General features: G+C 47.3%; 1 protein-coding gene across 2 annotated transcripts; it reads left to right on the forward strand.

Moving 5' to 3' along the window:
- The first annotated feature begins 47308 nt into the window (after nucleotides 1-47308).
- WNT6 (Wnt family member 6) lies at nucleotides 47309-119006 on the forward strand. 2 transcript variants are annotated; one of them, XM_069982515.1, is made up of 4 exons: nucleotides 47309-47699; nucleotides 101957-102177; nucleotides 110801-111105; nucleotides 117187-119006. In XM_069982515.1, the coding sequence occupies exons 1-4, from the start codon at nucleotides 47623-47625 to the stop codon at nucleotides 117646-117648; spliced, it is 1065 nt and encodes a 354-aa protein (XP_069838616.1). In that variant the 5' UTR covers nucleotides 47309-47622; the 3' UTR covers nucleotides 117649-119006. The 2 variants fall into 2 exon arrangements, with proteins under 2 accessions (XP_069838616.1, XP_069838617.1); XM_069982516.1 differs by having other exon boundaries at nucleotides 47635-47699; nucleotides 101962-102177.
- The last annotated feature ends 25173 nt before the right edge of the window (nucleotides 119007-144179 follow it).

The following is a 144179-nucleotide window of genomic DNA, read 5'->3' on the forward strand; positions in this document are numbered from 1 at the left end:
TGCTGATATCCTGTGCATGGTGTATACTGCCCTGCTGATATCCTGTGGATGGTGTATACTGCCCTGCTAATATCCTGCGGATGGTGTATACTGCCCTGCTGATATCCTGTGCATGGTGTATACTGCTCTGCTGATATCCTGCCAGTGGCGTAGCTACCATGGAGGCAGGGAAGGCAGTTGCTATGGGGCCCCTGCCCACTAGGGGCCCGGGCCTGCCACCATGGTAGCTACATCTCACTGCACCCACATTCTGTGTCGGACTGAGCCACGGAGGATCCTCTGGTGGGCCGACCTCCTAATGTAATTACCTCGGCTGAGAGAGAGGTCCCGCCCACCAGCCAGGGTTCCTTGCAGAGCAGAATCGCTGTAATTCTTCTACACTGCTTCCCCTTTCCTTCCGGCACATGTGACCTCAGGCAGACTCCTCCCCCTCCTCTCCTGCCTATGCGGCTCTTTGCTTGTCTCCAGCATGAGAGTCTGGTCATGTGATGTGTGCCCGACCCTGCCGAGCAGTGAAGGAAACAGATGGGAGGGGGAGGCCAGGCTTGTGGGCAAAGGAGAAGCAGGAAAGTGTCAGCCCTGTCCCCTGCTCACCCCTCCAGCTGTACTGGACATGTGTATAGCTGCTGCTCTCCTGGACTGCAGCTATGTCCACACTAGCACAGGATTTGTGTAGGTAAGTGTGTGTGTGTGCATGTGATGTGTATAATACAGTAGGTGTTTATTGTGTGTGTGTACAGTATGTATCTTTGGTGTATATATGTGTGCAGTATGTTAGTATATATGTGAGCCATATGCATGTCATGTGTATATGTGTGTAGTATCTAGTTATGTGTATATAAGTGTGTAGTAATCATGTTGTGTATGTGTGTGTGCAGTATCCAGGTATGCATACAGAAGTGTGTGCTATCCAGTTTTATGTATAAATGTGTGCAGTGGAAATGGCATGTGTATATGTGTGTACAGTATGTATGTCATGTGTATATGTGTGTACAGTATGTATGTCATGTGTATATGTGTGTAGTAGTCGTGTATATCTGTGTTCAGTATGCATGTTGTGTATATGTGTGTGTATGTGTACAGTATGCATGTCATGTGTATATATGTGTGTGAGGTATGTGTATATCTGTGTGCAGTATACATGTTGTGTATATGTGTGTGTATGTGTACAGTATGCATGTCATGTGTATATATGTGTGTGTGAGGTATGTGTATATCTGTGTGCAGTATACATGTGTCTATGTGTGTGAGGTATGAATGTGTCAGTACATTAGGGTACATGGTGTGGTGGATTATGTATATCCGCAGCCTGTGATGTTAGTGACTCCCATGTCCTTACACTTCTATCACTGACATGCATAGGAGCTATCAGGAGGCCGCAGGAAAACACTTTACCTCGTCCGCCCTCTTACTGTTTTACTGAGATATTTAAGGGAAACTCTAGTCTTCTAACCTGTTCTGTTCCCATAGAGCCGGGACGCTGAGGAGAAAGGTCATTTTCTTACCTTTGTTCTCAGTGTCCCAATTTTCGGGAAATCTTGACTGTGCAAATGAGGCGGCTTGGTACACGGTGGGGGAACTGACCAGCAGACCGATCTGCCCCGCTCACCCCTCTTTTATTAATGTTCATCTAACACTCTGTATAGCTGAGCACCAGAGTGACGTCATTGCAGAGCATTGCCTCACTGTATAGCTGAGCACCAGAGTGACGTCATTGCAGAGCATTGCCTTACTGTATAGCTGAGCACCAGAGTGACGTCATTGCAGAGCATTGCCTCACTGTATAGCTGAGCACCAGAGTGACGTCATTGCAGAGCATTGCCTTACTGTATAGCTGAGCACCAGAGTGACGTTATTGCAGAGCATTGCCTTACTGTATAGCTGAGCACCAGAGTGACGTCATTGCAGAGCATTGCCTCACTGTATAGCTGAGCACCAGAGTGACGTCATTGCAGAGCATTGCCTCACTGTATAGCTGAGCACCAGAGTGACGTCATTGCAGAGCATTGCCTCACTGTATAGCTGGGCACTGGAGTGACGTTATTGCAGAGCATTGCCTCACTGTATAGCTGAGCACTGGAGTGACGTCATTGCAGAGCATTGCCTCACTGTATAGCTGAGCACCAGAGTGACGTCATTGCAGAGCATTGCCTCACTGTATAGCTGAGCACTGGAGTGACGTCATTGCAGAGCATTGCCTCACTGTATAGCTGAGCACTGGAGTGACGTCATTGCAGAGCATTGCCTCACTGTATAGCTGGGCACTGGAGTGACGTTATTGCAGAGCATTGCCTCACTGTATAGCTGAGCACTGGAGTGACGTCATTGCAGAGCATTGCCTCACTGTATAGCTGAGCACCAGAGTGACGTCATTGCAGAGCATTGCCTCACTGTATAGCTGAGCACCAGAGTGACGTTATTGCAGAGCATTGCCTCACTGTATAGCTGGGCACTGGAATGACATCATTGCAGAGCATTGCCTCACTGTATAGCTGAGCACTGGAGTGACGTCATTGCAGAGCATTGCCTCACTGTATAGCTGAGCACTGGAGTGACGTTATTGCAGAGCATTGCCTCACTGTATAGCTGAGCACTGGAGTGACGTCATTGCAGAGCATTGCCTCACTGTATAGCTGAGCACTGGAGTGACGTTATTGCAGAGCATTGCCTCACTGTATAGCTGGGCACTGGAGTGACGTTATTGCAGAGCATTGCCTCACTGTATAGCTGGGCACTGGAGTGACGTTATTGCAGAGCATTGCCTCACTGTATAGCTGGGCACTGGAGTGACGTCATTGCAGACCATTGCCTCACTGTATAGCTGAGCACCAGAGTGACGTTATTGCAGAGCATTGCCTCACTGTATAGCTGAGCACTGGAGTGACGTCATTGCAGAGCATTGCTTCACTGTATAGCTGAGCACTGGAGTGACGTTATTGCAGAGCATTGCCTCACTGTATAGCTGAGCACTGGAGTGACGTTATTGCAGAGCATTGCCTCACTGTATAGCTGAGCACCAGAGTGACGTTATTGCAGAGCATTGCCTCACTGTATAGCTGAGCACTGGAGTGACGTCATTGCAGAGCATTGCCTCACTGTATAGCTGGGCACTGGAGTGACATCATTGCAGAGCATTGCCTCACTGTATAGCTGAGCACTGGAGTGACGTCATTGCAGAGCATTGCCTCACTGTATAGCTGGGCACTGAAGTGACGTCATTGCAGAGCATTGCCTCACTGTATAGCTGGGCACTGGAGTGACATCATTGCAGAGCATTGCCTCACTGTATAGCTGGGCACTGAAGTGACGTTATTGCAGAGCATTGCCTCACTGTATAGCTGAGCACTGGAGTGACGTCATTGCAGAGCATTGCCTCACTGTATAGCTGGGCACTGAAGTGACGTCATTGCAGAGCATTGCCTCACTGTATAGCTGGGCACTGGAGTGACATCATTGCAGAGCATTGCCTCACTGTATAGCTGAGCACCAGAGTGACGTCATTGCAGACCATTGCCTCACTGTATAGCTGAGCACTGGAGTGACGTCATTGCAGAGCATTGCCTCACTGTATAGCTGGGCACTGGAGTGACATCATTGCAGAGCATTGCCTCACTGTATAGCTGAGCACCAGAGTGACGTCATTGCAGAGCATTGCCTCACTGTATAGCTGAGCACTGGAGTGACGTCATTGCAGAGCATTGCCTCACTGTATAGCTGAGCACTGGAGTGACGTCATTGCAGAGCATTGCCTCACTGTATAGCTGAGCACCAGAGTGACGTCATTGCAGACCATTGCCTCACTATTCATTAGAATGGTCTGGCCAGTACACTGAGGTAAATAGCACGGGCCCCAGTGCACCAAACCACCTTGTGTCATTAGTTTGTACAGAAGGAAGTTGGTCCATCAGCAGTAATTCCTCTGGTGGGCCCCGTGTACTCCAGTACAACACTGACCATATCTGCCACCACTGACAGGGCTTCCTGCGCTGTCTGTCTCTTTTGTGGCTGGAGGCTGCATTGCACTTCCAGCCACAAGAGGCCTCACCCCCCATGCACACACCTGACCCACCACAGGCCATCAGCGTTATTTCTCCCAGCTCCCTGGTGGGCGAGTAACATTATTAATGCTCCAGAGATCTGGGTGAATAAAACACCACGGAAATGCGCTTGGTCAGGTGAGTATATGCATCCGAGGGGGCATGTACAATTTCTTGCTATGGGGCCCCATGAATCCTAGCTACGCCCCTGTATCCTGCGGATGGTGTATACTGCCCTGCTGATATCCTGCGCATGGTGTATACTGCCCTGCTGATATCCTGTGGGTGGTGTATACTGCCCTGCTGATATCCTGTGGGTGGTGTATACTGCCCTGCTGATATCCTGCAGATGGTGTATACTGCCCTGCTGATATCCTGTGCATGGTGTATACTGCCCTGCTGATATCCTGTGGATGGTGTATACTGTCCTGCTGATATCCTGTGCATGGTGTATACTGCCCTGCTGATATCCTGCGGATGGTGTATACTGCCCTGCTGATATCCTGTGGATGGTGTATACTGCCCTGCTGATATCCTGTGGATGGTGTATACTGTCCTGCTGATATCCTGTGCATGGTGTATACTGCCCTGCTGATATCCTGCGGATGGTGTATACTGCCCTGCTGATATCCTGTGCATGGTGTATACTGCCCTGCTGATATCCTGTGGATGGTGTATACTGCCCTGCTGATATCCGGTGGATGGTGTATACTGCTCTGCTGATATCCTGCGGATGGTGTATACTGCCCTGCTGATATCCTGCGGATGGTGTATACTGCCCTGCTGATATCCGGTGGATGGTGTATACTGCTCTGCTGATATCCTGCGGATGGTGTATACTGCCCTGCTGATATCCTGCGGATGGTGTATACTGCCCTGCTGATATCCTGCGGATGGTGTATACTGCCCTGCTGATATCCTGCGGATGGTGTATACTGCCCTGCTGATATCCTGCGGATGGTGTATACTGCCCTGCTGATATCCTGTGGATGGTGTATACTGCCCTGCTGATATCCTGTGGATGGTGTATACTGCCCTGCTGATATCCTGTGGATGGTGTATACTGCCCTGCTGATATCCTGTGGATGGTGTATACTGCCCTGCTGATATCCTGCAGATGGTGTATACTGCTCTGCTGATATCCTGCGGATGATGATATAAAAGAACATTTTTTCAGGTTAATTACAGTATTCGGCCACTAGATGGCGCTGTGGTCCTTATAATGAAAACAGAAATGTATGTAATCAGCACTTGGGGCACAGCTCCCTAACCTGTTACCTGATCCCCCCCCCCCCCCCCCCCCCTCACCTTCCCTGCCACACAGCATGGAAACACTGATTTTAGGGTGTTCATTTATCAATATGACGTCACACACCCTACAGAAGCATATATATATATATATATATATATATATATATATATATATATATATATATACCCAAATTCTTCAACATAGTCACAGCGGATTTCACTGGTGCAGCACTGGGGTCCTGGGTTCAAATCCATGGAGTGTACATGTTGTCCCTGTGTTCACGTGGGTGACTGTATGGTTCTCACCATTCTTAACCTCCCCATAGAGTGTGGAATCTAGATTGTCCCAGTATGTGAGTGCTGATCATTTCCATACACTGCTAAATACGGGACTGCTGTATAAAGAATAAGAAACTGAATGGAGAGCTCTGCTGCACCCAGTGGCCATAGGCGGTACTGCATATAACTTATATACAGTTATCACTAATAAGGAGGTTTTGTTTATACCTAAAAAGACATAGAAAATAGTAGAACTGTACAATGTGTATTGTCTCCAGCTCCCCGACTCCTCCCTCTTTTCTGAGACAACACATCGTCCTGTGATGTCACAGCCGGCTTACATACCCACAAAACAAATGAGTTCTGGTGATTCCATAACTGGGGCAGACAGGTAAGCAATGGTATATGCTTCTGCAGTATTTTATCTTCTGAAGGTAATCCAGCAATTTTTTTTCTTTTAAATCAATTGGTGCCAGAAAGTTATATGGATTTGTAATTTACCTCTATTTAAAAATCTTCAGGCTTCCAGTACTTATCAGCTGCTGTATGTCCTGCAGGAAGTGGTGTATTTGCTACTGCTCTGGACAGTTCCTGACATGGACAGAGGTGGCAGCAGAGAGCACTGTGTCAGACTGGAGAGAATTCACCACTTCCTGCAGGACATACAGCAGCTGATAAGTACTGGAAGACTGGAGATTTTTTAATAGAAGTATAGTACAAATCTCTGGCACTTGCTGGGACCAGTTGACTTGAAAGGAAGTTTTTTTAGTGTGTGTGTTAACTGCCCCTTTAACATTTATTCTTACAGTCTTCAAACATCGGGATGATGTCACCGAGGGATACATGAGTGATGGCCGCTATCAGGAAAGTCATTAAGAATGATGGTGTCTTTACTTTGGCCCTGGCTGCCTGGACAGATTTGCACTCGGTGTTTCAGGGTTTTATGGATAGGTGACAGATCCACTTCACCACATTAACTGTGCACAGCTGGCGGGTCGGGGTGGGCACACAGCTGGTGGCTCGGGGTGGGCACGCATCTGCGGAAAAACTGTGCAATGTGTATAAAAACGTCCGTCTATGTAGAGAAGCTATTAATGGTGACTGAGGGTTTATACACAGAGCACAGGATAAATGGAGCGTGCCATGGCGTTCACTTAGCCAGTCCCACTAGCTTTACATTCATATATACAGGCTGAATCACAGCTTTAGTGAAAGTTCTTAAAGGGTAACTCCACCCAAGTGTTAAAGCCCACCTAGTATCGTAGTTAACCCTTAAAGTACATTAATAGCTCATTTAAAGGGAATCTCTCACTTGGTTTATGCTGCCTTAAGGGCAGCATCAAGTAGGGATATAAATACTGAACAGATCGGTGTATTACTTACATCATTCTGTTCAGCCGTTCTCCTAATATGCAGGAGAATAAGATTTTTGCCACACACACACCCCCCTCCAGCTGCTGATTGACAGGTGACTGCCTATACACAGCATGGAGAGATAACTGCCAATCAGCAGCTGGTGGGCAGAGTTTGCTTCTGCTCATGAATATCCAGGACTACTGGGCTCATGCACATAATGGAGAGTAATACTTACTGCCCATGTTATTCAGGAGGAGATTTCTGAACCTGCACAGAACAGTGTAAGTGATATACATCATTCTGCTCATCTTCTCTACCAAGAACAGCACAAACCTACTGACAAAGTCTCTTTAAATTTTCATGAAGTGTTTTTGAGACTCAGTACAATGATAAGAAAAGTCACAGCTCCGCCCCTTTTACTAGCAGGTTTTGTTAGTAATATTATGTTGTTTACCTTGCAGCAGAAAGATGTCACCACAGGCTCCTTGTGAAGACTCCTGACCCTCCAGACCTGAAGCTGAAGCAGGTACTTGCCCCTCTGCGGTATTATATGATGTCCTCATGGTTCTCCTTATGGCCTATTACTCTGTCCTGAACTTTGGCCGTGTGCCCTCCATGCAGGATATTGGTCTTGGTGCCATCTTGTGGCTATATGACCAATATTCTCTGATATTTCTTCCCAGCTGCCTGTACACTGTGCCATCCTGACACTGATAGAAAAGGTTCATTTTTAATTTCAGCCTGAATAATACGGACATATAGTTTCAAGATAATATTGCCATATACAGCCCACATAATACTGCCATACACAGTCTATGTAATACTGCTATACACAGTCCATATAATACTGACATACACAGCCCATATAATACTGCTATACACAATCCATATAATACTGCTATATACAGTCTACATAATACCTCCATATTCTGCTCATATAATTCTGCCATATACAGCCCACATGATACTGCCATATACAGCCCATATAATACCTCCATATACAGCCCATATAATACTGCCATATACCTCTCACATTATATTACCATATACAGCGCATATAATACTGCCGTATGCAGCCTGCAAAATAACTCCATATACAGCCCATATAATACCTCCATATACAGCCCCTATAATGCTGTCATATACAGCTTGCAAAATACCGCCATATACTGCTCATATAATACTGACATATACAGCCTGCACAATAACTCCATATCAATTTTTTTATATTAACTCCATATATTTTTAAGATCATACTGCCATATGTAGTCCCTATAGTACTGACATATAGTTTCACAGTAGTACTGCCATATACAGTCCACTTAATACCACAATATAGTTTCAAGGTAATATACAGTGCACACAGATGCGTGTAAATATAAGCCAAATAATTTTCAGAACTTACATAATACCGCTATACAGCTTGTATCATAGCACAGTAGTTTGGGGTGTTCCCCTGCATTCTAGGGGGTGGAAAGTCAAAATTCCAGCTTTATCTTTTGAAATGTCACCAAGTTTGTTTGACGATCAATAATCTTATACGGATCCTAACCTGGCGGTAATACATATCACTCATAGTGCCGCCTCTTGTAGAATAAGATTATAATATCTGCACTTTATTCACACGTGTTCTGTCAGCAAGGGAGTGCAAAGAGTTAAACCGGACCGAAGCTCTGGAACTGGATAAATCTGGAAAGTGGCGTCTACTGCCCCCTGGGGGAGGAATCCATAATGCAGGTGAGATTATCATAAGTGATGAAGGAAACCTAAGCTCTCCAGCTGTTGCAAAACTACAACTCCCATCATGCCTGGACAGCCAAAGCGTTAGCATTGGCTGTCCAGGCATGATGGGAGTTGTAGTTTTGCAACAGCTGGAGGGTCAAGGCTCCTTACCCCTGCTTTATAGGGGTCCCAGGCAATTGTATCTGATGGCTGAGAGAGCTGGCCGCATCATCCGCACAAATCTCTGATAGTTGTGGTTACGATGTAGAAGCCTCCGGTCTGTACGGGTCTCTGGCTGTGATTGTTTCTATTCACTGACAGCAAGAAGAGATCTGGTCTCGTTGTGGGGCCCCCAATGATATCTAAGCCCATATGATCCATCAGCTGAGCGCCACCGTCCTCCACCCTGGATATCACTCCCGTTCGCCATCCGTCAGGCTGGAGGGGATTAGCGGGGGTCTGGTAATATCACCTAATAAAAGAGTTCCTCTTCAGTTCCGATGTAAGACGCCGTTAACCCCGACGATGCCAGCGAGGCCATGAGAAGACTGCCAGGTAAGGTGGTGCGGCCCCCTCCAGCATAAGAGGGGTTAATCCCCCGCATCCGAAAGTCACCAAGTACTCACAAGTCTTAAGTGATTAAAGTCGGATTAGCAGAATCCTGTAATCTCCCCACAAAGGTACAAATTGTATCCAGGCCCCGTTACACTGGCCGCATTATAGGAGGCGCTTCCTATAGTCACACACTCACATCCAGGGTCTCCCAGAGGGGTCGCTGTCAGGATGTCCGTCCGAGGGGGCCGGGAAGAGATGGCAGCGGCTGTAATGTGCAGGACTATACGGATACATTAGGAACAACTCTCTAGAGACCAGTATGGGGGGGTACTACTACCAGATAAGGGGCTGCATGTGCGGCCTCCATGAGCGCTGGGGCCCCTGCCAACCCAAAATGGAGCACAAACATCCAGTCGTGTAAGACGGAGCGCAAACCGCACCCCAACTACTCAGAAACGTAACTAGAAATGGCTGGGCCCCATAGCAAACTTATGATTGGGCCCCCCAAACTGTGCACAAACTCGTCAAGTGTAGTCATATCCTTTAAAGGGGTACTCGAAAATCTTTTTCTTTCAAATCAATTGGTTTCAAAAAGTTATATAGCTTTGTAATTTACTTCTATTTAAAAAATCTCCAGTCTTCTCATACTTATCAGCTGCTGTATGTCCTGGAGAAAGTGGTGTATTCTTTCCAGTCTGACACAGTGCTCTCTGCTGCCACCTCAGTCCATGTCAGGAACTGTCCAGAACAGCAGCAAATCCCCATAGAAAACGTCTCCTGCTCTGGACAGTTCCTGACATGGACAGAGGTGGCAGCAGAGAGCACTGTGTCAGACTGGAGAGAATACACCACTTCCTGCAGGACATACAGCAGTTGATAAGTACAGGAAAGCTGACGATTTTTAAATAGACGTAAATTACAAATCTGTATAACTTTCTGAAACCAGTTGGTTTGAAGGAAAAAGATTTTTGCCAGAGTGCCCCTTTAACATTTAACTGCCAGTGCTTGACAGGATTCTTGCAGTCAACGGGACATTTGCCTTGAAGGCCCCCTCAGCCACCTGGTGCCGCAAATGATGATTGCAGGAGCAGGCCACCGGGCCCCCTGTTGTGGCGGGCCCCATAGTAGTCACTATGCCTGCTATGGTGGTAGTTATGCCCATGCAACTGTTGCCGCCATTGGGAAGGTCCAACCCAAGTTTGTGAGTGAGAATTTACCCCTAAGCAGCCTGGCATGATTTTCTTTCTTTCTTTTTTTTTTCTTTGCAGAGGACTAAAGGGTTAATGTTGTAGCCCTCTGGTTTTATGTTCTGATCTCAGTGCGAGTCCATGGGAAGACGAAACCCTCCGGCCCCCAGCTCCTCTATACACGTCTTCCCACCAGAAGCTCCAAGGTCACCCAGATACGCCTCGGATTGTGGTGGCGAGGAAGGTCGATCCGGAGAGGGGAGATCAGCGCTCCGCCCGCCCGCCCGCGGGAGGCAGCTACATAAACAGGGTGCACCGGCCCCATCACTCCCATCAGGCCTTATATACTGTGACCAGGGAATATTTATCATCTGCAGAAGTAATGATGTTATTTAAGGCGTCATGGTGTAGATCTGTATGACAGAGGGGGTGACGGATGTCCTTGGGTCGCCTTACACTACATGGTGTCCTGAGGGGTAGTGCCTATTGGTGCCATCCACCTATATATAGTGTGCACAGAACTATGCTGCCATATTGCCATGGCCCGGAGCGCTTGTTGTAGGTGTTGTGTGTAGCCGGTGGGCTCTGGTGTTTTGGGGCGACTTGTCACGGTGGCCAGTAGTGGTCATACCCACCCCCCGGACACACAGGCACCGGACCTTTGATAGAACTAATGTGAGGTACAAGGCAGGGTCCCAACTTAAACAGTGCTTTAACTTTACTTGAATTCAGTGCAATACAAAGGGTAAACAATGGTTACAAGTGCTAGTGCAAAATACTTGACTATACTTGAGTAAGAGCTTGAAGGTAGAAAATTTGTAAGAAAAATCGTTATTGCGATCGTTTTTGAGATCACTTAAGCCCATCTTTCACATAGGGTGAATCGGTGACAGACTGTTTACACAAAGCGATCTGCGAATTTTTAGCGAACAACAAACAACGATTTGAGAACATGTTTAAAGATCAAAATGAACCATTTCTCGCTCGTCGCTTGATCGTTTGCTGTGTTTACACAAAACGATTATTGCTCAAATGCCATCATTATTGCGAAAATTCAAGCGATAATCGTTCCGTGTAAACGCAGCATTACTCTACCTGGGTGGTATAAAACTTAGGGAACCACCTGTGGTGGGACACTGCAATATGGTACCAAGTCATAGAGGAGGTGGCCAAATAACAGCATCATTTGTGTGAATAATAGTGCTATACAGTGCCGCCACCACCTAATATACTACATGATACCTAGGAAACATCTGCTGTACAGTGCGTGAATACCGCTATACTGTATAGTGATCACATACATAAAGAATGTAAAGTAAGTCATCTAATAAAGGGGCTCTACAATGTGTGAGGGATGCTGCTATACATGTACATGACATTAAGGGTGCCAGGTTATCTTCCCTACTATGCAGAATCTCATGTCCCTCCGTCACCTTCCTGGTTGTAGTCGGGGGCCGGGCCCTGTCCCCATACAGGACTTGTATCTGGTGCACCACTGGAGGTCCCAATACAAAGTTTGTACCAACCCCTCCCCAAATATACAGTCATCCTATGTGACAGTCGATCCCCCCCAGCACCTTACTTTTGGGTTTTGCACAGAAAAAGAATACGTGTAGGAAATGTACAGAACATAGTTACTATTGGATTGCGGTACAGTTAAACTCAATGGACTCAGGAGTCCGCCACGGTATATGTCAGCATACCTTTTTGGAAGCTTTCCGACATATAGATGACGCAGTGGGGCAAAATGCAATGTAAATGGGCCTTACTCACTATGGGGGTCTGTGGTTGATAGGGGTCCTATGGCAGGCAGGGTCTTGTGATCCTGTATACATGGTGGATATCCTATGACTGTACATGAGGAGCTGTGTCACCGTATATGAGAAGGCCTGGACAGTAAATCTCTGATGGAAGTTTCTGCTCCTCATGGAGGGATTAGAGGCGGAAGGCAGATAAGCGCTGGCACTGGCAGCGGGATGGGCCCGGACATTGTCCTGACAAGTGCTGATAAGGCTCCTCGCATCTTTATGGAGGATATTAGATTCGGATACAGAGAGTGTCCTGTCTGTTCCCACATTTACACCTCATACAGGAGATGGCGGTGACCCTGGCGCTATAGGTGTACGGTATATACTGCAGGCCCATGTCCCTCACTTCCTCCAATAATGGCGGCTGTGTGGGGCCTCAGTATTGCTCTGTATAATGAAGGAACAATATGGCAGATTATTATTGCCCTTGACTAGAAACACTAAAGGCCCTACTCCACGGAACGATTATCGGCCGATATCGGCAGTTACAGCCGCTAATCGTCCCGTGGAATAGAAGCAACGATCAGCCGACATTGTTCATGTCGGCTGATCATTGCAGTCGTTTGTCTTTCAACCATGTTGAAAAACAAACAACTGTGATAGCAGCGATCTGCTGCTGTCGCTCCGTGGAATAGGAGGTAGCAGACCACCACTATCCTCTATGGGCTGCCCGGACGATCTAGCGATCACCCGGGCAGCCCCCCCGCAGCTGCCTCCCACCCCTGACAGCGCTCGTTTGCACAGTCAGCCTGTGGAATAGGGCCTTAAGTTGCACAACTTCTATTAAAGTCAATGGGAGTTAAGCAATCCAAAACTCAACCAATCAGAACTCTGCTTTCATTTCCTAATGGCTCTTGTAAAATGAAAGCTGAGCTGTGACTGGTTGCTATAGGCAACACAACAAAGAGTTTTTCTTCGACATAGTTTTATTCGTCCCCTCATTGTTAGTTGCCCTTGGCAACCAATTACCCCACAGCTATTTAACTCTGGTAAAATGAAAGCTGAGCTGTGATTGGCTGCTATGGGCAAGAAAGACAGCTTTTACTTTACACTATAGGCTCCAATAGCAGCTGAAGCTTCCCTGCCATAGGCTGCTTCCTCCTGATGCCCAGGCCCCCCATGATATACGGCGTATACACAGCGCTGACTCCTCTATCCTCTACCTACCTGATGGATCATCTCCATCGCTCTGACTTCCTCTGTCTGATATATTAGCAGTGCAGACATAATCTCCTCTTCTCCGGATAATTTATGGCCCGGCACATCTGCTTCTAATACAGCGAGCGCCAACTTCCCCTGAGCTGGGAAAAAAACAAGTGCGATCCGAGCGCCAGCGCAGACGTGGTGGCGAGGGGCAAATAATGGGGGGAGTTGCCAGATTTAGCACATTGTCTTGTAGAAATGCTGGGCTCCAGTTTTACACCTCGCCCGGGGCCATAAATCCCCTTCTTTACAGCCATTTGCACCTGGGCCCATCAGCCGCCCTGTTACCTTATTATTTATAGATAAACTTCCATAAGGTTTGACGGTCTGCAGGCGCGCTCAGCTGCAGGGGGTATAAGTTATGATTCCGCTATATACGGTATGTGAAAACAATGCTCTGGAGGCCCCCGACGTGCGTGGGTAAATTGTGCTGCTGCCAGCCTATCTGCCAGGGGTTAACAGCCTCTCAGCCCCTGGCACTGTGCACTTAGGATGGCGAGGGCTGGGAGGTTATCACAGGAGCAGGGATCGCACTCTCTAAGATGGTGTCAGGCGAGTGTCAGGCTGTTAGCAGGAAGAGATGGTCACCCTGCACACGTCAGCACGCAGCCCCGGCTATCAGACACATGGCTGGCTAAGCACCCAGATGTCTGGACCATGAGAGTCATGTGCATACCTAACTGGTGTGGAGAAGACTGGGGTGCCTGGAGCCCACCCTAACATTACATGTTACCAGTGTGGAGCAAATCTTTCAAACTGTTCAGGTTCGGCAACATTCTCCAAACGCAAACACTCAGCATTTGATTCCCTGTGGCGGCAGAAGTCGGACCTTAGTGCTGGAGGTAGGTGCTTGAGAAAAGTTGGAGAAGAAGTTGTAGTAGTGCTTGTAGAAAGTGGAGAGAAGAGGAGTTTGCCAGAGGAGCCCCAACCCAATGTAGCCTTGTACTCTGTCGGAACCTTGGTAGATATCTTTAGTGAAGTGATAATCGTACTCAAGTTTAGACAATGTCTGAGCGCCCTCTGCCCTCTGGTATCATGGAACCCGTCCCAGTAGGGTAGTACGAGCCCCAGCCATGGTTATCTGGGTGTAGCTAGGTGTCCCAGTTACCTGCACTGCGTATTAGGATGCGTAGACCTTTGTATACTGGTAACTTTGAGGTCAGTTCCTCTTGCTTCAGGATACTGACCTGCACTTTTTAGACATGTTCCTGGCATGGGCTAGTGACTACTCTGCCTTGTTAGTGCTTAGCACTGCATAGTGAAATTGGTAGTTGCTTCATCTGCTCACTCTCGTGGCTAGACTCAACTAACTTAATGTCCCTGACAATGTTCCTGGCATAAGCCAGGCCCTGGCTTAGCTTCTGCAGGAACTTGGTTTTGTGTGTCCTCTCTCACTGAGAAATGTGACTAGACTGAACTTACACTTCCTCCACCAGTAGCTCCTCCTACAGGGGACTTTGTGTGTGTGTGTGTGTGTGTGTGTGTGTGTGTGTGTGTGCGCCTGCCTGTGAGTGGTGGGGATGAGTGTGTACAGAAGAAAGACAGAAGAGGATAGGATAGAAGGAAAGAGCACCTCCTAGTGGTCAGCACAAACCACATGGCACACAGATAAACATTAACCCTTTTGCTTCCTTCAGCTGTGCACAGAAACAAAAGCACATAAGCATATAAAAAAAATACTAACACCTAGTGGGGAAATTTAATACCTCATCCACCACTTTGTTTAACCTAAGAGAAAAGCTTTATGACAGGTGCACAGGAGAAAACACTAGCAGTGGGACACCACATGTGCTGAGGGTATCCATGGGCCCACTGGGGGATTCACCTGCCCATATACCCAGTTTCTGTATGTGGGGCATCTCCCCTCCAACAAGCCCCTGTTCCCCAGTTTTGCTGCCAGTATCCCCTGTAGACATAGACATAGTGTAACTGGCCAGGACTGGGAAAGTACCTGCAGTACCTGACCCTAGCTGGGGATCTCTACAGTTGAAGGTTGTACTTGTACTCAGGGGGGCTGCTGTCTGAGAGGGGCTGACTCCAGATTGTTGCACTGTGTCCTCAGATAGTTAATGTAGTTTCAAACAACTTCCCCCCCATTCAATGGTTCATGTGATTCTTGCCGGGTATGAAGCACCGGAGGTGGGCCCGCCAGTGTGACAATCAAGTGGTGGTTCAGAAAAAGGACCACTGCACCTGCATCCCCGTGATGGCGTCAGTCTGTTCATGTGAAATACAAGAAAAGCCAGTAGTACATTTAATTAGTTTAAAAAAAAAAAAATGGCAACTGGGGGGAGATTTATCAAAGAGTGTAAAATATAGACTGCTGCAAACTGGCCACAGCAACCAATCACAGCTCTGGTGAAAGGACAGAGGAGCTGTGATTGGTTGCCGTGGGCAGTTTGCACCAGTCTAAATTCTACACCTTTTGATAAATCTGGGTCTGGGTGTCTCACTTTTCTGCAATGTGCCTACTGGCTGCCTGTTGTTAGGGGAGTTCTGTCTAGTAACAACATGATCAGGACAACACATAGTAACTGGGTGCTCAGTTTAGGATGTGCTATGTGCAAAAGAGAAGCAGATAGCTGGGCCGTGTACCTTCAATATACAGAGCCAGTCTGCTACACTGTTCCTGAAAGGTAAATCAATGCTTCCCTCTCATCTCTCACCACCATAAAGCCTAGGGCAGCTGTGCCTTGTGTAAATAGCAATGTATCTACTGCTGTATGTCCACAGAGCTGAGGGGTAATCTCCCCCTCTGTTTAGCTTCTGGGCAGCAGTAGTTCAGTGCTAAGTGTAACCCCTTCCTTGCTGCTGTGCTGCTGCTGTTTATTTCCTTTCTCCTCACATAGGACTTTGCACAGTTGGTGCATAAGTAACCCCTTCTCCCCAACATGGCATCCATAGTAGTGTACTGTGTATCCTCCAGCACAGTGTAGCCTGTTTAACGCACTTTCAGCAACTCTGTGTGGTGGTATAGCAAAGAGGAGTATGTCCTGTGCTGTGACTGTCCAGAAAAGTCAGGGAAACAAAGTCTGTGTGTGTGGTGCTGGCAAACAGCCCATCCCTGGTCCTGTCCCCCAAAATGTAAATCTGTGATCTGTGCACTATGGAGGGGGCTCCCAGTGACAGCACTGACATCACCTGTCACAACTGAGAGGATTGTGGATAACTTTCTGACACCAGTTGATTTGAAAGAAAATACATGTTGCTGGAGTTCCCCTTTAAAACATGGTACCTGTAGATTGTAATTTACATTTACTGTAACATTGTCCCTTTAAGTTTAGCTTCTGACTGCACCGCTGATAATCCCTGGCGATGCTATATACAAAACATCATAGGTGACGCATATTAATGTTCTATGGCCCTGTTAGGTGATGCTGCAGTGTAAAGCATTGCTGTGCAAATTTAAAGGGGAGCTTCAATTTTTTTTCCAAATCATACTGATTTGTAAATTACTTTTTATTTAAAAAAAAACCCTCAAGTCTTCTAGTACTTATCAGCTGCTGTATGCCCTGCAGGAAGTGATGTATTCTCTTCAGTTTGACACAGTGCTCTCTGCTGCCACCTCTGTCCATGTCAGGAACTGTCCAGAGCAGGAGAGGTTTTCTTGTTCAATATTTTTATTGAAAAATTTTTAAAGAATTTTTAACAGTAATGAATACACAACATGTAATATATGATGAAGAACAGTGTACAAATCTATGGACAGAGGTGGCAGCAGAGAGCACTGTGTCAGACTGGAGAGAATACACCACTTCCTGCAGGACATACAGCAGCTGATAAGTACCAGAACACTGCAGATTTTTAAATAGAAGTGAATTGCAAATCTATATAACTTTCTGACACCAGTTGAACTTAAAACAATTTTTTTCCCTCTGGAGTTCCCCTTTAATTGGAAATTAATTTCCCCCTTTTTGCCCCTAGATGGCAGCACAATTTAGTCCATCTAGTAGTGTCAGTGTCAGTTGCCACTATGCTGCCAGCTCTGTGAGGATAAATATATATTAGTTTAGGATAAGGGCAGATGTAGCAGAGCTGACTATGTTATGTCATATAATAGTAGAGATGTGAGAGGTGACAGACTGGGCTCAGCCGCACTGACGCGTTGTGTTTGCAGGATGCACGGTGACACTGTGACCTGATATACACAATAATCACATAATATTTTATATTTTCTTCTCTGCACAAGACATAATATTTTCCGTCCTGGAGCCCGAGGGGCAGAAGTCCTGGACCTCACGTGACCTGTGGCCTCCGTGTGTGGCCGGCGATAGAGCCGCGGATAGCTTCTGTGCTGTAAGAAAGCCGAATTGGCGCAGAGAATTAGTGGCGAAAGGTGGAATCCGCCATTGACACTACTCATGGATTCTGCCTCAAGAGCTGACATCTCAATTCTTCCAGTGTACATCTCAGAGAACGTGACAGTACTACACCCCTCATCATGTAAAATTACTGAGAAATCATGTAATGTGCTGCTGAGTTAGTGTATCTAAGCCTAGAGTGTGATACTATCCACTTAACAGATTGAAGTCTGCCATGTGTGATACTGACTGCTCAGCTGGTGTATCTAATCCTAGCCTATTATATAATACTGTCTGCTGAATCTTAGACTGGCATGTGTGATACTGTCTGCTGAGCCCATGTATCTAAGGCTATTATTTTTGATACTTTTTTATATAGACTTGATGTATCTAAATCTATTATTTACGATTCAGCTTCCTGATCCTTGTCTATGTATTATTATACATGTCTAGCCAGTGTATCTAAGCTTATCATGTTGTATACAATCTGCTGTCTGGGAGTACCTGGTTTTTAACCTTATCATGTGTTATAATGTCTCCTGGGTCAGTGTATCTAAGCTTTCTATTTGTGATGCTGTCTGCTCAGTTGGTGTATCTAAGTCAGTGATGTATAATACTATCTGCCGGGCCTGTGTATCTAAGCCTTTCCTTTGTGATACTGTTTGCTGAGCCAGCATATTTGTCAATAATGTATAATACTGCCTGCTGAAGTAATGTATCCAAGCCCATCATATGTGATACTGTCTGATGAGTTGGTGTATCTAAGCCTATAATGTATGATAGTATCCTTTGAGCAAGCTTTTTATGGAGAGGTAGAGATGATGTATCTAAGCGTATCACATGATACTTTTTGCTAAGCCAATGCATCTAGGTCTACCATGTGGGATTGTGTCTGATCAGCCTGCGTATCTAAGCCTATCATTTGTAATACTGTTTGATAAAGTGTTAATGTGTGGTACAGTATCAGGCAGCTCTGCACCTGACATGGGATACACTGTGATACACACATCTGGCTGGATCTTGCGGCTTCCTCAGGGGGTCTTACATGGTAAATCCCGGCTCTGGCAGGGGAAATGGTCGGATGCCTGTAGTGTCTGGAGCTGCATACCGGGGCCATCACTATGTGATATAATAAGTGGCCCCCCGGGGCCGGTGGAGGTCACAGAAGCCCCCCTTATGTCCCGCTGATATTGAATCTTTTAGGATCTTGGGAATTCTGAGGATGAAGCTTGTCGTCTGCCTCACGGGGGCTTCACATCAGGAGACCTCTCACCTCAAGCCCCCAGGGGATCCTCCACCATTGTCTGCAATGGAAAGGAATCCTGCAGGTGGTGGAGGGTGTCACAGGAGGGGCGCCCCCTTCAGGCTGCCACAGGTGATCACACAGGGGGCATGGTGCCGCTATGGGGGGCTGCTGAATAAGTTATAGAATAGGGACGCCCTCTGGGTGTGAGGGGGTTATTGGGTACAAAGGTTAGTGTGGACCCCCGTATACATCATCCTTGGTCTGACAAGCATAGAAGATATATATACAGTATATATATAATTGTCTCTTGGCATCTGCCCAGCCCCGTCCTCTCCACTCCCAATACAGCAATGAGGGGAGTCAGGGGTCTGTACTGGTTTGGGGGTATTTGGTCTTTATATAGAGGGTCTTCAGACTATACTTGGGGGTTCATATTTATTTTAGGGGGTCTGGTCTCAGGTCTGTATTTATATGGGGTCTGGTCTCAGGTCTGTATTTATTATGGGGTCTGGTCTGAGGTCTGTATTTATTATGGGGTCTGGTCTCAGGTCTTTATTTATATGGGGTCTGGTCTCAGGTCTGTATTTATTATGGGGTCTGGTCTCAGGTCTGTATTTATTATGGGGTCAGGTCTCAGGTCTGTATTTGGAGGTCTGGTCTGAGGTCTGTATTTATATGGGGGTCTGGTCTGAGGTCTGTATTTATATGGGGGTCTGGTCTCAGGTCTGTATTTGGGGGTCTGGTCTCAGGTCTGTATTTATATGGGGGTCAGGTCTGTATTTATTATGGGGTCTGGTCTCAGGTCTGTATTTATTTGAGGGTCTGGTCTCAGGTCTGTATTTATATGGGGGTCTGGTCTCAGGTCTGTATTTATTATGGGGTCTGGTCTCAGGTCTCTATTTATATGGGGGTCTGGTCTGAGGTCTGTATTTATTTGGGGGTCTGGTCTCAGGTCTCTATTTATATGGGGGTCTGGTCTGAGGTCTGTATTTATTTGGGGGTCTGGTCTCAGGTCTCTATTTATTTGGGGGTCTGGTCTCAGGTCTCTATTTATTTGGGGGTCTGGTCTCAGGTCTCTATTTATTTGGGGGTCTGGTCTCAGGTCTCTATTTATTTGGGGGTCTGGTCTCAGGTCTCTATTTGGGGGGTTTGGTCCCTTTATTGGAGTTGGGATTCTTGTTTTTTTTTATTTTGGGGGTCTGATCAGGGGTCTGTAATGTTTGTAGTCAGGTTAATATTTAGGGGATCTGGTGACTGTATATTAGAGGTTTATTTCTAGAGAGAGCAGGGAGCTGGGATACAGCCCTAGCACAGGCCCAGCATGACTGGCTCAGCTGGGGCAGAAAGCAAGGGGTTAATAAGATAATGTATAGTGTGGGAAACAAGGGAGGGGTATTAAGGGTTAAAGACAGGTCAGGAAAGGTAGGGCCAGGTTGGTTAGGAAGGAAAGGGTCATAAGGTCACTTACCAGGGGTGGAGGTAACGTGCCTATAAGAAGAGGTGAAGACCATGTGGAGCCTAAAAGCCCTATTCCACGGAACGATTATCGTCAGACGATATCGGACGATAATCGTCCCGTGGAATTGAGTGCAACGATCAGCCGACATCGTTCATGTCGGCTGATCGTTGCAGTCGCTTGTTTTTCAACATGTTTTTCTGCTGCCGTCGCTCCGTTGAATAGCGCTCGTTTGCTCCTCTATGACAGCCCGTGGAATAGGGCCTTAAGTTTCCCGCCGGATCCGCTTCGACCCCCCCCACCACCCTATGTAACAGCATACTGAATGTGATGGTGTCCGGGGGAGGGCTTTTTGTTTTTATTTTCTGTCATGACGGCCTGCGGAAGAGGGTCTTGTAGGGCACTTCAGAGTGGAGTCAGTTAAAGGGGGACTCGGTACAGGCATGATACTCCCCCACTTCTGATGGCAGTGTACATTGCAGTGATATGGTGTTGTTCCCAGTGGGGTAGGGCCCGGGGTATGGTGGTGTGGACTGAGACTAATTGTCAGCGCAGTGCGGCTAGGTGGAAAGTATCAGCTCTGGCGCTGCTAGATGGCGCTCCGCCAGACCTCCCTTGTTTTGTGGATCTGGTTTATGCTGTTTATACTGTATTTATTTCCTTGTCCTGTTAAACACTTTAACAGAGAGGCTGTTATGGCCATTTACTACACCATTAACCGATGTGTCCGTGGTTTTGTGGGATATGTTTGGGAGAGGGGAATAGTTGGGGAAGGTGGCAGAATTTTATTTAGGTTGAGGGGGGGGGGGGGTTGTTAAACGTTGCTGGAGGTAATTCAGCAGTACCTGAATCAAGGCTCTGGTCGGGGGTCTGTGTTTATTTCAAGGGTCTGTATTTGTTTATATCAAAGGTCTGGTCTGGTGTCTGCATTTATAGGGTCGGGTCTGGGGTCTGTATTTGTTTATAGGGTCTGGTCTGGGTTCTGTATTTATTTATGGGGTCTGTTCTGGGGTCTGTATTTGTTTATAGGGTCTGGTCTGGGTTCTGTATTTATTTAAAGGGTCTGTTCTGGGGTCTGTATTTGTTTATAGGGTCTGGTCTGGGGTTTGTATATATGTATAGGCTCTGATCTGGGGTCTGTATTTGTTTTTTAGGGTCTGCTGTGGGGTCTGTATATATTTATAGGGTCTGATCTGGGGTCTGTATTTGTTTATAGGGTCTGGGGTCTTTATTAGTTTTGGGGTCTGGGGTGTTATTTCTGTGCTCTGAGGACAGTATTTAGGGTTTCTATACATAAGACGTCTGGTCCAAATATCAGTTTTATATAACTACTGTTTATGCAGCTATTTAGGGTTTCTAGGTTCTGCATTCCAGGGTCTTTCGGGGGTTTGGGGACTGTTGTTAAGAGGTCCATTAATTTAGGGGGTCTGCTCTGAGGTCTATAGATTTGGGTTTCTGGTTTGGGGTCTGTATTAGGGTTGGCCTTTTGTTGGGTTGGGGTTCTGTAGCTCTTTGGGGCTTCTGGGGTCTGTATTTATTTAGGGGGCTGTTTGGGGGTCTGATCTGGGTCTGTATTCAATTATATGATTGATATGGGGGGTGCGGTGAAGGGGGTCTTATACACAATAACTATGACACACATGTAGCAGTCTGCACAGTAGCGCACCATAAGGGTTAATCCGTGGAGGGTCGCCGGGGTCGGCCGGGCCTGGATGTTCCCAGGTATTGTAATCAGATGCAGAAGTGGCTTCTCCGGGGGAGTCAAGTGATTAGTAACAATTCCCTGGCAGCGGCCGGACCCCCGGAGCTGGGCCTGTACATTAGGAGGATGAGAGTTTTCTTATCACCATGTTTCAGCAGCTCTTCGGGGGGACGTGGCGGTGGGGCGACCCTCCTGCTCCTCAAACATAAATACATTAAAATTCTTCCACTGGGCTCAAGAATGCAGCGAGGAGGAAATAATGGCTTTATAATTTATAACAACAGAGTAACAAAAGGAAGAGGCGAACGCCAGGTTAGAGAAGCATAGAGGGGGCCGCAGGCGCTGAGGGGCACCGGCTGTCCGCACCGCCATTCATCACAGGGGCCGTCCCCTGTCAATCACTGGCACCTGTGCTTCTCCAGCTGGTGGGAAACTACAACTCCCAGCATGCCCTGCTGCTGTGCCTGTGATTATGTGACTCTGTACAGTCACTTAAAGGGGAAGTTTAACAAAAAATATTTCTTTCAAATCAACTGGTGCCAGAGACTTTTAATTTACTTCTATTAAAAAATCTCCAGTCTTCCGGTACTTATCAGCTGCTGTGTGTCCTGCAGGAAGTGGTGTATTCTCTCCAGTCTGACACAGTGCTCTCTGCTGCCACCTCTGTCCATGTCCGGAACTGTCCAGAGCAGCAGCAAATCTCCATAGAAAACCTCTCCTGCTCTGGACAGTTCCTGACATGGACAGAGGTGGCAGCAGTGTGTCAGACTGGAGAGAATACACCACTTCCTGCAGAACATACAGTATTTTTACAGCATGCATAAGTATTAACCCCCATCACTATAGCGACACATAAATCACTAATAGATGTCAGAGATCACATGACTAAGTATAACTACAGAATGGGATGGAGACAGGAACATGTTTAGCCATTGAGTGTACAGAGTTAGAAAAACACGGACACTTTCTTCTAGGATCTATCTTACACCTGTCACAAAAGCTTCTTACTCTAGGTTGTATTCTATGGTTTCACCACTAGATGTCAGTATTTTATATTTATGCTCTCTGTATTGCACAGCTGAAGTCAGCAAAGGGTTACTGTTTTATATGTACCATGTGCTTTTATTGTCCAGTGGGAGATGCTCTTTTCTTCTAACCGATCAATCTTTTTCTTTTCTTGCATGCATTCCTTTCCACCACTCACAGGGTCCCTTGCATAGTCCCTGTAGGAAGTTACTTGGTGGGAGGAGGTGTAGTGTCAGTCTTACTCAGATTCTCGTGGGAGAAGCACACACAGAGCAGACATCCCTGCTGTGGCCAAGCCAGGACCCTTGTCCGGGACTAGTTCAGCTCAGAAGGTCTACATAGTCTATCTCGCAGCACAGATAACCGGGAAGGCTTGGACACTTAGCTTCACTCAAATAACCAAGGCTGGGGCTTGTATCACCATATTAGGACGAGTCCCTCGACACTGTAGGGCAGAAGGTGGTCAGATTATAGTCTATACACAGGTACAAGTGTTTCTCACTCTCAAGTTTTCTTCTAAAGTTCTGGCAGAGCACAGTACTACATTGGGTTGGGACTCCCCTGACAAGCACCACTTCAGCTACCTCTATTATATTCTACTCCTTTAAGCATCTCCGTAACACAAACAAGTTGAAGCACTGAAGTCTGTACAAAGATTTATCTACCATCACTGGCCGAGTACTACACCAAATATCGCACCACACCTCCTCCTCCTCCTTCCCCTCCCTTCTCCATAGACTTCTATGGGCGGTGTATCTACCAGTCAGTTGCACACACCACGGTCCGTTTTTCTAGCAGTCTCTATTATATGTCCCATCTGATCTCCAGGACTGTCCCGCAGAGCTTGCACTTCTATTTTCCTCGGTGTTTTCTATCAGTGTCCGCAGGCCGGGTGGCAGGACGGGGATAATGTAAGCAGCACGGCAGGTGTCATCGGGAACTGGCAGCCATTGTGTTTTCCCTCCAGTGTTTAGCTTGGATCTGCGGTTTTGTTTTTCGGTTACTGACATTAACCCATAAATCTCCTCTGTGCTGAGGTCCTGGAGTGTAATATCCGCACCGTCCTATAATAGACTCAATGGGCTTTCAGACTTAAAGGGAAAGTTTAAACCAGTTTAATTCTTTCCTACTTTTTAACCATAAGATGACTGTACGTTCTGATGGTCGTGTGTTCAATAAAGCTGATTGTTAAAAGGGGAACTCCACCTAAAAGTGGTATACAGGATATGGATGCAGTAGGGACTGACTGACATATACTGTCATGTTAGCCAAGGTAATGTCCCCAACCTCCGGCTGTCAGTGCATGATGGGAGTTGTAGTTTTGCAACAGCTAAAAAGTCACATATTGGAGATCAATGATCTATGGCTATTGCTCTCCAGAAGACTGACAGGGTATGCTGGGAGTTGTAGTTTTTTTTTTAACAGTTGGAGGGTCATTTAAAGGGTTGTTCACAAAAAAACAATTCTTTTGAATCAACTGGTGCCAGAAAGTACTTCTATTAAAAACTCTCCAGTCTTTCAGTACTTATCAGCTGCTGTATGTTCTGCAGGAAGTGGTGTAATCTTTCCAGTCTGACACAGTGTTCTCTGCTGCCATCTCTGTCCATGTCAGGAACTGTCCAGATCAGGAGAGGTTTTCTATGGGGATTTGCTGCTGCTCTGGACAGTTCATATTATATCACCTGTGATAACACCTGATAAGTATAATGATATCACCTGATGAGTATAATGATATCACCTGTGATAATACCTGATGAGTATAATAATATCACCTGTGATAATACCTGATGAGTATAATGATATCACCTGTGATAATACCTGATGAGTATAATTATACCACCTGTGATAATACGTGATAAGTATAATGATATCACCTGTGATAATACGTGATAAGTATAATAATATCACCTGTGATAATACCTGATAAGTATAATGATATCACCTGTGATAATACCTGATGAGTATAATGATATCACCTGTGATAATACCTGCTGAGTATAATGATATCACCTGTGATAATACCTGATGAGTATAATATCACCTGTGATAATACCTGATGAGTATAATTATACCACCTGTGATAATAACTGATGAGTATAATGATATCCCCTGTGATAATACCTGATGAGTATAATGATATCCCCTGTGATAATACGTGATAAGTATAATGATATCACCTGTGATAATACCTGATGCACTGAGGATTATTGTATCACCTGTGATAATACCTGATTAGTATAATAATATCACCTGTGATAATACCTGATGAGTATAATGATATCACCTGTGATAATACCTGATGAGTATAATGATATCACCTGTGATAATACCTGATGAGTATAATATCACCTGTGATAATACCTGATGAGTATAATTATACCACCTGTGATAATAACTGATGAGAATAATGATATCACCTGTGATAGTACCTGATGCACTAAGTATAATGATATCACCTGTGATAATACCTGATGAGTATAATATCACCTGTGATCATACCTGATGCACTGAGGATTATTATATCACCTGTGATAATACCTGATGAGTATAATGATATCACCTGTGATATACTAAGCAGATCCGTAAGAAATGACCTGTCTGTGGCCAGGAGGACTGGAGCTGGGAACACTGGTCTATAAGCAGAAAATTTATTGGGATCTGATAGACAAGATGGGATGGAGCGTCCATGTGGATGGAGGTGAAGTGAAAACCTGCACCAGGGCTGTGGAGAAATATACAAGCTCTCTGTCTCCCTCTAGTGCTAACAAGGGAAAGTACAGCTATGTTAATCAGGTGTCTATCTATCTATCTATCTATCTATCTATCTATCTATCTATCTATCTCCTATCTATCTATCTATCTATCTATCTATCTATCTCCTATCTATCTATCTATCTATCTATCTATCTATCTATCTATCTATCTATCTCCTATCTATCTATCTATCTATCTATCTCCTATCTATCTATCTATCTATCTATCTATCTATCTATCTCCTATCTATCTATCTATCTATCTATCTATCTATCTATCTCCTATCTATCTATCTGTCTCCTATCTATCTATCTATCTCCTATCTATCTATCTCCTATCTATCTTTTTATCTATTTATCTATCTATCTCCTATCTATCTATCTATCTATCTATCTATCTATCTCCTATCTATCTATCTATCTATCTATCTATCTATCTCCTATCTATCTATCTATCTATCTCCTATCTATCTATCTATCTATCTATCTATCTCCTATCTATCTATCTATCTCCTATCTATCTATCTATCTATCTATCTCCTATCTATCTATCTATCTATCTATCTATCTATCTATCTATCTATCTATCTATCTATCTCCTATCTATCTATCTATCTCCTATCTATCTATCTATCTATCTATCTATCTATCTATCTATCTCCTATCTATCTATCTATCTATCTATCTATCTATCTATCTATCTATCTCTCTCCTATCTATCTATCTATCTATCTATCTATCTATCTATCTCCTATCTATCTATCTCCTATCTATCTATCCCCTATCTATCTATCTATCAAATCAAATCAAATCAAATCAAATCAAAAAAGCTTTATTGGCAGGTCCAAGTTACACATTAGCATTGCCAAAGCATGGGGAGAATAGGGAGTTGAGGAAATGGGATTCACCCGGGGTCGGTGTACAGGGGTTCATGATGTATCATGATGGTGGGGGGGGGGGGAATACATTCAGGGTCAGGGTATTGGAGTCCATGACCTATCGGGGTTGGGGTATTGGAGTCCATGACGTATCACGCTCCTCTCAGTCTATGGCAGGCAGTGACGTATTGTGCCACTATAGTCGCTGTGGTCTCTTCTTCTCCCAGCAGGATGGGTAGTTTCTCTTCCTCCTCCATGGTGGAGAAGCCTGGGAGGAGGTTGGAGAGTCTCCTATAGTGAGTGTCCCTCACTGCTGAGTATTTGGGGCAGTGTAGCAGGAAGTGGGCCTCATCCTCCATGGCCTCCTGGTCGCACTGCTGGCACAGTCGGCTCTCCCTGGGGATGTAGCTCTGTCGGTGCCGCCCAGTTTCAATGGCCAGGTTGTGGGCGCTCAGTCTGTAGCGGCTCAGGATCTTCCGGTCTCTGGGGTTGGGAAGCTCCTCCAGATATGGGGCCAGTCTATACTCCCTCTGCAGGCTCTGGTACACGGCCAGCTTCTGGGATGCCCTGACCTCCTCTCTCCATTCTTGGACGTAGTCTTCTTGTCTCCTGGTTATTGTGTTCCTGATCCCGGCTTTTGTGAGCTGGTATGGTGGGATTGTCAGGTTGGGCTGGGTTCCAGAGGGTATGTTTTGGGGCTCTGCTTTGCCTGGGGCCCCTTGGTGTAGCAAGGCTTTATGGTGATAGGACCCTTCACTACTACCATGTAGGTGACCCCAGAATGACAGCGCCCTCTTCTGGATAGTTAGGTGCAGGGGGAATCTGCCCAGCTCTGCTCTACAGGCACAGTTAGAGGTGCTCCGATGGACCTGGAGGAGATGCTTACAGAACTCCAGATGGAAGATTTCCGTTGGGCTGGAATCCCATTTTGACCAGTCGGGGTATGTGTGAGGACCCCAGACCTCGCTGCCATACAGGAGAATTGGTGCAATAATGGAGTCAAAGATTTTAAGCCAAACCCTGACAGGTGCTTAAGGTGGTAGAATTGTCTTCTGATGGTGTAGAAGGTTTTGCAGGCTTTGTCTCTCAGCATCTCGATGGCAGATTTGAAGCTCCCCGTCTGTTCTATTATCAGGCCCAGGTAGGTGTAGCTGCTGGTGGCTGTAAGGGGCTGGTTGTGTAGCGTGAAGGTAGGGGACCCGGCTGACTTTGTTTTCCTTCTCTGGAACACCACAGTGTTGGTCTTTTTGAGGTTGATGGGTAGAGCCCATGTGGTGCTGAACTTCTCCAGGATGGCTAGCTGGTCTTGGAGACCTTTCTCAGATGATGATAGGAGGAGAAGGTCATCCGCATACAGAAGGAATTTCACCTCGGTGTCATGGAGGGTGAGACCTGGTGTTGGGGAGGACTCCAGGGCTACTGCTAGCTCATTGATATAAATGTTGAAGAGTGTTGGGCTGAGGCAGCAGCCCTGCCTGACTCCTCGGCTCTGCTGGAAATAAGCCGTTCTCTTCCCATTTACCTTCACGCAGCATTGGTTCCCAGTGTAGGAACTTTTGATAACATCATAGGTCTTTCCCCCTATTCCACTCTCCAGCAATTTTAGAAGCAATCCTGGGTGCCACACCGAATCGAAAGCCTTTTTGAAGTCCACAAAACAGGCGTATATTTTTCCTTTCTTTGTAATGTGGACGTGGCTCTGGATGAGGCGGTGCAGGGTATAGACATGGTCCGTGGTGCGGTGGTTCGGCATGAACCCTGCTTGGCTTTTGCTGAGGATATTGTGCTGGGTGAGGAAGCTGAGGATTCTCTGGTTCAGGATGTTGTTGAAGAGTTTCCCCAGGTTGCTGCTGACACATACCCCCCGATAGTTGGCCGGGTCGTACCTGTCCCCGCTCTTGTGTATTGGGGTTATGACACCTTGGTTCCAGGCACGAGGGAAGTAGCCAGAGCTCAGCACAATGTTGTACAGTTTTGCTATGGCCGCCTGTATTGCTGGTGGGCTGTACTTGATCATTTCGGGGGGGATGCCGTCAGTACCGCTGGCTTTCTTACACCTTATAGTTGATAGTCTCTCAGAACTCTCCTGCGGTGTTATAGGTAAATCCAGAGGGTTTTGGAAGTCCTTCAGTATCTCCTCCATGGTCTTCAGTTTTGATATAATTTGTTCTTGGTCCGGGTTCCGTTCCTCTTTCGGGATGTCTCCATAGAGGTTTTTGAAATATTGGAGCCAGATGTTGCCGCTCTGAATGTGGAGGGTGTTTTTCTTCCCCTTTGTGCCCAGGTGGTTCCATAGTTCCCAGAAGGAGTTTTCTTGGAGGGCGTCTTGGAGCTGGGTGAGCTTGGTTAAGGTGTACTCCTGTTTTTTCCTTCTGAGAAGGGTTTTGTATTGCCTTTGTATTGTGTCATAGGCCTCCCGCAGTTTGGTGTTGTTGGGGTCCCTGTGCTTTTTATTTGAGGCCGATCTTAGGGTCTTCCGTACACCTTTGCACTCCTTATCAAACCAAGCGCTAGGATTTTTTTCTTTTGTCTTCTTGTGGCTACTCTTTTGCAGGTCAGCCATTTCTGCCATGGTGTAGAATATATTATTAAGATCCCTTACCGCTTGGTCCACTCCTTCTGGGTTACTCTGGTACACCTTGTTGTTAAAGTTGTTGAGCATCCCTTGGATTTTTGGTTCAGTGTGTATCTCTTTATACTTGAGAGACGACATCTTGGACCACTTGTAGGATGGATGTAATGGGAAAAGTCCGGCCTGATGGGGTTTTTGTCCCGGTGGTTTGTTTGTGGACTTAATATAAAGGACTATCTGGTTATGGTCCGACAGGTGTGATTGTGGATTGACTATGAAGGCCCCAATGTCTGAATGGTCCATATCTGTGATGGCGTAGTCCACTACACTGCTGCCCACATGGGAGTTTAAGGTAGTCCTTCCTAGGGAGTCTCCCTTGGTGCGACCATTGAGGATGTGGAGCCCCAAACTTCGGCAGAGATTCAACAATTTTTTGCCGCTCTTGTTCACTGTGCTGTCATAGCTGTTCCTCTCCATGTGTACTGAGCTATCACATTCAGTCTCTGCCCCATATATATAGATGTTTCCGTCTGCGGTCAGGTAGTCTCTTTCCCTACCTGTTCTGGCATTGAGATCTCCAGTTATGAGGACTTTTCCGCGGGTTTGATAGTGGGCGGCTTCCCTTTGCAGGATTTCGAAGGTTTCAGGGTTGTGGTAAGGGGACTCTGGCGGTGGTATGTAGGCAGCGCATAGGTAGATGTCAGATTGGGCGGTGAGGATGGAGCGGTCTATTCTAATCCAGATGTGGCTGTCTCCTCGCTTCACCGGTCTGATCTGCTGATGGAACTCCGCTTTGTACCACACTAGTATTCCTCCTGAACAGCGGCCTAGTTTGGTGGTTTTGTTTTTCAGGGCCGGGACAAAGATTTCCCTGTATCCAGTGGGCACCAGGGACTCACTCTCTGCTTTAGTCCAGGTTTCTAGGAGGATTTGGATGTCACTATTTTCCAGACTCTGGGTGAAGTCCGGATCGTTTACTTTACATCCAAAGGCTGAAGCGTTCAGACCTTGGATGTTCCAACTGCTGATAATAAAGGATGTCATAGGGGGTCTGTATACCTTGTAATGAGCTGGATGTGTAGGACGGTCTGGGGGTCTGACTGGTTCTGGCATGGTAGACAAGGCTTGTGTTGTCCAGTCACATGAGTATCCTACTAAGGGTTCTGAGCAGGGTCTTTATCTCGTCTAGGTCTCTGCTCTTTATTTCTCGGTGTGAGGCAGGTGGTTTTCTCCATGGTTTTTGCCTTTGGTGGTCTGATTTGGGGTATGGGGCCATGTTTCCAGTTTGTGGTGTGGCACATGATGCTTGAGGTGTTTGGGTTGTTGGTGGCGTTTCCCTGTTGTCTCTGGTTTGGCCTGTGTGGGGTCTAGGATGGGGGGTTCTGTTTAGTACAATGTCCTTTATTTCTTTAGCCAGGAGGCTGACCCCTTGCTTGTTGAGGTGTTTGCTGTCGTATAGGTGGCGGTGGTTGATGTTGGGGTGTTGTGCCAGGGTGATGTTTGGCACTGAGCTGATCTTAGCTGCTAGGTCGTTGTTAATGGTCTGGATGGTATCGCTGGCCACATCCTTTCTAGGCAGCAGGGTGGACACTATTATTTTACTGGTCGGGAACTTCTTTTGTGCAGTTTTTGCCAGCTGGGTCAGCTGTTCAGCAATTTGTTGCTGCTGGTCTTGGAGATTGTTTGTACCTGTATGTATGACTAGATTGGTTGGGTTGGTAAAGTGTGGTTCATTGATAACTGCTGTGACTTGTTCAATGGTTGCACAATTAATTTTCTTAACCCTAATTTTGGGGAAAAGTCGCCTCATGTTAAGGTATTTCCCATTAGAGTCTATGATTAGTACGGTATCAGTGTCCCCGCGTTGGGGCTTACGGGCTGCTTGCTGTATGGTTTCCTGGGTGCCACTTGGTTGTGTTGCTGGGTCTTTGTGCTGGTCTGTGCTAGCGGCTCTGATAGTTGTTGGCTCTGTCTCCATCTGGATCAGTCCGCCGTTGGTTGGTATGGTCACATTTATTTCTGGTGTTGTTGGTCTGTTCCGGATCTCTGATATAAAGTCCTGGATGCTGGCTGCCATTGTGTCTGTGCTCCCCCCTGGGCCCCCGTCCTGGTTCTGGATTTGTCTCTTTAGATCTGTTATCTCATGTTGTAGCTTGATGTTTTCTTGTTGGAGGGCTTGTACTTTACATTGCATTTCTCCTAGAGCTGCTGTGAATTCACATTTCAGTTTGTTTATTTCATTAAGTGCTTTGTCGTTTGCATTTTTGTCACTTTGGTTTCTTTGAAGTTCCTCCTTGAACTGTACAAAGTCTCTCTCCAATTGAGATAAGCAGTCTCTGAGAATGTTGGGTGTTGGGTGGGAAGCATCCTCACCTACAGACACAGGGGGGTCCTTGGGGACTGTCTCTGGTTTTTGCTCTTGCTTGTGTTTTTGAGCTTCGTTTTTAATATCAGGAAATGTTCTTTCAAACTGAGTGAGGTTATCCTCAGTGCCTTGTACCATGATGGTGCCAGTGTTATAGAGGTTTATGGTGAGTACTGTGTCCTCCTCATCCCCAGTTTCCTTTACCCTGATCTGCCGGCCCCGGTTGATGCCGCCCTTTGAGATGTTTTCATAATAGTTGCAGAAGGCTTTGTTCCAGGCATTGGGCTGCTCGGTGAAGAAGACCACATCCGTTTTCCTCCTAATTGGCTCTTTATAAGTAAAGTCGGCATAGAGGGTCTCTGGATTCTGTCTGGTGGTGGCATCTTTTATGGCTTTCCTTGCCTGAATGCTCCGCAGCCCTTCTGAGTATGTTATCTCCAGGATGTCTGACCCCCTGCTGGCTGAGGCTGCCTGGCTCCTCTGCTCATCTATGTTGCTGGACTTTACGTGGTCTAAATTGTGATTTTGCATGTTTTAAATATTATCCTTATTTCTATGGAGTTTGGTCTCTAGCAGTTTCTGGTGAGGGTGTAGGGGTTGGTGTTGGAGCAGGAGCTCTTACCTGTGGCTGCTGAGGATCTTTGGACTCTTGAGGTTGATGGTCCTTGTAGCCTTGTGGTCTGTCTTGATGATTGTTGGCTGTCCTCAAAGCAAGATTCTTGTTTTGTCCTTTAAATCCAAAAAAAGTTTTTCCTTTTTATGAAGAGCTTTAGTGCTGCTCGCTTCTGTATCCCATGGAGTTTGTATTTCCCAGGTTTCGTCTTAGAATTTGCTCATTACAAGGTATAAAGTGATGAAAACTCAGGAGCTCATGTTCAGTGCTGCTTACTCCTGGACTGCTGGGCGGGATCTATCTCCTATCTATCTATCTCCTATCTATCTATCTCCTATCTATCTATCTATTATCTATCTATCTATCTCCTATCTATCTATCTATCTATCTATCTATCTATCTATCTATCTATCTATCTATCTATCTATCTATCTATCTAATTCTCAATTATTCCATGCGGAAACCTCTAGAACTGTGCTGTTTCTGTGTTCTATGGTCCCAGCATAGTCAGTGGAGATGTATCCTGTGGTTTCTTCTCCTTTCATCTCTTCCTATGAGGCACAGACACAACCAGAGGATCCCAGACAACTGATACATAGTGATATCCCTGTATACTGAGGGGGCGGAGCATGACACCAGTAACACCTAGAGAACCTGTCATGCCCCGCCCCTTATTAACCCTGTCCATTCCTTAGTGTAGCGGTAGATAAATGCAGCAGATTTATCGCAGGGGTTCAGGCTGTTCCATACATTTCAGGGTCTTAGGTCACAGATGGCTGTTAGTGCATGCTGGGAGTTGTAGTTCTGCAACATCTGGAGAGTCACAGCTATAACAATGCAGGGGCCTCCATGTAGGTTTCTGAGTTGTCTGGAGTTCCCGCTGAGTATCAGTCGTCCATCGGGGCCGCCTGCACCTGCCATGATGAGCTTTGCTCCTGTATCCCCCATTATAAAATCCCAGTGCTGAAAATCAAAGGGATTATTTCATTTGTCCGATCTGATAAGCATTTACACCTGTCCGCCTGTGTCTGGCCATTCACCGTATGGGGGAGCCCCGCCGCCCTCCTCCTCCTCGGCAGCAGAAGATCCTGGTATTTCAGCACTGGCTGCGCTCGCACCATGTCAGGGTTATCTCTCAGCGAGGACAGACGGCTCTTCAGGTGCACAATGAGCCCACCCGGAGCCCTCAAATACTGGATTGTTCCAGGGCGGCAGCCATATTATTAATCCTCACAAGAGGTCCTATCAGCACCCCCTCCCCCGGCCAGGTCCCCCGCTATGCACAGCTGGATTTGGCTGCAGGTGTTTTGTCTACCACATAAAAAGCCATGGTGGCGGAGGATGACCCCTGTGATGGCGGACACCTGAATGGGTGGGGGGGGAGACCTTTGCCCTGCGAATCTTCTGCTTCTTCTGATGGTCATCAGGAAACAGGACCATGACGTCTAACCTTACACCGCCGCCATGTTGTCACAACACAAACAACAACAACAACTACAGAGACACAAAGAAGGGATTCCAACACGAGAGAGACGGCGACCAGAGGAGCCCAGCAAAGGGTTAACCACATTCCCAAATCACCCGGGGAAAAACCCAGACTTGGGGGGAAAAAATCAAGTTTAAATGAAGATCGGAAATTTGTTTATTAACTTATTGTACAGAAAAAGATACAATGTAATAATAAAAAATCTGCAGAATCCCAGAAGAAACAATACAATTATTTGTCAACAAAGTCAGATGTATCAATGTAATGTAAATAAACAGAGAAGACAATGAAGAGGCGGGAACAGGAGGAACGGCCAGAAACACAGAGAACAGGAGGAACGGCCAGAAACACAGAGAACAGGAGGAACGGCCGGAAACACAGAGAACAGGAGGAACGGCCGGAAACACAGAGAACAGGAGGAACGGCCGGAAAAACAGAGAACAGGAGGAACGTCCGGAAACACGGAGAACAGGAGGAACTGCCGGAAACACAGAGAACAGGAGGAACGTCCGGAAACACAGAGAACAGGAGGAATGGCCGGAAACACAGAGAACAGGAGGAATGGCCGGAAATACAGAGAACAGGAGGAACGGCCGGAAACACAGAGAACAGGAGGAACGGCCGGAAACACAGAGAACAGGAGGAACGGCCGGAAATACAGAGAACAGGAGGAACAGCTGGAAACACAGAGAACAGGAGGAACGGCCGGAAGCACAGAGAACAGGAGGAACGGCCGGAAGCACAGAGAACAGGAGGAACGGCCGGAAACACAGAGAACAGGAGGAACGGCCGGAAACACAGAGAACAGGAGGAACGGCCGGAAACACGGAGAACAGGAGGAACGGCCGGAAACACGGATAACAGGAGGAATGGCCAGAAACACAGAGAACAGGAGGAACGGCCGGAAATACAGAGAACAGGAGGAACGGCCGGAAATACAGAGAAAAGGAGGAACGGCCGGGGACACACAGAGAACAGGAGGAACTGCCGGAAACACGGAGAACAGGAGGAACGGCCGGAAAGACAGAGAACAGGAGGAACGGCCGGGGACACACAGAGAACAGGAGGAACGGCCAGAAACACAGAGAACAGGAGGAACGGCCGGAAATACAGAGAAAAGGAGGAACGGCCGGGGACACACAGAGAACAGGAAGAACTGCCGGAAACACGGAGAACAGGAGGAACGGCCGGAAACACAGAGAACAGGAGGAACGGCCGGAAACACAGAGAACAGGAGGAACGGCCGGAAACACAGAGAACAGGAGGAACGGCCGGAAACACAGAGAACAGGAGGAATGGCCGGAAATACAGAGAACAGGAGGAACGGCCAGAAACACAGAGAACAGGAGGAACGGCCGGAAACACAGAGAACAGGAGGAACGGCCGGAAATACAGAGAACAGGAGGAACAGCCGGAAACATGGATAACAGGAGGAACGGCCGGGAACACGGAAAACAGGAGGAACGTCCGGAAATGCGGATAACAGGAGGAATGGCCTGAAACGCAGAGAACAAGAGGAATGGCAGAGAACACGGAGAACAGGAGGAACGGCCGGGACACTGTAAAATGACTGGTTGCATCACCTCCTATGCTGCACAGGACGGTTGTTATCTTTTCCCCCTTCATAGCATACTACCTCCCAGCTCCATCATCAGCCCCCTACATAGCTCCATTATTGGCCCCCTATTAAGCTACATCGTCGTCCCCCTCCATAGCTTACTACCATCCTGCTCCATCATTGGCCCCCTCCTAAGCTTACTACCATCCTGCTCCATCATTGGCCCCCTCCTAAGCTTACTACCATCCTGCTCCATCATTGGCCCCCTCCTAAGCTACATCATTGGCCCCCTCCATAGCTTCCTACCATCCCAATCCATCATCAGTCCCCTCCATAGCTTACTACCATCCTGCTCCATTATCGGCCCCAGTAGCGGATTTTAATAGGTCCGTTTCGGGCGGTAGCCCGGGGGCCTTGAGCTCCTGGGGGCCCATGGCCATCCAAACAGACTGTTACTTTTAGTGGTGAAATGTCTCCTGGCAACAGTTCTGCCATGATTTTGAAAAAAATTGCTGTTCCTCCTACAGCCTCCATCATCGGCCTCCTCGATAGCTCCATTATTGGCCCCCTCCATAGCTCCATCATCGGCCCCCTCCATAGCTCCATCATCGACCCCCTCCATAGCTCCATCATCGGCCCCCTCCATAGCTCCATCATCTGCCTCCTCCATAGCTCCATCATCGGCCCCCTCCATAGCTCCATCATCGGCCCCCTCCATAGCTCCATCATCGCCCCCCTCCCCGCTCCATCATCGGCCCCCTCCATAGCTCCATCATCGGCCCCCTCCATAGCTCCATCATCGGCCCCCTCCATAGCTCCATCATCAGCCCCCTCCATAGCTCCATCATTGGCCTCCTCCATAGCTCCATCATCGGCCTCCTCCCCGCTCCATCATTGCCCCCCTCCATAGTCCATCATCGGCCCCCTCCATAGCTCCATCATCGGCCCCCTCCATAGCTCCATCATCGGCCCCCTCCATAGCTCCATCATCGGCCCCCTCCATAGCTCCATCATCGGCCCCCTCCATAGCTCCATCATCGGCCCCCTCCATAGCTCCATCATCGGCCTCCTCCATAGCTCCATCATCGGCCCCTCCATAGCTCCATCATCGGCCTCCTCCATAACTCCATTATCTGCCCCCTCCATAACTCCATCATCGGCCCCCCTCCCCGCTCCATCACCGGCCCCCTCCATAGCTCCATCATCGGCCGCCTCCATAGCTCCATCATCGGCCCCCTCCATAGCTCCATCATCGCCCCCCTCCCCGCTCCATCATCGGCCCCCTCCATAGCTCCATCATCGCCCCCCTCCATAGCTCCATCATCGGCCCCCTCCATAGCTCCATCATCGGCCCCCTCCATAGCTCCATCATCGTCTATTTCCATAGCTCCATCATCGGCCCCCTCCCCACTCCATCATCGGCCCCCTCCCCACTCCATCATCGGCCCCCTCCCCACTCCATCATCGGCCCCCTCCATAGCTCCATCATCGTCCATTTCCATAGCTCCATCATCGGCCCCCTCCCCACTCCATCATCGGCCCCCTGCATAGCTCCATCATCGTCCATTTCCATAGCTCCATCATCGGCCCCCTCCCCACTCCATCATCGGCCCCCTCCATACTTCCATTATCGCCCCAGTCCCTAGCTGACTACCATCCTGCTCATTGGTTAATTTTACTTTTGTCCATAGTTGTTTACTATATGTGGAATCCCCCTTTAAGTGGAACCGCCCTTTAATTACACATAGGAAGTGAATGTGGGATGATGAGTCGGAAACTTCTGCGGATGAATGGAGAAAGGAAATGAATCGGTCGGGATGTCCGCGAGGCGTCAGCATGTGATCTCGTCTTTATAGCTTCTTCACGTGACTGAGATCTCTTCATCCTCCTCCGTGACCGGCCCATCTGGCAGAGAATCCTTGTTTCCGACTATTTTTTTCCTCAGAGGTGGAGGAGGGTTCACCTGTGTCTGCAATCCCTAATGTCCTATCTGTCAGAGTGCATGGACATCACAGAGGGGATCCCTGTTCTCTCTGCCACTCCCCCCATACAGTGCCCACCTCAGTGCCAGCCACAGTGCCCACCTCAGTGCCAGCCACAGTGCCCACCTCAGTGCCAGCCACAGTGCCCACCTCAGTGACAACCACAGTGCCCACCTCAGTGCCAGCCACAGTGCCCACCTCAGTGACAACCACAGTGCCCACCTCAGTGACAGCCACAGTGCCCACCTCAGTGACAGCCACAGTGCCCACCTCAGTGACAGCCACAGTGCCCACCTCAGTGCCAACCACAGTGCCCACCTCAGTGACAGCCACAGTGCCCACCTCAGTGCCAACCACAGTGCCCACCTTAGTGCCAGCCACAGTGCCCACCTCAGTGCCAGCCACAGTGCCCACCTCAGTGCCCACCTCAGTGCCAGCCACAGTGCCCACCTCAGTGACAGCCATAGTGCCCACCTTAATGCCAGCCACAGTGCCCACCTCAGTGCCAGCCATAGTGCCCACCTTAATGCCAGCCACAGTGCCCACCTCAGTGACAACCACAGCATCATCTTCAGGTGTCACCTATGGTGGTCCCCATCCAGATCCACCAACATTTCCAGCCGTCTCACTGTTTCCTGATAGAGACCAGAGGTGTCTCCAGACTGATGATGGGAAAAGCTGAGATTAGTGACATCACCTAGGCTCTGTAACTGGGATCTATGACATCACCTAGGCACTGTAACTGGGATCAATGACATCACCTAGGCACTGTAACTGGGATCTATGACATCACCTAGGCTCTGTAACTGGGATCTATGACATGACCTAGGCTCTGTAACTGGGATCTATGACATCACCTAGGCACTGTAACTGGGATCTATGACATCACCTAGGCACTGTAACTGGGATCTATGACATCACCTAGGCTCTGTAACTGGGATCTATGACATCACCTAGGCTCTGTAACTGGGATCTATGACATCACCTAGGCACTGTAACTGGGATCTATGACATCACCTAGGCACTGTAACTGGGATCTATGGCATCACGTAGGCACTGTAGCTGGGATGGATGACATCATCTAGGCTCTGTAACTGGGATCTATGACATCACCTAGGCACTGTAGCTGGGATGGATGACATCACCTAGGCTCTGTAACTGGGATCTATGACATCACCTAGGCTCTGTAACTGGGATCTATGACATCATCTAGGCTCTGTAACTGGGATCTATGACATCACCTAGGCTCTGTAACTGGGATCTATGACATCACCTAGGCACTGTAACTGGGACCTATGACATCACCTAGGCACTGTAACTGGGATCTATGACATCACCTAGGCTCTGTAACTGGGATCTATGACATCACCTAGGCACTGTAACTGGGATCTATGACATCACCTAGGCACTGTAACTGGGATCTATGACATCACCTAGGCTCTGTAACTGGGATCTATGACATCATCTAGGCTCTGTAACTGGGATCTATGACATCACCTAGGCTCTGTAACTGGGAACTATGACATCACCTAGGCTCTGTAACTGGGATCTATGACATCACCTAGGCTCTGTAACTGGGATCTATGACATCACCTAGGCTCTGTAACTGGGATCTATGACATCACCTAGGCACTGTAACTGGGATCTATGACATCGACTAGGCTCTGTAGCTGGGATCTATGACATCATCTAGGCAGTACATGATGACATCATCACAGTATGTTACAGACAAGGGAAGCTCCTTACACCAGGTGTGGATACAATCCGATCTCTTATCTCTGTCCCCAGTATTTTCAGGATATCCTAATGCCCCTGTGTGCTGCTGCCCCCTGGTGTCTGCCCTCGGTCCTGCTCAGCACTGACACTACAGGAGATGTAGTAAAGTCTTGGTGGGCTCCATCTTGGCAGGTGCAGTGAGGGGCCAGACGGCTCCCACTACATTAGATTGCTAGCTCTTGGTCCGCGGCCGCTCGCCATTACACTGGAGAAACAATAGCACTCTCACAAGTCATAAAACATTCGCTGACTATGAAACGTGAATAGGAGAAATAAACATTTAGATTAATATTTCGTAATCGGCGTCCGAGCTCCACAAATCTCCCTGGTGGGTGAGAATTTACTCCACTCCGCCGTGCGAGGAGACTCACTGTTTGTGTAAAGGGAGACGCATTAAATTCTGGTTTCTAAACTGATTCGACCTGAAAGTGTAATCTCCGCAGGTCGGGAATCTCGGAGTTGTGAAATTCTTCATTGTATCCACAGGGTTTGTGGGGGACCTTAAAGGGGGTTTCTAGTTTTGGTTAAATAAAGCTTAAAGGGGTTGTTCACCAATTTTTCTTTCTTTCAAATCAACTGGTGCCAGAAAGTGCCAGAGATCTGTAATTTACTTCTGTTAAAAAATCTCGAGTCTTCTGGTACTTATCAGCTGCTGTATGTCCTGCAGGAAGTGGTGTATTCTTTCCAGTCTGACACAGTGCTCTCTGCTGCCACCTCTGTCCATGTCAGTAACTGTCCAGAGCAGGAGAGGTTTTCTATGGGGATTTGCTGCTGCTCTGGACAGTTCCTGACATGGACAGAGGTGGCAGCAGAGAGCACTGTGTCAGACTGGAGAGAATACACCACTTCCTGAAGGACATACAACAGCTGATAAGTACTGGAAGACTGGAGATTTTTAAATAGAAGTAAATTACAAATTGGTATAACTTTCTGAAACCAGTTGATTTGCAAGAAAAAAATATTTACATAAAAGATTTAAATTACCAGTTAATGTAAAAGAATATTTTTGGTGAACAATTCCTTTAAAAAGTTCTGCAACTTTCTAATCTACCCTTGTTTCGATTTTTCACCATTCCCAAGATCTCTGCTTGTTGTCAGTGAATAGGAGCATCCTTGTTTATATAGAGGCTGAAAACATGTCCAGACCTAACACTTCTCATAGCTCTCCATGTCTGACAATCCCCTAAATCAGGGATGGGGAGCATGCGGCCCTCCAGCTGTTGCAAAACTACAACTCCCATCATGCCTGGACAGCCAAAGGTTCCCTGCTCTAAGGGCATCAGCAGCACAGATCTCTCTTCTGTCTTGATGGTTTGTTACAATGTATCAGCGCAGGTAAAATGGTTCACAATGAAATCCACCTGTATCCAGTGTAGACAATCCCCTGTGAGCTAAGCGCACCAGCAGCACACATCGCTCTCCTGCTCTGTTTGTTACAATGTATCAGTGCAGGTAAACAATGTCAGTCTGGAGTGCAGAGCGTCCAGCTGTTTGTCTAGACCAGTGTTCCCCAACCTGGAACTCTCCAGCTGTCGCCAAGCTACAATTCCCATGAGGTAATGGCGGCTAATGGCGGCATGTCCTGGCATGATGGGAGTCGTAGTTTTGCAAAGGCTGGAGAGTGACAGGTTAGGGGTAACTGCCATATGCCCTATACCCATACCCTACTGTACTGTATTGTATACCTTTGTTATATACAGAGAGCAGGCAGAACTTGTCATACCTTTATAGCATATGTTGATTTACATAGGACTGCCTGCAAACCTGCTTTATTATGACTGTCCACAGAGGAAATGTTTCCCTGACAAATCCAGCTCTGCTACGTCTGTATGACCAGTCCAGCTCTGCTACATCTGTATGACCAGTCCAGCTCTCCTACATCTGTATGACCAGTCCAGCTCTGCTACATCTGTATGACCAGCCCAGCTCTGCTACATCTGTATTACCAGTCCAGCTCTGCTACATCTGTATTACCAGTCCAGCTCTGCTACATCTGTATGACCAGCCCAGCTCTGCTACATCTGTATTACCAGTCCAGCTCTGCTACATCTGTATGACCAGCCCAGCTCTGCTACATCTGTATTACCAGTCCAGCTCTGCTACATCTGTATGACCAGCCCAGCTCTGCTACATCTGTATGACAAGTCCAGCTCTGCTACATCTGTATGACCAGCACAGCTCTGCTACATCTGTCTGACCAGTCCAGCTCGGCTACATCTGTATGACCAGCCCAGCTCTGCTACATCTGTATGACCAGTCCAGCTCTACTACATCTGTATGACCAGTCCAGCTCTGCTACATCTGTATGACCAGCCTAGCTCTGCTACATCTGTATGACCAGTCCAGCTCTGCTACGTCTGTATGACCAGTCCAGCTCTCCTACATCTGTATGACCAGTCCAGCTCTGCTACATCTGTATGACCAGCCCAGCTCTGCTACATCTGTATGACCAGTCCAGCTCTGCTACATCTGTATGACAAGTCCAGCTCTGCTACATCTGTATGACCAGCCCAGCTCTGCTACATCTGTATGACCAGTCCAGCTCTGCTACATCTGTATGACCAGCCTAGCTCTGCTACATCTGTATGACCAGTCCAGCTCTGCTACGTCTGTATGACCAGTCCAGCTCTCCTACATCTGTATGACCAGTCCAGCTCTGCTACATCTGTATGACCAGCCCAGCTCTGCTACATCTGTATGACCAGTCCAGCTCTGCTACATCTGTATGACAAGTCCAGCTCTGCTACATCTGTATGACCAGCCCAGCTCTGCTACATCTGTATGACAGTCCAGCTCTGCTACATCTGTATGACCAGTCCAGCTCTGCTACATCTGTATGACCAGCCCAGCTCTGCTACATCTGTATGACCAGTCCAGCTCTGCTACATCTGTATGACCAGTCCAGCTCTGCTACATCTGTATGACCAGTCCAGCTCTGCTACATCTGTATGACCAGCCCAGCTCTGCTACATCTGTATTACCAGTCCAGCTCTGCTACATCTGTATGACCAGCCCAGCTCTGCTACATCTGTATGACAAGTCCAGCTCTGCTACATCTGTATGACCAGTCCAGCTCTGCTACATCTGTATGACCAGCCCAGCTCTGCTACATCTGCATGACCAGTCCAGCTCTGCTACATCTGTATGACCAGTCCAGCTCTGCTACATCTGTATGACCAGTCCAGCTCTGCTACATCTGTATGACAAGTCCAGCTCTGCTACATCTGTATGACCAGTCCAGCTCTGCTACATCTGTATGACCAGTCCAGCTCTGCTACATCTGTATGACCAGCACAACTCTGCTACATCTGTATGACCAGACCAGCTCTGCTACATCTGTATGACCAGTTACTTATCACAGTCCAGCTCTGCTACATCTGTATGACCAGCCCAGCTCTGCTACATCTGTATGACCAGTTACTTATCACAGTCCAGCTCTGCTACATCTGTATGACGAGTCCAGCTCTGCTACATCTGTATGACCAGTTACTTATCACAGTCCAGCTCTGCTACATCTGTATGACCAGTTACTTATCACAGTCCAGCTCTGCTACATCTGTATGACGAGTCCAGCTCTGCTACATCTGTATGACCAGTTACTTATCACAGTCCAGCTCTGCTACATCTGTGTATGGTTATAAAACCCCTAGAACGCACTTAGGATATCACATTCTGTAATGAACTGGTTTACACAGGACTGCAGGTAAAATGCAGGCAATTCAATCACCATTCCCAGTATACCCCAGTATACCCCCAGTATAACCCCCTGCCTATGGGCACTGTTTAGACTCCTCAGTATAGGTCGGTGCCCCATGGATTGGGTCTGTACATCCAGGGATTGGGGGAGGACTATGGGCCCTATTACACGGGACGATTATCGTGCAAAAAATCGTGATATAATTCAAATTTAAACGATAATCGCTCTGTGTAATTGCAGGCAATGCTCGAAAAATCGTGTGTGTTGTTGATCGTTGCATTAGATCTGAACCTAAAATTATTGTTAATCGTTCGCTAATCGTTGGCTGTAATTCCACGTTTGTTCGCTCCAGTTCCGCTTTTGTTCACTAATCGTTCAGTGTAATTGCACGTTGTTCATTGTTTTGCTGGGATCAGATGGAGTAAACGATCATCGCAATAACGATTGTAGTAACAATTGTAACTAACGATTATCGTTCTGTGTAATATGGTGAACGATTTCAGGTTTATGGTGCGTTTACACGAAACGATTATCGTACAAATTTGCGTGATAACGATCGAATTCGAACGATAATCGTACGTGTAAACACAGCGAACGATCATACGACGAACGATACATCGCGCATTTTGATCTTTCAACATGTTATCAAATCGTTGTTCGTCGTTCGCAAAAAAATTCGCAAATCGTTCCGTGTGAACAGTCGTTCGCCGATTTAACCAATGTGTGAGATAGGCTTAAGCGTTCGCAAAACGATCGCACAACGAATTTTCGTTACGTGTAAACGCAATTATCGTTACGTGTAAACGCAGCATTACGATAAACAATCTCGTTTGCGATCATTTATCGTTAGTCGTTAAAAATCGCTCGGTGTAATAGGACCCTAAGAGTTTGGGATCAGAATCCATTTTTCAGCTCCTGTTGCAGAGAAGCAAATTGCTGCACTTCGCCCCCCTCCTCCCTGTACAAGATTCCAGCCCTGGGCTACAGGTGAATTACTGACAGGCGGCATGCAGCAGGACTCATTTTTTATTAGACAGACAGAGGAAATGATTGACATTTTCATAGGGTGACCTCTGCTCTCTGCATTCACACAAGACTTTCTGCTACCTGGACAGGAGCATGATGGGAGTTTACAATGGTTGAGATCTGTGCCGTGCCATGGACGTGGGGGGGATGGGGCGCACTACAAGTGACAGCATTCCAACATGGTATTCTCACCCTTGTCTTGTAGTTGTGATGACTTAGAATTTCACCATGTCCGACGCATTTCATGAAAAAGATCAGAGATTGAACAAAATTGAGAACAAAAGGGGAGGAGGGCTCATAATCTGCCCCCCCCCCCATTGACACCTATGAGGTATCCTCACAATGTGTCCAAATGTCAGAAAGCATCAGGGCGCAGGACACAGTCTATATAAACTCTTCCCATTGAACATGGGGATTTTCATAGGGAATCTGTGCTGTATTCCATCCTTTTAGAGCCCAGAGCAGAATTCATAATTCTGCTGATTGTTATTGGAAACTGTTGGTAAGTATATCAACAAGAGACACTCCCTGCTGCCATGGAGGAGCACAAACACCAAAGATCCACATCTAAGATGAAGTCAGAATGGTGCGGATTATACACGCGGGTTTCTTAGGGATTTTTCCACGGATCTGGTGTGGTCTCAAAAGAAGTGTGGTGTGGTTACAAAAAGAAGAATCCACACAAAAAAAGAGGAATCCGCACAGAATCCACATGGAATCCACATCTAGATCTGACATGTCAGCTCCTGAAGCAGATTTGGGGAAAGGTGTGATAAATACCACCTGTGCACGTGGTTGCAGATTTACCATTGAAACCAATGTCAGAATCTGCCTGAACCCCAATACTCACTATACATACTGTACCAAAGTGCAGAATACAGTTTACCCTACACCAGGATATGTATATTCCCTACCTGATGAAAAGTTACACTGCCCAGGATGCACAAGGTGCAGACACTGAACAAGCAGGGGATTCTGGGTGACCTGATATAAGTAACATTCATATACAGTGTCTATAACATGTCCTTCCTTAGACAGAAGAATAGCATTTTATGCTGTATAGGGTTATTAGGATTTACCTGTCAATACACATAATAATAATAATAATAATACAAATAATATATCTTAGAGATGAGCAGGAGCCGTCAGCAGAGTGAGGTACGCGGTGTTGTCAGCTCCTCCTTATTACAGATTCAATCCCATTTCCATTCACTTTGCTCTTCCTTGACCCTGCTGCTCCTTTATAGTATAAAGACCCTTCCCCCCCCTGTCCCCACAAGAGGGTCTTCGGGTCCCCCCTGTGTGCCTGCCCTGCTGCCCTTACCTCTCCCTGTGTGCCTGCCCTGCCGCCTTTACATCTCCCCTGTGTGCCTGCCCTTATATCTCCCCTGTGTGCCTGCCCTGCTTCCCTTATCTCTCCCCTGTGTGCCTGCCCTGCTGCCCTTACCTCTCCCTGTGTGCCTGCCCTTACCTCTCCCCTGTGTGCCTGCCCTGCTGCCCTTACCTCTTCCCTGTGTACCTGCTCTGCTGCCCTTACCTCTCCCGTGTGCCTGCCCTTACCTTCCCCTGTGTGCCTGCCCTGCTGCCCTTATCTCCCACCTGTGTGCCTGCCCTGCTGCCCTTACCTCCTTTGTGCCTGCCCTTACCTCCCCCTGTGTGTCTGCCCTGCTGCCCTTACCTCTGCCCTGTGTGCCTGCTCTTACCTCTCCCCTGTGCCTGCCCTGTTGCCCCTACCTTCCCCTGTGTGCCTGCCCTTCCTCCCCCTGTGTGCCTGCCCTGCTGCCCTTACCTCTGCCCTGTGTGCCTGCTCTTACCTCTCCCCTGTGCCTGCCCTGTTGCCCCTACCTTCCCCTGTGTGCCTGCCCTTCCTCCCCCTGTGTGCCTGCCCTGCTGCCCTTACCTCCCCCTGTGCCTGCCCTGCTGCCCTTACCTCCCCCTGTGTGCCTGCCCTGCTGCCCTTACCTCTCCCCTGTGTGCCTGCCCTGCTGCCCTTACCTCTCCCCTGTGTGCCTGCCCTGCTGCCCTTACCTCCCCCCTGTGTGCCTGCCCTACTGCCCTTACCTCTCCCCTGTGTCTGTCCTTACCTCTCCCCTGTGTGCCTGCCCTGCTGCCCTTACCTCTCCCCTGTGTGCCTGCCCTGCTGCCCTTACCTCTCCCCTGTGCCTGTCCTTACCTCTCCCCTGTGTGCCTGCCCTGCTGCCCTTACCTCTCCCCTGTGCCTGTCCTTACCTCTCCCCTGTGTGCCTGCTCTGCTGCCCTTACCTCCCCCCTGTGTGCCTGCCCTGCTGCCCTTACCTCCCCCTGTGCCTGCCCTGCTGCCCTTACCTCCCCCTGTGTGCCTGCCCTGCTGCCCTTACCTCCCCCTGTGTGCCTGCCCTTACCTCTCCCCTGTGTGCCTGCCCTGCTGCCCTTACCTCTCCCTTGTGTGCCTGCCCTGCTGCCCTTACCTCCCCCCTGTGTGCCTGCTCTTACCTCTCCCCTGTGCCTGCCCTGTTGCCCCTACCTTCCCCTGTGTGCCTGCCCTTCCTCCCCCTGTGTGCCTGCCCTGCTGCCCTTACCTCTCCCCTGTGTGCCTGCCCTGCTGCCCTTACCTCTCCCCTGTGTGCCTGCCCTGCTGCCCTTACCTCCCCCTGTGTGCCTGCCCTTACCTCTCCCCTGTGTGCCTGCCCTGCTGCCCTTACCTCTCCCTGTGTGCCTGCCCTGCTGCCCTTACCTCCCCCTGTGTGCCTGCCCTGCTGCCCTTACCTCCCCCCTGTGTGCCTGCCCTTACCTCCCCCTGTGTGCCTGCCCTTACCTCTCCCCTGTGTGCCTGCCCTGCTGCCCTTACCTCCCCCTGTGTGCCTGCCCTGCTGCCCTTACCTCTCCCGTGTGCCTGCCCTGCTGCCCTTACCTCTCCCTGTGTGCCTGCCCTTACCTCTCCCCTGTGTGCCTGCCCTGCTGCCCTTACCTCTCCCCTGTGTGCCTGCCCTGCTGCCCTTACCTCCCCCCTGTGTGCCTGCCCTGCTGCCCTTACCTGGGGGGCCCCTCCGCTCTCTCCTCTCACTAATGGGGGTTTGTTACATTGTAGCATGTTTTCCCATCTTTCTTCATTTATCATCTCCTGCAGTTTTTTAGCAATGTCTTCTCTTTAATCCTCCCATTCTCCCTCCCTGCAGCAGGAGACACTGCCAAGTCTTCTCCACATTCTTCTGCAAACATCTGAATGACAGGGGAGATTTTTGGGGGCTGGAGAGGAGGGCATTCACCTGTGCCCCCTGCAGTGCTACCCCCTGCTGCTGCTGCCAGGTGCTGTGTGATCCTCCTCAGGTAACTGACACACCCTATGACTTACCTGGATGGTGACCCTGCAGACAGGCCCTGCTATCTCGCCCCCCTTCCCATGTAGGGCAATGCAGAATTAATATTTCTCCTTCGCCTCCCTCTATCTCCTTCCCTCCTCCTTGTCTTTCATCTCTCCACCCACGACCCTTGTGTGTTCCTCCCAAATCTTGCTCCCCTTTCTTTGCTTCCAGCTTGCAGGACAGTCTATGGCCAGTGAATTGGAGCTACCTGGATGTGGAAGCCCCCTGTCCCCAGAGCTGCATGCTGAGTGCTGCTACTGTCCTCCCACCTCTTCTCCATCCCCATAGGGAGAAAAGTGAACAATCCAGGCATTCCTGGGAGTTTTCTACTTGTTGATGTAGCTCCTTGTGAGTTCTTGGCTGCACTGAGGAAGAAGCAGAAGGAGCTAGGCACTCACCTCCTCTGGCTTGTCAGCTGGTCTCCCTCACCTTTGCCACTTGCCACCATGATGCCCCTGTCCAGGACTCAGCTGGGTCTCTTCTTCATCCTCCTGTGTCCTGCCAACATCATAGGACTGTGGTGGTGAGTAGAAGCTAGCAGCAGGCATTGACCCTAGAATGGTGGTGATGATGATGATGATGATGATAACCCTGGCTGACTTATCCCACAAGCTCCCACTTGTCCCTCTCCACATGCCCAGGATATTTGGTGAAGGTTCTCCCCAGCAAGCAGCGATCTGTTTGGGGTTGGTGCAGGGTGTTGTGTCAGGCAGGGGGTGTCTGGGAGCCTGAGCTCAGTGACATAATGCTGAGGACTCTGGAGCTGTTGACAGACTGGGGGAGCAATGCTCTGTGGTGCTCTGACAGCCCTGGGATTACATCTGATTGCTAAAAATAACAAATCCTCGAGGTGGTTGATGGAAATGTAGCAATGCTCTGCAGAGGTTAGCCTGGTGGGACAGTGCTGGAGGAAGCATCTGTAGGTGGGTGGAAGGAGATGGCTGCCAGGGAAGGGTTAACCAAGCCCCCCCAAATCAAGACTACAACTCCCAGCATGCCCTTACAGCTTTCTGGAGAGTCAGTGGATTGGAGGCTATTGCTGTTGATAAGTGCTCTCCAATCTCCAGCTGTTGCATAACTATAGCTCCTATCATGCAATGTGATGGCAATGGTGGGGGTTGTAGCTGTGCAGCTACTATACTGGATGCAGTGGGGGAGACACAGGTTGGACATGAAGATCTTCTCTGGGTTTTGTCTCTTCACTTTCCATCAGCCGAGCTCCAGGACTTCATGAGAGTTGTAGTTCTGCTGCTTGGATTATGCAGTCGGGTCGGGTCTTTATTTTTAGCGCATGTTACACAAATTATAAGAATAATGAGGGTTGTAGTCCTTCTTCCATCGTCACGCTGTATTATTACTGGGGGTTATATTGTATACTGCATGCCAGAGCTCACTAGGTGTGGAACTACAACCCTCAGCATTCTGGGAGTCAGGAACCCAGTTGTTGCCCCATGTAGAGCACCGAGAAGCTAGAGCACCAGGGTGGCTATACATGTATATGTATATGTATATGGCTACAACAGGTGGCACATAGAGACAGTGTAGACTGGGGGTTATACTTCTATAATGTGCTATATTATAATTACACTACAAGTCTATAGAACTGAGCGACTACGGGGTATGCTGGGAGTTGTAGTTCCATGATATGATGACTACTGATACTATCTGCTGTAGGACCACAAGCCTCAGCATTCCCGCCACCGGGGAGGGGGGAGGGGGGAGCACCGGCTGCAGGAATTCGGGTGGTTTTTATCTTGATCTCAGTAAATTAATTATTACCCGGGAAGTTTATAAAATATTTGATCTGGGAGACAAGTTCAGGCAGGAGCGGAGAATAAACGGGTTCAGCAACTTCAGCGAGTCAGGACCCGGCGGGGGAAGGGTTAACGGAGGGGAGAGAGAGTGACCCGGCGGGGGAAGGGTTAACGGAGGGGAGAGAGAGAGAGTGACCCGGCGGGGGAAGGGTTAACGGAGGGGAGAGTGACCCGGCGGGGGAAGGGTTAAGGAGGGGAGAGAGAGAGTGACCCGGCAGGGGAAGGGTTAACGGAGGGGAGAGAGAGAGTGACCCGGCGGGGGAAGGGTTAACAGAGGGGAGAGAGAGAGTGACCCGGCGGGGGAAGGGTAAATAAGAGGGGAGAGAGAGTGACCCGGCGGGGGAAGGGTTAACGGAGGGGAGATGGTGACCCGGCGGGGGAAGGGTTAACGGAGGGGAGAGAGAGAGTGACCCGGCGGGGGAAGGGTTAACGGAGGGGAGATGGTGACCCGGCGGGGGAAGGGTTAACGGAGGGGAGAGAGAGAGTGACCCGGCGGGGGAAGGGTTAACGGAGGGGAGAGAGAGTGACCCGGCGGGGGAAGGGTAAATAAGAGGGGAGAGAGAGTGACCCGGCGGGGGAAGGGTAAATAAGAGGGGAGAGAGAGAGTGACCCGGCGGGATGATGGGGGTGATGCTGCACCTTATTCCTTTAAATCTTTACACCGGTTTCCCCCAACTTGTGGCTGTTCAAAAAAAAAAAAAAACTACAACTCCCATCATGTCCTGATAACTGGAGAGCCATTGCTTTATATCAGTGTTCTCCGCACTACAACTCCCATCATGCCCCGACAATCACACATGATAGGAGTGCTGAGCTCTCAGCATCGGACCGGACGTTGTTCCTGCTGATCGGTCGGTGGAGAGGAGTCTGTCGTCCTGCACATCGGTCACACTGACTGTATATACCCGGAGCAGGGTTATATTATATATACTGTATATACCCGGAGCAGGGTTATATTATATATACTGTATATACCCGGAGCAGGGTTATATACTATATACTGTATATACCCGGAGCAGGGTTATATTATATATACTATATACTGTATATACCCGGAGCAGGGTTATATTATATATACTGTATATACCCGGAGCAGGGTTATATTATATATACTGTATATACCCGGAGCAGGGTTATATTATATATACTGTATATACCCGGAGCAGGGTTATATTATATATACTGTATATACCCGGAGCAGGGTTATATTATATATACTATATACTGTATATACCCGGAGCAGGGTTATATTATATATACTGTATATACCCGGAGCAGGGTTATATTATATATACTATATACTGTATATACCCGGAGCAGGGTTATATTATATATACTGTATATACCCGGAGCAGGGTTATATTATATATACTGTATATACCCGGAGCAGGGTTATATTATATATACTATATACTGTATATACCCGGAGCAGGGTTATATTATATATACTATATACTGTATATACTATAGACACTGAGCTCCAGCCTGTGGCCCCCAGCTGTTTCCACACTACAACTCCCAGCATGCCCTGACAGCCAACCTGCTGGAGATCAGTCACCAGGACAATGGAGGAAAAGGATCAGAACTGACACAACTAACAGATCCCACAGGAACCAATCAGATTCTTCCAGGAGCATCAATCTGACTGGTCATCGATCTGTGGGGAATTATTACTGATCAGGTCTGATTTTAACCCATTGTTCTCATACAGTTGTATATAGCAGTATATATATATATACCTCTGTGGGATGGAGGACACATTGGTGTAATACAGTGGTATATAGCAGTATATATATATACCTCTGTGGGATGGGGGACACATTGGTCTCATACAGTTGTATATAGCAGTATATATATATATATATACCTCTGTGGGATGGGGACACATTGGTCTCATACAGTTGTATATAGCAGTATATATATATACCTCTGTGGGATGGGGGACACATTGGTCTCATACAGTTGTATATAGCAGTATATATATATATATATATATATATATATATATATATATATATATATATATATATATATATATATATACCTCTGTGGGATGGGGGACACATTGGTCTCATACAGTTGTATATAGCAGTATATATATATACCTCTGTGGGATGGGGGACACATTGGTCTCATACAGTGGTATATAGCAGTATATATGTATACCTATGTGGGGTGGGGGACACATTGGTGTAATACACTGGTATATAGCAGTATATATGTATACCCCAGCAGTCTGGGGCACATATAAATCCGGCTCCTCTATGCTCCATACACACTGACCTGTAAGTGTCGCTGTTGTTACTATTGTCAGTGCAGGGATTTAGTCACTGACTAATAAATGACCTACAGGTGAGAGGACAGAGGAGGGATCAGCATGAAGATCGGTAAGATGCGACATCTGTATAATAAGCTGTGAGGGAATAGTCAGGCTGGATGGGGGGGGGGGGGGGGTATTGTGTGGGGAGAGAAGACTGGAGAGATTGTGTACAGTATAACAAGACATTACTATATATACTGCTCTATATAGCTGTATACAGGGGGGGGGGGGGGGCTGAGAAACCAGAGGCAAATCATTATACACAGGGTCATTTATTCCTATGTACAGACATACAGATAGATAGATAGATAGATAGATAGATAGATAGGAGATAGATAGGAGATAGATAGATAGATAGATAGGAGATAGATAGATAGATAGATAGATAGATAGATAGATAGATAGATAGATAGATAGATAGATAGATAGGAGATAGATAGGAGATAGATAGATAGATAGGAGATAGATAGAAGATAGATAGATAGATAGATAGATAGGAGATAGATAGAAGATAGATAGATAGATAGATAGATAGGAGATAGATAGAAGATAGATAGATAGATAGATAGATAGATGATAGATAGATAGATAGATAGATAGATAAATAGGAGATAGATAGATAGATAGGAGATAGATAGGAGATAGATAGATAGATAGATAGATAGATAGATAGATAGGAGATAGATAGATAGATAGGAGATAGATAGATAGATAGATAGATAGACAGATAGGAGATAGATAGGAGATAGATGGATAGATAGATAGATAGACAGATAGGAGATAGATAGATAGATAGGAGATAGATAGATAGGAGATAGATGATAGATAGATAGATAGATAGATAGATAGATAGATAGGAGATAGATAGATAGATAGATAGATAGATAGATAGATAGATAGATAGATAGGAGATGGATAGATAGATAGATAGATAGGAGATAGATAGATAGATAGATAGATAAATAGATAGATAGATAGATAGATAGATAGATAGAGAGAGAGAGAGATAGATAGATAGATAGATAGATAGATAGATAGATAGGAGATAGATAGATAGATAGATAGGAGATAGATAGGAGATAGATAGATAGATAGATAGATAGGAGATAGATAGATAGATAGATAGATAGATAGGAGATAGATAGATAGGAGATAGATAGATAGATAGATAGATAGATAGGAGATAGATAGATAGGAGATAGATAGATAGATAGATAGATAGGAGATAGATAGGAGAAAGATATATAGATAGATAGGAGATAGATAGATAGATAGGAGATAGATAGATAGATAGATAGATAGGAGATAGATAGATAGGAGATAGATAGATAGATAGATAGATAGGAGATAGATAGATAGATAGATAGATAGGAGATAGATAGGAGATAGATAGGAGATAGATAGATAGATAGATAGATAGATAGATAGATAGATAGATAGATAGATAGATAGATAGATAGGAGATAGATAGATAGATAGATAGATAGGAGATAGATAGATAGGAGATAGATAGATAGATAGATAGATAGATAGATAGATAGGAGATAGATAGGAGAAAGATAGATAGATAGATAGATAGGAGATAGATAGATAGATATATAGGAGATAGATAGATATATAGGAGATAGATAGATAGATAGATAGATAGATAGATAGATAGATAGATAGATAGATAGATAGGAGATAGAGAGTTTTGCTTTCTTTGTTGTCTCTTTCATCCCTCTGGCAGACAGCACAGTCACCTATATACCCATGTATATGTAGCAGTGTCTGAGATGCTACACAGCAGCCATGTGCTGACATAGTGCATATAACTGTGCGCCATGTATAGTGACACTCACCCCCCTGTACAGGAGAAGATTATATGGCCGCCATGTCTCATTATCATGGCCAGACTGATCCAGATGAGGATGATGGGAGTCACATGGTGGATGGGAACCTGTCCTGTTTATAATTGACAAACAGAGAATGCTGGGAAATGTCCCATCCAGAGACTTCTCCATCCGGCATATGCGGGATCAGATAGTAACACATGGGCCGGATTATAGGGGGTCATAGGGGACATGATGCAGCCTGAGTCACAGCCAGGATGGCTGAGGTTGTATCACACATCATAGGCTTAGATACACTGGCTTAGCAGACACTATCTCACATATTAGACTTAGATACCGGAAAAGCAGCGACCATTATGATAGCCCTGTAATGTCCCCCCGGACCCCATAGACCTGTAATGTCCCCCCGGACCCCATAGACCTGTAATGTCCCCCCGGACCCCATAGACCTGTAATGTCCCCCCGGACCCCATAGCCCTGTGATGTGTCCCCTGGACTCTATAGCCCTGTGATGTGTCCCCCCCGGACCCCATAGCCCTGTGATGTGTCCCCCCCGGACCCCATAGACCTGTAATGTCCCCCCGGACCCCATAGACCTGTAATGTCCCCCCGGACCCCATAGCCCTGTAATGTCCCCCCGGACCCCATAGACCTGTAATGTCCCCCCGGACCCCATAGACCTGTACTGTCCCCCCGGACCCCATAGACCTGTAAGGTCCCCCCGGACCCCATAGACCTGTAATGTCCCCCCGGACCCCATAGCCCTGTGATGTGTCCCCCCCGGACCCCATAGCCCTGTAATGTCCCCCCGGACCCCATAGCCCTGTGATGTGTCCCCCCGGACCCCATAGCCCTGTAATGTCCCCCCGGACCCCATAGCCCTGTAATGTGTCCCCCCCGGACCCCATAGCCCTGTGATGTGTCCCCCCCGGACCCCATAGACCTGTGATGTGTCCCTGGACCCCATAGCCCTGTGATGTGTCCCCTGGACTCTATAGCCCTGTGATGTGTCCCCCCCCGGACCCCATAGCCCTGTGATGTGTCCCCCCGGACCCCATAGCCCTGTGATGTGTCCCCTGGACTCTATAGCCCTGTGATGTGTCCCCTGGACTCTATAGCCCTGTGATGTGTCCCCTGGACCCCATAGCCCTGTGATGTTTCCCCCCGGACCCCATAGTCCTGTGATGTGTCTCTTTGGACCCCATAGTCCTGTGATGTGTCTCTTTGGACCCCATAGTCCTGTGATGTGTCCCCGGACCCCATAGCCCTGTAATGTGTCCCCGGACCCCATAGCCCTGTGATGTGTCCCCCCGGACCCCATAGCCCTGTGATGTTTCCCCCCGGACCCCATAGCCCTGTGATGTGTCCCCCCGGACCCCATAGCCCTGTGTTTTGTCCCCCCGGACCCCATAGCCCTGTAATGTCCCCCCGGACCCCATAGCCCTGTGATGTGTCCCCCCGGACCCCATAGCCCTGTAATGTCCCCCCGGACCCCATAGCCCTGTGATGTGTCCCCCCGGACCCCATAGCCCTGTAATGTCCCCCCGGACCCCATAGCCCTGTAATGTCCCCCCGGACCCCATAGCCCTGTGATGTGTCCCCCCCGGACCCCATAGCCCTGTGATGTGTCCCCCCCGGACCCCATAGACCTGTGATGTGTCCCTGGACCCCATAGTCCTGTGATGTGTCTCTTTGGACCCCATAGTCCTGTGATGTGTCCCCCGGACCCCATAGCCCTGTAATGTGTCCCCGGACCCCATAGCCCTGTGATGTGTCCCCCCGGACCCCATAGCCCTGTGATGTGTCCCCCCGGACCCCATAGACCTGTGATGTGTCCCTGGACCCCATAGCCCTGTGATGTGTCCCCTGGACTCTATAGCCCTGTGATGTGTCCCCCCCGGACCCCATAGCCCTGTGATGTGTCCCCCCCGGACCCCATAGACCTGTAATGTCCCCCCGGACCCCATAGCCCTGTAATGTCCCCCCGGACCCCATAGACCTGTAATGTCCCCCCGGACCCCATAGACCTGTAATGTCCCCCCGGACCCCATAGACCTGTAATGTCCCCCCGGACCCCATAGACCTGTAATGTCCCCCCGGACCCCATAGCCCTGTGATGTGTCCCCCCCGGACCCCATAGCCCTGTAATGTCCCCCCGGACCCCATAGCCCTGTGATGTGTCCCCCCGGACCCCATAGCCCTGTAATGTCCCCCCGGACCCCATAGCCCTGTAATGTGTCCCCCCCGGACCCCATAGCCCTGTGATGTGTCCCCCCCGGACCCCATAGACCTGTGATGTGTCCCTGGACCCCATAGCCCTGTGATGTGTCCCCTGGACTCTATAGCCCTGTGATGTGTCCCCCCCGGACCCCATAGCCCTGTGATGTGTCCCCCCGGACCCCATAGCCCTGTGATGTGTCCCCTGGACTCTATAGCCCTGTGATGTGTCCCCTGGACTCTATAGCCCTGTGATGTGTCCCCTGGACCCCATAGCCCTGTGATGTTTCCCCCCGGACCCCATAGTCCTGTGATGTGTCTCTTTGGACCCCATAGTCCTGTGATGTGTCCCCGGACCCCATAGCCCTGTAATGTGTCCCCGGACCCCATAGCCCTGTGATGTTTCCCCCCGGACCCCATAGCCCTGTGATGTTTCCCCCCGGACCCCATAGCCCTGTGATGTGTCCCCCCGGACCCCATAGCCCTGTGATGTGTCCCCCCGGACCCCATAGCCCTGTAATGTCCCCCCGGACCCCATAGCCCTGTGATGTGTCCCCCCGGACCCCATAGCCCTGTAATGTCCCCCCGGACCCCATAGCCCTGTGATGTGTCCCCCCGGACCCCATAGCCCTGTAATGTCCCCCCGGACCCCATAGCCCTGTAATGTCCCCCCGGACCCCATAGCCCTGTGATGTGTCCCCCCCGGACCCCATAGCCCTGTGATGTGTCCCCCCCGGACCCCATAGACCTGTGATGTGTCCCTGGACCCCATAGTCCTGTGATGTGTCTCTTTGGACCCCATAGTCCTGTGATGTGTCCCCCGGACCCCATAGCCCTGTAATGTGTCCCCGGACCCCATAGCCCTGTGATGTGTCCCCCCGGACCCCATAGCCCTGTGATGTGTCCCCCCGGACCCCATAGACCTGTTATGTGTCCCTGGACCCCATAGCCCTGTGATGTGTCCCCTGGACTCTATAGCCCTGTGATGTGTCCCCCCCGGACCCCATAGCCCTGTGATGTGTCCCCCCCGGACCCCATAGACCTGTGATGTGTCCCTGGACCCCATAGCCCTGTGATGTGTCCCCTGGACCCCATAGCCCTGTGATGTTTCCCCCCGGACCCCATAGCCCTGTGATGTGTCCCCCCGGACCCCATAGCCCTGTGATGTGTCCCCCCGGACCCCATAGCCCTGTGATGTTTCCCCCCGGACCCCATAGCCCTGTGATGTGTCCCCCCGGACCCCATAGCCCTGTGATGTTTCCCCCCGGACCCCATAGCCCTGTGATGTGTCCCCCCGGACCCCATAGCCCTGTGATGTGTCCCCCCGGACCCCATAGCCCTGTGATGTCCCCCCGGACCCCATAGCCCTGTGATGTGTCCCCCCGGACCCCATAGCCCTGTAATGTCCCCCCGGACCCCATAGCCCTGTGATGTGTCCCCCCGGACCCCATAGCCCTGTAATGTCCCCCCGAACCCCATAGCCCTGTAATGTCCCCCCGGACCCCATAGCCCTGTGATGTGTCCCCCCCGGACCCCATAGCCCTGTGATGTGTCCCCCCCGGACCCCATAGACCTGTGATGTGTCCCTGGACCCCATAGTCCTGTGATGTGTCTCTTTGGACCCCATAGTCCTGTGATGTGTCCCCCGGACCTCATAGCCCTGTAATGTGTCCCCGGACCCCATAGCCCTGTGATGTGTCCCCCCGGACCCCATAGCCCTGTGATGTGTCCCCCCGGACCCCATAGACCTGTGATGTGTCCCTGGACCCCATAGCCCTGTGATGTGTCCCCTGGACTCTATAGCCCTGTGATGTGTCCCCCCCGGACCCCATAGCCCTGTGATGTGTCCCCCCCGGACCCCATAGACCTGTGATGTGTCCCTGGACCCCATAGCCCTGTGATGTGTCCCCTGGACCCCATAGCCCTGTGATGTGTCCCCTGGACTCTATAGCCCTGTGATGTGTCCCCTGGACCCCATAGCCCTGTGATGTTTCCCCCCGGACCCCATAGTCCTGTGATGTGTCTCTTTGGACCCCATAGTCCTGTGATGTGTCCCCCGGACCCCATAGCCCTGTAATGTGTCCCCGGACCCCATAGCCCTGTGATGTTTCCCCCCGGACCCCATAGCCCTGTGATGTGTCCCCCCGGACCCCATAGCCCTGTGATGTTTCCCCCCGGACCCCATAGCCCTGTGATGTGTCCCCCCGGACCCCATAGCCCTGTGATGTGTCCCCCCGGACCCCATAGCCCTGTAATGTCCCCCCGGACCCCATAGCCCTGTGATGTGTCCCCCCGGACCCCATAGCCCTGTAATGTCCCCCCGGACCCCATAGCCCTGTGATGTGTCCCCCCGGACCCCATAGCCCTGTAATGTCCCCCCGGACCCCATAGCCCTGTAATGTCCCCCCGGACCCCATAGACCTGTGATGTGTCCCCCCCCCGGACCCCATAGCCCTGTGACGTGTCCCCCCCCCCCCATAGACCTGTGATGTGTCCCCCGGATACCATAGCACTGTCATGTGTCCCCCGGACCCCATAGACCTGTGATGTGTCCCCGGACCCCATAGCCCTGTGATGTTTCCCCCCGGACCCCATAGCCCTGTCATGTTTCCCCCGGACCCCATATCCCTGTGATGTGTCCCCCGGACCCCATAGTCCTGTGATGTTTCCCCCCGGACCCCATATCCCTGTGATGTGTCCCCTGGACTCTATAGCCCTGTGATGTGTCCCCGAGACCCCACAGCCCTGTGATGTGTCCCCCGGACCCCATATCCCTGTGATGTTTCCCCCGGACCCCATAGCCCTGTGATGTGTCCGTTATCATGTACTGGGGGACGGGGTGCGGGACCAGCTTAGGGCCAAAAAATAAAAAATACTGCACCTACATGTATATTTAATGGGTGGTGTTTGGTTTGCGGATGTATTTCTTAGTGTGGACTGTAACCAGGCCGGGGTTAGTAGTGATGTACAGGGCACAGGTTATCAGGGTTATTAATACCAGTGTTATTATTATTATTAGTGTTTAAAAAAAAAAAAAAAAAGCCCTACAGTTTGCAGATAAGTAGTGTTACTGCAGTGGGGAGGGAGGCTGGAGCAGCTGATACCTTAATGGACGCTGGGACCTGTATACATGTATATGTATGTATACCTACTGTATATATTGTACTGTTAGATGTTACTTATATTGTTGTACAGATAAGCTACAACCCCACAGGATAAGCGATCAGCGCATAGATACTGGGATCCACTGGGATCTCTACTGGTCAGCAGGACGGGGATCCAGGTCCCGGATGTAGCAGAGGTGAGGATGAGCCCTGCTGCTCTGGGGGATCTCCATCACTGCCATAGACTATGGGGGAGATTTATCAAACATGGTGTAAAGTCAAACTGGCTCAGTCGCCCCTAGCAACCAATCAGATTCCGAGACCAGGTCAGATGAGGAATGCGACCCATCCAGAGGTGGCCGATCCCTGAGTCATGGCGGACCCTGAAGATGGAGCGCAGCATCACTGGGATGACTCACAATGTACAGAACATATCATTCGCTATAGTCATACACTACAGGTCATCTGATCACAGATGTAGCAGAGCCGACCCCCATACCAGGACCACAGGTGATGCCCACCACCACCATGGCTGTAATATACCAGTTCCATCATTGTACAACTTCCTGCCCACTCCTGGATATGTAGTTACCTGTAGCTGCTGTTGACGGATCCTTAATAGTTAGTCAGTACTGTGACTACATAAGGATATTGTGGTATTACCTCACTGAAACCCCCAGCAGATCTGCCTATTAACCCATGAATGCCCAACACATGAGATGATAAATATTGGGATGGTCCTATGTTTGGATATAAACCCAAGCTAGCCAGGGGCAGGGCCATATGGGCATCTGTCAATGGCAGCTAGCCTGCTTACTGATGGTTTCCACGTAACAATCTGTTTAGGTAAAAACAAACTGGGTTTCATCTCTGACAATAGAATGAGAGTTGTTTTCTCTGTCTGAGATTGATTATAATGCGTATGGTTATAATCTATAGTGCCGACACTCATTCAGCTCTGCTACATCTGTAGATCTGCTATTCATTACAAACCATATTGGGATTGTGGGATTTTAATTATGAGAATATTTCCTGTGGATGATGTGATAACGGGGCGGCCGATAAACACTTCAGGATCGGGGTGGCGGCTGTACTATCCATTCTATGTCTCTTCCTGTATGGGGGATGGGAAGTGACAACCATGATGTGTGCAGGACGGGTGCTCGGGGCTGGGGTCAGACTGGTCTGTATTCCTGGGTGCTCAGGGCTGGGGTCAGACTGGTCTGTATTCCCGGGTGCTCGGGGCTGGGGTCAGACTGGTCTGTATTCCCGGGTGCTCGGGGTGGGGGGGTCAGACTGGTCTGTATTCCCGGGTGCTCGGGGCTGGGATCAGACTGGTCTGTATTCCCGGGTGCTCGGGGCTGGGGTCAGACTGGTCTGTATTCCCGGGTGCTCGGGGCTGGGGTCAGACTGGTCTGTATTCCCGGGTGCTCGGGGCTGGGGTCAGACTGGTTGGTATTCCCGGGTGCTCGGGGCTGGGGTAAGACTGTCTGTATTCCCGGGTGCTCGGGGCTGGGGTCAGACTGGTTTGTATTCCCGGGTGCTCAGGGCTGGGGTCAGACTGGTCTGTATTCCCGGGTGCTCGGGGTGGGGGGGCAAACTGGTCTGTATTCCCGGGTGCTTGGCTCTGGGGTCAGACTGGTCTGTATTCCCGGGTGCTCGGGGCTGGGGTCAGACTGGTCTGTATTCCCGGGTGCTCGGGGCTGGGGTCAGACTGGTCTGTATTCCCGGGTGCTCGGGGCTGGGGTCAGACTGGTCCGTTTTCCTGGGTGCTTGAGGCTGAAGTCAGACTGGTCTGTATTCCCGGGTGCTCGGGGCTGGGGTCAGACTGGTCTGTATTCCCGATTGTTCGGAGCTGGGGTCAGACTGGTCTGTATTCCCGGGTGCTCGGGGGTTGGAGTCAGACTGGTCTGTATTCCCGGGTGCTCGGGGCAGGGGGGTCAGACTGGTCTATATTCCCGGGTGTTCGGAGCTGGGGTCAGACTGGTCTGTATTCCCGGGTGTTCGGGGCTGGGGTCAGACTGGTCTGTATTCCCGGGTGCTCGGGGCAGGGGGGTCAGACTGGTCGGTATTCCCGGGTGCTCCGGGCTGAGATCAGACTGGTCTGTATTCCCGGGTGCTCAGTGCTGGGGTCAGACTGGTCTGTATTCCCGGGTGCTCGGGGCTGGGGTCAGACTGGTCTGTATTCCCGGGTGCTCGGGGTGGGGGGGTCAGACTGGTCTGTATTCCCTGGAGCTCGGGGCTGGGGTCAGACTGGTCTGTATTCCCGGGTGCTCGGGGCTGGGGTCATACTGGTCTGTATTCCTGGGTGCTCAGGGCTGGGGTCAGACTGGTCTGTATTCCTGGATGCTCGGGGCTGGGGTCAGACAGGTCTGTATTCCTGGGTGCTCGGGGCTGGGGTCAGACTGGTCTGTATTCCCAGGTGCTCGGGGCTGGGGTCAGACTGGTCTGTATTCCCGGGTGCTCAGGGCTGGGGTCAGACTGGTCTGTATTCCAGGGTGCTCGGGGCTGGGGTCAGACTGGTCTGTATTCCCGGGTGCTCGGGGCTGGGGTCAGACTGGTCTGTATTCCCGGGTGCTCGGGGCAGGGGGGTCAGACTGGTCTGTATTCCCGGGTGCTCGGGGCTGGGGTCAGACTGGTCTGTATTCCCGGGTGCTCGGGGCAGGGGGGTCAGACTGGTCTGTATTCCCGGGTGCTCGGGGTGGGGGGGGTCAGACTGGTCTGTATTCCTGGGTGCTCGGGGCTGGGGTCATACTGGTCTGTATTCCTGGGTGCTCGGGGCTGGGGTCAGACTGGTCTGTATTCCCGGGTGCTCAGGGCTGGGGTCAGACTGGTCTGTATTCCCGGGTGCTCGGGGCTGGGGTCAGACTGGTCTGTATTCCCGGGTGCTCGGGGCTGGGGTCAGACTGGTCTGTATTCCCGGGTGCTTGGCTCTGGGGTCAGACTGGTCTGTATTCCTGGGTGCTCGGGGCTGGGGTCAGACTGGTCTGTATTCCCGGGTGCTCGGGGCTGGGGTCAGACTGGTCTGTATACCCGGGTGCTCGGGGCTGGGGTCAGACTGGTCTGTATTCCCGGGTGCTCGGGGTGGGGGGGGGTCAGACTGGTCTGTATTCCCGGGTGCTCGGGGCTGGGGTCAGACTGGTCTGTATTCCCGGGTGCTCGGGGCTGGGGTCAGACTGGTCTGTATTCCCGGGTGCTCGGGGCTGGGATCAGACTGGTCTGTATTCCCGGGTGCTCGGGGCTGGGGTCAGACTGGTCTGTATTCCCGGGTGCTCGGGGCTGGGGTCAGACTGGTCTGTATTCCCGGGTGCTCGGGGTGGGGGTGGGGGGGTCAGACTGGTCTGTATTCCCGGGTGCTCGGGGCTGGGGTCAGACTGGTCTGTATTCCCGGGTGCTCGGGGTGGGGGGTGGGGTCAGACTGGTCTGTATTCCCGGGTGCTCGGGGCTGGGGTCAGACTGGTCTGTATTCCCGGGTGTTCGGGGCTGGGGTCAGACTGGTCTGTATTCCCGGGTGCTCGGGGCTGGGATCAGACTGGTCTGTATTCCCGGGTGCTCGGGGCTGGGATCAGACTGGTCTGTATTCCCGGGTGCTCGGGGCTGGGGTCAGACTGGTCTGTATTCCCGGGTGCTCGGGGCTGGGGTCAGACTGGTCTGTATTCCCGGGTGCTCGGGGTGGGGGGGGGGGGGTCAGACTGGTCTGTATTGCCGGGTGCTCGGGGGGGGGGTGGGGGTCAGACTGGTCTGTATTCCCGGGTGCTCGGGGCTGGGGTCAGACTGGTCTGTATTCCCGGGTGCTCGGGGCTGGGGTCAAACTGGTCTGTATTCCCGGGTGCTCGGGGTGGGGGGTGGGGTCAGACTGGTCTGTATTCCCGGGTGCTCGGGGCTGGGGTCAGACTGGTCTGTATTCCCGGGTGTTCGGGGCTGGGGTCAGACTGGTCTGTAGTCCCGGGTGCTCGGGGCTGGGATCAGACTGGTCTGTATTCCCGGGTGCTCGGGGCTGGGATCAGACTGGTCTGTATGCCCGGGTGCTCGGGGCTGGGGTCAGACTGGTCTGTATTCCCGGGTGCTCGGGGCTGGGGTCAGACTGGTCTGTATTCCCGGGTGCTCGGGGTGGGGGGGGGGGGGTCAGACTGGTCTGTATTGCCGGGTGCTCGGGGTGGGGGTGGGGGTCAGACTGGTCTGTATTCCCGGGTGCTCGGGGCTGGGGTCAGACTGGTCTGTATTCCCGGGTGCTCGGGGCTGGGGTCAAACTGGTCTGTATTCCCGGGTGCTCGGGGCTGGGGTCAGACTGGTCTGTATTCCCGGGTGCTCGGGGCTGGGGTCAAACTGGTCTGTATTCCTGGGTGCTCGGGGCTGGGGTCAGACTGGTCTGTATTCCTGGGTGCTCGGGGCTGGGGTCAGACTGGTCTGTATTCCTGGGTGCTCGGGGCTGGGGTCAGACTGGTCTGTATTCCCGGGTTGGAGCTATTTATAGATATTTACAGGGGGTGAAATAAGTTTCTGATACGCTGCCGACTTTGCAAGTTTTCCCACCTACAAAAAATAAAGAGGGGAACTCCACTGATATGTTGCTGCCCATGGTGAGACTAACAATTCCTTCCATACTTGTTATTGTCTATTCAGTCTCCTTCCCTTAGTTCTCAGCTGCTGCTTTTTGCTGAAAAGCTTTTCTCTCTGTCTCCCCCTCCCCACCTCTCTTCTCAGGTAGCTGATGTAAACAAGTCCCTGGCAGGCTGTATCTGCAACTTTGTAATGCTGGAAGGATTCATCTGAGGTCAAGTTGCTGATGAACTCACTGTAATTATCCCTCCCAGCATTACAGAGAAGCTACAATGTTGCAGATAAAGCCCATTAGGGAGTTGCTTACATCAGCCATCTCAGAAGGGAGGTGGGAGGAGGGGGGAGACAGAGAAAAAAGCTCACACACAGATTATTGTGTCTTGAGCAGAAAGCAGCAGCTGAGAACTGGGGGAAGGAGACTAAATAGATAATAACAAGTATGGAAGGAATTGTTAGTCTCACCATGGGCAGCAACATATCAGAAGTTATGTTTGAGTGGAATACCCCTCTAATATTTGGCCCACAAACCTTTGTTTCTGACCTTTTTCAGAATCATCTTTACCCCACAAGGTGAGATCTTGCATGGAGCCCCAGACCGAGGAATACTGTCAGTCACCTTGTGTTTCTTCCATTTTCTAATAATTGTACAGTTGTTTCTTTCTCATCAAGCTGCTTGTCTATTGTCCTGTGGCCCATCCCAGCCTTGTGCAGATCTACAGTTTTGTGTCTGGTGTCCTTAGACAGCTCTTTGGTCTTGGCCATGGTGCAGAGGTTGGAGTGTGATGAGTGTGTGGACAGATGATTATTATACAGGTAATGAGGTCACACAGGTGTAGGTAATCCAGGTAATGAGGGCAGAGGAGGAGGAGCTTCTTATAGAGACACTAACAGCTCTGTGAGAGGCAGAAGTCCTTATGAAATCCTTATTTCATGTAATAAAATGGGGAATAATTATCTATAAATCCTATAATGTGATTATCTGGGTATAATTAAAAAATTTTGAGCATAGATATCCACAAAGAAATCTATTTTATTATATAAAATGCAATTAATACATATATTAAAACAAGGAGAGAGAAAAATGTCCAAAATGCAACATAATAGGACAAAAACATAAGACAAGGGTGGAAATTGTAAACATCACTAGAGTCCTCTAGCCGATATCTGAGCAGATGCAGCTGACACTTAAAGGGAATCCGTCAGCTCCCGGGCACTACCTAAGGTGGTGACAGTGTGCTGTAGCTGGCAGTCCCCCAGTGAGCATGGTGCCTCTTTGGTAATTTCCCATGCAGCGGATTATGTACAATCTTATGTCTCCTACTGTCACAGAGCAGTTGTTCATGCCACACTTGTCATGCATCCTCCTCCCTCTTCATGAATAATCAATGCTGCCCGGCCTCCTGCTCGCTCAGCTGTTAGATTGCAGATCAGTCCTCTGTAGGCAGGTTATGTCTGAAAGAATCTCTCCTCTGTAATGTGTTGGAGCTGTGGTCTAGGGGTAACTCACCTGTCCAGAGACCTGCCAGCAGTTCATTCTCTGGTTTGAATTCCCTGATGGAAATTAAATACATGTCTTTTTTTCCCTCATTATTGTATCATTTTGAAGACTATGTTCACACACACAGTATTTTTGCTAGATAGATATGAGATAGACAGATAGGAGATAGATAGATAGATAGATAGATAGATAGATAGATAGATAGATAGATAGGAGATAGATAGATAGGAGATAGATAGATAGATAGATAGATAGATAGATAGATAGATAGATAGATAGGAGATAGATAGATAGATAGATAGATAGGAGATAGATAGGAGATAGATAGATAGGAGATAGATAGATAATAGCAAAAAATCTGCAGCACTCGTGAAAGATCAATGTAAGGTGGGTGCACACCGCGTACACCGATCCAGGTGTACTCCAATATAAGTTCAAAGATGTGGCAGCACTCCAGCAACTCCAGGTCAAAGTTAATAAATTCATTTTGACTTGGAGTTGCCGGAGTGCTGCCGCATCTTTGAACTTAGATAGATAGATAGGAGATAGGAGTTAGATAGATAGATAGATAGATAGAAGACAGATAGATAGATAGGAGATAGATAGATAGATAGATAGATAGATAGATAGATAGATAGATAGATAGGAGATAGATAGGAGATAGATAGATAGATAGATAGATAGATAGATAGATAGATAGGAGATAGATAGATAATAGATAGATAGATAGATAGATAGATAGATAGATAGATAGGAGATAGGAGATAGATAGATAGATAGATAGGAGATAGATAGATAGGAGATAGATAGATAGGAGATAGATAGATAGATAGATAGATAGATAGATAGATAGGAGATAGATAGATAGATAGATAGATAGGAAATAGATAGATAGATAGATAGATAGATAGATAGATAGATAGATAGGAGATAGATAGATAGATAGATAGGAGATAGATAGGAGATAGATAGATAGATAGATAGATAGATAGATAGATAGATAGATTGATAGATAGGAGATAGATAGATAGATAGATAGATAGATAGATAGGAGATAGATAGATAGATAGATAGATAGGAGATAGATAGATAGATAGATAGATAATAGATAGATAGATAGATAGATAGATAGATAGGAGATAGATAGATAGATAGATAGATAGATAGATAGATAGGAGATAGATAGATAATAGATAGGAGATAGATAGATAGATAGATAGATAGGAGATAGATAGATAGATAGATAGATAGGAGATAGATAGATAGATAGATAGATAGATAGGAGATAGATAGATAATAGATAGGAGATAGATAGATAGATAGATAGATAGATAGATAGATAGATAGATAGGAGATAGATAGATAGATAGATAGATAGATAGATAGATAGATAGGAGATAGATAGATAGATAGATAGATAGATAGATAGATAGGAGATAGATAGATAGATAGATAATAGATAGATAGATAGATAGATAGATAGATAGATAGGAGATAGATAGATAGATAGATAGATAGATAGATAGGAGATAGATAGATAATAGATAGGAGATAGATAGATAGATAGATAGATAGATAGATAGATAGATAGGAGATAGATAGATAGATAGGAGATAGATAGATAGATAGATAGATAATAGATAGATAGATAGATAGATAGATAGATAGATAGATAGGAGATAGATAGATAGATAGGAGATAGATAGATAGATAGATAGATAGGAGATAGATAGATAGATAGATAGGAGATAGATAGATAGATAGATAGATAGATAGATAGGAGATAGATAGATAGATAGATAGATAATAGATAGATAGATAGATAGATAGATAGATAGATAGATAGATAGATAGGAGATAGATAGATAGATAGATAGATAGATAGATAGATAGATAGGAGATAGATAGATAGGAGATAGATAGGAGATAGATAGATAGACGATAGATAGATAGATAGGAGATAGATAATAGATAGATAGATAGGAGATAGATAATAGATAGATAGGAGATAGATAGATAGATAGATAGATAGATAGATAGATAGATAGGAGATAGATAGATAGATAGATAGATAGATAGATAGATAGATAATAGATAGATGAAAGAGATGATGTAGAATACATAGAGCAGTTGCATTATGAGTAATTCTTAAGTAATAACGTCCATACATAATATAGGGACGGCCATGGGATCCAGGAAGGGCCCAATCAGGTTTCCCCGGGCTCCATTCTAGTTATGAGACCCCCGCAGACCCAGCACGGCCATGCATGAGGTGGCTGTGTACTGCTTCATCTGTCCTGTAGAGGCGCTGCAGGAAGGCTTCTCACCCGGTTATGCACTGATCACTGAACCCCTGTAATGTTACTTGTTAGAGATGTAACTAAAAGAAAGAAGCCATCTATTGTAACTATTCATGATGCCAGTGGGTATTTAGAGGAATTATCCCAGATGAGAAACATGGCGGCTGCTTCCTATAACTACACCCCACCTGCCTCTGGCTTCCTTCTGAAATTATAATTTCCATCACAGTACATGGGGCTGAGCTGCAATACCTCACACCACCAGTGTATAGATGTGGCGCTATTTTTAGAATTCCGGAAAGCCCCTTTAAGAAAGTGCTGGAGAGATCTGCTATAGTAGCACCGCGAGGGGCCGGGGCGGCGGGATATTAGGAGGGAGTTTCATTACACGGGTCATAAAAGGTAGATCCAGGCTGGGGGAGCGGGTATGTGTCGCAACATGAACTCTTTAAATCTATTAAGAATTTAATACATCCTTCCAAAGTAAGTGCTATTCTAGCCGCAACCTGCAATTGTACACAATTTATTATCTGAGGAGCATCCCGGCCGCACACCCCTCCCCCACCGCCCTCCGCTGCCAGATAAACCTCCGCCATGGCTTCTAGCCCAAAGTGATTTATTAAATGCCACATATACAGGTGTCCCTGCCAGAGGCGCTGTCATGGAAACCGGGAGAGGTGAGATAGCGAAGGCCGGGGCTGTCCTTAAAGGTGTCGTCCACAATGTCTTACATTCGGGGGATGCCTTATTTTAAGCTATCCTGTAAATCCTCCACTATGCCTTATTCCTGGAATATGTCTTATTTTCGGGGAAACTGAGTATTCTTGTATATAGGAGCAGTATTATAGTAGTTATATTCCTGTATATAGGGGCAGTATTATAGTAGTTATATTCTTGTATAAAGGAGCAGTATTATAGTAGTTATATTCCTGTATATAGGAGTAGTATTATAGTAGTTATATTCCTGTATATATGAGCAGTATTATAGTAGTTATATTCCTGTATATAGGGGGCAGTATTATAGTAGTTATATTCCTGTATATAGGAGCAGTATTATAGTAGTTATATTCTTGTATATAGGGGCAGTATTATAGTAGTTATATTCTTGTATATAGGAGCAGTATTATAGTAGTTATATTCTTGTATATAGGGAGCAGTATTATAGTAGTTATATTCCTGTATATAGGAGCAGTATTATAGTAGTTATATTCTTGTATATAGGGGCAGTATTATAGTAGTTATATTCTTGTATATAGGGGGCAGTATTATAGTAGTTATATCCCTGTATATAGGAGCAGTATTATAGTAGTTGTATTCTTGTATATAGGAGCAGTATTATAGTAGTTATATTCTTGTATATAGGGGCAGTATTATAGTAGTTATATTCCTGTATATAGGAGCAGTATTATAGTAGTATATTCCTGTATATAGGAGCAGTATTATAGTAGTTATATTCTTGTATATAGGAGCAGTATTATAGTAGTTATATCCCTGTATATAGGAGCAGTATTATAGTAGTTATATTCCTGTATATAGGGAGCAGTATTATAGTAGTTATATTCTTGTATATAGGAGCAGTATTATAGTAGTTATATTCTTGTATATAGGGGGCAGTATTATAGTAGTTATATCCCTGTATATAGGGGGCAGTATTATAGTAGTTATATTCCTGTATATAGGAGCAGTATTATAGTAGTTATATTCTTGTATATAGGGGCAGTATTATAGTAGTTATATTCTTGTATATAGGAGCAGTATTATAGTAGTTATATTCCTGTATATAGGAGCAGTATTATAGTAGTTATATCCCTGTATATAGGAGCAGTATTATAGTAGTTATATTCTTGTATATAGGGAGCAGTATTATAGTAGTTATATTCTTGTATATAGGAGCAGTATTATAGTAGTTATATTCTTGTATATAGGGGGCAGTATTATAGTAGTTATATCCCTGTATATAGGGGGCAGTATTATAGTAGTTATATTCCTGTATATAGGAGCAGTATTATAGTAGTTATATTCTTGTATATAGGGGCAGTATTATAGTAGTTATATTCTTGTATATAGGAGCAGTATTATAGTAGTTATATTCCTGTATATAGGAGCAGTATTATAGTAGTTATATTCCTGTATATAGGAGCAGTATTATAGTAGTTATATTCTTGTATATAGGAGCAGAATTATAGTAGTTATATTCTTGTATATAGGAGTTTTATAGTAGTTATATTCTTGTATATAGGATCAGTATTATAGTAGTTATATCCCTGTATATAGGAGCAGTATTATAGTAGTTATCGCGAAACAGGAGAGAGTGGATCGCACCGCCCTCGCAATCTCCGGCAACCGGATTCACAGGTGAGAGTCCAGCAAGGTATCCCCGATATGGCCACTGTGTATAGGGTGCTCCGTATAATAAGTCAGGTAATGTACAAACAAAAAGAATGAAAGATACGTGCACTCACCAATGTAGTGTGCCGCTGGGGTACTTTAATGGAGGTTACATCCACATGTGCAGGGAGGGGGGAGTGGAGGCAGGTGTCTGTTCAGACACCACTGGCAGTCTACCACTGAACAGACACCTGCCTCCACTCCCCCCTCCCTGCACATGTGGATGTAACCTCCATTAAAGTACCCCAGCGGCACACTACATTGGTGAGTGCACGTATCTTTCATTCTTTTTGTTTGTACATTATAGTAGTTATATTCTTGTATATAGGAGTTTTATAGTAGTTATATTCTTGTATATAGGATCAGTATTATAGTAGTTATATTCTTGTATATAGGATCAGTATTATAGTAGTTATATTCTTGTATATAGGATCAGTATTATAGTAGTTATATTCCTGTATATAGGAGCAGTATTATAGTAGTTATATCCCTGTATATAGGAGTATTATAGTAGTTATATTCCTGTATATAGGAGCAGTATTATAGTATATTCCTGTATATAGGGAGCAGTATTATATTAGTTATATTCTTGTATATAGGAGGCAGTATTATAGTAGTTATATTCTTGTATATAGGAGGCAGTATTATAGTAGTTATATTCTTGTGTATAGGGAGCAGTATTATAGTAGTTATATTCCTGTATATAGGGACAGTATTATAGTAGTTATATTCTTGTATATACAGTAGGAGCAGTATTATAGTAGTTATATTCCCTTATATAAGGGGCGGTATTATAGTAGATATATTCTTGTATATAGGGAGCAGTATTATAGTAGTTATATTCTTGTATATAGGAGCAGTATTATAGTAGTTATATTCTTGTATATAGGGGAGAACGTTTTCGCGTCACATGACGCTTCTTCCGGCTGACAGCCGGAAGAAGCGTCATGTGACGCGAAAACGTTCGCCGCCAGGACGCCGATCTGCACCTCTTTCCCTCCCCATGAGCACCATGTTTTTCATGCAATAAAGGATCAAGTTTTTTAGCTGATACGGTGAGTGCATTTCACTTTTTCTACTGCTGCAGATTATAGTAGTTATATTCCTGTATATAGGGGCAGTATTATAGTAGTTATATATTGTTGTACATACAGGGTATTGGTATTATAGATTAGTATAGTGGAATTTTTTTTATAGGAAGCTGTCCTTTACCTTATCACCAAGCTGTTGTCCTGTAGTCCATCCCAGCCTTGTGCTGGGATGGACTACAGGTCTACAATTTTCTCCTTGGTGTCCTTAGACAGCAATTTGGTCTTGGCCATGGTGCAGAGGTTGGAGTGTGATGAGTGTGTGGACAGGTGTGTATTATACAGGTAATGAGATGACACAGGTGCAGGTAATGAGGGCAGAGTAGTAGGAGGAGCTTCTTATACAGACACTAGCAGCTCTGTGAGAGACAGAAGTCCTTACCAAATCCTTATTTCTTGTAATAAAATGCAGAATAATTATCTATAAATCCTACAATGTGATTATCAGGAATGTTCTATAGATTCTGTCTCTCACAGGTGAAGTTACTGACCAGAAATAATTCCCCCCCCCCCCCACCAGTCTGTGTAGGCGGGAAAACCAGCAAAATCAGCAGCTTATCAGATACTTGTACTTAGATACAAAGGAAAGCAGCACCACAAAAGTCCTCAGATCCTCAGTGATTGATGTCAGCGGGCGAGATCCTTCAGCAGGGAGAAACCTTATAATATACCATTATTATTATTACACTTCTATGTACACACTCGGATTGTTGTGCTTTTGTGTATTGGACGTTCCCCTTTAAGGACATTTCCTTCAAGGTAGTAGAAGACTTAGTAATCCTATAGATTGTGAGACTGTGGATGTGAGTGTGATGAGCCCCATCCGTCAGTGATACTTCTATATACACACAGATTGGAGGTTTATACTGGTGATATCATATCTCTGTGGTAATGGTGGATGTACAGACGGTGTCTCTATCGGCCACTTACCCTGTGTCTGCCCGCGGTGCCGGATCCAGCACTGACACAACGTATAATACAAACACATGTGATTTATCCGATGGGGAGATTACGACTCACACAATGTTTGGGGCAAACTGGGAAAGACTGAAGCTTGTATTGTCTTCTTTTTCTCTTGGTGGATGTTCTGTGTGGATCTATGTGTGCGGCCATTGAAGCATGGCTTTGTTGTTTATTCCATCCATTACACTCCATGGTTTTTTGGTCCTGATATACGCTGTATATACGGGAGTCCAAAAGTCGGTGGACAGTACGTGTAATAGGGTTATGAAGGGGGAGATTTATCAAACATGGTGTAAAGTGTCACTGGCTCAGTTGCCCCTAGCAACCAATCAGATTCCACCTTTCATCCCTCACAGACTCTTTGGAAAATGAAAGGTGGAATCTGATTGGTTGCTAGGGGCAACTGAGCCGTTTTCACTTTACACCATGTTTGATAAATCTCCCCCTTCATAACCCTATTACACATATCGTCCACCGACTTTTAGACTCCCGTATATATAATAAGTGATGTCTGTGTCATCCTTGCCTTAAAGGGGTACTCCAGCGGAAAAAAAAAAAATCTTTCAAATCTGCTGGTGTCAGAAATTGCCAGAGATTTGCAATTTACTATCTCCTAAAATCTCCAGTCTTCCAGTACTTATCAGCTGCTGTATGTCCTGCAGGAAGTGGTGTATTCTTTCCAGTCTGACACAGTGCTCTCTGTTGCCACCTCTGTCCATGTCAGGAACTGTCCAGAGCAGCAGCAAATCCTCATAGAAAACCTCTCCTGCTCTGGACAGTTCCTGACATGGACAGAGGTGGCAGCAGAGAGAACTGTGTCAGACTGGAGAGAATACACAACTTCCTGCAGGACATACAGCAGCTGATAAGTACTGGACGACTCAAGATTTTTAATAGCAGTAAATTACAAATCTGTATATAGTCATTGGCTGTATCCATGTTTTCCAGACAACCTTAGAGCTTTATCCAACTTCAGTAGCCCCAGCTAATCAAATCGAAAGTTTGGGTTTGGATCGACTCGAACCCGAACCCGGTTCGCTACCAAATAAATAATACTTTATGGTTAGGTCATGATGGTTCTTAGTAGGGGAGCAGAAAAAAAGACAAATTAATTATAACATCTGAAAGTCATGGAGGACTTACCAGCATAGGAGAGCAGGGTGCCTACCCAACAACTCTATCTGCTGTCACCCAGCTTTCCTATATCACCGCCAGGTACAGTCACCCCCTATAGCGGCGGCCATACTGACTATTACCCAGTTGTCTGGTTGCACTCCCCCCACCCCCCATAACCGGTGACTTATCCTGAATACTGCCGCCCACCCACCCGCATATACTTCATGGTAGAAGATTGTGGGTGAAGGTGAGGCCATTAGTCACTGCCGGGACACCTGTCCCCCACAAGGGGTTAAATCCAGATTCCAGGAGCGGAGCGGCCCCGGCAGGGAGGAGGAGGCCAGGTAACAGGCTTGTCACGATAATTATAGATTTTGGATGATTCCTAAAATTGTGTCAGATAGAACAAGCTGCGACAGACCCGAGCTCCTGGTAGGAAGGCAGAAGCTGGCAGCTGCTGTGCCTCCCACCCCCTGTGCACACAGGATACGCTATATACTCACAGCTCCTGCATGCTGCGCTCTCCATCCTCCATGCTTTACACTGCAGCTCTGCTCTGTATGACCACAAGAGCTTCACTCCCTCTAAATCAATGTTCCCTAACATGGGGATGTTTCTAAACTACAACCCCCATCATGCACTGGCAGTGCTTACATAGTAATGTCATTTGGTGTCAAGACAATAACATTAAGCAATGGCTATGCAGTGTTTTTCATACATACCATGGCTATATACTACTAAACAGTAAACACATAGCAATGCCATACAAAGCCTACACAGTAATGCCATATGGTGCCTACATAGATATTGCCATATGATGCCTATATAACACTGCCATATAGTGCCTACATAATACTGCCATATAGTGCCTACATAATACTGCCATATAGTGTCTATATAATACTGCCATATAGTGCCTACATAATACTGCCATATAGTGTCTATATAATACTGCCATATAGTGCCTACATAATACTGCCATATAGTGTCTATATATTATTGCCATATAGTGCCTACATAATACTGCCATATAGTGCCTACATAATACTGCCATATAGTGTTTATATAATACTGCCATATAGTGCCTACATAATACTGCCATATAGTGCCTACATAATACTGCCATATAGTGTTTATATAATACTGCCATATAGTGCCTACATAATACTGCCATATAGTGCCTACATAATACTGCCATACAGTGCCCACATAATAGGGCCATACAGTGCTCAAATAATAGTATCATATAGTGCCCACATAATAGTGCCATACCGTGCTCAGATAATAGTATCATATAGTGTCCACATAATAGTACCATACAGTGCCCACATAATAGTGCCATACCATGCTCAAATAATAGTATCATATAGTGCCCACATAATAGTGCCATACCATGCTCAGATAATAGTATCATATAGTGTCCACATAATAGTACCATACAGTGCTCAGATAACAGTATTATATAGTGCCCACATAATAGGGCCATACAGTGCCCACATAATAGTACCATACAGTGCCCACATAAAAGTGCCATATAGTGCTCACATAATAGTACATATAGTGCCCACATAACAGTGGCATACAGTGCTCAGATAATAGTATTATATAGTGCCCACATAATAGTGCCATACAGTGCTCAGATAATAGTCTCATATAGTGTCCACATAACAGTGTCATACAGTGCTCAGATAATATTCTCATATAGTGTCCACATAAGTGTCATACAGTGCTCAGATAATAGTCTCATATAGTGTCCACATAACAGTGTCATACAGTGCTCAGATAATAGTCTCATATAGTGTCCACATAACAGTGTCATACAGTGCTCAGATAATAGTCTCATATAGTGTCCACATAACAGTGTCATACAGTGCTCAGATAATAGTCTCATATAGTGTCCACATAACAGTGTCATACAGTGCTCAGATAATAGTATTATATAGTGCCCACATAATAGTCTCATATAGTGTCCACATAACAGTGTCATATAGTGCCCACATAACAGTGTCATATAGTGCCCACATAATAGTGCCATGCAGGGCCCACATAATACTGCAATACAGAAAACTCAAAGAAGTGCCCTACAGAACTGCCAGACAGTGCCCATAGAATAGTGGCCACATATCAGTACCATTCAGTGTGATGAGATACATTAGATACAACAGGAGATATGTAGCTTTGTCTGACTTGTCCCTGGAAGGGTTAATGGCGGCCTGACATTCCCGCTGCTGCCGCTTCTGGTCTTACGGGAAAACAGATGTGTTTGTTATTCAGTAGTGGGCCCGATGCCCAGCAGCAAGCATGGGTAATTGAGTGCTAACATACGGCTGCATGGGCACACATGTAGCGGCATTACTCACTTACATTTCATACACCAGTGAATCATCACACAGAAGACAGATCCTCCTAATCCGGGGGATGGGAGTGGTGAGGGGTGAGATGGCGGGTGAAAAGGTTACCGGCCTGGGACAGGGAACACAGCGCTGCCACCCTGCCTGCCACAGAGTACTGGTCTGTGCCAACCGGGGGCAGCAGAGGTGGAGAAGACCCCGCAGGGGCTACACTGCAGGGAGGGTAGCATCACCACCATCACAGACTGCTCACACTGCAATAATGCTGCAGATTTGTCGCAGTCAGAATCCGCCCTGTGTGAACATGTCCCTAGAGCCAGGAGGTATACACAGTGCTAATAGGTGGATATGTATCTAAGCCATGTCAGGTATCACTATGCTGAGCTGTGTATCCAAGCTGAGTCATGTGTGATATCATATCAGTGAATCATACAGAGCTACACCCTGCGGGCACAGAGGCTGGTGGTCGGCTCTCTATCACTATGCTGGCAATAAGGGCAGGCTAGCTGTCACTATATGGGAGGTATTATTTATGTATACAGGTGTTGAGGTATGGAGGTATTATATATGTATTTAGCGTGACATCATTATGTACTGTATGGCGGTATTATATATGTATACAGCGTGACATCATTATGTACTGTATGGCGGTATTATATATGTATACAGTGTGACATCATTATGTACTGCATGGAGGTCTTATATATGTATTCAGTGTGACATTATTATGTACTGTATGGCGGTATTATATATGTATACAGTGTGACATCATTATGTACTGCATGGAGGTCTTATATATGTATACAGTGTGACATCATTATGTACTGTATGGAGGTATTATATATGTATACAGTGTGACATCATTATGTACTGTATGGCGGTATTATATATGTATACAGTGTGACATCATTATGTACTGCATGGAGGTCTTATATATGTATTCAGTGTGACATCATTATGTACTGTATGGCGGTATTATATATGTATACAGTGTGCCATCATTATGTACTGTATGGCGGTATTATATATGTATACAGTGTGCCATCATTATGTACTGTATGGCGGTATTATATATGTATACAGTGTGGCATCATTATGTACTGTATGGAGGTATTATATATGTACAGTATAGAGTATGACATCATTATGTACTGTATGGAGGTATTATATATGTACAGTATAGAGTATGACATCTTTATGTACTGTATGGTGGTATTAGGTATCAATACAGTATGACTGCTTACTTTATATACTGTACAGTGACATAACATATATGTACAGTATGACATCATTATTTATATACGGTATGGAGGTATTATACACTACCGTTCAAAAGTTTGGGGTCACCCAAACAATTTAGTGTTTTCCATGAAAAGTCACACTTCTTCACCCTGATACGTTGTGAAATGAATAGAAAATAGAGACAAGACATTGACAAGGTGAGAAATACTGATTTGTATGTGAAATAACATTGTTCTTACATCACACTTTGCTTCCGTCCCAGAATCCTCCTTTTGCAGCAATTCCAGCATTGCACACCTTTGGCATTCTAGCTATTAATCTGTTGGGGTAAGCTGGAGAAATTGCCCCCCACGCTTCTAGAAGCAGCTCCCACAAGTTGGATTGGTTGGATGGGCACTTCTGGCGGACCATACGGTCCAGCTGCTCCCACAATGGGGTGGTGATCTGGTGACTGCGCTGGCCACTCCATTACCTATGATAGAATACCAGCTGCCGCTTCTGCTGGAAATAGTTCTTGCACAATTTGGAGGTGTTTAGGGTCATTGTCCTGTTGTAGGATGAAATTGGCTCCAACCAAGCGCTGCCCACTGGGTATGGCATGGCGGTGCAGAGTGATAGCATTCCTTATTCACAATCCCTTTTACCCTGTACAAATCTCCCACCTTACCAGCACCAACCCCAGACCATCACATTACCTCCACCATGTATAACAGATGGCGTCAGGCATTCTTCCAGCATCTTCTCATTTCTTCTGCGTCTCACAAACCTTCTTCTTTGTGATCCAAACACCTCATTCTTGGATTCATCCGTCCACAACACTTTTTTCCAGTCTTCCTCTGTCCAATCTCTGTGTTCTTTTGCTCATCTTAATCTTTTTCTTTTATTGGCCAGTCTCAGATACGGCTTTTTCTTTGCCACTCTGCCCTGAAGCCCAAAATTCCACAGCTGCCTCTTCACTGTAGATGGTGACACTGGTGTTTTGCGGGTACTATGTAATGAAGATGCCAGTTGGGGACCTGTGAGGCGTCTGTTTCTCAAACTAGAGACTCTAATGTGCTTATCTTATTGCTTAGTTGTGCAACGCGGCCTCCCACTTCTTTTTCTACTCTGGTTAGAGCCTGTTTGTGCTGTCCTCTGAAGGGAGTAGTACACACCGTTGTAGGAAATCTTCAATTTCTTAGCAATTTCTCGCATGGAATAGCCTTCATTTCTAAGAACAAGAATAGACTGTCGAGTTTCGGATGAAAGTTCTCTTTTTCTGGCCATTTTGAGCGTTTAATTGACCCCACAAATGTGATGCTCCAGAAACACAATCTGCTCTTAGGGTCTGTTTACACAGAAAGATTATCTGACACATTATCTGCCAAAGATTTGAAGCCAAAACCAGGAATGGATTTGAAAAGAGGAGAAATCTCAGGCTTTCCTTTATGACATGATCTCTGTTTATAGTCTGTTTCTGGCTTTGGCTTCAAATCTTTGGCAGATAATCTGTCAGATAATCTTTCTGTGTAAATGGACCCAAAGGAAGGTCAGTTTTGTAGCTTCTGTAACAAGCTAGACTGTTTTCAGATGTGTGAACATGATTGCATGAGGGTTTTCTAATCATCAAATAGCCTTCTGAGCCAATGAGCAAACACATTGTACCATTAGAACACTGGAGTGATAGTTGCCTCTATACACCTATGTAGATATTGCACCAAAACCAGACATTTGCAGCTAGAATAGTCATTTACCACATTAGCAATGTATAGAGGGGATTTGTTTAAAGTTAGGACTAGTTTAAAGTTATCTTCATTGAAAAGTACAGTGCTTTTCCGTCAAAAATAAGGACATTTCAATGTGACCCCAAACTTTTGAACGGTAGTGTATATGTGCATGGGATGACAATTAACTATACTATACATTATAGAGATATTAGAAAAGTATATGGGATGACATCATTATGTATGGTATGGAGGTATTATTTATTTATACTGTATGACTTCATTATTATATGGTAGCACTATATGGAGGTATTATATATTTATACTGTATGACATCATTATTATTATTATATGGTAGTACTGTATGGAGGTATTATATATGTGCATGGGATAACAATTAAACAACTATACAGTAAAGTGGTATTAGATGAGTATACAGTATGACATCATCATGTATGTACTGTATGGTGGTATTAGATATGTATACTGTATGACATCATTACTGCGTATGAGTCCGGCCATAGTGCGAACCGCGCATATACGCACGTAGTTTTGAGGTTGATGCGTTCGCTTGAAAGTATATGATATACGGCCGCACAATGCACACTACGTATGAGCTTACAGCCGGATCGTATGCGGCGCCGTGAAAAATGAACAAGACCATTGTTTGAGGACGGAAATGTTGAAACTCACGGCCGTGGATTTTCATGCGGTCCCGTACGGAGAACTTATTTCAGCCAAATTGAACTTGATTTTTCGATCCAAAAGGTTCTGTGTGGTTTACGGGGCTGGGCGAAGATTTCCAAGTAATGTTTCAAATCGCTTCGAAACAAGCTAGGGAAGCATAACTCTACTACGGGCGTATGTTCACGGTTCGTACGCATCTGGCCGCATGTCGATTTTTCCCACGCCCGTAGTTTCAGCCGCACATGTACGCACATGCGGCGTACGAAATGCGGCCGGACTCATACGCAGTGTGAACATAGCCTTATATTGTATGGATATGCAGACAATTCCACACCACAAAAAAAATTATTCTGAATAACTAAAACAAACAAACATACATTTAGAAACAGCTGGATATGTGATATATAAGTTACTGTACAGTATAGCAGCATGTGGTATATAATGTATAGTAACTGTATAACCCTGATAACACAGCAGCTGGATATGTGATATATAAGTTACTGTACAGTATAGCAATCGGCATGTGGTGTATAATGTATAGTAACTGTATAACCATGATAACACAGCAGCTGGATATGTGATATATAAGTTACTGTACAGTATAGCAGCATGTGGTGTATAATGTATAGTAACTGTATAACCATGATAACACAGCAGCTGGATATGTGATATATAAGTTACTGTACAGTATAGCAGCATGTGGTGTATAATGTATAGTAACTGTATAACCCTGGTAACACAGCAGCTGGATATGTGATATATAAGTTACTGTACAGTATAGCAGCATGTGGTATATAATGTATAGTAACTGTATAACCCTGATAACACAACAGCTGGATATGTGATATATAAGTTACTGTACAGTATAGCAGCATGTGGTGTATAATGTATAGTAACTGTATAACCCTGATAACACAACAGCTGGATATGTGATATATAAGTTACTGTACAGTATAGCAGCATGTGGTATATAATGTATAGTAACTGTATAACTCTGATAACACAGCAGCTGGATATGTGATATATAAGTTACTGTACAGTATAGCAATCAGCATGTGGTGTATAATGTATAGTAACTGTATAACCCTGATAACACAGCAGCTGGATATGTGATATATAAGTTACTGTACAGTATAGCAATCAGCACGTGGTATATAATGTATAGTAACTGTATAACCCTGATAACACAGCAGCTGGATATGTGATATATAAGTTACTGTACAGTATAGCAGCATGTGGTGTATAATGTATAGTAACTGTATAACCCTGATAACACAGCAGCTGGATATGTGATATATAAGTTACTGTACAGTATAGCAATCAGCATGTGGTATATAATGTATAGTAACTGTATAACCCTGATAACACAGCAGCAGTTTGTAGATACAGGATAGAGCTGCAGATCCCCATAATGCAGTAGCGTAGTACAACAGGCTAGAATAGAGAAGCAGGGCTACTGCCAGAGGTTTGTGTGGTCACATGACAGCAATAGGGAAGGGTGTGTGTTCAGCATGGACCAATCAGGAAGTGAGAATCACAGAGCTGTGCAGGAGGACAGTGACAGAAACAGTAAAGCAGCAGTGTGTATAGCTGAGTGTGAGTGCAGGCACATTATAGCAGCAGTGTGTATAGCTGAGTGTAAGTGCAGGCACATTATAGAAGGAATGGAGAAGATGGGAAACAAAAGGGCTGACAGAGACAGCAGGGAGCATGAAGGAATGAGCAGGACAGATGTGGGCACATACATGCAGCACTCTCTGTCCGGGGAGAGAGGGGTTACAGCTATTAAGAGATTACCTCCACAGTCCTGTCCCCTGATGTAAGCCCAAGCCTGAAGTGGATCTGCTATGATTTGGAAGGTGAGGGAGACTTCCTGGGTCAGAGTACAGGGCTGTAGACCCCGCTATGCAGGTCATGCCCCTCCCCCACTCCCCCTCCCACCCAGTACAGGGAGCTCTTAAACCAAAGCAATGCTCTTACACCAAGTCACAATTTTGAAAAACTGTGAGCTCTTAAAGTGTCACTGTCGTGAAATTTTTTTTTGCAGAAATCAATAGTCCAGGCGATTTTAAGAAACTTTGTAATTGGGTTTATTATCCGAAAAATGCATTTTTATCATGAAAAAGCAGTTTGAAGCTCTCCCCCTGTCTTCATTGTTCTCCTATGGAGAGAGCTAAAGAAAAGACCAAAACAGGACAACAAAGAGTTAATCTACAAATCCCTAACGGGATATCTCTTGGGACCATCACCAGTGACCTGTCTGAGCTCGGATTACAGCTGTCACCCAGCTCCCTGCCTGTAATCCTCTGTTATCTGCTTTCTGCTGCCGGCTAACTCCCTCCTTCCTCCTCCCCCCTCCCCTCTCCCTAGAACAGACAGGGGACGTCTCCTGCAACAAGTCACAATTTTCAGATTTTTCAGAGTGGATGAAAAAGAGGAAGGAGGGGGGGACCTGGGAAAAGGCTTTTTACATGCAGATAATGGCAGATTTGGCTAATAAACCCAATTACAAAGTTTCTTAAAATCGCCTGGACTATTGATTTCTGCAAAAAAAAAAAATACGACAGTGACTCTTTAAAGCAAAACCCTTTTAATCCAAGTTACTCTTAAACCAAGATACCACTGTATTCTTTGTTTGGTGTATGGTATTTGTCATACATATAATAGTGCAGAATTACATATTACATAAGTATAGTGGCATTAGGTATGTGTACAGTATAGCAGAATTATTTATAATGTATGGTGGCATTAGGTATGTGTACAGTATAGCAGAATTATTTATAATGTATGGTGGCATTAGGTATGTGTACAGTATAGCAGAATTATTTATAATGTATGGTGGCATTAGGTATATATGGCAGAATTATTTATAATGTATGGTGGTATTAGATATATATGTTTATATGGAGGAATTATTTACACTCTGTATAATGAGGGGACTGGCTGTTTCTGTCCAGAGCATGTGCACCATATATATATAACATTACCCATGAATCTGCACTTTGACAAATTCCCATCTATACATGTGACTGGTATCAGCCGCCGCTCTTCTTCTGTCGCTTGCCGGCCCTCTCTGAGCTGCTGACGTGAGGTTTTGCGGCGTCCCCCATTACTAACAGCTGTGTGTCATATCCTGGATGTCCCGACTCCTGCAGGAGGGGATGACCGGGACGGGGAAGCGGCTTCTTCTAGAAATCTGAGGAATGGTGTTTTGTACTGAAGACATGGCTGCAGGCGCTTGCTGTACTGTAATGTGTCACACACAGGCGGTAAACACACACACCAGCCGCCTTTTGGGTTTAATCCAGGATTTATTTAAAGATGAAACATTCTCCATTATAAACCTATTACCCTGATAGATGATTACAGAGGTGGAGAGGCTCGCCGAGTGACGCTGAAAGGGATTGTGCAGAGTTTAGTGGAATGATACGTTTTGCAGCTTTCTCATAGACAGTGGTTGAGATTCATCCCCATTCTCAGGATCTCTGCTTGCTGTCAGTGAACAGAAGGCTGGAAACATATTGAGCAGTGAAGGGTTAATGGCGCAGCCGCTTATTCGCGGCATCCAGAACAATGGACGAGTTCAGAGAAAGGGGAAATCCACTCCGGAAAAGAAATTGTTTTTAATATAGAGGGATCTGAGCCGCTGCTTTAGGCTATGTTCACACTACGTAAAATAACGGCCGTTGTTTAATTTTGATTCCTAGTATGATTATAAACGGGATGAAACAGGTCGTTTACTTTAAATACTGCGCCCAGCCCGAGAAACTATTTAAAAATTTTTTACATCAAAATCAAGTTTAATTTGGCAGATATAAGTTTTACGTTCGCGGACGCATTGAAATCCACGGCCGTTGTTGTAGTATTACCGGCCGGAAATAATTGACATGTTAATTTTTCACGGGGCCGTATAAACAACGGACGTTATCTGATACATAGTGTGAATTCATTGGCCGTAGTTACATTGCATTGCAGTCATTATAGCGAACCTCAAAACAACGGCCGTAGTTTTGCGGCACGGACAACGGCCGTTATTTTACGTAGTGTGAACATAGCCTTATATTGTCATTGTGGTGGCGGTATTTTGCATTAACTCTTTACTGAACCCTCAACGAAATATTAAGAAAAACGTCTCTTTTGTTGGGACATCGATGACAGATCAGGGTGACAGAGGCGGATGGTGCAGAGGATAGTGACAGAGGCGGATGGTGCAGAGGATAGTGACAGAGGCGGATGGTGCAGAGGATAGTGACAGAGGCGGATGGTGCAGGGGATAGTGACAGAGGCGGATGGTGCAGAGGATAGTGACAGAGGTGGATGGTGCAGAGGATAGTGACAGAGGCGGATGGTGCAGAGGATAGTGACAGAGGCGGATGGTGCAGAGGATAGTGACAGAGGCGGATGGTGCAGGAGATAGTGACAGAGGCGGATGGTGCAGGGGATAGTGACAGAGGTGGATGGTGCAGGGGATAGTGACAGAGGCGGATGGTGCAGAGGATAGTGACAGAGGTGGCTGGTGCAGGGGATAGTGACAGAGGCGGATGGTGCAGAGTATAGTGACAGAGGTGGATGGTGCAGGGGATAGTGACAGAGGCAGATGGTGCAGAGGATAGTGACAGAGGCGGATGGTGCGGAGGATAGTGACAGAGGCGGATGGTGCAGAGGTTAGTGACAGAGGCAGATGGTGCAGAGAACAGATTAGAGTGACAGAGGCGGATGGTGCAGAGGATAGTGACAGAGGCGGATGGTGCAGAGGATAGTGACAGAGGCGGATGGTGCAGAGGATAGTGACAGAGGCGGATGGTGCAGAGGATAGTGACAGAGGCGGATGGTGCAGAGGATAGTGACAGAGGCGGATGGTGCAGAGGATAGTGACAGAGGCGGATGGTGCAGAGGATAGTGACAGAGGTGGATGGTGCAGAGGATAGTGACATAGGGGGATGGTGCAGGGGATAGTGACAGAGGCGGATGGTGCAGAGGATAGTGACAGAGGCGGATGGTGCAGAGGATAGTGACAGAGGTGGATGGTGCAGAGTACAGATCATAGTGACAGAAGCGGATGGTGCAGAGGATAGTGACAGAGGCAGATGGTGCAGAGAACAGATTACAGTGACAGAGGTGGATGGTGCAGAGGATAGTGACAGAGGCGGATGGTGCAGAGGATAGTGACAGAGGCGGATGGTGCAGAAGTTAGTGACAGAGGCGGATGGTGCAGAGGATAGTGACATAGGCGGATGGTGCAGAGGATAGTGACAGAGGCGGATGGTGCAGGAGATAGTGACAGAGGCGGATGGTGCAGGGGATAGTGACAGAGGCGGATGGTGCAGGAGATAGTGACAGAGGCGGATGGTGCAGAGTACAGATCATAGTGACAGAGGCGGATGGTGCAGGGGATAGTGACAGAGGCGGATGGTGCAGGGGATAGTGACAGAGGCGGATGGTGCAGAGGATAGTGACAGAGGCGGATGGTGCAGGAGATAGTGACAGAGGCGGATGGTGCAGGGGATAGTGACAGAGGCGGATGGTGCAGAGGATAGTGACATAGGCGGATGTTGCAGAGTACAGATCATAGTGACAGAGGCGGATGGTGCAGAGGATAGTGACAGAGGCGGATGGTGCAGAGGATAGTGACAGAGGCGGATGGTGCAGAGGATAGTGACAGAGGCGGATGGTGCAGGAGATAGTGACAGAGGCGGATGGTGCAGGAGATAGTGACAGAGGCGGATGGTGCAGGGGATAGTGACAGAGGCGGATGGTGCAGGAGATAGTGACAGAGGCGGATGGTGCAGAGGATAGTGACAGAGGCGGATGGTGCAGGAGATAGTGACAGAGGCGGATGGTGCAGGAGATAGTGACAGAGGCGGATGGTGCAGGGGATAGTGACAGAGGCGGATGGTGCAGAGGATAGTGACAGAGGCGGATGGTGCAGAGGATAGTGACAGAGGCGGATGGTGCAGAGAACAGATCATTGTACCCAGCACCAATAATCACATGTGCTGTACACTGATAAAGAGATACAGCACACCACCACCTGCTGGTCACAAAGAGGACTGCACCTCTACAGAACCTCAAAAATACTTTGGTGTCTTCTGTCTGGTAAATAATTATATATGTACAGCTGCTATGACCTGGGTATCTCCTGTATATAGTGATATGGACCTGGCTGGTATAACCTGGGTATCTCCTGTGTATAGTGATATGGACCTGGCTGGTATAACCTGGGTATCTCCTGTATATAATGATATAGACCTGGCTGGTATAACCTGGGTATATTTAGAATCTCATGAATATAAATGCTCTGAGGTTATTGGATTCCTGGGCAGATCTGGGGATGACAGTGATGGAGGCTGCAGGGTAATAGCTGTGACTACGTCTTCACCAGGAGCTGTCACCACCGCAGAGATGGAGGTGTTACTGGGAGTTAGTGCTGGATGGTAACATGAAGAGGCCGGGATCAGCTCCTACAGGAGACACAGAGGAGAATACGTCTCTGCTATACGGGACAGGGAAGAGCTCATCCTCCACCACACATGAGGGAGCAAATCACTGTATTAGTGGATGATATCTCTTCAACACCAATAGAGGAAAAAATCTGGAATCATCTTGTATTTTAGGACGAATCCTAGCACACAGCTAATCAGTTATCACATAGGGAAAGACGTGACCGAGCTGTGCACTGGGCTCCACCATAGAGGATGTGACCCCAACCACTATCAGCATGGCTCCCCCAGGATGGAAATACAACCCAGAGTGCAGCACAAGATGATGGTTGTTCCCAGTCAGCTGTGTGTAATATATACAGGGAAAGCGAGGAAGATGTCACAGCGCCATCTGCTGGAAGGTTCATGGTAGAAATGTAAAAAATAGCCACCACATCCTGTGAGAACATTGGAAGCGTTGTATATCATCACTGAGGTCCCAGGATCCACGGGACAGAAAACCAATCAGAAGAACAAAGAATAATGGGAAAGTTCTGGTAAATATTACAGAATTGTTTGCAGCTCTGGAGTATAATAAAGGATGTAACTCAGGATCAGTAATGTAATGTATGTACACAGTGACCCCACCAGCAGAATAGTGAGTGCAGCTCTGGGGTATAAAACAGGATGTAACTCAGGATCAGTAATGTATGTATGTACACAGTGACCCCACCAGCAGAATAGTGAGTGCAGCTCTGAGTATAATACAGGATATAACTCAGGATCAGTAATGTAATGTATGTACACAGTGACCCCACCAGCAGAATAGTGAGTGCAGCTCTGGAGTAGACTGGAGGATAGACGGGTGTGGTCACTCTCAGTGTGTCTAGGTTGTGTGTCTGTGCTCCTGAGCTCCAGAGAGAGAGGCTGATTTTCCACCTGCCTTTCCCAGGAGTGTGGCAGGCTCCTGGGAGAGGCTTTCAGCATGGATCCCCGGGAATCCCGGGCCTCCATCTCCCGAACCAGGCCGGCGGGGGGTGGAGAGGAGAAGCTACCGGCCAGCGCTCCAGCCTGTGGACTGAGGAGATCTGGAAGGGTCCGCAGCAATGTGGCCCCTGGCCCCCAGGCAATGGCTTCCAGTGATGGAGGAAAGAAAGCTGCAGCTAAGAAAACTCCAGCAGTGTCCAGGAGTCAGCCAGTGGAGATGTGGGGTGAGCGAGGCCCCAAGGAGTCTGCCAGCACATACTGCTCCCGCATCACTGCTAAGTTTGCGGAATACGAACAGCTTGGGAAGGAGCTGAAGGCAGCAAGAGAAGATCTGCGCTTTCTCAGGTACCAGGCGAATACGGCTCCCAAGAGGAAGAAGCCCGAGTTCTTTCCTAGGATCAAGTCCCTGAGTGCCCAGGTAAAGGGGATAGAGGAGAGGAGGGCGGCCATCCTGGAGGGGATAGAGGAGAGGAAGGCGGCCATCATGGAGGGGAGAGAGGAGAGGAGGGCGGCCATCATGGAGGGGATAGAGGAGAGGAGGGCGACCATCCTGGAGGGGATAGAGGAGAGGAGGGTGGCCATCATGGAGGGGATAGAGGAGAGGAGGGCGACCATCCTGGAGGGGAGCGACCTGTTCAGGGAGAAATTACACAATGAGGATCGCTTTGCCACTATGAAATCTCCTAGCAGCAGAGCGGATGATGGGGGTGATGCTGCAGGAGATGGGGAGAGTAGTAGTGGAGAGGAGGAAGAAATGGAGGCTGAGGAGGCTGTTAAAACTGAGGACTTGGTGGAGTGTAAGGAGGAGGACTGTGTGGTGAATGAAGACCCCTCTGATGTCACCCAAAGTACCCCCCAAAGCATGCAGGAGAGCTACAGTATTATAGCAGCGCAGGTGGCCCTGCCAGACACTGATGATGATGATGATGATGATGGTCTGTCAGATGGAGGACTACTACAGGCCATAATCAGGCAGGAGTCCCCCCTGAAGATGGAGACCTTCACATTTGGAGAAGATCTCGGTGATGATGTTCCGGTAAAAAGAAAAGCAGCAAAAAAACAAGAAAGTGTGAGTCTTGTGTTCACTCCATTCCAGCAGTCCGGGGCGGCTGAGAAGTCAGTCCGGGCGGCTGGTGACTCCTCTACACTGCCAGTCCCCATTTCTGATGTGGAATGGGGCCAGCAAGGAGGTGAGAGAGATGGCAAGATGGCGGAGAAAGCCGCTCCTGCTTGTGTCAGTAGTGGGGGCAGCCATAGAAGGGGCGGACAGGAAGGTTCAGGGCCACGCGGGAGTCCCGGGTGCTGCAGGACGCTCCTCTGTGGGGGGTGCCCAGGCATCAGAGACTGGTGCGGAAGGTTCCAGTATGTCACATCCACCTGGAGTGACAGCAGTTCCGGTTGCCGTGTCTCCTGCTGTGGGCTCTGCGGGGTCGCAGCGGGAAGGCGCATCTTGTGGGAACGCAGTAAGCAACTCTCCCAGGTCAAAAACATTGAAGCCTATAATGGGTTCCAGCGGGAGAGTTCATGGTGATGCGGGGCCATGTGCGTCACCTGTCATGGCATCTGCAACTAAAGAGACTGGGACAAAGATCAATAAAACAGTGATAAAACCTGCCACACTGATCCATAAAGCCAGCCCAGCTACTGAGTGTATGGAGGTGACGGATGGGGGGAGTAGTAGTAGTATGAATGTTGTGCAGACTGGGGGAGGGAGTGGTGTTATTGATGGGAGTAGTAGTGGTGTGCATGATGGGGATGTGAGTGGTTTGAATGCTAGGGGTGGTGAAGTTAACCCTTCAGGTGCCACTGGAGAAGTGGCAATTCTCAGGGCAGATATTGCTGGGGTATATTCTGGTAATGTGGTTACTAGTCAGTCAGGGCCGGGTCCCGCTGCCCCTCCGGCTGCCGTTAGGAGTTACGCTAATGTTGCGGCAGCCGGAGGTCCAGGGAGATCTTCACTTCCACCCCCTGGGGAGGGTCACTTGCAACAACGCCTTCTGGAGGCACTTAGGAAAGGATATAGAACGCTCCAGGTAGAGGGGAGGGAGGTCGACTTGTCCTTCTACATAGAAAGACATGGACTTGGAGCCTTCCGAGAGAACAATGGGGAAGTGGTCTGGTCGCTTCCAACACCCGGGCAGGAGGTGGGCCGTAGGAACGTGGCCCGTCTGGTATGGAGAGGCAGTGATGCGTGCCCACAGAGAGGGAAGATGGTGGAGCTTCTCTTCCAGATGAGGTTCAAGGCCAGTGACATCTTTGCCTTCGAGTTCGACATCAGCTTTGTAAGACCAGAGGGGCTTGAACTTTTTTGGTCTAATTATGAGCTGGTGAAGGACGAGCCCGGATGGCGAGATTTCGTTGTTAAAGCGATATCTCGCCAGAGCATGGTAAAGAAAGTGACCGTTTTGACACGTAACAAATCACTTTCTTGTTATGACATCATGACTTGGTTGGGCAGGTACGGGGAAGTGATGGACGTTCCCCGGAAGAACTTAGATCAGCATGACATCTGGTCTGGGGCCTGGACGTTCTCAGTCCGTCTAAAACGTTCAGGCAATAATGTTGCGTACATACCATCAGCCGCTTTCCTTGGTCGCGACAGAATCCAGGTCTTTTACCAGGGGCAACCGAAGCTGTGCCACAGGTGCGGTGATCCCACCCACTTTAGCGCAAACTGCTCTAAGCTGATGTGTGCTCTGTGCGGTGCGGAGGGTCATCTTGCTGCATCCTGTGGCCGGATTAGGTGCCACTTGTGTGGTGACCTTGGTCACCCATTTAGTAGGTGTCCCCATTCTTTCTCTTATGCTGCAGCCACCCGAGCTGGGGAGAGCCCTGAGGTTGCCTCAGCGGAGGAGAGGGAGCACCAGAGCCAAGGAAGAGAACTGACAAGGAAAAGCGTAAGAGCCCCACTCAGCTTAGGCGAGAGGAAATTGCAGAAGGAGCAGGGACCTTGGAAGTTCCAAGATGGTCGGGGTAGTCCAGGGTCCTGCTCCTGGCGTTGGCTCAGATGGTCAGGCTGAGGCTTTGGGGGACACTGAACTAGATGAAGAGATGGGGAGACTGCGCAAAGAAGAGAGCGAGGCTATAGTCATCTCCTCAGGTTCTTCCCAGTATGAAAGTCTGGATGAGGATGGAGGGAGATGGCAAGAGGAAAAACGTAAGCGCAGCAGAAGGAAGAATGTTAAGAAGATGCCTAAAAAATCTAAGGCGACTTCTTCGTCTTCCCAAAAAATTATTAAAGGCCAGATGTCAAAGGAAGCTCCGACTGACCCCCTCTGATCGATCTATCTAACAGATATCAGTCCCTCAGTGAAGGAACCTCTCCATTTATAGAGGGGGAGGTTGAGGGACTGGTGTCTAGGGCAGAGGAACCTCCAGGAGGTGCCGAGCCTGCTCCCCCAGAGGTAGTTTCCTCGGGGGGTCAGGTGGAGGAAGTGAAGATCAAGAGATGGATATGTCCACCTCTCTAAAACGGTCTAAGGAACCATCTAAGGGGTCTTCCTCTGATGTTGAAGGGGGTGGAAAGAAAAAAGGAAAGAAAACAAGTAAGTAGGGGTTTAAGGCCGTCCAACTCTATCATCCATGATGGGGGCACTCACCCCATTAACGCTGGCATCCATTAACTGTGCCAGCATTAAGTCTGATACGGCTAGATTTGCAGCCTTTGATTTTCTCGGTCGTATTAACGCCGACATTTTGTTTTTGCAGGAAACCAGGTTGAGAGATCTAGCCTCTCTAATAAAAGCCAAGAGAGAGTGGAGGCATGGACCTTCACACTGGGCCGTATAGTGGGGTGGCGGTCCTTTTTACCGCTCCTCTAGAATGCAGACGGGTTATTGCGTTGGAAATGGGGAGGTGCCTGATCTTGGATGTCCTCATGAAGGGGCAAGAGCTCCGGCTCATTAACATCTATGCCCCACAAACTAAGTGGGACCGTAAAAGCCTTTTTATGAGGATTAAGCCCTTTCTTTTTATGAGTCGGCAGGTGATCTTTGGTGGAGACTTCAACACTTTCACGAGGTCTCAGGACAGGAGAGGCGCCAAAGACAAGCTGGCTTATGATAGCATGGCCCTGATTAGTATAGTTAGGGATGCTCGCCTAGAGGATGCCCACATCCGGACCCCCTCAGGCCACGCGGGTTTCACCTATCATCGAGGTAGCTGCAGGTCTAGATTAGACAGGTTTTATTTAAAGGAGGAAGCCGTCTCTTCCGCAGTGTCCGTGGTTGAGGTGGAGTTCTCCGATCACTGTTTAATTTTGTTTTCCCTGAATGTTTCAGAGACCCCCCGGATGGGTAGAGGCTACTGGAGGCTGAATTCGTCCCTCCTGGAAGAAGCAGAGGTAAGACAATCCTTTGAGTCAGGTACCTCTACTGGGCCTATGTAGTAGTAAGTCAGAGTGGTGGGAGATATTAAAGAAGCGGGTTGCGAGGTTCTTCCGCCAGCTCTCGAGCCTCAGATCCCTGAATAGGTATCGTGTGTATCAGAGCCTGAGGAGGAAACTCGAGCATCTCGTCTCGACTGGAGGTAGTAGAGAGGAGATCTCCAGAGTGAAAGCCTTGCTCATGAGGTGTCAGTATGATAGGCACGCATCTTTAGTTTTTGAGAGGGATTTCGGGAGGTACCGCTCGCCCGACCCCTACAGAAACTGTAAGATGTCAGTGAATAGTAAGATCGTGACTGGACTGGTTGATAGTACGGGATCTCTGAACCGGTCCAGATCAGGGATCCTGGAGGTCGTCAGATCCTTTTACTCACACCTCTTGGGGAGGAAGGATCTAGATCGGGATGTGATGTTGGGTTTCCTGGCTGAAACCGTTCCTGAGCCAGGGGTAGACCCCTCTCTTGATGTTTTGGCAGAAGAGATCAGGGAAGAGGAAGTTAGACTGGCGATTGAAGGGCTTGCCCTGAAGAAGTCGCCAGGTCCAGATGGCTTAACATCTGAGTGGTATAAGACCTTCAGGGACCTCTTGGTTCCCCTCTTGACCGAGGTCTTCAATGAGTTTCTTTCCTCGGGCACTCTGCCGAGGTCAGTGAGGAGGTCAGCCCTGATTCTTCTGTCAAAAGGTAAAGATTCGAGCCGTATTGAGAATTGGAGGCCCATAGCTCTTCTCAATGCGGACAGGAAGATTCTGGCCAAGATAATGTTTAATCGTCTGGTGAAGTTTGCACCCCGGCTCCTTTCGGAGGCTCAGCACTGCTCTGTTCCAGGCCGAAGCACCTTAAGTGCTGTCCTTGGTGTCAGGGAGGCAGTGGAGCGGAGTAGTGCGGGTCTTTGGAAGGGGTACTTGGTGTCACTGGATCAGGCCAAAGCATTTGATCGGGTGAACCATGAGTACCTCTGGTCCGTCCTTCTGAGATATGGCCTTTTGTCAATTGGCTTAAGATCTTGTATGCAGGGGCAGAGAGTTTCCCGCTGGTGAACGATTGGTCTTGCTGCTCTTTTGAGGTTGGGTCTGGTGTTCGCCAGGGCTGTCCTTTGAGCCCACTGTTGTATGTGTTCGCGATCGACCCTTTCCTTGGGAGGGTTGGTTGTGGACCATTGGCAGGGGTCGGGATGAGCCTGGAGGAGCCAGAAGCCACCCTGAGAGTGGTAGCGTACACTGATGTCACTGTCTTTGTGTCCTCGAGAGAGAGGAGGTCGATATGGTGATGTCAGAGGTGGACCGCTACTCATAGGCATCTGGGTCCAGCATCAACCGGGGTAAGTGTGAAAGTCTCTGGCTGGTAGGGGGAGATCCCGAGTTTGATCTCCCGGGCACCCTTCCAGGGCCCCAAGACTCGGCAAAAATCTTAGGCATTACATTCGGCCAGGGTGATTACCCCACTAAAAACTGGGATGGTAGGCTCCAGAATGCCGCTCAGAAGGTGGAACAGTGGAAGGGTTGGTCCTTAACCTTAAGGGAAAGGGTACACCTGATCAAATTCTACTTGCTCCCTTTGTTCATCTACCTGGGCAGTGTATGTATCTTGCCAGAGGCTTCCTATACTAGGATCTACAGCCTGTTCTTCCAGCTGTTATGGGGGAATAGGCTGAACCTGGTCAAGAGAGAGGTTACGTACCGCACGAGGAGACTTGGGGGTTTGTCTATGGTGAACCATGTGGTGTTCTTAGTGAACACCTTCTTGAAAGCTAACATCGCAAACCTCTGGAAAGAGAGGGCTCCTCCGTGGGTACTCTCCTGCAGGGAATGGTTTCGGCCTTTCTTCCAGGAATGGGAGACAGGAGGGCAAGTGAAGGACCTTCGTACACCCCATGGGTATCTTCCGGCTTACGCTACCCCGACTCTGAAGATGATACGCCGATGGGGTCTGGGAATGTGGGAGATCAGGACTCAGTCGAGGAAATTCCTTGACCAAAGGGTTCTGTTGACCCATTTCCAGAAGCCTTTGGCACTCAGGGATTGCCCAGGCCAGGATCTAGAGGTTGGGCTTAGTCTTTTAAACTCGAAACGGATCCCTCAGAAGCTTTGGGATTTGGCCTGGCGCTGTTTCCAGGGGAAGCTATATGTAAGGGATAACTTGAAGTGCAGGAGCTCCGATGATCGGGGGTGTCCCCGAGAGGAGTGTGGGAATATGCTGGAAAGCATGGATCATTTCCTGCTTCATTGTCCCTTCAATATAGGGGTTTACACCAGGGTGGGCGCCTCCATAGGTTGGAGTCAGTTAGTCAGCTTCACCTATCCGGAGTGGGCTTATGGGGCATTCAGGAACCTGGGTGGCTGAGATCGATGCACGTTATTTCTAGTCAGCTTAGTGGTTAGGTACCACACGTGGAACGCAAGGTGTCTAGTATCTACACAGCGTAGAGTCCTCTCCGAGGTGGAGGTCTGTAGGAACATCACTGGTGACCTTGGGAAGATCAGGTCTTTGGAGTATGGCAGGCTGGGTACCAGTAGGGCTTCTCTCCTGTGGAGAGGTTTTTCTTTCGCTGTGCCCTAGGTACTGAGCCCACTGGGTGAGGGACCATAATTCTGGTTAGGGAGAGAGTAGATAGGGACAGTAGTAGGGAAAGCGCGTAGGGTCAGTTTAAACTTAGGGTTAGAGATAGGGGGAGAGCAGGGTAAGATAGTAAGGGATAGTTTATAAATTTCTAGTGCCCGGTCTGCCATCCTCCGATCCCGGTGGAGGGCTGGTGCATGCCACTTTAGATTTTTGTTTTGTTTTTCTGGTCAGCAGTAGGTATAAAGGGCTTACAGGCTACCGAACTTGGGCCTTATTATAATATTGTATAATATTGTTGTGTTATGTTATTATGGTGTGCTATGTTTATGTTAATATATGTTATAAGTGTTGGCAGGGTTATGGCTGAATAAGCCATATGAACTTTATGGACATTATAGTCATTGTATATATTGTATATATGAGGGGATACAGAATAGGTTGGGAGGGGGGATATTGGGGGCGGGGTCTGTGGGAAGGTGTGGGCTGAATGGAGCTGACACCAAAAATGGACTGAACTTTGACTCCATGAACTGAGCTCACACTGGGGTCTACGGGAAGGTGGAGGGGCACGTGGGTAATAGCTAGAATTGTTGTGTGTTTTGTTTCGCTGTTACTGGTGTTTAGGTACCTTTTTAGTTTTTCAGGGCAGCCGGGCTCGAGTGTTGTACTGGAATAACCAGTAAGGCCCCATTCACACGTCCGTGTCAGTTTTTACTGTCAGGAAATCCTGATCAGGAGACCTCAAATGTCATCAGGATAGTATCAGGATTTCCTGACAGTAATCCGTTTTTACCATCAGGAAATCATCAGGAAAAACCTTCAGGATTTCCTGATGAGTAAAAAAAAAGTGTTTCCAACAGGGGCATGATGAGAGTTGTACTTCTGCAACCTAGATGGCCACAGGCTGCAGAAGTACAACTCCCATCATGACCTGTCAACAGGGACATGATGAGAGTTGTACTCCTGCAACCTGGATGGCCACAGGCTGCAGAAGTACAACTCCCATCATGGCCTGTTAGCAGGACATGTTGGGAGTTTTAGTATTGGGGGGGAGAGGGCTGTGTATCTCACCTGTCGGCGGCGGAAGAACAGCGGCGGCAGCTGGTGGGAGTCCCGGGCGGGCGGGTGCAAGCTGCTGCGGACTCGGAGAGGGAGGGGAACAGAGGTCGGGGTGGCGGCGGGGTGATGCGATGCGACGCGGTCATCGGGCGTCGGCGGCGGGATGATGCGATGCGGCGGGGTCATCGGCGGGGTGATGTCATGCGGCGGCGGGGTCATCGGGCGGCAGCGGCGGGGTGATGCGATACGGCGGCGGGGCGATGCGGCGTGGCAGGGTAATGCGATGCGGGGTCAGCGGGCGGCGGGGTGATGCGATGCGGGGTCAGCGGGCGGCGGCGTGATGCGATACGGCGCGGGGTCATCGGGCGGCGGGGTGATGCGATGCGGCGCTGCGGGGTCACCGGGCGGCGGCAGCTGATGTCCGGGTGCAGGGATCCCTTGGGTGGTGGCGGCGCGGCGTTCGGGCAGCGGGGGTGCCGGCGGGCTGTCAACCATCCAGAATCACGGGCACTTTCCTGATGTACATCAGGAAAGTGCCCGTGATTCCGGCGCCCCCATAGCCTTCTATGGGGGCGTACGGAACGGAATTCCGGACAAAAATAGGACATGTCCTATTTTTTCCGGATATATTTTCCGGAACGGACACCCTTCCGGAAAAATCCGGAAGGGTGTCCGTGACCAATTAAAGTCTATGGGTCCGGAAATCCGTCCGGATTTCCTGATAGGAAATCCGGATGGTTTTTCCGGACGTGTGAAGGGGGCCTTAGTTAGTATTTTATTCTTATACTGATATGTTATATGCTTTCTTTTGGTTACGCCTGGATGGCTTTCATTTTCAGTTCATGTATAGTTATTGTTTGTAGTATCAGGTGGTCGTGTGTTGGTCTAAAGGTGGTTGTATTAAGGATGTGTGTGTTTAGGTTTTGTTAATTTACTATAACCCAGGTTTGGGAGTTTTTTTTTTTTTTAGCCAGGGCGGCTTCTCTTTAGTTATGATTACAGCCGAGGATGGCTTTGTAGTTTAAGTTTTATGGCTTATTTTGCCTGGATTGAAGACATTTTTATTTATTTATTTTATTTTATTTATTTATTTTATATTTTGTTGTTAAGTAGGAATGCTGGGCTGGCTTGGTGGCAAAAGGTTAAAGATTTCATTTTTGCTTTATACTATTATAATGGTTTATTATTATTATTATTTGTTTATGTAATTTACTGTTATGTTTAAGTTATGGCCAGATATGCCTTGTTTGTTAATTTTTATATTTTTCTAATAAAAAGAATTACAGGATGTAACTCAGGATCAGTAATGTAATGTATGTACACAGTGACTCCACCAGCAGAATAGTGAGTTCAGCTCTGGGGTATAATATAGGATGCAACTTAGGATCAGTACAGGATCAGTAATGTAATGTAAGTACACAGTGACCCGACCAGCAGAATAGTGAGTGCAGCTCTGGGGTATAATATGGGATCAGTAATGTAATGTATGTACACAGTGACTCCACCAGCAGAATAGTGAGTGCAGCTCTGGGGTATAATATAGGATGTAACTTAGGATCAGTACAGGATCAGTAATGTAATATATGTACACAGTGACCTCACCAGCAGAATAGTGAGTTCAGCTCTGGGGTATAATATAGGATGCAACTTAGGATCAGTACAGGATCAGTAATGTAATGTAAGTACACAGTGACCCCCACCAGCAGAATAGTGAGTGCAGCTCTGGGGTATAATACAGGATGTAACTCAGGATCAGTAATGTAATGTAAGTACACAGTGACCCGACCAGCAGAATAGTGAGTGCAGCTCTGGGGTATAACATGGGATCAGTAATGTAATGTATGTACACAGTGACTCCACCAGCAGAATAGTGAGTGCAGCTCTGGGGTATAATATAGGATGTAACTTAGGATCAGTAATGTAATGTATGTACACAGTGACCTCACCAGCAGAATAGTGAGTGCAGCTCTGGGGTATAATATAGGATGTAACGCAGGATCACTAATATACAGTATATGCTGGGTTTGCACTACGTATATTTCAGTCAGTATTGTGGTCCTCATATTGCAACCAAAACCAGGAGTGGATTGAAACCACAGAAAGGCTCTGTTCACACAATGGTGAAATTGAGTGGATGGCCGCCATATAACAGTAAATAACGGCCATTATTTCAATATAACAGCCGTTGTTTTTAACAGCAAATATTTGCCATTAAATGGCGGCCATCCACTCAATTACAACATTGTGTGAACAGATCCTTTCTGTGTTTTTAATCCACTCCTGGTTTTGGTTGCTATATGAGGACCACAATACTGACTGAAATATACGTAGTGTGAACCCAGCCTATATGCAGTGACTCCACTTCTATGTATTGTATATGTAATCTCAGGGTGTAGCTGACACTTTGATGGTGTCTCGCTGGATGATGATCTCTCGGGCAGTCTTCATACACTGTACACAGATGCCGCTGTGCGCTCCCCAGACAATAACACAGATGTTGTCACTTAATCTTTGCACCCTGATACCTCATCCATCCAGCGGTTCCTGGCGGCAGTCAGCCCTGCAGGTGGGATTAGGTACTTGCAGGTGGTCCCAGGAGAGAAGATGGTGCCTGCAGTAGACAGTAGAATTGCTGCAATTATGTCCAGTTACTTTTTCTAAATCTGATTTATCTTTCCCAACATTAACCCCTTACAGTCATCCAAAAATGCTTCCCCTCAATAGATCACACTCACTGCCCCGTGTAGGGATTACCCAGCTTATCCAGGGCTATAGAGGTATAGGGGAGCAGGATCTCCTCTTCTGTGTGTGCTATAGAGATATATGGGAGCAGGATCTCCTCTTCTGTGTGTGCTATAGAGATATAGGGGAGCAGGATCTCCTCTTCTGTGTGTTATATAGAGATATAGGGGAGCAGGATCTTCTCTTCTGTGTGTGCTATAGAGATATATGGGAGCAGGATCTCCTCTTCTGTGTGTGCTATAGAGATATAGGGGAGCAGGATCTCCTCTTCTGTGTGTGCTATAGAGATATAGGGGAGCAGGATCTCCTCTTCTGTGTGTGCTATAGAGATATAGGGGAGCAGGATCTCCTCGTGTGTGTGTGTGTGTGTGTGTGCTAGGGGTATAGGGGAGCAGGATCTCCTCTTCTGTGTGTGCTAAAGAGATATAGGGGATCAGGATCTCCTCTTCTGTGTGTGCTATAGAGATATAGGGGACCAGGATCTCCTCTTCTGTGTGTGCTATAGATATATAGGGAAGCAGGATCTCCTCTTCTGTGTGTGCTATAGAGATATAGGGGAGCAGGATCTCCTCTTCTGTGTGTGCTATAAAGAAATAGGGGAGCAGGATCTCTTCTTCAGTGTGTGCTATAGAGATATAGGGGAGCAGGATCTCTTCTTTTGTGTGTGCTATAGAGATATAGGGGAACAGGATCTCCTCTTCTGTATGTGCTATAGAGATATAGGGGAGCAGGATCTCCTCTTGTGTGTGCTATAGAGATATAGGGGACAAGGATCTCCTCTTCTGTGTGTGCTATAGAGATATAGGGGAGCAGGATCTCCTCTTCTGTGTGTGCTATAGAGATATAGGGGAGCAGGATCTCCTCTTGTGTGTGTGTGTGTTTGTGTGTGTGTGTGCGCTAGGGGTATAGGGGAGCAGGATCTCCTCTTCTGTGTGTGCTAAAGAGATATAGAGGAGCAGGATCTCCTCTTCTGTGTGTGCTAAAGAGATATAGGGGATCAGGATCTCCTCTTCTGTGTGTGCTAAAGAGATATAGGGGATCAAGATCTCCTCTTCTGTGTGTGCTATAGAGATATAGGGGACCAGGATCTCCTCTTCTGTGTGTGCTATAGAGATATAGGGGACCAGGATCTCCTCTTCTGTGTGTGCTATAGAGATATAGAGGAGCAGGATCTCCTCTTCTGTGTGTGCTATATAGATATAAGGGAGCAGGATGTCCTCTTCTGTGTGTGCTATAGATATATAGGGGAGCAGCATCTCCTCTTCTGTGTGTGCTATAGAGATATAGGGGAGCAGCATCTCCTCTTCTGTGTGTGCTATAGAGATATAGGGGAGCAGGATCTCCTCTTGTGTGTGTGCTATAGAGATATAGGGGAGCAGGATCTTCCCTTCTGTGTGTTTTATAGAGATATAGGGGAGCAGGATCTCCTCTTCTGTGTGTGCTATAGAGATATAGGGGAGCAGGATCTCCTCTTCTGTGTGTGCTATAGAGATATAGGGGAACAGGATCTGCTCTTCTGTATGTGCCATAGAGATATAGGGGAGTTGGATCCTCTCTTCTGTGTGTGCTATAGCGATATAGGGGGGCAGGATCTCCTCCTCTGTAGGTGCTATAGAGCTACAGTATAGGGGAACAGGATCTCCTTTTCTGTGTGTGCTATAGAGATATAGGGGAACAGGATCTCCTCTTCTGTGTGTGCTATAGCGATATAGGGGGGCAGGATCTCCTCCTCTGTAGGTGCTATAGAGCTACAGTATAGGGGAACAGGATCTCCTCTTCTGTGTGTGCTATAGAGATATAGGGGAACAGGATCTCCTCTTGTGTGTGTGCCATAGAGATATAGGGAGTTGGATCCTCTATTCTGTGTGTGCTATAGAGATATAGGGGAGCAGGATCTCCTCTTCTCTGTGTGCTATAGAGATACAGGGAGCAGGATCTCCTCTTCTCTGTGTGCTATAGAGATATAGGGAGCAGGATCTCCTCTTCTGTGTGTGCTATAGAGATATAGGGGAGCAGGATCTCCTCTTCTGTGTGTGCTATAGAGATATAGGGGAGCAGGATCTCCTCTTCTGTGTGTGCTATAGAGATATAGGGGAGCAGGATCTCATCTTCTGTGTGTGCTATAGAGATACAGGGAGCAGGATCTCCTCTTGTGTGTGTGTGTGTTTGTGTGTGTGCGCTAGGGGTATAGGGGAGCAGGATCTCCTCTTCTGTGCGTGCTATAGAGATATAGGGGAGCAGGATCTATTCTTGTTGTGTGTATGGGGACATTATAGCACATACCCTACACCTACTTGCTCAGATATAACTGAAATTGATGGAGCCTGCAGAGGGGAAATCTGATGGAAAATATAATATATGCATTATATAAGGACCAGATATAAAGCCTCTTCTCATGTACACACATATATGCTTTAAGGCAATAGTGTCACTGCAAAGTTTTAACATGCTACACAGACACATCTATGGAGCCCGTCTCCTGCAGTAAGACAGACTGAGTGCAGATCCAGAGAGTGAAGCACACAGCTGTGCACTTCTCCCGTCTATATCTAGAGATCACTGCTAGTGTCCTGGAAAGTTACTCAGAAGTCTTTATGGGCTGGGGATCTCTTTAACCCTTTAGCTCCCGTGTGGATGAGCCGCCATCTGTCATCAGCCGCAGCCTCAGGGGGCAGACAATTTGTTTGCATTTTTTAGAAGACAAAACCACAGAGGGAAAAGATCGAGAAAAGAGAGTGGGGAAAGACAGAAGATTTTAGAGGAAAAATATCTCCTGGGGCTAGAAGTCTTGGGCTGTGATTGACAGGTGACATGAGAGCGACATGACAGAGCTGCAGACATGAACATGTGGCCGGAATGTGAGCTGTGGGGGATAAGAGCAGCAGCTAAATGGTTAACAATACTGCCAAATCCCGGGACTTAAAGGGACAATAAGGCTAATAACACAGACAGATTTATCTGACAGATCTTTGAAGCCCAAACCAGGAACAGACTATAAACAGGGATCAGGTCATAAAGGAAAGACTGGGATCTATCCTCTTTTCAAATCCATTCCTGGCTTTGGCTTCCAAAATCTGTCAGATAAATCTGTCTGTGTAAACGCAGCATTATGCTCAGTCCATACACAGCTGATCCAATGTTTCTGATTATTAGGTAATATCAGGGGATGATGACTGGAATGTTCTTCAGGGGGTGAAGCAACTTTGTGTATACAGCTCCTATGCAGATCTTTGTGTCTCCATGGTAACAGACGACAAACCTTATGTAGTTTGATCCTGTGGTCGTGTGTTACCCCATATACTTCTCTTTTCTATAATCTATAGGTTATCAAGAAGAGGAAGCACAGAGTGCAGAGTAACACATGACCACAGGATCAGACTACACAAGTGTAGTCTGTTACCATGGCAATGCACAGTTCAGTATAGGAGCTGTATACACAAAATGGTAGAGATTTTTAATCAAGATTGTTTGCAAAGTTGGTTCATTCTTTGTCATAGATGCATTAGGAACAATACAAATCATGGCTCCAGAGGTCTTCGAACCTTTCTTAATGGAGTCTGTAATAAGGCTGGTCCGAGCCCAGCAGTGCCAGTTCTTAAAGGGGTACCCAGCACTGGAACTGGGGAGGTATGTGGACGTTGTTGCTTTAGTCCATCCCTATAACGATCATAGTGAAAAAAGCCCTTCCATCTAGAGTACCCCTTTAATATAACAAGCATCACTTTAATTGAACTGTCATGCACAGACATCCTTGTTACAAATCCTAATAGGTAAAGGTATAAAGACTTCTGCCTCCATTTTATGGCCTAAAGGTCTTCATACACTTTCAGTTATGTCTCCCGCTGCTGCCCGTCCTTTCCATACGCAGGATTGTTTAACACAGCTGAGTGTTCCTGTGTTCTCTCTGGGCAGGGGTAAGCTCTTGCTATGGCTTATCTCTCCTGGAACAAACGGGTTGGGTGATGATTTTCCAACATGCCCAACCCCAGTCCCCACCAACATCAAGCGTCGGGTTCGGCCGACTTAAGTCTAAGGTATATGGGGACCTCCAACCTACAGCATTTAAATGTTGCTAAACTACTACTCTCAGCATTCCTGAACCACCATTGGCATGCAGGGAGTTGTAATTTTGCCATAATGCCCCTACATATAAAAATAAATCAACTTTGTAAAAAGTCCTGATTAGAAATGTTCTACCATTTTTTGTATACAGGTTCTTTGCAGATGTGTTTCCATGGGAACAGACTACAGACTATAAACCCAGTGTAGTCAGATCCTGTGGTCATATGCTACTTATTAGACCTTGTGTTTTAATGGAAGGATAGTAAAAACTCTGTGTAATCAGATCTTATATCCATATGTTACTCTACTCCTACTCTGACCACTAAAATTTCCTGTTGAATTATGTGTTTCCATGGTAATAGACTACAAACAAATCTTGTGTAGTCAGCACTTCTGGTCATGTGTTACTCTACTACCAATCCCTTGAATTGATAACCTACAGTATACATGGTTATTGAAGGGAAAGAGGGAACAGAGTAACACATGACTGAAAATATTACTGTACTGGAGTAGTAGATGCTTGGAACAAACTTCCAGCAGATGTAGTTAGTAAATCTACAATAACTGAATTTAAACCTGCCTGAGATAAACATATATCTATCCTAAGATAATAAGAAAGGAAATACTAAGAGGGCAGACTAGATGGAGCAGGGGGGCTTTTTCTGCCTACAATCTTCTATGTTTCTATGACTGCTGGATCAGACTGCACAGGACCTGTTTGTAGTCTGTTGTCATGGAGACACATAGGTCTGCATTGGAGCAACCATGAAATTTCCAGTATCCTTTTTGCTACCAATGTATCCGGGCAATGAAATCATAGTCTGACGAGTTATAGGTGTACAGGAATGTTCTGGAATTGCACGGTGAGTGATTCCCCGATGCGCTGCTGCTCCCGCTTCCCTTCCTGACACCACATTAGGGAATTTTTCATGTCGAATGTGAACCCAATCCCTTCCCTCATCAATTCCATCCTCCTGCGGTCACATAAACGGAACAATAGCTGGACTCCTCTTCGGTGCCGAGACAGAGAAAATATTGCTTTATCTTTCTATATTTGACTAATATTATTTCACAGCCTACAAATAATACGAGGCACTGTCTGCTTTGTTGTGCTTTTCCCTTCTGCACAGGACAGGCGGGGCGGTGTCTCAGGGCGAGGAGGGAAGCGGACCGCAGGGGGTGCTGTTTCTCTGGCCGCAGAGATCGTAGGTCCCTTGGCAAGGACCTCCATAGAATAACATTGTAAAGAACATTGAGTCATATGACTGTAACAAGCGGGGCTTTGTGTGGTAGCGGCGACGGCGTTGGCGCCCAGATGTACAGCACAGGCCACTCTCCTCCACTTATTTTCTCCTCTCTCTCTTTTTTTTACTAATTTGGCAGGGCAGTTGGCAGCCCCTTGGTGATGGACCCCAACAGCATCTGCAGGAAAACCAAGCGCCTGGCCGGCAAACAGGCCGAGCTGTGCCAGACCGAACCAGAGATCGTGAGCGAGGTGGTGAAGGGGGCCAAGATGGCGGTGCGAGAATGTCAGTACCAGTTCAGGTCTAGGAGGTGGAATTGCACCAGTCACAACAAGTATTTCGGGAAGATCCTGCAGCAAGGTAACCAATATGAGAGCTCCTGGGGGGTCCTAGCCGCAGCCCCCTCCATTATAAGGACATCTTGCATCATTGTTTCTATATACACCCGTCAGGTGTGCTGGAAGTTGTAATTTTGCAGCAGCCAGTAAGCCGCATGTTGGAGAACACTTATCTAAAGCAATAGTCTAAACCCGCTGCTCTCCAGAAGACTGTCAGGGCATGCTGGGAGTTGTAGTTTTGCAGCAGCTGTATAGCAGCAGGTTCCCCTTCCCTTATAAAGACTATAGGCCTTCTCTCCTGGAAGCATCACTGGGGCATTAGGCCGGGGATCTGAGGTGATGACAAGACAGAACAATTAGGATTGCTCAGCTTGGCACATTGTAGCAAACCCTCAGCTGTGAGAAGTATTGGATCAGGACAGGAGTCTTGACTATAGACTGACAGACACCCTCTCGCCAGGTTCAGTGTCATTTATCATCCCGATCACATCCCGATCGCATCCCGTCATCCCGATCGCACCCTGTCATCCCGATCACATCCTGTCATCCCGATCACATCCTGTCATCCCGATTGCATCCCGTCATCCCGATTGCATCCCGTCATCCCGATTGCATCCCGTCATCCCGATTGCATCCCGTCATCCCGATCGCATCCCGTCATCCCGATCGCATCCCGTCATCCCGATCGCATCCCTATCACATCCCGTCATCCCTATCACACCCCGTCATCCCGATCACATCCTGTCATCCCGATCACATCCCCTCATCCCGATCACATCCCCTCATCCCGATCACATCCCCTCATCCCGATCACATACCCTCATCCCGATCACATCCCGTCATCCCGATCGCATCCCTATCACATACCCTCATCCCGATCACATCCCGTCATCCCGATCACATCCCGTCATCCCGATCACATACCCTCATCCCGATCACATACCCTCATCCCGATCACATACCCTCATCCCGATCACATACCCTCATCCCGATCACATACCCTCATCCCGATCACATACCCTCATCCCGATCACATCCCGTCATCCCGATCACATACCCTCATCCCGATCACATACCCTCATCCCGATCACATCCCGTCATCCCGATCACATCCCGTCATCCCGATCACATACCCTCATCCCGATCACATACCCTCATCCCGATCACATACCCTCATCCCGATCACATACCCTCATCCCGATCACATACCCTCATCCCGATCACATACCCTCATCCCGATCACATACCCTCATCCCGATCGCATACCCTCATCCCGATCGCATACCCTCATCCCGATAGCATACCCTCATCCCGATCACATACCCTCATCCCGATAGCATCCCGTCATCCCGATCACATCCCGTCATCCCGATAACATCCCGTCATCCCGATCACATCCCGTCATCCCGATCACATGTATGGCACTGTTATATGTTGCATAGCATGTATATAGCATTAGCATTTATAGACACTGTGCAGTGGTATTATATGGGCACACTGTGGTGGTATTACTTGGGAACTAAACAGCAGTGGCAACATATAGCAGTGTTTTTTATGTATTGTATAGCAATTAGTTGCGTGTTTTCTGATACAATTAGACAGCATTATATGGCAGTGTCATTTGGTCACTATATAGTAGCATTAGTGATGCACTGTATTGCAGCACAATTTGGGCACTATGCGGTAGTATTACGTAGGCACTATTTGACATTATTATCTGGGCCCTATATAGCATCATAATTATTACAACAGTATAATTGTATATATAACTATATAGTAGCCACAGTATGGCAGAATTATTTAGGCACTATACAATATTATAATTAGGGCACAATATGCCAGTATTACAGAGATACTATATGGCAGTATTACGGAGGCACTATATATATGTATTATTTACTCACTAACTGGTAGTATTATTTTGGCAGTATATAAACACCTTATTTAGACACTATATGGCAGAACTTTATAATATTATTTAAGCACTATACTTATGTGTTATAAGGGAGTGTTATCTAGGGACTACATAGCAGCATTATCTCAGCACTCTATGATGGCATTATTTAAGCACTATACATCAGCATAATGTGGACATTGTAGTATTATTTATACACAGTGTGGTGGTGTTATTTAGGTATTATATGGCAGTATAGTACTGTATAGGCACTGTATGGGAGTATTACTTGAACACTGTATAGTGGTATTACTTATGGGATTTTTTGAGCACCCTGTAACGTTATTATTTGTGGTAGTATTATTTAAGCATGATATGAGGATATTATAAGGGGACTATGTGTTGGCATTATGTGAGTTCTATATGGCAGTATTATTTTTAATTACATTGTAGTATTATTTGTGTATTGTATGGTAGCACTATGTGGGCACTGTGTGCATTATTTATGCACAGTATGAGGGTATTACTTGAACACTGTATGGTTGCATTATTTAAGCACTATGTTATGGTATTATTAGGGCACTGTATGGTGGTATACCTTAGGTACTGTGTGGTGGTAATATTTAGGTATTGTATGATGTGTGCTGTGTAGTGGCATTATGTAGGCTTTTTATGGCAGTATTATATGTGGATTACAGTGTAGTATTATTCATGTATTGTATGGAAGCACTATCTTGGCACTGTATGGTGTATTACTTGAGCAATGTATAGTGACATTATTTAGGCACTGTATAGTGGTATTTTTGGACACTATATGGTGGTATTATTTATGCACAATATGAGGATATTATTTAAGCAATATATGGTGGTATTATTTATGCACAGTATGAGGGTATTATTCGAGCACTGTATAGTGGTATTATTTAAGCACTATGTTTTGGTATTATTTGAGCACTGTATGGTGGTATTACTTTGGCACTAGGTGATGGTATCTTTGAGCACTGTATGGGGGTAGTAATTAGGTATTACATAATACTATAAGGACAATATAGTGGAGGAATGAGAGCAGACCTTTACAGTTTTGCCTAGGGGGGTCTCTGCAGATCTGGACCCATCCCTGCACACAGCTGATACATAGTACTGATAGCATACTACCGGGCATCACTGCAAAATCCTGAGACTCATAAAGATAAGAGATCAGCATTCAGAATGGCTTCTGATCCAGCCTCCAGCCGTCTTACCCCCGGGCAGCAGGACAGATACTGTACATGACCCCAGAGATCAGGGTGGTCTGCCCTACAAGGTGTCCCGCTAAATCCTTTAAGGACCAGACTTCACCTTATAAAATTTCCTAAGTCTCCCAAGTTCAAAAGTCAATGATGAAGATTTTACCTGTCAGGAGCCAGAAATCCCCGGTGAGTGTTTCTATAATATAAAAGGTGGCTGAGTGGTAAAGAGGAGCCATGATGGGCGCCTTCCAGTGACCTCTGAGATGTCATGCAGGACAAGGAGGAAGATGGAGACCACAAGGGAGCAGCGCCGCACGTCTGATACTTGTAGCCATTCCTCTGGGGGATCCGTAAATCACACGGCAGACAAGGAAACATTCTTTTTCTTTATTAAACCCACTTATTCTCTCGGAGCGTCCATAATTACTTCATAACAGCACCGGGGGGACACGTCTAAGCCCAGGACTTATGTACAACGCAGCACTAATCGTATCCCTGCCTGCGGGGGTGAAGGAACGGGGGGCAAAATAACAGCAATGTTTCATGTCAGGAAGATCCGGGACCCCCAAGTGTGGCGGCCCCCTGCAACCAGCACAGAAAGCCATGTTATAGGTGTGTCCATAGTGTTACATCAAATCCATCAGTCTGAACACTGCCTTATACTCTAGTCACATACAAAGCTTCGGCTTGCCGTTTGCAATGCACTAGACATGGGTGTCTAACCTGCAGCCTGTCCACTCTGGAAAAATGGTCTAAGGGGGTGTGGCTTGTCATCAGTCTTCTCCTTATATTGACTTCATTGTAAGCACCTAACAGTTAGGAAAAAACACATGAGTACAAGATGCTGGGAAAGCTGGGTGACACCCCCCCCCCCCCCCCAATCATACTGATTACAAGATGCTGGGAAAGCTGGGTGACCCCCATCATACTGACTACAAGATGCTGGGAAAGCTGGGTGACCCCCATCATACTGACAAGATGCTGGGAAAGCTGGGTGACCCCCATCATACTGACTACAAGATGCTGGGAAAGCTGGGTGACCCTCCCCCCCCCATCATACTGACTACAAGATGCTGGGAAAGCTGGGTGACCCCCATCATACTGACTACAAGATGCTGGGAAAGCTGGGTGACCCCCCATCATACTGACTACAAGATGCTGGGAAAGCTGGGTGACCCCCATCATGCTGATTACAAGATGCTGGGAAAGCTGGATGACCCCCATCATACTGACTACAAGATGCTGGGAGAGCTAGGTGACCCCCCATCATACTGTCTTCTTCTTCTTCAGGCTCCCCTAGCCCGGATGCACGAGTGACATCCCTGCTGGGCCCTGGAGCTGGGAGGGGAGAGGCTTATAGTTAAAAGCGCTTAGGCCAGCACAGGGGACGGGGCTTGCAAGGACAAACCCAGGCAGACAGCACTGCCACAACTGGGAATGTTGGCAACTATTAAACTACAAATCTCATCATGCCTGGAAAGCCAAAGCAAGGCATGATGGGAATTGTAGTTTTGCCACAACTGGAGGGCTGCAGGTTAGACATCTCTCACTACTACATACATCCTATCAGCAGGTTAGAAGTATCCATCCATCCTTATAGTGCACAGGGTGCTGAGGATGAAGGGGAGTTTCTTACCTTCATCCTCTGAGCTGTTTCCAGTTTAATCAATATGCAAATATGTTGTTTTGGTGCACTGGGGGCGGGACTAGCACCATTAGTGCACCAATCCAGCCCAGCCAATCTGCTCGGCTGATATTCATTAGGGGTGGATCAGTGCACTGGAGGCCACATATTTGCATATAGATTAAACCTATGTAATGGAAACGGCGCCAAGGATGAAGGTAAGAAACTTTGTTTCATCCCCATTGCTGTTCCCGTGCACTATAGGAAGATGTCAGCAGATTAGATACTTCTAACTTACTAAGCGTTTCCCTTTAATAACTAAATCCCTACAGAGGAGATTTAGGGCGCAGTGTCCTCTGTTGCCCATAGCTCAGCTTTCACTTTACCAGAGCTCATGAATATTTAAAAGCTGAGCAGTGATTGGTTGCTATGGGCAACAAAGGACATTCCTACTGTAAGGCTAGATTCACACATAACGAATCCGCAGCAGATTTCTCGCTGCTAATTCTCAGCCCATTGAAGTGAATGGGCAAGTATCCACAGCGGATTTTCTTGCGAATTAGCAGCGAGAAATCCGCTGCGGATACATTACGTGTGAAGCTACCCAAAGACAACATTAAAGGGGTATGCCCACCTCCTATATTATTCACTATACACAAGTGAGGGGCCCATCTTTGGGGCCCCCACTAATCACAAGAACAATCACATGAGTAATATTATAAATAATGGTGGGCATGGTGTATAGGGGATAGAAATGGAGTGATGGCCATGCCCTTTTGGTCATGCTCGATTAATTCAGGGGCATGATCCCAGAGGTCGGACCCTCACCAGTCAGCATGCTATTCCCTCTACTGTGTGTAAGACATGGCAATATCTAGGATTAGAAACACTTGGCTTTTTCTTCCCATAACAACACCACATCTGTCCTGTGTGTGTTATTACAACTCCATCCTGGTCAGTGGAACCGGGCTGCAATATCACACACCACCTGAGGACAATAGAGGCGCTGTTTCTGGGAGTATTCCTGGATAGCCCCTATTCTATTGCTTTGCCATCCAGTACTCCTTGCAGGGAGCTGTAATGGTGGCTCTATGGGTTGCCTCCACGGGGTAGAGTTTCCCTATGTGTCACACTGCCAGTGTATAGACATGCTCGGGGGATTGGAGCTCTATGTACGCTCTGTGGTTGGGCGTATGGCTCCTGTGCCGCAGACGCGTCCTTACTGCTATTCCGTCGTGTAGCTGTGATCCGTCTCTGCAGATTATTTTTCTTTCACTGGAGGATTTGATGGACAGAAGACGAGAGTCAGTAAAGTGCTCACCATGTGAATGGAATGTCCCTGACGCCTTCCTCCATGTCTGATGAGTTATAGCTCTGCCTGAGGGCACCTGCTGCTGACGGATCCCCACAACCACTCCCAGCATGCATTCAGCTGTACCGGCACGCTGGGAGTTGTAGTTCTGCAGCAGCTGGAGAAGCACAGCCTGGTGACTTTGCTCTAGAGCAGGGATAGGGAACCTGCAGCCCTCCAGCTGTTGCAGAACTACAATTCCCATCATGCCTGGACAGCCAAAGGCAACAGCTGGAGGTCTGAAGCTTCCCCATCCCTGCTCTAGACCATTGAGCTTAGTAGGATCCGAAAGATCCAGCCCCCTTACCCACATCTCTATTGTTATCCAACTTTTCCAGAATCCTGAGGATCTTCCTGATGGAACTGATAGTACAGCTTTCTCCCAGAAACAGAGCCACCTGAGTCCACAGTTCAGGTGTGGTTTTGCAGCTCATTGGAGGCAATGGTAATACCACTCACAACCTAAGGACAGGTGTGGCACAGATTTTTTTAAAAAATCTGTTATGCTTCTATTCCTTGATAACGCCTTTAGGCTATGTTCACACACCGTTTTTAGAAGACAGAAGTAATTTGACGGAAACTAACAAAATAATGGCTGTCCACTAAAAATGTCCAGCATTATGACAGTCTGTGGAGATAGCCTTAAAGGGGTACTCCAGCAAAACCTTTTTACTTTTTACAAATCAGCTGGTGTCAGAAAGTTATATAGATATGTAATTACTTCTATTTATTTAATTAATTACTTTTATGTCCAGTCTTCCGGTACTTATCAGCTGCTGTATGCCCTGCGGGAAGTGGTGTATTCTCTCCAGTCTGACACAGTGCTCTCTGCTGCCACCTCTGCTTATGTCAGGAACTGTCCAGAGCAGCAGCAAATCCCCATAGAAAACCTTTCGTGCTCTGGACAGTTCCTGACATGGACAGAGGTGGCAGCAGAGAGCACTGCATCAGACTGGAAAGAATACACCATATCTATATAGCTTTCCGACAACAGTTGATTTAAAAGAAAAAAAATAGCCAGCCCTTTAAGAAAACCCTGCAGTAAGATGGGACACGGGCTTGATCACTGACGTACAGACTTTGACCTGTTTTCCCCAAATTTCAAAATATTTACTAGTGAATTATAATTATTATTTTTTTTAAAATAAACCTAGGAGAAACCTGATGCAGTGTATGAGACTGAATGATAGGTCTAATAGAGAGCGGAGAACAGAGCGTACCTGTCCTGGAGACATATCAGAGGTCAGTGACCTCCCCAGCGATCACTAGGGAGAAATGCACAGGAGGAGCCCCGACCATAAGCTTCTCACTCAGATTTGCACAAAATTTTATGGCTTTTGCGGCACGGGCCATAATAACCTCCACCCTTAATTTTTTAACTGAATCTGGCCCTAATTAAAGGGGTATTCCACTTAAACATAACGTTTGATATGTTGCTGCCCATGGTAAGACTAACAATTCCTTCCACACTTATTATATATTCAGTCTCCTTCCCCCAGTTCTCAGCTGCTGCTTTCTGCTGAAGACACAAAAATCTGTGTGTGAGCTTTTCTCTTTGTCTCCCCCTCCCTTCTGAGGCAGCTGATGTAAACAAGTCCCTGGCAGGCTTTATCTGTACCATTGTTGCTTCTTTGTAATGCTGGGAGGGATAATCACAGAGAGTTTATCAGCAACTTGACCTCAGAATAACCCTCCAACCCAAAATATTGTGTTTGCGCTGTATCTTACATCTATGTGCCGGGTCTGTGCGTCACCAGCCAGGCGGTGCCCTGTATACGAGCATGGACTGTAGTGTAACTGGTGTAGAGAGGTGAATGTTCCAACAATGAATGGAGCGATCTCCACTTCATTCATTCTCTATTGGGCAACCAAACACTTGTCCAGGCATGATGAGAATTGTAGTTCTGTCAGAGCTGGAGGGCTGAAGGTTGCCCCTCCCCAGGAATAGGGGATAACAAGCAGAGATGGGAGTACCCAATATAATAATCCTGGTGCACGGTATGTTTCATTGGCACAAATTGCACCAGAAATCTGCCCTGTTTTGCCTGAAATGTCCCTGTTATTTGAGTGCTCTTTAATGTACTGATACATAACTCCCATCATCCCATCCCAATGACAAATGTTCCGGGTGTCAGCACAAATCACCATTAAGTGAATGCAATAAACGCGTCTGGATCCGATCGTCATTACTGGATATTATGTCCGGGGGGAAACCGTCAGCCCAATCGCCGTAATTGTCGCGGACGTTGGAAGGATGTGACAGATCCCTTTGTCTCCTGGGGATGGGATGGGGAGTTATTAGGAGTCTGGCATTGGCTGGGGCTGGATCCGGTTACCCCGGACTATATTGTGACTGGCAGCGCCCCCTCTTTGGCAAAACCAAAAAAACACAAGCTTCTGAACAGGGGCCAAGAGCGTTGGAGCGATAGTGTAACCCAAGAGGAGACAATTTGCCGCAGCTTAGTTCCAGCTTGTATAGTATGTCTCATTTCCAGTGGCTGCCTTGGCTTTAAATGTGGAGCTAATGGTTCGTGTTATTCCCTGCAGATATCCGGGAGACGGCCTTCGTTTACGCCATCACAGCGGCCGGGGTGATCCACGCGGTGACACAGGCCTGCAGCATGGGGGAGCTGATGCAGTGCGGCTGTGAAGTGACCCGCAACTGGGCGCCACCGCTGCCTCCAGCCAATGGACATGGGGCAGACGGATCCGCCTGGGAGTGGGGAGGCTGCGGAGATGACGTGGAATACGGCTACGAGAAGTCACGGCAGTTCATGGACGCCAAGAGGAAGAAGGGGAAAAGCGACATCCGCACATTGATTGACCTACATAACAATGAAGCAGGAAGACTGGTAAGGAATGGAGAAGATGGAGACACTAAGGATAGCTGGGACTTGTGGCTATAGGACTACTGGGGACTTCTATAGCTGTCACATCATAGATATAGGAAAGATGCATTGATGTTAAAGGGGAACTCTGGCACAAAATCTTTATAAAAACACTTATAAGGTGTAGTACAGTCAGGAGTGCGGGGGATATTAGTGATATCATTCCAAATTACAGACTATAAAGTTTACAGTAAGTACCGAGTAACCACAATAACACACTGAAACAGTCCCTCCTCTGCGCTGAACATACTTCACTAAGGAGATCCTCACTGGTTGGTTCCCACTGGGCACTGGGCAGTAAAGTAGGACTCCCCTATAGCAGGATGCAGGTCTGTACAGATACATGATATGTACAGGCCCCTTCAGAGGCTCCTCCAGGTATCAGTAGAAGCAATAGGGCTCTTGTCATGCTTCTTCTCTCTGACTATTGCTCCTTTTCAGAGGCAGCAGAATATGACTCTTTCTCGGAGGTGTTAAGGTACGAATTAAAGGAGAAGTCCGGCGAAAATTTGTAATAAAGTATTGTACTTCCCCCCAAAAGTTACACAAATCACCAATATACACTTATACGGGAAATGCTTATAAAATGCTTTTTCCCTGAACTTAGTACTGCATCAAGGCTTCACTTCCTGCATAACATGGTGATGTCACTTCCTGGATAAACATGGTGATGTCACTTCCTGGATAACATGATGTCACTTCCTGGATAACATGGTGATGTCACTTCCTGGATAACATGATGTCACTTCCTGGATAACATGGTGATGTCACTTCCTGAATAACATGGTGATGTCACGACCCGACTCCCAGAGCTGTGCGGGCTGTGGCTGCTGGAGAGGATAATGGCAGATGGATGCTCAGTGTCCCTCCAGTGCCCTGTGTCCCTCAGTGTCTCCTGCTATCATCCTCTCCAGCAGCCACAACCCGCACAGCTCTGGGAGTCAGGTCGTGACATCACCATGTTATCCAGGAAGTGACATCACCATGTTATCCAGGAAGTGACATCACCATGTTATCCAGGAAGTGGCATCACCATGTTATCCAGAAAGTGAAGCTTTAATGCTGTAGTAAGTGCAGGGAAAAAAGCACTGTATAAGCATTTCCCGTAATAAGTGTATATCGGTGATTTGTATAACTTTTGGAGGGCAATACAATACTTTAATAAACATTTTTACCGGACTTCTCCTTTAATTGCAGGCACTACCAAGTTAGGGTAGAGGCCACAGGCTAAAGCCCTTATGAAGTAGACTCGAGGCAGGCTTTGGGCCTAACTGTAAAGGAGAAGCACAGCGCACTTTCTCCTTACTCTACTACGCTCATGTTTTAGCTAAGAAGGAGGCTCAAGCCACACTCTAGAGAATATCTTATATAAGTGGATAGGGCTTGTGTTATGTATGGGGACCTGTCTTACATGCACTTACAGAAATCTGACACTAGATGTCAGCAGAGTAACAATATTCACATATAATGAACGGATGACAATTCGCAGAAAGCCCACAATTCAGGATGAACCACTGCAAGCAGACAACAACCAACACAGTTCTGGCAGTAGGCACTGTACTGGGACACTGCAGTATGAGTGGTAACATGAAACCTGAAGCTGGATATCTCCTACTACTGATGGGACTTGTAGTTCTATTACATATAGAGCGTTTCAGTGGCTCAGGATGTGTAAGTTTATTGATCGCAGGGAAATTTCTTAGTTTTATTGTTACCTTAGTGGTTTCAGTGTTGTTAGACACTTAGGGGATTATCCACAAGCTGGGGAATAGGTTATGCCCATGTATACTGCCTGGGTTGTACCACAGGTATCGGATCCTGGTTCGCTTTTTGCACTGATGCCCAGGATCCGCTCCCATATACTCGCACTGTGCTGCACTTCTTCATCCTCTCCGCTGACAACCCCCAGGGCTTCTGTGAGGTTTCTGTGCAATGTCCCTTTAATTGCATCGACAAGCAAAGAAATGAGAAGTGATAGGATAGTGATTTATGGGAGCAGTCTAGGCAGAGCTGTCTGCGCTCATTCTCTGCTGTCACTCACAGACCATGAGGAGCACTGAGGACAATGGATTTTGGCTTCGTGCTCCGAGACCTGTGGTTTCCTATACACGATCATAGAAAAGTATTTTAATTAAAGAGCCAGAAGAAGGAAGAGGCCGCCATGAATCATGAATTAATGAGCAATGAGCGATGGATCGGGAGGCAGAGGCAGCCGTGTGGCCATGAGAATTCCTGGGGGTGGTGGGGTCTGCCTGCAGGGGATCCAAGGTGCATTCCATAAGAGAAGCATCTAGGTGTTATCTCCCCCTCTATCTCCCCACCGCCCCCTCTGTCCTCTCCATCTCTCACTCCCATTCTTCCTGTCTCTTCTGCCTCATCCATTCACTTATCCCTCCATTACAGCATTTGTACACCTAGATATACACTAGAGAGATTTATTATACCCCAGAGCTGCACTCACTATTCTGTTGGTGGGGTCACTGTGTACATATATTACTGATCCTGAGTTACATCCTGTATTGTACTCCAGAGCTGCACTCACTATTCTGCTGGTGGGGTCACTGTGTACATACATTACATTACTGATTTTGTATTTCATCGGCTGCCGTCAGTTGCCGCAGTACATGAGTAGAAGATCACCCTCTTCAGTGGGCTGACAGCAAGGAGGCGTGATACCACAGAGGGTCTCCAGGGGGCTCCTGCACTCATGCAGAAGTGATACATCTGGGGCCCCTTCTGCACCTGTCTCCATGTTGCTCTGGTGGTTGCCATCCTTCCCATGAGTGCATGAGCCCCCTGGAGACCCTGTGTGGTATGACGCCTCCTTGCTGTCAGCGCGGAGCTGTCTAACCACTGACAGATTGCTTTATTATCCCACACTCAGCAGTTTGCTATTCCAGAACTCATCCCTTCCAACATGTGGCTTCTGCTGCTCATTCCTCCTTATTGTTTATTATTGCAAAGGATGCTGGGAATGAGGGAAAAATGATGACTCCCATCATCCACGGAGTCGGGAGCCCTCAGTACATTGCATGCTGAGGTCAGAGTCCCCCCTGAGCCGCTGCACAATATTATCACTCTTCTTGGAAGTTTCCTGACTTTATGGTTGCTGATCCCAGAGATGAGACGTATCCCCGCCAGATGGTAACCGTATCTGTCAGCAATGAGGGCACCCCTGGGATTAGACCTGCTGCCGCTGCAGGATATTATAACAAGGGGTTATCCAGAATCAGAAAAACATAGACGCTTTAGTCCAAAAACAGCGCCAGCCCTGTCCTTAGGTTGTGTGTGGTACTGCAGCCCAGTTCTATTGAAGTGAATGGAGTTGTAATACCACATAGAACCTGATGCTGTTTTTGAAATAAAGTGCCCAAGTTTTTGTAATCCTGGATAATCCATTTATTGTTGAAAAACCCTCTTACATTGGAAACGTATAAGACAGCCATAGTCTGTACCTTCAGGAGCCTCTATCTATCTATCTATCTATATATATACAAAAGTCTGCAGCACTCGTAGATATGTGGAAAAACGTATCTACGAGTGCTGCAGACTTTTGTATATATATTGAAGGAGGCTCGTGGCAGGAGCAATCTGCAGGCACCAACCTACTCAGGGAGTAGTGCTGCTTCACCATTTTTCTTTCTTTCTTATCTATCTATCTATCTATCTATCTATCTATCTATCTTCTATCTATCTATCTATCTTCCTATCTATCTATCTATCTTCCTATCTATCTATCTATCTCCTATCTATCTATCTATCTATCTATCTATCTATCTCCTATCTATCTCCTATCTATCTATCTATCTATCTCCTATCTATCTATCTCCTATCTATCTATCTATCTATCTCCTATCTATCTATCTATCTATCTATCTCCTATCTATCTATCTATCTATCTATCTATCTATCTATCTATCTATCTCCTATCTATCTATCGCCTATCTATCTATCTATCTATCTATCTATCTATCATCTATCTATCTATCTATCTATCTATCTATCTATCTGTCTGTCTGTCTATCTATCTACCTATCTATCTACCTATCTATCTACCTATCTATCTACCTATCTATCTACCTATCTATCTACCTATCTACCTATCTACCTATCTATCTATCTATCTATCTATCTATCTATCTATCTCCTATCTATCTACCTATCTACCTATCTACCTATCTATCTATCTATCTATCTATCTATCTATCTATCTATCTATCTATCATCTATCTATCTCTTATCTATCTCTATCTATCTATTCTTCCTATATACTGCTGCTGTGATTGTACCGTATACCATTACCCTACAGACCTGACATTGTAGACATTGAGTAACGGCACTTGGCACTGTCCCCGGACCCCTCCAGGCCGTCGCTTCTTCACTTTGAGCTTTTATATGTCAGGATAATTGTAGGTTGAGAATTGTTGCGACTTGTTTGACTGATAATATATATTGTGCAGCGATTCAGCGTTCCAGTGTGCAGGATGAAAATCTTTATCTCACTGCAGTAAAATATGCCGGGAAACGGAGCCACGGGGGCTTTATGATCCCGGATCAGTCAGGGTGAACTCAACAGTGCCCCCTCCATTCTCAGGACAAGTAGGAACAGCTCCGTACAGGCCAATGGCAGTAACATTTACAGCTGTGAGGCGATGCCTTCTCCTCCTAGGACGTCACCTCTAATGATCGATGGTTCTCCTGCAATTTGTAACTATTTGCAGCAATCATCAGAATTATATGAATCTGTAGAGAGAGTTAAGGGGGTTGCTGAGGGATAACAACAACCTCTGTTATAGCTGCATGTAGATGCTATAAAATAAAAGTACTCACCTCCCCTTGTCCCCTGCAGCATCTTCTGCATACATGACTCCCAGTCCCCGCTGCTTCCTGCGCCATGTGACCTGTCAACCCTGACAGATCCACCCCCTCAATCACTTACTGCCGCAGCCAGCGACAACAGGGAGGAGCCAGGAAGAAGCAGGGAAGGGCAGGGAGCCGGAGCTGCAAGGGATCGGGGAAGGTGAGTATCAGTTTTTCTTTCATTCATTGGGAGCATAACAAACAAGATATTTTTACCTTTGCACACTCCCCCAATTTCCTTCTACAGTATCTCCAGGTCCCCCGCAGAACAATCCTGCCTCCACTTCTGAGATGGACTCGTCTGGCAGTGACAGTCTGCTTGGCCGAGCACTGACTGATAGGGGACAGCACCGCGGCCAGTGATTGGCTGAGCGGGCTGTCACTGCAGAGATGAATCCACCGGGGGAGTGCAGAAAGGTATAGAATAGCATGCACGTGTTATGTTCTTCGCCAAGGCAGCAACATGAATGTATTGTATAATTGTATAATATAATTGTACAAGGCCGGAGTACCCCTATAACTACAGATTGTCATTTTAAGAATTGTTACAGATTTACACCTTGACCTTATGGTGAACCACTGACCAATAAAGAGGTTCAAAAGTTATCTACACTCGCAGAATAGGAGACACCTAGCCGATCACAGAGGTCGGACCACTAGAACCCCCTCAGATCTTGAGTTGTCCCACAATGCGGGTTCTGTGCTCCATTTATTCTCTATAATCAGCAATATTAGCAGCTTCGATCCTCACAGGTGGGGCTTATGCAAATGTGCCAGAAAAGGGGGCGTACCTGAATTATTTTGTGGGTGTTCCTGGAAGATCAGGGTTGGAGCTAAGGTTTCTAACGTCTGTGTAGTATCTGGTGGGGAGACTTCCTGTGACTTCTGGTGTCAGGTGGGTATAGGCACTGCTATACAACTAGTCAGCCAAGAAATCTGCTCCATACGATGCACTAAGCTACAGGGTTATAGAGGCCGGGCTGAGCTGCAGCATGCATGCCTCCTCCCTTCCCTACCTACTCTTCATGATTGATATACAGAGATTGGCTTGTAGCACTGAGCTGTCAATCAATCAAGACAGGGAGGGGTGGGGGAGGGAGGAGGCATGTATGCTGCAGCTCAGCCTGGCTCCCATGACACATGATTTAAAGCAATACCATTTATTTAACTTCCTATTTTTTGCAGGCGGTGAAGAACTACATGAGGACGGAGTGTAAATGTCACGGCCTCTCTGGTTCCTGCACGCTGCAGACCTGCTGGAAGAAGATGCCACACTTCAGGGAAGTAGGAGACCGACTGCTGGAGCGATTCAATGGAGCCTTTAAAGTTATGGGAGGGAACGACGGCAAAACCATTATACCGGTGGGGCACAACATCAAACCCCCCGACAAGCTGGACCTGATTTACTCAGCTGACTCCCCTGACTTCTGCCAAGCCAACCGAAAAACCGGCTCACCGGGGACACGGGGCCGCGTGTGTAACAGCACCGCTCTGGACGTTGGGGGGTGCGACCTGCTGTGCTGCGGCAGGGGGTACCGGGAGGAGACTGTGGTGGTGGAGGAGAGCTGCCTGTGCCGCTTCCACTGGTGCTGCGTGGTGAACTGCAATAAATGTACTGTAAAGAAAGAGCTCAGCATCTGCTTATGAGAGGGACTGCCATGGGGTCCGACATGGCCCCACCTGGATGATGACTGAGGAGGACGCCCCCTCTAAATACAGAGCTGGTTGACTAATGTGACAGGGGAAAAGATTGTCAGCTCTGAGACAAGAGTGGTCACATGACTGCGCCTTTTAGCGGATGAACATGGAAATGCTTCAAGGGCGCGTCCACAAATGAGAGACTCGGCAACAAAAGGCAATATCGTTTAATAGATAATATATATGTGATGTATACACAGGAGCGTATATATGGGATTTCCACTAAGTGCTGAGCAACCTTTCATGTAACCCTATCGGAGTCCTGGACCTGGCCCCAGTTATGGGGGTGTCTGCAGAAGGTCCAGCACTTCCCATAAAGTGACCCCTGATTCTGCCTGCAGATCTGCCATGCTGCTTGGACTAGGCAGGAGGATTGTGGCCCCGAATGTGGACGCCACCTGAGGGCATGCTATAGGGCCCGTTTGGTTGTGGCTTGGCATTGTGAGCATGTATCAGCTCAGTGTCAGCCATGTGGGGTCAGTACACATTCACTTACACTGTATAAACATGTATGGAAAATGATGGAAATCCAGTGTCCGAAGAAGTCATCAGATGTAACCACATGGATATTGTGGCAAATATTAAAGGGGTATTCTAACTCAGCTTGTTATCCCCTATCTGCAAGCTGATCCCTGGGGGTCCAATCACCAGGATTCCCACCGGTCCTGAGGACGGGGATCCTTCTCTACGGAGCACCCTATTCCTTCTCTATACAGCACTCCATTCATTCTCTGCAGAGCACTCTATTCATTCTCTATGGAGCACTCTATTCCTTCTCTATGGGGCACCCTATTCCTTCTCTACGGAGCACCCTATTAATTCTCTACGGAGCACTCCATTCATTCTCTGTGGAGCACTCTATTCATTCTCTGTGGAGCACTCTATTAATTCTCTATGGAGCACTCTATTAATTCTCTATGGAGCACTCTATTCATTCTTAAGGAGCACTCTATTAATTCTCTATGGGGCACTCTATTCATTGCAGGGATGGTTGTGCCCCTATTGGTGGGGGTGACAGCGGTCAGACCCCCAGCAGTGCACAATGGATAAGAAGCTGAGATGGTGATATCCCTTTAAGCAAATCTACAGAAATATGTGCTGGTATTACAGATGTGTTACATACAGATGATATCCACAACCAATGATAACGCTGTGGATGTGAAGGTCCGGTTATTATGTCAGGAACATTTCTGCTACAAGTGAGCTGGGTTTTTAAAAACTGATTTAAGCCTTCAACTGGGTTCACACTGTGTTTTTGCAATCCGTTCTTTTCATCCATTTTATGCACAAAAAAAAAGAAAAAACAAAGGTGAAAGAAAATAATTTATTTATGTTTATTTCCTTTGACTTTTATTATAAAAAAAAATAATCAAAAAACGGATCAAAATGCATCCGTTTTTTTTAGTGTACACAACCAAGGATGTGTTTTGATTAATTTTTTTATCCATTTTTTTTTAAATAATGGAAATCAATGGAAAAACAGATGAGAACGGCTGCACACCAATGCATTCCTTCTTCCCATTTCCGTAAATGTATCCGTAATTGCTGTGATGTAGCAGTGTGGAGTCTGCGGCACAAATCCACAGCAAAGCTGTCCCCCTTCCTATACAGCTATACATTCTGCTACCTGAAGTTCTCCAGCTGTTGCAAAACTACAACTCCCAGCATGCCCTGCAGCCTTCGGCTATTCACTGATTTTGGCAGGTGGCATCTCAGTTAGTGTCTGTCACTGACGTCAGAGGATGGATGGTGGGGAGCCCTGCGGAGCTGCTATGGAGGACATGACTGATCGGACCTCTCCTGACAGCAGGTTTCCTCACGGTCCGCTTGTCAGAGCCGCCATCTTTAGGAATTATAATCTCCGAGCCCCTGTCCGCTCAGCACTTATTCCCCAGAGCAGGGCACAGCCCCTCTATATACCGCCTCATCCCCACTCAGACCTCATTGTGGCAGTAAGTGCACGGCTGGGTCCGGGGGGTGGCCGTATCACCGGGAGGTATACAGAGGTTATTTGGTGTCAGGTAAATGACATTTAATCGGCATATACATAGTACTTCACCGATTAGTCCTCAATATTTTCAATGTCAGTGAATAGATTTTTTTTTTATTAAAGGGGAACTTATGCCAATTTTTTTTTTCTTTTAAATTAACTTGTCAGAAAGTTATAAATTTGTAATTCTATCAATACACCAGGAATAATGGAGGCCATGGTGGCGGCGTGATCAGAGATCTATGTCCCAATGCATTTTCATATCCTGGATTTAAAGGGGTACTTTTTTTTCCCAGTAAGTTATATAGATATGTAATTTACTTCTATTTAAAGGACAACTCCCGCGGGACCCCAAAAAAAAAAAAAAACACAGACACACACAGACACCATACTCACCATCTCTCCGGTGACGATCGCCACTCGATTCGCCCGCCGTCCGCCTCTCCGTCGCCGCCGTCCGCCATCCAGCGATGTCTCCGACTTCCGGGTCCAGGGGATGGAAAAGGCTGCCAGTGCGCTTGCGCACCGGCAGCCTTTTCATTGGCTGGAGCGCATCACATGGCTTCCAGCAAGCTCAGCCAATCAGGGCTGAGCAAGCTGGAAGCCATGTGATGCGCTCCAGCCAATGAAAAGGCTGCTGGTGCGCATGTGCACCAGCAGCCTTTTCATCCCCATTCACTTTGCATGAAGACGCCGAGGAGGAAGAAGACCCGGACCGCCCCTCGGCTCTGACGTCGTCGTCACCAGATGCCGCCCCGGAGAAGAGGACCGTGACGATCGTAATAGGTAATGTATACATTCCTTAACTTCCGGGGTGGGGGGTCGGGGGTCCGAAAGTGGGGGAAGGGGGCCAGGCCGGGTATTTAACCACATTACAAAGTTATATAACTTTGTAATGTGTGTTAAATGAGCAAAAAAAAATTTTTGTTAAAATTCTCCAGTCTTCCAGTACTTATCAACTGCTGTATGTTCTGCATGAAATGGTGTATTCTCTCCAGTCTGACACAGTGCTCTCTGCTGCCACCTCTGTCCATGTCAGGAACTGTCCAGAGCAGCAGCAAATCCCCATAGAAAACCTCTCCTGCTCTGGACAGTTCCTGACATGGACAGAGGTGGCAGCAGAGAGCAATGTGTCAGACTGGAAAGAATACACCACTTCCTGCAGGACATACAGCAGCTGATAAGTACTGGAAGACTGGAGATTTTTAAATAAAAGTAAAATAAAAAACTATAACTTTCTGGTAAATTTTTTTTTTTGCCTGAGTAGCCCTTTAAATCCAGGATATGAAAATGCATTGGGAAATAGATCTCTGATCACGCTGCCACCATGACCTCCATTATTCGTGGTCTGGACAGGTCTGGATTAGGTCTGTAATTCCTTCCGACAAATAAAAACAAGAATCTTTCCAGTCACTGACAGCAAGAAGAGGTTGTGAAAATAATCAGGACGTGAACCGAAAACCAGAGGCTGCAGACGTTCCCTTATCCGGCCATGAAGCTTTATCTGGATTAGTCCTCCCCATTGGGGTCACAGTATGTTGTGTGCTGCCTATAGGGGGCGGCGGTGGGTTCGGACATTGCTCCTTGCACAGGATCTCATGTATTCTCCATTACTGGTCACTGTACAGACTCGGGCGGCGTCACTGCTGCCAGGAAACCTGTGTACTATAATCTTGTATTTTTAGTAATAAAGTTATTTAAGATGTTCTGAATAATACAAGGCTGGGTATATCCTCAACTTGGTTTCATTCTCCAGTCACAGCTAAAGCTGCATTCATGGTCCTACTACCAGAGAGCAGTGCATTGTGGGAGTGCAGGAAACATTCACTTCTCATGTTACATTGCTTCCAAGAACAAGCGGCAGAATTCTGAAAGCAGCTCTGGAGGTGACTGGAGAGAAAGATTTTCTAGATTAAATCCCCAATCCCAGCTAAAGCTGCATTCAAAATCTGACCAGGTTTTTGCTGCTGGAGCACAGTGCATTGTGGCAGGTAACAGTGGATTATTCAGGATTTAACAACAAACAAACATGGCTGCTTTCTTCCAAAAACAGCACCACATCTGGGGGTCTGGTTATGGTTTGGGGGGATGTTCTCATGGCATTCTCTGCATCATTCATCCATGTGGGGGCGCTCTCAGTCGGTCTGGGTATGATTCCATCCCTGCGGATCATATACACCCATACATGCCGACTGTTTTCCCTGTGGCAGATGGGATCCTCCAGCAAGACAATGCGACTTATCACACGGCTAGAATTGTCCGCCATTGGTTGGAAGAGCGAGACCAAGACTTCAGAGTGCTACCCTGACCCCTAATGAGCTTCATATTACAGAGATACTGGGGAGAGATGCGGAAAGGATGACGATGAGCGGGATGGCATAGACAGAGAATCCATAAATATGGTCAAACATTCCCAGTATAATACTGCCATATAGTACTGAAACTTATGAGATAAAACCGCTACACTGTTCATAGTAATAATACTGCCATATAGTACAGAAATCTACACCACCCCCAGTGCTCAGATAATACCAACTGAAACAAAAGTAGAGGCGGGCGGCACTATAGACTACTGAATAAAAAGACGGCCTGCAGGAAATAAAATAGGTGGAAACGATCTGCTGCTGCAATATTCCAAAAAGGTGGTGCAAAAAAACTCCCAAAAGCATAAAACAGTCACAGTAGTATCAGCGTAAATAGAAGGAATAATGGAGTGCACTCACCGGAATAATCTTCATGGCTTTATTTTCTCAAACAGAAAAACATATAGGACCTAGTGCATACACGGACAGGGTGAACGCTAGGAGACAAACAGGGCGGTGATAATACCGCTACACTGTTCATAGTAATAATACTGCCATATAGTACTGAAACTTATGAGATAAAACCGCTACACTGTTCATAGTAATAATACTGCCATATAGTACAGAAATCTACACCACCCCCCAGTGCTCAGATAATACCGCTACACTGTTCATAGAGATAATATCACTAATACTATTGTACAGTTCTCACATAATACCGCCACACAGCTCCCAAATAACAGTACTGCAAAGCAGCCTCATACACCAGCCCAGTATTGTAACACATATTATACCACTATTATGAGCTATAATATCCCATGTCATTTAACAATAACACCGCCACACAGTGTCCACATACAAGCACTATACAGTACAAGTCCTATAATACCGCATGGAGGTGTGCAGCATTTCTAATACACTGACAGTTCTTTCCATCATGGAATCTAAAGATAATCTGTAAACCCCAAAGAGCAGGAGACCGAGTGTGGAGAACGTCATGTGGTCACAGCAGACGTGTGATATCCTGCCATATGTGATATCCTCCATCATGTGTGATATCCTGTCAAGTGTGATACCCTCCGTCATGTGTGATACCCTCCGTCATGTGTAATATCGTCCATCATGTGTGATATCGTCAATCATGTGTGATACCCTCCGTCATGTGTGATATCCTGTCATGTGTAATGTCGTCCATCATGTGTGATATCCTCCATCATGTGTAATATACCCTTCATGGTGTGATATCCTCTGTCATGTGTGATGTATCCCCTGCCATGTGTAACCCTCCATTATGTGTGATATCCTCCATCATGTGTGATATCCTCCATCATGTGTGATATCCTCCATCATGTGTGATATCCTCCATCATGTGTGATCTCCTCCATCATGTGTGATATCCTCCTTCATGTGTGATACCCTCCATCATGTGTGATACCCGCCATCATGTGTGATATCCTCCATCATGTGTGATATCCTCCATCATGTGTGATACCCTCTCTCATGTGTGATATACCCTCTCTCATGTGTGATATACCCTCTATCATGTGTGATATCCTCTGTCATGTGTGATATCCGTTATGTGTGATACCCTCTGTCATGTGTGATACCCTCCGTCATGTGATAACCTGTCATGTGTGATATCCTCCATCATGTGTAATATACCCTTCATGGTGTAATATCCTCTGTCATGTGTGATATATCCCCTGCCATGTGTAACCCACCATTATGTGTGATATCCTCCATCACGTGTGATATCTTCCATCATGTGTGATATCCTCCATCATGTGTGATATCCTCCATCATGTGTGATATCCTCCTTCATGTGTGATACCCTCCATCATGTGTGATATACTCCATCATGTGTGATACCCAACATCATGTGTGATACCCGCCATCATGTGTGATATCCTCCATCATGTGTGATATCCTCCTTCATGTGTGATACCCTCTCTCATGTGTGATATCCTCCATCATGTGTGATACCCTCTCTCATGTGTGATATACCCTCTATCATGTGTGATATCCTCTGTCATGTGTGATATATCCCCCACCATGTGTGATATCCTCTGTCATGTGTGATATCCGTTGTGTGATACCCTCCGTCATGTGTGATACCCTTCGTAATGTGTGATATCCGTTGTGTGATACCCTGTCATGTGTGATATCCTCCATCATGTGTGATACCCTCCATCATGTGTGATATACTCCATCATGTGTGATACCCAACATCATGTGTGATACCCGCCATCATGTGTGATATCCTCCGTCATGTGTGATACCCTCTCTCATGTGTGATATACCCTCTATCATGTGTGATATCCTCCATCATGTGTGATATCCTCCATCATGTGTGATATCCTCCGTCATGTGTGATACCCTCTCTTATGTGTGATATACCCTCTATCATGTGTGATATCCTCTATCATGAGTGATGTCCTCCATCATGTGTGATATCCTCCATCATGTGTGATATCCTCCATCATGTGTGATATCCTCCATCATGTGTGATATCCTCCATCATGTGTGATATCCTTTATGTGTGATATCCTCCTTCATGTGTGATACCCAACATCATGTGTGATACGCGCCATCATGTGTGATATCCCCAGTCATGTGTGATACCCTCTCTCATGTGTGATATACCCTCTATCATGTGTGATACCCTCCGTCATGTGATAACCTGTCATGTGTGATATCCTCCGTCATGTGATAACCTGTCATGTGTGATATCCTCCGTCATGTGATAACCTGTCATGTGTGATACCCTCCGTCAGTTACCTTTCTGCCATTCCCTAGAATTCCCCATCTCTCCCAGCCTGCCATTCCACTCATGTCCTGCAGAGGGAGCACTACACCTGCTTATACAGCACCGAGCTCTCTACCTGCAGTCACAGTAAATCACACAGTGCTGGGGCACAGGGTGACTTATAATATTATAACCTCCTAAATGCTGGGGGTACAGCGGGGTCCCTCCCTATAAATAATGCAGGCAGCCAGTCCTCCCCCATAGGCGGCCAGTGACTGCTGCTGCTGCAGCGGCTCTTTTAAGACTACTGGAATAAAACATCTTTTAATAAATATAACTGTGAGCGGCGATATTACCGGGCGGGGGTGGGGGGTTACACAATAGAGCGAGCGCTGCCAGCTGAAAACCAACAAACACGCTCATGTCAATGGGAGTTTTCAGGCGTTGCTGCCAAATCGCAGCGATCACATAAGTATGAGACAAGTGACATGAGCGATCGGCCGGGCAGCTGAGGACAGAGCGGGGGTGGGAGCGACACAGTGTGGCCCCTCATGGGCGGGGGGCCTCATCGGAATAGGTTATCATAGGGCGGACCCCTAGAGGGTGTCACAGCTGCTCTGTGTACAGTGATCTAACCCCGGGCATCGCCGCTGCAGCAGCGCCACCTAGCTGACCTCCTGATCCCTGCACATTCCTCTCCACTTATGTGATCTCCCCCGTGTATAGGACGCACACACTCAGCTCTATCACATGAATCACAACTGCGCTGACATCAAGGGAAACGGAAGATCTTTATGTTTTTTAATATAAATTGAATATCACAGCAGGAAAAATAAAATCTAAATATAAAATCACATATAAGGAAGATCCTGCAGGGGGTATAAACATGGGCGCCATGGGGGGGGGGGGGGGGGAGTGCTGTCACCTGTGCTGCAGGGGGCGCCAAACATCACCCAACACCTGACTCATTATTACAATACAGATCCTGTACTGATCCTGAGTTACATCCTGTATTATCCTCCAGAGCTGCACTCACTATTCTGCTGGTGGGGTCACTCTGTACATGCATTACTGATCCTGAGGCTTTTACGGTCCCACTTAGTTTGTGGGGCATAGATGTTAATGAGCCTGAGCTCTTGCCCCTTCATGAGGACATCCAAGATCAGGCACCTCCCCATTTCCAACTCGATAACCCGTCTGCATTCTACAGGAGCGGTAAAAAGGACCGCCACCCCACTATACGGCCCAGTGTGAAGGTCCATGCCTCCACTCTCTCTTGGCTTTTATTAGAGAGGCTAGATCTGTCAACCTGGTCTCCTGCAAAAACAAAATGTCGGCGTTAATACGACCGAGAAAATCAAAGGCTGCAAATCTAGCCGTATCAGACTTAATGCTGGCACAGTTAATGGATGCCAGCGTCAATGGGGTGAGTGCCCCCATCATGTATGATAGAGTTGGACGGCCTTAAACCCCTACTTACTTGTTTTCTTTCCTTTTTTCTTTCCACCCCCTTCAACATCAGAGGAAGACCCCTTAGATGGTTCCTTAGACCGTTTTAGAGAGGTGGACATATCCATCTCTTGATCTTCACTTCCTCCACCTGAGGCCACCTGACCCCCTGAGGAAACTACCTCTGGGGGAGCAGGCTCGGCACCTCCTGGAGGTTCCTCTGCCCTAGACACCAGTCCCTCAACCTCTCCCCCTAAAAATGGAGAGGTTCCTTCACTGAGGGACTGATATCTGTTAGATAGATCGATCAGAGGGGGTCAGTCGGAGCTTCCTTTGACATCTGGCCTTTAATAATTTTTTGGGAAGATGAAGAAGTCGCCTTAGATTTTTTAGGCATCTTCATAACATTCTTCCTTCTGCTGCGCTTATTTTTTTCCTCTTGCCATCTCCCTCCATCCTCATCCAGACTTTCATACTGGGAAGAACCTGAGGAGATGGCTATAGCCTCGCTCTCCTCTTTGCGCAGTCTCCCCATCTCTTCATCTAGTTCAGCGTCCCCCAAAGCCTCAGCCTGACCATCTGAGCCAACGCCAGGAACAGGACCCCGGACTAACCCGACCATCTTGGAACTTCCAAGGTCCCTGCTCCTTCTGCGCCTTTCCTCTCGCCTAAGCTGAGTGGGGCTCTTACGCTTTTCCTTGTCAGTTCTCTTCCTTGGCTCTGGTGCTCCCTCTCCTCTGCTGGTCCCCTCCCCCGCTGAGGCAACCTCAGGGCCCTCCCTAGCTCGGGTGTCTGCAGCATAAGAGAAAGAACGAGGACACCTACTAAATGGGTGACCAAGGTCACCACACAGGTGGCAACTAATCCGGCCACAGGATGCAGCAAGATGACCCTCCGCACCGCACAGAGCGCACATCAGCTTAGAGCAGTTTGCGCTAAAGTGGGTGGGATCACCGCACCTGTGGCACAGCTTCGGTTGCCCCTGGTAAAAGACCTGGATTCTGTCGCGACCAAGGAAAGCGGCTGATGGTATGTGCGCAACAGTATTACCTGAACGTTTTAGACGGACTAAGAACGTCCAGGCCCCAGACCAGATGCCATGCTGATCTAAGTTCTTCCGGGGAACGTCCGTCACTTCCCCGTACCTGCCCAACCAAGTCATGATGTCATAACAAGAAAGTGATTTGTTACGTGTCAAAACGGTCACTTTCTTTACCATGCTCTGGCGAGATATCGCTTTAACAACGAAATCTCGCCATCCGGGCTCGTCCTTCACCAGCTCATAATTAGACCAAAAAAGTTCAAGCCCCTTTGGTCTTACAAAGCTGATGTCGAACTCGAAGGCAAAGATGTCACTGGCCTTGAACCTCATCTGGAAGAGAAGCTCCACCATCTTCCCTCTCTGTGGGCACGCATCACTGCCTCTCCATACCAGACGGGCCACGCTCCTACGGCCCACCTCCTGCCCGGGTGTTGGAGGCGACCAGACCACTTCCCCATTGTTCTCTCGGAAGGCTCCAAGTCCATGTCTTTCTATGTAGAAGGACAAGTCGACCTCCCTCCCCTCTACCTGGAGCGTTTCTCCTTTCCTAAGTGCCTCCAGAAGGCGTCGTTGCAAGTGACCCTCCCCAGGGGGTGGAAGTGAAGATCTCCCTGGACCTCCGGCTGCCGCAACATTAGCGTAACTCCTAACGGCAGCCGGAGGGGCAGCGGGACCCGGCCCTGACTGACTAGTAAGCGCATTACCAGAATATACCCCAGCAATATCTGCCCTGACAATTGCCACTTCTCCAGTGGCACCTGAAGGGTTAACTTTACCACCCCTAGCATACAAACCACTCACATCCCCATCATGCACACCACTACTACTCCCATCAATAACACCACTCCCTCCCCCAGTCTGCACAACATTCATACTACTACTACTACTCCCCCCATCGTCACCTCCATACACTCAGTAGCTGGGCTGGCCTTGTGGATCAGTGTGGCAGGTTTTAGCACTGTTTTTCGCGTCTCAGTCCCAACAGTCTCTTTAGCTGCGGACGCCATGACACACATGGCCCCGCATCACTGCGAACTCTCCCGCTGGAACCCAATGTTCTTGACCTGGGGGAGTTGCTTACTGCGTTCCCAGAAGATGCGCCTTCCTGCTGCGATCCCGCAGAGCCAACAGCAGGAAGGCGCATGTCACTCCAGGTGGATGTGACATACTGGAACCTTCCGCACCAGTCCCTGATGCCTGGGCACCCCCCACAGAGGAGCGTCCTGCAGCACCCGGGACTCCCGAGTGGCCCTGAACCTTCCCGTCCGGCCCTTCTTTGTCTTTACTATGGCCGCCCCCACTACTGACACAAGCAGGAGCGGCTTTCTCCGCCATCTTGCCATCTCTCTCTCCTCCTTGCTGGCCCCATTCCACATCAGAAATGGGGACTGGCAGTGTAGAGGAGTCACCAGCCGCCCGGACTGACTTTTTAGCCGCCCCGGACTGTCGGAATGGAGTGAACACAAGACTCACACTTTCTTGCTTTTTTGCTGCTTTTCTTTTTACCGAAACATCATCACCGAGATCTTCTCCAAATGTGAAGGCCTCCATCTTTAGGGGGGACTCCTGCCTGATTATGGCCTGTAGTAGTCCTCCATCTGACAGACCATCATCATCAGTGTCTGGCAGGGCCACCTGCGCTGCCATAATACTGTAGCTCTCCTGCATGCTTTGGGGGGTACTTCGGGTGACATCAGAGGGGTCTTCATTCACCACACAGTCCTCCTCCTTACACTCCACCAAGTCCTCAGCTTTAACAGCCTCCTCAGCCTCCATTTCTTCCTCCTCTCCACTACTACTCTCCCCATCTCCTGCAGCATCACCCCCATCATCCGCTCTGCTGCTAGGAGATTTCATAGTGGCAAAGCGATCCTCATTGTGTAATTTCTCCCTGAACAGGTCGCTCCCCTCCATGATGGCCGCCTTCCTCTCCTCTATCCCCTCCAGGATGGCCGCCCTCCTCTCCTCTATCCCCTTTACCTGGGCACTCAGGGACTTGATCCTAGGAAAGAACTCGGGCTTCTTCCTCTTGGGAGCCGTATTCGCCTGGTACCTGAGAAAGCGCAGATCTTCTCTTGCTGCCTTCAGCTCCTTCCCAAGCTGTTCGTATTCCGCAAACTTAGCGGTGATGCGGGAGCAGTACGTGCTGGCAGACTCCTTGGGGCCTCGCTCACCCCACATCTCCACCGGCTGACTCCTGGACACTGCTGGAGTTTTCTTAGCTGCAGTTTTCTTTTCCCCATCACTGGAAGTCATTGCCTGGGGGCCAGGGGCCACATTGCTGCGGACCCTTCCAGATCTCCTCAGTCCACAGGCTGGAGCGCTGGCCGGTAGCTTTTCCTCTCCACCCCCCGCCGGCCTGGTTCGGGAGATGGAGGCCTTGGATTCCCGGGGATCCATGCTGAAAGCCTCTCCCAGGAGCCTGCCACACTCCTGGGAAAGGCAGGTGGAAAATCAGCCTCTCTCTCTGGAGCTCAGGAGCACAGACACACAACCTAGACACACTGAGAGTGACCACACCCGTCTATCATCCAGTCTACTCCAGAGCTGCACTCAGTATTCTGCTGGTGGGGTCACTGTGTACATACATTACTGATCCTGTACTGATCTAAAGGTGCCTCTACACAGAAAGATTCATCTGAGAGATTTTTTAAACCAAAACCAGGAACAGACTATAGACAGAGAACAGGTCATAAAGGAAAGACTGAGATTTTTCCTCTTCTCAAATCCATTCCTGGCTTTGGCTTAAAAAATCTGTTAGATAAATCTCTGTGTAAAGGCAGTGTGTAACTGTGTAACCCCTCCAATGGTTCCAAGTCCTCCCCGCTCTATCACATGTGCTGTATGATACCAAGTCCTACATGTCTCTAATACATCACCTAACCCTAAAGACTATTGTTATTATTACGTAACATAGGAAATATTCTTACTATGCGTAACGTCACAACAAACCCTCCCTACAGGATCTATATAATATATAGCAGCAGTATTATAGTAGTTATATTCCTGTATATAGGAGCAGTATTATAGTATATTCCTGTATATAGGAGCAGTATTATAGTAGTTATATTCCTGTATATAGGAGCAGTATTATAGTAGTTATATTCCTGTATATAGGAGCAGTATTATAGTAGTTATATTCCTGTATATAGGGGGCAGTATTATAGTAGTTATATCTTGTATATAGGAGCAGTATTATAGTAGTTATATTCCTGTATATAGGAGCAGTATTATAGTAGTTATATTCCTGTATATAGGGGGCAGTATTATAGTAGTTATATCTTGTATATAGGAGCAGTATTATAGTAGTTATAGTCTTGTATATAGGAGCAGTATTATAGTAGTTATATTCTTGTATATAGTGAGCAGTATTATAGTAGTTATATCCTGTATATAGGAGCAGTATTATAGTAGTTATATTCTTGTATATAGTGAGCAGTATTATAGTAGTTATATTCCTGTATATAGGAGCAGTATTATAGTAGTTATATTCCTGTATATAGGAGCAGTATTATAGTAGTTATATTCTTGTATATAGGAGCAGTATTATAATAGTTATATCCCTGTATATAGGAGCAGTATTATAGTAGTTATATTCTTGTATATAGGAGCAGTATTATAGTAGTTATAGTCTTGTATATAGGGGCAGTATTATAGTAGTTATATTCCTGTATATAGGAGCAGTATTATAGTAGTTATATTCCTGTATATAGGAGCAGTATTATAGTAGTTATTTTCCTGTATATAGGAGCAGTATTATAGTAGTTATATTCTTGTATATAGGAGCAGTATTATAGTAGTTATATTCCTGTATATAGGAGCAGTATTATAGTAGTTATATTCTTGTACATAGGGGCAGTATTATAGTAGTTATATTCTTGTATATAGGGGCAGTATTATAGTAGTTATGTGGTTCAGGGAAGAAAAAGAGTGCTGCACCTCACACCTATGGCTGATACTAGTGCCCCTAGGCTATATAAAAAACACATCTGAATTTTGTGTATGAATTGATCAAGCCATACTGCCCCATGTACCTTGTGCCGGTATCTGATACACATGGGTCCCTACACTAAGTCACACTAAGGCCGTTCCATGGCCTCCCTTCCCTGCATGTGCACGCTTTGCGGGGATGGCGGTCGCTGACCGACACGGTGTGGAGTTAGCGTAGGGACCCGTGTGGACCAGAGGACCTGCGCGGTGGTACACGGGGCAATATGGCTTGATCAATTCATATACAGACACTCTGGTGTTGATTTTTAATATAGGCCTAGCGGCATTAGTATCAGCCATAGATAGGATGTGCAGCGGTTCCATTCTCTCCAGTTCGTGTATTATAGTAGTTATATTCTTGTATATAGGGGGCAGTATTATAGTAGTTATATTCTTGTATATAGGAGCAGTATTATAGTAGTTATATTCCTGTATATAGGGGGCAGTATTATAGTAGTTATATTCTTGTATATAGGAGCAGAATTATAGTAGTTATATTCTTGTATATAGGAGCAGTATTATAGAAGTTATGACACGAAATGGAGAGAGAGAGGAGTGGCCGCACATCCCACATATGGCTGACACTAATGCCGCTAGGCCTATTTTAAAAACCGTCAGGGTGTCGGTATATAATTTGATCAAACCATAATAGCCCCGTGTACCACGTACAGGTCTCCTGGTTCACACGGGTCCCTACGCTAACTCCAAACTGTGTCGGTCAGCGACCGCCATCCCCGCAAAGCGTGCACATGCAGGGAAGGGGGGCCATGGAATGGCCCTGCAACCCCAATGTCACAGGACCAAACCCAAAGTGCCCCCCCAAAACCCGGCCAGCACCACCGTCGGGGAAGGCTGCCCCCAAACAACACAGGTATGAATTTGGTATTACACTCACCACTGCTGCTGCAAACAGAATGGGAAAGACATAAGGTGAGCACAGGCATATCCTGCCAATTTGGGTCATGTGGGTCTTAAGGTGGAGTGCGAGCTGCTCAGAAAAGGGAGAACTGTAAAACACGACATGGAGAGAGAGCAGCGGCCGCACATCCCACACATGGCTGATACTAATGCCGCTAGGCCTATTTTAAAAACCGTCAGAGTGTTGGTATATAATTTGATCAAACCATAATAGCCACATAATACCATAATACCACGTGCAGGTGCCCTGGTTCATAGACGTTATATTCTTGTACATAGTAGCAGTATAACACTGTCTATGCCCTTGTTCATTTGCTCAGTGTGGTCCTCTAGGGGGGTCACAGTACTGTAAGGTTCCCCCATATTTTGTAGGTTATTTTTGACAGCAGAAGGGTGATGAGAGATGCTGATGTGTGTGAGTGGAGATGTCCCTATAATTGTGGTTCAGCATCTGCTGCAGGAACATCTTCCCACTAACACAGATGTGCAGCTGAAACTCCTACAACTGGATACATGAAGGACACAAAGAAACCTCAGGACAATGAGGAGCCCTGAGGACATGACCATCACTTCTCTTTACATGTAGGGCATCAGTATTGATAGCGTTAGATACAGCAGGTCATCAGTAGTATCACATATGATAGGCTTAGATACAGTAGATCATCAGACAGTATCACATATGATAGGCTTAGATACAGCAGGTCATCAGTAGTATCACATATGATAGGCTTAGATACAGTAGATCATCAGACAGTATCACATATAATAGGCTTAGATACAGCAGATCATCAGACAGTATCACATATGATAGGCTTAGATACAGAAGGTCATCAGACAGTATCACATATGACAGGCTTAGATACAGTAGGACAGCAGTAACTATATATAGAGCAGGTATACATGTGATTTGTGGTTGTGATGCCTGACACTGAGTGATTCCACAACTCCTGCACTATAATAGGGTCACACTACGCCCCACTAGAGGCGGCGACTCCGCACTTGTAAGAAATCCTTGCGATCCCAATCACTTGCATGAGTGGCGAGGTAGTGTTGTCAGCCATTGTGATATGGTGGTGTTCGCTCATGCCTCCATAAATCAATCTGTAGTCCGAGCCTTAGACACATCACATCAGTATCATACATCATGGGTTTAGATACACCAGATCAGCAGACTGTATCACACATTATAGACTTACAGTAGATACACTGATTCAGATACAATGAAAATATTAGCCAGGCTTCTTTCACCAGTGCTCTCTGCGGCCACCTCTGTCCATGTCAGGAACTGTCCAGGGCAAAAGCAAATCCCTATAGAAAACCTCTTATGCTCTGGACAGTTCCTGACATGGACAGAGGTGGCAGCAGAGAGCACTGTGTCAGACTGGAGAGAATACACCACTTCCTGCAGGCCATACAGCAGCTGATAAGTACTGGCAGACTGGAGATTTTTAAATAGAAGTAAATATATAAAAATTAAATAGAAGTAAATTACAAATATTTTGGTGAAGAACCCCTTGAGGTCCCTGGTATCCCCTATGAAAGGCTTATATTCAGCATAACATAAAGCACAGTTCCCCAACCTGTGGCTCTCCAGCTTTTGCAAAACTACAACTCCCAGCATGGCCCAGAGCTTTGTTTGCAGGAGTGTTATTATATTCAAGTGTAATAAATCTAAAATCCTTCCTGTTGCTAAGTGAGGGTGGATGTATTACCCTCCTCTCCCTGGTGCCTGTGTATCTGGATGGAATTATTATGGGATACATGGGGGGGGGGGGCAGACTCCGAATATTTGGGGTTAGTTTGGCTTCGGTCCCGTTCAGCAGAGATAATAAGTAGCCATCGTTTTTTTGCTGAGACTCTCACCCAACGACCAATCAATAACCTGCTATTATGCGACTTCAAACACGGTGGTGGCGAAATTACTGCCAGATCCCGGCATCTGCTCGGCCACAGATCCAGAGCCAAGAAGCCTGGGCTCAGATGGCAAAGCGAGGAGCGTTATGTAACCTCCAGAGCTTCAAGCCGCCATCACTGGACACTGTGTATAAGGTCATTGACATAGCGATAACTCTATTGTCACAGTCACCTGCTGCATGATACATGTTACCTGCACTGATACATTGTAACAAACTGTCAGCACAGGAGACAGAATGTGCTGCTGATATGTCATAGAACTCACGGCCCTACAACTGTGGCCTTTGGCTTTGGCTCTCTGGGCATGATGGGAATTGTAGTTTTGCAAAAGCTGGAAGGCCGTGAGTTTGATCCCCCTGTCGTAGAGGATTGTCTACATTGGGGGCGTTCACATGTTCTGTAATTACGGTCTGTGCACAGACTGGGTCACGCTGTGTCATCACAATAGTGTGACGATTTAATCAGTGAATGACGATGTTGAGAGCTCCAGACTCCATCCCGTAGGACATCGTCCATATTCACAGACCATGCACAGAGATCGGACAGCTGTTCCCTGGGAGCTGCACTTCCCACTCTGGCCACTAGGTGGATTCCTTGCTAATGAGATTTATACTTTGTTGCGAGTTGACTGTGTTTTTTTTTTACCATTGTGAACTGGTAATTATCAGCTATATTATTAGAGGTTGTGTGATAAGGCATTTTGTCCCAGGTCTCATAAAGGGGTATTCTGGGTAGAAGGTTTTATCTAGAATTGTGACCAGTCTGGCACTATTTATAAAAACATATATAGCGAGGAAGGTAAGTAGAAGGCAGAGAACAATTCTAGAACACCTATTCCCTTAAAGTGTCACTGTCGTTTAATTTTTTTTTTTTTGCAGAAATCAATAGTACAGGGGATTTTAAGAAACTTTGTAATTGGGTTTATTAGCCTAAAAATGCATTTTTATCATGAAAAAGCAGTTTGAAGCTCTCCCCCCTGTCTTCATCATTGTGTATGGAGAGGGGAGGGGTGGAGGAAGATGAGGCACCAAAACAGGACAACAAAGAGTTAATTTACAGCTACATCACCGGGCTAGCCCCTCTTAGGTCAGCATTGACCTCTCTGACCGGCTTTCACGCAGTTCCCGCTGTGTAATCCTTTGTTCTCTGCTGGTGACTAATCTCCCTCCTCCCCCCTCCCCTCTCCATAGGTTACACAGGGCCCGTCTGATATGCAGATAATGGCATATTGGCCTAATAAACCCAATTACAAAGTTTCTTAAAATCGACTGGACTAAGGAGAAACGGCAGTGACACTTTAAGGACGATCATTGTAGACCTCCCACTTCTCAAAGCTGATGCTTCGCTGTCATTCAGCACAAGTGACAGGAGGGCTCTGAAGCTTAAAGGGGTAGTGCGGCGGTAAAGAATTATTCACAGAATAACACACATTACAAAGTTATACAACTTTGTAATGTATGTTATGTCTGTGAATGGCCCCCTTCCCCGTGTCCCACCACCCCCACCCGTGTACCCGGAAGTGTGGTGCGCTATACTCACCTGTCACGTGCCGATACCCGTCTCCGATCTTCATTCAGTGACGTCTTCTTAGGCCGGCTGGCGAACAGCTCCGTCTGTTCTGAATGCTGGCCGCCCTCTGCAGCGTCATCCGATGCTCAGCAGCGATTGGCTGAGCATAACTGTGCTCAGCCAATTGCGGCTGAGCACAGTTGTGATGCGGCGGAGGGGGGACGGGCGGCAGCGACTCGGCCGTCCGTCCGAAGATTACGTTTGGCACAAGATGGCGGACCGCCCTCGACACGGATCAGGTAATGTATAATGCACCAACACTTCCGGGTACACGGGTGGGGGTGGTGGGACACGGGGAACGGGGCGATTCACAGACATAACATACATTACAAAGTTGTATAACTTTGTAATGTGTGTTATTCTGTGAATCATATTTTAGCGCTGCACTACCCCTTTAAGGAAATAATTGTAATTAAAATAATTAAATAAAACCAAGTTGTTTATATTTTCTAAAGTTTCTTTTCCCAGACTATTACATTTTCAAATAAAGGCTGTGTTCACACATAGTATTTTCGTCAGTCTTTTTCGCAACCAAAATCTAAAATGGAGCCAACAGGGCAAAATTATAATGGAAAGATCCGCAGAGGTTCTGTGTTTTCAACCCACTCCTGGTTTTGGTTGAAAAAATACTGACGGAAATACTGTGTGTAAACATAGCCTTAAAGTTTCTAAAATAAACAATTAATAATAATAACAACAACATAACTAAATAATAATAACAACAGTAAATAATAATTATAATTATAATAATAACAACATCACACAATAACATTAAATAATAATAACAACAACAGTAAATAATAATAATAATAATAATAATAATAATAATAATAATAAACAACTGGTTAATAAAACAAATAAATGGGAGAGTTTTCCATCACAAGTCACATTTCGATCAGTTTTTCAGCCCTAATCAGGAGCCGACACGGAGATAAAAGATAAATAAGGAAAGACTTTTACCCTTTTTGTGTGTTCTGCACCCATTACTGACTCTGGCTAAAAAAACAAACAAACAAACAAAAAAAACTATGAATACAATGGCCCAGATTTGCTATTGTAAAAGTTGTATTTTTATTTTTTTTTATTTTTTTTATTTGTGTTTTGTAGCATCAAATCCAGAGCAGTAAGTGACCAGCATCTTAGCAGCAGAACGCCAGAGACATGAGGACAACAAGGGCCAGTTTACAATGGGAAAAAAATCTGAATAAAAAAATGAGGATGCAGGGTGTGTGATTGTAATGCATCGATTTGGGCTCTAGTCTGCTGAGCTCGCAGAGCATTGCCTAGACTGGACAGTCTGATACATTCCAGCTCAGCTAAAGCTTTGGCTGTCCAGGCATGATGGGAGTTGTAGTTTTGCAACCGGTTTGTTACCGGGGGTTCTAGCTGTTAGACTGGGTTTACATATATAAGTTTGCATCAGTTGCAGTTTTACTGGGTTCACACTACGTATATTTGAGGCTGTATTTTTGAGGCTGTATAGCAACCAAAACCAGGAGTGGATTGAAAACACAGAAAGGATCTGTTCACATAATGTTGTAATTGAGTGGATGGACGTCATTTAATGGCAAATATTTGCTGTTATTTTAGAACAACGGCTGTTATATTGAAATAATGGCAGTTATTTACCGTTATATGGCGGCCATCCACTCAATTTCACCATTGTGTGAACAGATCCTTTCTGTGTTTTCAATCCACTCCTGGTTTTGGTTGCTATGAGGACCTGACTTGCGGACCAAATACTGCCTGAAATATACGGAGTGTGAACCCAGCCTTAGTCTAAAAACTGACCACAACTGATGTCACAACTGATGCCAAAAATGCATCAGTTGTCATCAGGTTTTCTATCCTTTTTTTCCATTAAAAACCATCATTTGCCATCAGTTGTCACAAGTTACTCTCATCACTTGACTTTTTTTCCTTATATGTTTTCCTGTCATTTTCAATGGGATTTGCGTATTGTCAATATGCTGCGAGTATAGTGGCAGCAGGGGGGCTACATACTAATCAGGGCTCCAGATGGCGACCAAAATGGTCGCCAATGCGACTGACTTTTTGCAAATGGCGCCCAGATTTATTAATCTGGGCGCCATTTGCGACTGGCCCCGGCGGCGGCGCGCTGTCTCTTTAAGATGCGCGGCTGATGCGCTGATGCGCGGCTGCCGGGGGTGTCCCGTCCTATCCCCGGCAGCGCGGCGCATCAGTGAGCTGTCTGGGGCCCTGACTTCCGGCACAGGAAGCGCGCGTCAGAGACGCTTCCTGTGTCAGAAGTCACAGCCCCGGCGTACAGGGAGCTCACTGACGCGCCGCGCTGCCGGGGATAGGACGGGACACCCCCGGCAGCCGCGCATCAGCCGGGGACAGCGTCCGAAGAAGAAGAGGATCGCCGGGGGAGCGGGTTGTCAGGTGAGTTTGTGTGTTTGTTTTTTTTTAAATATTGCTTAGCATAGAGGAAAGGGGGGGGGGGCATCTATAATGGGGGGAGAAGAGAAGGGGGGCATCTATAATGGGGGGAGAAGAGGGGCCATATTCAAGGGGGGGAGAGGGGGCCATCTATAAGGGGGGGAGAAGAGGGGCCATATTCAAGGGGGGGAGAGGGGGCCATCTATAAGGGGGGGAGAAGAGGGGCCATATTCAAGGGGGGGAGAGGGGGCCATCTATAAGGGGGGGAGAAGAGGGGGCATCTATAATGGGGGGGGAGAGGGGGCATCTATAAGGTGAGGGGGTATCTATAAGGGGGGGAGAAGAGGGGGTATCTATAATGGGGGGGGGGGAGGGGGCATCTATAAGGTGAGGGGGTATCTATAAGGGGGGGAGAAGAGGGGGTATCTATAATGGGGGGGGGGAGGGGGGCATCTATAATGGGGGGGGGGAGAGGGGGGCATCTATAATGGGGGGGGGGGGAGAGGGGGCATCTATAAGGTGAGGGGGAATCTATAAGGGGGGGAGAAGAGGGGGCATCTATAATGGGGGGAGAAGAGGGGGCATCTATAATGGGGGGGAGGAGGGGGGCATCTATAATGGGGGGGAGGAGGGGGGCATCTATAATGGGGGGGGGGGAGAGGGGGCATCTATAATGGGGGGGGGAGAGGGGGCATCTATAAGGTGAGGGGAATCTATAAGGGGGGGAGAAGAGGGGGCATCTATAATGGGGGGGAGAAGAGGGGGCATCTATAATGGGGGGGAGGAGGGGGCATCTATAATGGGGGGGGGAGAGGGGGCATCTATAATGGGGGGGAGAGGGGGCATCTATAAGGTGAGGGGGAATCTATAAGGGGGGCAGAAGAGGGGGCATCTATAATGGGGGGAGAAGAGGGGGTATCTATAATGGGGGGGAGAAGAGGGGGCATCTATAAGGGGGGGAGAAGAGGGGGTATCTATAATGGGGGGAGAAGAGGGGGTATCTATAATGGGGGGAGAGGGGGCCATCTATAAGGGGAGGGGGTATCTATAAGGGGGGGAGAAGAGGGGGCATCTATAATGGGGGGAGGAGGGGGCATCTATAATGGGGGGGAGAAGAGGGGGTATCTATAATGGGGGGGGGGAGGGGGTCATCTATAAGGGGAGGGGGCCATCTATAAGTGTAGGGCAAACTGGCTGCAGACACTGGGAGATAGATATATGCACAATTCTTATTATCAGGGCCCCTCAGGTGTCTGTATTGTAGGGGGTCACTTGCATTAGTCACTAGGTGAGAGATATATCTATCTATATACACATCTTGTGGGGGGTCACTATGGCTGCAGTCATAAGTCTAGCTCAGTATGTATAGACTGTTGCAAGCTTTTAAAGGGAACCTGTCACCCCCGGTGCCGGGGTGACAGGCTCCCAACCCCCCGTTAGAACCCCCTATACTCACCTCATCGCGCCGGATCCCGCTTCTGAAGATGGTCGGGTCACGGAGATCTCAGCCGCTGCAGCCCGGCGCGCGCACTGAGAGATGAGTCCAACGCTCATAGAGAATGATGGAGCGCTGGACTCTCCTGTCATTCTCTGAGCGTTGGACTCATCTCTCAGCGCACGCCGGGCTGCAGCGGCTGAGATCTCCGTGACCCGACCATCTTCAGAAGCGGGATCCGGCGCAATGAGGTGAGTATAGGGGGCTCTAACGGGGGGTTGGGAGCCTGTCACCCCGGTACGGGGGTCGACAGGTTCCCTTTAAGTTCAAGTTCAGAAGAGTAAGCCTCATTAAAAGGCTAGCCAAGTGAAGCTGAAGTACTGAGTCAGACTGTATATGGTTGTCAGACTGTATATGGTTGTCAGACTGTATATGGTTGTCAAGTTGCAAGTTTCCATGTTGAACGTTTTCAAACTAAGAAAAGAAAGAATCTAAAGGAGGAGGAGGCTGCCGTGGCCTCTGCACACAGTAAGTCCCATTTAACATAACATTAATTTTACATGGTTTAAAATGTTGGCGACCAAATATTCTATTTGGCGCCTAAATTTTTCAGGTTAGGAGCCAATGGCTCCCAGGTAAATTTTTTAGTCTGGAGCCCTGCTAATAAGGGGGGAGCGCACAGGGGGGCTATATACTACAGGAGGAGAGCTCACAGGGGGGCTATATACTACAGGGGGAGAGCTCACAGGGGGGCTATATACTACTGGGGGAGAGCGCAAAGGGGGGCTATATACTAATGGGGGGGAGTGCACAGCGGGGCTATATACTACTGGGGGAGAGCGCACAGGGGGACTATATACTAATGGGGGAGAGCACACAAGGGACTATATACTAATGGGGGGAGCGCACAGGGGAGTATATACTACTGGGGGAGAGCGCACAGGGGGGCTATATACTAATGGGGGGAGTGCACAGGGGGGCTATATACTACTGGGGGAGAGCGCACAGGGCGGCTATATACTAATGGGGGGGGAGTGCACAGGGGGGCTATATACTAATTGGGGGAGCTCACAGGGGACTATATACTAATGGGGAGTGCGCACAGGGGGGCTATATACTACTGGGGGAGAGCGCACAGGGGGACTATATACTAATGGGGGAGAGCACACAAGGGACTATATACTAATGGGGGGAGCGCACAGGGGAGTATATACTACTGGGGGAGAGCGCACAGGGGGGCTATATACTAATGGGGGGAGTGCACAGGGGGGCTATATACTACTGGGGGAGAGCGCACAGGGCGGCTATATACTAATGGGGGGGGAGTGCACAGGGGGGCTATATATTAATTGGGGGAGCTCACAGGGGACTATATACTAATGGGGAGTGCGCACAGGGGGGCTATATACTACTGGGGGAGAGCGCACAGGGCGGCTATATACTAATGGGGGAGCACACAGGGGGGCTATATACTAATTGGGGGAGCTCACAGGGGACTATATACTAATGGGGAGAGCGCACAGGGGGGCTATATACTACTGGGGGAGAGCGCACAGGGGGGCTATATACTAATGGGGGGCAGCGCACAGGGGGGCTATATACTACTGGGGAGAGCGCACAGGGGGACTATAAACTAATTGGGGGAGCTCACATGGGGGCTATATACTAATTGGGGGAGCTCACAGGGGGGCTATATACTACTGGTGGAGAGCGTACGGGGGGGCTATATAGGAGGGGGAGAGCACACAGAGGGGCTATATACTACTGGGGGAGAGCGCACAGGGGGCTATATACTACTGGGGAAGCAACAGGGGGCTATATACTACTGGGGGAGCAACAGGGGGGCTATATGGGAGGGGGAGAGCACACAGGGGGAGAGATATGTTTATGTATGTATACTGTGCTGCTCTTTGGCTGAACGCCGGAAGCCAGAGCCGGACGGCATGCGTCCCGCCCGGTGAGGCCTCCAGCACTCTATTTGTTTAAATGGGTGTGGCGCCGCATCGCTGGTGTGTTGGGACGCTGCAAGATACGCCCTAACGCACCGACGGTCCGACGATGTGGCGGGCACTATTTCCCCGCGGCATGTTTTGAACGGTCCCATTGAAAACAATGGGATCAGTTCAAGGATGCGTTTCCCTCTGGCGCTTTTCTCCTGCGCTGGAGGGAAACGCCGCCGCACCGCCGCTCATATGTAAACCTGGCTTTACACTGTGGTCCGCACAGAAGATTTGCTCTGCTGATGTACTGCGCTCACAGAGGATTGTTTAAGAGGAATTGAAATTCAAATCATAAAAGACTATTTCACTGCAGCTTGTGAAGGCAGCCTAACCTACCCCAACCACTATGATGTGCAGCAGTGGAGTCTCCTTACACCCTGTCACAGCTCTGACCCCCCATGTACTCCCATCATCCCTCAGCCTGGCGGGAAGCTCTAATTATCCTGATCCGTGCACTTTAACACTATCATTAGCCAATAAATGGAATCCCTTTAATTATACATTTCCCTGACTCATACACACGAACACATCCAGTAATCTCCGGCAGTATACACCTGACACCGCTCCTGCTCCCAGCCGCTCCCAGTGCACAAGTTGGAGCGCTCATAGTCAGGTTACTCCACATCTTCTCCAGTCACATCCAAAGCTGCCAGCTGTCCTAGGAAATAGACTGCAGTCCCCTTCATCCCACTGTCATCTAATAAAGGGGTAATCCACTCAAACATAACTTTGTTGCTGCTGGTGAGACTAACAATTCCTTCCCTACTTGTTATTATCTATTCAGTCTCCTTCCCCGAGTTCTCAGCTGTTGCTTTCTGCTGAAGACACAAAAACCTGTGTGTGAGCTTTTCTCTCTGTCTCCCCCTCCTCCTTCCTGCCTTCTGAGACAGCTGATGTAAACAGGTTCCTGGCAGGCTTTATCTGCAACATTGTAGCTTCTTTGTAATGCTGGGAGGGGTAATCACAGTGAGTTCATCAGCAACTTGACCTCAGAATAACCCTCCCAGCATTACAAAGAAGCTACAATGTTGCAGATACAGCCTGCCGGGGACTTGTTTGCATCAGCCGTCTTAAAAGGGAGGGGGGAGGAGCGGGGGGGGGGGGGGGGGACAGAGAGAAAAGCTCACTGAATAGATAATAACAAGTATGGAAGGAATTGTTAGTCTCAGCATGGGCAGCAACATATCAAAAGTTATATTTGAGGGAAATACCCCTTTTAACTATAACTCTAAAAACTCTATAAAGTCTGGTGACCCAATAGACTGGTCCGATAGGGAAGGGGGGGGGGGCTCCGCTCCTTCAATGCAAAGATCTGTTAAAATCTGTTTCTTGGTGTTACTGTCTGCAGTGTACAAGGTATGTACTATATATACAGGGAGATTATTAGCTGAACAGGCTGATGGTTTATGTGTCCTGGCCCACACCATAAATAAAGGGGGACTCCGACCAAAATATGTTTTCTTTCAAATAACTGGTGTCAGAAAGTTATATAGATTTGTAATTTATTTCTATTAAAAATCTTCCAGTACTTAACTGCTGTATGTCCTGCAGGAAGTGGTGTATTCTTTCCAGTCTGACACAGTGCTCTCTGCTGCCACCTCTGTCCATGTCAGGAACTGTCCAGAGCAGGAGAAGTTTTCTATGAGGACTTGCTCCTGCTCTGGACAGTTCATGACATGGACAGTAGTGGCAGCAGAGAGCACAGGACATATGCCAGCTGATAAGTATTGGAAGACTGGAGATTTTTTAAATAGAAGTAAATTACAAATTTGTATAACTTTCTGACACCAGAGGATTTGAAAGAAAATATTTTCCCCTAAGTACCCCTTTAAGTTATAGGCTTCTTAAAGGAATGCAGATCTACTGGATCAGCACCTATATAGAGCTGCCTGTGTAATGCCACCCTTGGGCCTTCTGCACATGAGCATGCAGTGTACGGGGCACATACGCCCCCTGGACGTCCATCAGTCACAGACTGTGCACAGAACTATAGGAGACCAGATCACAGATCCGGACCTCATAGTGACTTCTCAGGAGAACCTCTTGTGGTCCAGGATCTGGGTAAATGCTGGCACCATGGAAGCCATAGTCCTGTGCATGGTCAATAGACTAGAATGTGTCCTGTATAAAGCATGCATGCTGGAGTCTCACCGTTTGGCCTTAGATTCCCAGGGGTTGAAGGAGTTGGATGCAGCCCTAGAGAGTCGGGAAAACATGGCTACAGCCTATGGCCTCAAGCTGTAGTCCTGCACACTGCCATCCTGCAGGTAGTATACGGAGCGTGCGCTCCAGCTGTATACAGACACCTGAGCTGTGCTGGCCAGACGGAGATGAATGTGGTCGGGGAGCACAGGGTAAGTATGTGAGCGATGTAATTACACATTGTGCCGCTTCTCCTGCTCTTTCATCAGACTTCACAATGATAAAAGGTCTGTACAATGACACACAGCCCCGGCCGCTCACATTGTTACTCAAATTCCTATTCCGCTGTTGACGCAGATAAAAGCATATTTGCTGCAAGGAGCGTAATTTATGTGCGAGCGGCGGTGGAGTCTGGAGCGGCATCACATGTTACATGTTACTCTATGAAAGGAGCCGGAGAAGAGCTCCGGGGCGGCAGGAGGCACCTACCTTTTTGTGCCCTTTTTTGCTACTAAAGTATCCAGGCCTTCTCTGAACGTATTTCATGAATCAGCCATGACAACGTCATATGGCAGAGAG

This window comes from Dendropsophus ebraccatus, chromosome 9 (genome assembly GCF_027789765.1).
Source record: "Dendropsophus ebraccatus isolate aDenEbr1 chromosome 9, aDenEbr1.pat, whole genome shotgun sequence".
NCBI classification, from domain to species: domain Eukaryota; kingdom Metazoa; phylum Chordata; class Amphibia; order Anura; family Hylidae; genus Dendropsophus; species Dendropsophus ebraccatus.

Excerpts from the sequence above, each read along its gene's own strand:
- WNT6 (XM_069982515.1), top strand. The coding sequence starts at position 47,623 with ATGATGCCCCTGTCCAGGACTCAGCTGGGTCTCTTCTTCATCCTCCTG. Across the intron at positions 102,178-110,800 it reads CGGGAAGATCCTGCAGCAAG|ATATCCGGGAGACGGCCTTC; the intron begins GTAACCAATATG and ends TATTCCCTGCAG. Across the intron at positions 111,106-117,186 it reads ACAATGAAGCAGGAAGACTG|GCGGTGAAGAACTACATGAG; the intron begins GTAAGGAATGGA and ends TATTTTTTGCAG.